The sequence below is a fragment of the Hibiscus syriacus genome, unplaced genomic scaffold, assembly GCF_006381635.1.
Source record: "Hibiscus syriacus cultivar Baekdansim isolate YM2019G1 unplaced genomic scaffold, ASM638163v2 tig00000910_pilon, whole genome shotgun sequence".
NCBI classification, from domain to species: domain Eukaryota; kingdom Viridiplantae; phylum Streptophyta; class Magnoliopsida; order Malvales; family Malvaceae; genus Hibiscus; species Hibiscus syriacus.
In genome coordinates, this window is record NW_024061831.1 from 723,599 (window position 1) to 867,777 (window position 144,179).

Sequence of the window (144,179 nt, forward strand, 5' to 3'; positions counted from 1 at the left end):
TGAATGTAGTGAAGATCAATTACGATGCTTTCTTCAACAAATATGAAAACAAGTGGTCATGTATAATAATAAGGAATACTGAGGGGTTCGAAATGGGTGCATGCAAAAGAAGACTGAAAAGGGTAACATCACCATTCGCAGCCAAAGCCTTAGCAGCAATACATGCACTAGAGCTGGCCATAGATCTAGGTTTCAATAGAGTTGTAGTAGAGGGAGATTCTCGAACAATAGCTGAAAACTAGCATCCCATAAACCAAATCCATCAAAAATCAATGCGTGAACCTAGATAGCACAACAAAAGGCAAAAGAACTTTACTACCTATGATTTCAGTTCATACAAAGAGATGGGAACAAAGTGGAACATCTTTTAGCCATAATTTTAGAAGGAGAAGAGGAGGACCGATACTGGTAGAGGAATTACCAGAGAAATCAACGAGACATACGGAGGAATATCGAAGGTAGTTGTATTCGCTGTAGATCCAAGCTGCGTAATGAAGAAGTGAAGGCTCAATCAAGGTTCTTTAGCTTTTCTTGCAGAGATCATCATCTGTTACATAAAAAATAAGCGAGAAAAGGAATTGTCGGATAAGAAGAGTTTTTTTTGTCTTCTTTAGTATTAGGTGTTTTACTTTCAGATTGGAACACAATTGTTTTACATTTATTTTATTGGTAATAAATTATCCGACGATTTAATTTAAAAAAAATATTTTTTTAAAATAATTTCTTAATTGATATTCAAATTATACATTAATATACACAATTAAAAGTATTATATTTATTTTTATTAATATATTATTTCATTTACTTACTTTATAAAAAATATATTTCCGTAAATAATATTTATAAGTTATAACATATATCTCTTTAAAACGTATTTTTCTTTAATTTGTATATTTTTTTAAAGAAATATCTTATATATTTCAAAATTTTCATATAATATTACATTAAGATTTTTTTGGAAATGATATTTTATGGTTTTTATTATTCGAGAGTAAAAATGTTAAAGTCGATTGAATATTGGTTTGGTTGTTACCATAACATTCATAAAGACGGGAACTTGTTATATTTTGGTGGCTTAGTGTAGGAGTAAATGTTCAAATTATACTCAAAATTAATTTTTAATGTCTAAAGATTTTTTTCCTTAAAAGTAGGTGTCTAATTTTTTTCTTTATTATATTTTTAAGTAGTTATCGTTGAAAAAATAGTTAAGTGACACATGTCACTTTTAGATTTTTAAAATATTTTTAAATACTATTGTAACACTCATCTCCCGTATACTTGTCTGCACATGAGATACAGATGTCACATCATCTTTTATAACAGTTCCTCTTTAGAAAACCCATTATAAATTTGTTTTCTTTTTTCGATTTCTTAATAACATAACATTTTAATATAAAACAAAACATTTAATATAACTATTATAAGTTCTACTTAATTAAAGTTAAAAACATTTTCAATACTAGGATTACGTGCCAACAAAGTTCTTTCAAAATAAACTAGATTGTCTTGGTGTTACTGATGAGTCCACCTTAAATTGATGGTCACCACAGCTACAAATGAACTCCTTACTCAGTTACTCTTTGCTTTTACCTACGCGTGAGAAACAACACACGTTAAGCATTTACTTAGTAAGATCTAATATTGTAAAGAACATTAAAGTATACATAAGAATCTCATGGTTATTTGAGTTCAAACTTAATTGTATCATCCATAGGAATTAGTTAATCATACTTATTAAACCAAACCTCGGCCATATTATCCTTATAACCCTCTTTAGTATGTCCAACATACTTTTCTTAAATCTTTATTCATAAGGTCAGTTATGGTCTCTTTTCATACATTAATACATCCATTCATACTTTTTAATTATGGCATCCTTTCATGCCTTAATGCATCCTTTCATGGATTTTCAATTATGGCATCCTTTCATGCCTTAATGCTCCTTTCATGCATTTTAATTATGAAATCCTTTCATGACTTAATGCATCCTTTCATGCATTTTAATTACGGTATCCTTTCATGCCTTAATGCATCATTTCATGCATTTTAATTATGGCATCCTTTCACGCCTTAATGCATCATTTCATGCATTTTAATTATGGATTCGATTTAGAGCATTCTTACTCTAAAACTCATTTATAATATTCTTTCCATACATATGAAAATAACATAATCAATATTATCAAACATATATAAATTTAAACATTCTAGTTTGAATGTTCTTCCTCTTAGATACTTACAACAAGATACTCACCTGGTAATCCCAGCTAATAAAGTGTAGAGACTTCTGACTAATTAGCAACTTTATCCCTTTTCTTGCTAGATTCAGGAGCTTGGTTCCGATCTACACAATTATCAATTATGTACACATAACATATCAAATATTAGTATACTCATTAACCTTGTACTTTAAGAATATTCAAAATATCATTATCTAAATTTCTATAACAATTTCAACCTAATTAGTCGTTCAAAGCTCAATAGTATCGATACTACTACCCTGGTACTCATACTTCTATACTATGGTACTGATAACCCCTTCCAGTATCGATACCAATTTTAGATTCGATGTTTCTGGTATCGATACCCTTACCATGGTATCGATGCTACCATACTATGGTACTGATACACTATTATGGTATCGATACCATTTTTATTTTGTCTTGGAATGGTATCGATATCTTCCCTTCGGTATCGATACTCCCTCGTCGGTATCGATACTGATTCAATCAGTATCGATACTACTCAGCTAGTTCATCCCATTTTAGCCGATAGTATTGGTAATGTTCTATCAGTATCGATACCCTTGCCTAGATTTTCCAGTTTTTAACCCATTTTTACACAATAGGACCAAATTTAATTATATTTTCCCCATACAATACTATCAAACTCTTCTTTAACTATCCATATTAACATTCCTTCATTTTGATACTTAAAACATCTAGTATCCTTCAACATCATTTGATTCTAAGAATCACGCCAAATTTTCTAACTTGTTTTTAAACTTCCCCAATGCTTCTAATATCTTATTTACCTCTTTAACAAGTCAATTCTACCAATAAACATCAATAAACACTCATATTTTAACATACCATTTGAAAACCCATTTTCAAAAATCTCCATTATTTCCCCTTATCTCATCGTTTTAATCCTATCTAATCATTCCTTAAACATATATATCACTTAATGCTACCAAAGAAACCATTAATTTAAAGGAAACACTAGCTATTGGAAATTTACCTTATGAAAGAGAGGAGAGCACACCAACGTGAAGAAGAAGAAGAAGAAGAAGAATAGGGAATGCTATACTTTCTTCTTTCTTCCTATTTAAAATCCCTAATATACTTTTAAATTCATTTCCCTCTTAAAAGACCAAAATGCCCTAATAACTTATCAAATGATAAAAATTAGTCTAAACACTATCCCAAATCATTTTTCTCATCTTTTACCAATTATTAAATTAAATCTTAAATTTTCAAATATTTGCGATATAGTCCCTGATCTGATATTTGGGATATTACAACTATTTTATTTAAGAAAAAATTCAAAAAAATATAAACATGACATGTGTCACTTAATGATATTTTTAACACTAGACACCTAAAATTGTAATTGAGAAAATGTTAAACACCTATTTTTACATTAAATTCTTTTGGCATCAAAAGTTAACTTTGAGTATAATTTAGAAACTTATTTTTACAGTAAGCCTATTTTGATTTAACAATTTTAAAAAATCAGATAATTTAAATATTTTATGAAAAAGAGAAAGAAAATATTAAAAATTAAAAAAATAAATAGTAAAAGTATTTAGTATTTAGTATATTTTTTATTCATACATAAAATTAACATGTACATTGCACTTAAATTCAAACTAATAAATCCTACTTCAAATAAAAAAGTATATTTTTGTTCCAAAAAAATATATTTAATTGTAAATAAAATTAATTTATACATATGTATATATGTATATATGTATGTATGTATCATATACATATTCATAAGTGTTTTTTTTAATTGAGTTTGAATTACATTATATAATAGATTCTTAAAGTGTAGATGGGTTGGTTTTAGAAGTTGATTCTGTCAAGATTGAGTGTTTTTAAACCGAAACTTAAATAATATATAAAAGTATAATTGTTTCATTTCCATCGATAAAAAAACAAGAGAATGAGAGGATTTTTTGTTACAAAGAACAAAATATGGAAATCACATCAAATTATGCATAAATTGATTAATATATATGTATATTATAAAAATTCCTATTAAATTATGTCACACGATTTATTGTCTTATTACCTTCACGGAGCATAAAAATAAATTAAACTTTCAAATTACGATATAATAAAACATAAATATGATAGAGAACAAAAATATAACATCCTTGCACGAACCAAACGATCTCAATGTTTAAAGGGATGATTGTTATTCCTAGAGATTTCAAGTTCAAGCACCAATGAAGTTAGGATATTTAAGTGTTCATTGTCAAATAGTTAAGAATTTGTAGAACATATACTATCACTTATATAATCATATATTAATAAAAAAATATAACAACCTTATTGAACATCATTCATTTTTTCCACACAGGAACATGATGTGAGGTATGCATATTTTGAACATATTTTGCACGCTATTCTTTGGTTATGCATTGCCTTCTATTCCTTTGTACTTTGTAATATCCCAAATTTTGGTTAGTGACCAAAATATAATTTTGAAAGTTTAGTGCCTAAATTATAAAGTTTAGAAAAATTCAAAACCAAAATGGCAATTTTCTAAAAGTTTAGGGACCAAAGGGTAATTTTAAAAAGTTAGGTGTTTTAATCCCATAAATGAATAGTTCAACCCAAAGAATAACGTTTTGGTGGGAATCAGATTTTTGATCCAGAATTTATGTTAAAAGCTATAAAGTGTTATTGTTTGGGATCGAATAAAAATTTTGAGAAAACTTTAAGGATATTAAATTAAGCTTAGAAATATTATTTTCACATTTTAAAATGATGGAAAATAATATAGAACATTGGATTTGAGAATTTATTTCTATGTTCAATTGGGATCGTTGGATAAAAATGACAAGATTTGAATTTTTGGAAAAGTGCATGGATAAAGTTGTAAAGGGTAAAATAATTTTCCATCTTTGACTTTGGAAGATGATAAGGAACATGTGTTAAGGTGTGGATGTAATTATCATGTTTCATTAGGGTGAAATTGTCATTTCTCAATTAAATGAATTTTAAATTCATTTAAGCTTAACAAATGACAAATTAACATTAAATTAACTAGATTCATGGAAAAAGGTCTTCTTCAACCTCCATTTCGTGCTCCTCATAAGTTAGGTAAGAGAAATTTTATTTTTTAATTTTGAGCAATTTCCTTTGGATTTTGGATCGAACCGTGAAATAGAAAATTGTTCTATTCGAAGAGCTCTATCATTTGGTACCATTATTTCATGTTAATCTTGCTTGAATGATGAGTTCCAAAATTTAAGGGTTTATGTTCATGTTAGGGTTTTATGAATTGATGATGAATTTTGAGGTTGTTAAGGCTATAGAATTATTTCCAAGCTTGTTTGATGGTTAAAGCCACCTAGAAATGCTATATTGGGTTTTTTTATCTAAACCCTAAATTAGGGGAGGTTTGTAATTTGATGAAATTGAGTTAGGGATTTGATTGTAGAGTTTTTAAAATGTTGAATAGAGGTTGATTTTACCTCGAATCAAATTGAAATCAAGTGAAATCATGAAACCCCCTTAACATTCAGCCTAGGCTTTTGGAAGTGAGAAAAATTATGCAAGGGTGAGAAATGATGTAAGAAGGATCCTACAAGCTTTAGTAAGTTATTTAGACTAATTTATAATTTGAGAAAGTTAAGGGACCTATTTGACAATTTTAAAATTTAATGAGGTTGATGTATAATAATTATTCAATACATGAAGTACTATGCTAGAAATTAATGTTAAAGTGATGGATTTGGTGTTAGAATGTGAAATTTGACTATTTTGGGAAGTTGTCAAAGTTTGAGTAATAAATGGAAAATATGGAGAAAGTTTGAGACTTGAATTCAAGTAAAATGGCAAAGGATTATTTAAAATAAAATGAAAAAAATGAGATGAATTCTAAAAGAATTCATAATTAGTAGTTAAAATGGAAAGTTGAAAAGGTTATGTGAAGTTTGAGTGAATTTGGATAAAAAGGGACTTGAATAATCAACTCAAAGTGTTAAATTCAATATTTATGTTGTGACATGGAATTAGTATCGAATGAGCATCAAAAGATTTTTAGAAATTTATTTTCTATTGTGTGCCTATGTTAGTGAGATTCTAACATGTGGTTTGAAATGTACATGTTTTTTAAATGATGTTCATTTAGATTGTGTGCTTGAAATCAAGATCAAGCAATGTTAAAGGTAAGGAGAGCTTACGGATGAAATGTGAATTTCTAAGGAAAGTTGCAAGTTAAGGACTCCAAGTGAGTGCGTATTTAATTTGTATTTATGATATCATGCAAACATTGACTTGCGATGAGCCAATGACAGAGTTACTATGGTAAGAAGTAACTCCTAAATGTTATGAAATTTTGTGATTTATTCGTATATGTTCATTTGGTATGCTAATAGAATTAGTAAATAAGCTGAAAATATAAGTTAGTGAAATCTGCTCTGATTTGTGTTTTTAACAGTAAATTTAGAAAATCACCATAAATTATATATAAATGAATAGGGGATATTTTTATTCCATTGGATTCGTATATCAGTCTAATTTTGTTGAGAACAAATGGCTAATGATTTCAAGAAGTATATAAAAAGATATGAATTTTTAATCGATGGTAGGTCAGAAAACATGGCAGCAGATTCTGCTTAAAACAACTTCTGTAAGTCAACTTTGAAAATTCAATATAAATTGTACAAGATGAACTAGAAGAAGTGTCTTATATGGTTAGGTTCTTATTCGAGTCTAGTTTCCATTGGTATAAACTAAATAATTTTAAGTTTTTAGATTAATACATAATAATATTTCTTTGAAGGTAGTGCAAACTGCCATAATATGAAATCAAATTTATAATGTGGTAAACTATGTATGTTATGATACTCTTATGATATATGTTATCCTGGAATGTTTGAAATGAGTCAACGATATTTCATTGGCATGATAAATTATGATATTTATTATACAAGGAAATTGTAAGACCCTAACCCGTATCCAACCTATATCCGACCCGGATATGAATTTGAGATGTCACATTGACTTTTCAAAACGTTTGATTGTACAATATAGATTTAAAATTTCAAACATTCATTATAATAAAACTAAATAAGTTACATAAGTAAAATTAAAATGGATTAAAAAACCGATCAAAGCATATTTGATTTAAACGTTCCTTTACATGCCAACAAAATAACATATAACAATATACATACGGTTTAAATCAATTCTGATCTAATCTTCAACTGATCTATGTTGTCCTGACGACTTGTACTAGCTTGGATATGTTGATTTCTTTGAACCTACGTGTGAAACACTCACATGCTAAGTCTCAGACTTAGTGAGGCATATAATGAATAAATGAAACAATGATATATGCAATAAACTACTTTCAGGATGTGCAACATGCATTATAGCTCAATTCCACAGAACATATATGATTATACATTTAACAAATAATAACGTATCACATTATGAAATTTGTTTTATTTCTTTTATTTGCCCATGGTACATTAATGAGAACTAAACATATGTGAGTGCATTGAAGTTGTGCACAAATGCTATCACCACAGCTCTTATAAATTGCACTGAGTGCCATATAGAATGTCCCGAAGGACCACATATATATCCCGAAGGACCGCTTAGAATTATCCCGAAATACCACATATATGTCCCGAAGGACCGTGGAGAACCCTCGACTCTTAGCATACCAATTATACCCTCAGTTCTCGTATCACATAACATGGGCTTTACCATTTATAACAGTTCACATCACTTATATTACAAAATCATATTCACATGTACATGTAATCACATAACTTTTATCATATAAATTATACTTTGTTCTCTTATGTTCACATATATCATGTAGCATATATAGTCACATATCAACGCATATAACTTATGCATGTACTCATGTACTCATAATAATCATATCAATCATATAAATGTATTTATGAAATCAGGCAATTACCATGGGAAATAGACTTATCACAAGTCTTATTTCCATAAAACACCATATATAATATAGTATGCACTCACCTTAGCCTCACTTAGTCCCAATAACTTCTATAACTCTTTATCTCACTCTCTTGATCGATCTTAACTCATCGACTGTTCCAGAACTTGCTTATGTTTGATATCTACACAATTATACATTTGATACGAATATTAGAATTCTAAACATTATAAATCGATCATCAATAACCTACTCTAAAAAAAGTATTAAATTTAAACTTTCACTTTGAGTAGTATCGGTACCCAAGGTACAGTAACGATACTTCCTTACTATTGTATCAATACTACACTTCAGTATTGATACCCTTATTGTATTATGAAATTTAGTCCTAAAATGGTATCGATACTTGCATGATGGTATCGATATCCTAGTTATCGATACTACACCCTCAGTATCGATAGTCCATGAATAATTTATCAACCCTTTGACTTATGGTATCGATATTGTTCATCCAGTATCGATACCCATCCCCAAATGTCATCTATTTTCCCTTTGAAGTATCGGTATTGTTCATCCAATATCGATACCCCTAACCCAGAATTAACTCATTTAACTCGAACATTTTCCCAAACTTTGCTAACTTTCTCATCTCACACTTATTTATAGCTTTTAAACTCATCTATACGTACTCAACCCATCTTATATGCATATAACACATCATCATCTTCTATATCTCACCAAAAATCTTGAAACCAAGAATGTTACTAACTTTTTAACATGTTCTAATTTCATTTCTAACACTTTATACTTCTTGTTCTAATTGATAACAAGTCAAATCCAACTTAAAAATCCATTTACTAACTCTTTCTCAACATTCACTTAAAAACCTCTTATATTCAATCTCTCATAAGTCATTCATCTTTGAGTTTTAAACAACTTTTTCATTAAGCTTTCCTAACACATCAAGAATCAAAACCATAACTAAAGTGCAAGAATTAACTAACTAGAAAATTTCTCACCTTAGCTAAGGAGCTCACGTAAAAGAAGAAAGGAAGGATGAAGAACAAGAGAATTTTCTAGATATTTTTCCCATAATATCTCCTTTCCACTTGTATATAAAATACCCACCTGAATTTTTAATTCATTTTCTTGCTAAAATACCTTTCTGCCCTTCCATCTTTATTTTCTTTGCTATTCAATCCTACACAAATAATTTTCAGTTAAATCCCTGAACTTTTTAATTATTCTAATTTAATCTGGAAATTTTAAAATATTACAAATTGGTCACTAACTCGGTGTTTGGGATGTTACAAATCTCCCCTTAAGAAAATTCGTCATCAAATTTTCATTACACAAAGAGATGGTGGTACTGATTACGCATATCCTCTTCATGTTCCCATGTTGCTTCCTCTACTTTATGATTCCTCCACAAAACTTTGACTAATGGAATAGTCTTATTTCTTAACTGTTTCACTTCTTGTGCCAAGATTTACATTGGTTTCTCCTCATAGGGTTAGGTCAGTTTGAACTTTTATCTCTTTCGGTGCAATGATATGGGAGGGATTATATCTATATCTCCGAAGCAAGGAAACATGAAAAACATTATGAATCTTTTCCATTTCTGGTGGCAAAGCTAACAAGTATGCCACTAGTCCTACTGTCTTAACAATATCATATGGCCCAATAAATCTAGGACTCGACTTTCCTTTCTGGCCAAAAAATAATAATTTCTTCCACGGAGATACTTTCAAAAATACTTTGTCTAACTTCAAACTCAATGTCTTTTCTATTTAAATCTGCATACGATTTCTGTCTATCGGATGCCACTTTACGATTATGCTGAAACACTTGAACTTTCTGCTCTACTTTTTTGATAAATTCGGGACCAAGAGCTTTTCGAACCTTGAGCTCGTACTAATTCAATGGCATATGACATTTCCTTCCATATAAAGCTTCATATGGAGCCATCTTAATGCTTAACTGATAACTATTGTTGTAAGCAAATTTAGCAAGTGGCAAATACTTCTCCCAAGACCCTTTAAACACGAATATTTAAGCTCTTAGCATGCCTTCCATAATTTGGATAGTCATTTCGGATTGTCCATATGTCTGAGGATGAAACAATGTGCTAAAGTTTAATCGAGTTCCTAATGCTCCATTTAAAGTTTTCCAAAATCTCGACGTAAATCGTGGATCTTGATCAGACACTATTGAAATAGGCACACCATACAGTCGAATAATTTCTTTGATGTACAGTTATACATACTTATCCATGGAGAAATCATTTCGTACTGGAATGAAATGTGCTGACTTAGTCAATTGGTCAACTATTACCCAAATGGAATCTCTTTTATTTGGAGATAGAGGTAATCATGTCATAAAATCCATCGTCACACTCTCCCATTTCCACTGAGGAATGGAGATTGGTTGCAACAATCCTGAAGGAACTTGATGCTCAACTTTAACTTGCTGACAAGTTAAACACTTGGACACAAATTCTGTAAAAATTCTTTTCATTCTTGGCCACCAATACCTCCTCTTGAGATCCATATACATCTTGTTTCCACCAGGGTGCATCGTCAACAGACGACAGTGAGCTTCTTTCAACATATCACTCTTTAATTCCTTATCATCTGAAATCAACAGTCTCCCTTGATAATATAGATTCCCATCAAGCTTAACCTCAAAATATTTAATTTCTTTCATCTTTAATTGCTCTATTATTCTCTAAACACTTTTTATCTTTGTAATTCTTTTATTCGGTTCAACAATGTTGGCCTAAGCCCCAATTCTGCATATAATGCACCCTCTCTATCCAAAGACAACCTTGCATCTAAAGCTCGTAAAGTTGTGAATGTCTTATGACTTAACACATATGCTACCACATTAGCTTTCCCAGGATGAAATTCAATAACTATATCATAATCTTTGAGAAGCTCGATCCACCTTCGTTGTCTCAGATTTAATTCCTTCTGTGTCATCAAATACTTTAAACTCTTATGATTTATATAAAGATAGCAACGTTCACCATATAAGTAGTGACGTCATATCTTGAGAGCGAACACTATTACAACTAGCTCCAAATCATGTGTTGAATAATTCTTCTCATACGGTTTCAATTGTCTAGATGCATATGCCACTACTTTCCCTTCTTGCATCAGTACACATCCCAAGCCATTATAGGATGTGTCACTGTAAACCATAAAGATCTTGCCCGACTCAGGTTGGACCAACACTGGATCTTCTGTCAAAATTCTCTTTAAAGCTTCAAAACTCTCTTGACATTTAGAGGTCCAAACAAAAGGTGCATTCTTCCTCATTAATATTTTCAAAGGCAAAGATATCATCGAAAAGTTTTTAATGAACCTTCGATAATAACCTGCAAGACCCAAGAAACTCCGAACTTCAGACATATTCTTTGGAATTTCCTATTCTAAAATAGCTTTGATCTTTTAAAGATCAACTTGAATCCCCTCTGCAGAAATCACATGCCCAAGAAATGCCACCTCATTTAACCAAAACTCGCATTTAGATATCTTGACATATAACTTCTTATCTCGTAGAATTTACAAAACTATCGATATGCATCATGTTCCTCATTAGACTTTGAATATACCAAAGTATTGTCAATGAAGACAACTAAGAACTTATCCAAATATGGTTGAAATACTTTATTCATTAAATCTATAAACGCACCAGGTGCATTGGTTAACCCAAACGACATAACAATGAACTCGTAATCACTATATCTTGTCCTGAAATCCATCTTTGGAATCTATCTTTCTTGAATCTTCAGTTGATGATAACCATAACGTAAATCGATCTTAGAAAAGACTGAAGCTCCCTTTAACTGGTCAAACAAATCATCAATTCTTGGTAAGGGATATTTATTCTTGATAGTCACCTTGTTGAGCTGTCTATAATCAGTGCAGAGACGCATTGAACCATCCTTATTCTTTACAAACAACACTGGAGCTCCTCAAGGCGACACACTTCGTCTTATAAATCCCTTATCTAACAATTCTTGCAACTGTATCTTTAACTCATTCAATTCTTTCGAAGCCATTCTATAAGGTGCCATTGCAATTGGTGCAGTTCCAGACATTATCTCAATTTGAAATTCAACCTCCCTGTCTGGAGGTAATCCTTACAACTCAGCAGAAAAACATCTGAAAACTCTATAATCATCGAAATATCCTTTATTCCACTTTCCTTAACCTGAGTATCAATCACATTAGCAATAAAACCTTGAAACCCTTACAACAATAATTTCTTGGATGACATTACTGATATTACATTTGCTAACGGATTAAATCTGTCAATAAACACTATAACTTCTAATCCTTCTGAACTTATCAACGTTACCCTCTTCAGTCTACAACCAACGTTGGCATGATAATGATATAACCAGTCTATTCCCATTGTTACCTCAAATTCATCAAAGAGTAATTCCATTATATTAGCAGAGAATTTAATTCCCTGAATCCTTATGGGACACCCTCAACACACACGATTTACCTGAGCAGTATGTCCTAATGGGTTTGTCACTATAACATCACTACTTGTTGCTTCTAGTTGAATTCTCAACTCTCTAACCAATTTACTACTAACGTATGAATAAGTGGAACCCGAATCAATAAATACTAAAATAAACTTATCAAGTAACTGGAAAATACCTGCAATGATCTCCAGATCATCGCGATCTTCACGGGTCTTTATGTTGTAAACCCGAGTAGTTGAATGTATTTCCTGTTGGGCGAATGACTTAGATTGATTTCTTCCTCTACCTCTACCTCTTCCTCTCTGAGATGTCGAAGTATATTGTTCAGACTATGTAGGCTCTTCAGCCCTCATTGGATTATCCTAAATAAAATATCCATTGTCCCCGCATATAAAACAAGTTCCGGAGATTACTTGACACACTCTGGTATAGCTTCTTCTACAAAGCTGGCATTATCTTGACTGACCCTGATTAGATCTCCCAGTTCCAGACCCCATAGATTGCATCTTTCTATCTCTCATCTGATTTGGTCCTCTAGCAGAGGATGCAGATGAGTCTGACCTTGCCTGAGATCAGAAACTAGAATCTATGCCCTTTTTGATGGTACTGAACTTGATGAAGCACCAGCTCTCTTAGACATATGAGCTTTATGCTCTCCAAACCTCTCATTATGAGCTCTCTCTAAAGCTTTAGCACAGCTAACCACTTCCTAGAATGATAACAGATTCAAAACTATCAATATTTCTTTTAATCTCGGACCTAAGCCCTCAACAAACCATTCACATACATCCTACTCGGTCGGAACAAGTTCAGTAGCAAAACGACTTAACTTATTAAACTCACACTTATATTCATCCATGTTGCGATTTAATTGCCTCAGGTTCATAAACTCTTACTTTATTTGCCTTACAAACTGGTCTCCTATATATTTGTGCTTGAACTCTTCCAATAACAAGGACCATGTCACTTGGTCACTTGTCATTCTCATGGTGAAATTTGTCCACCATATTCTACCTTGCCCTCTCAATAAAGAAACCACTCCATCTAACTTCTCCACTTCAGAGCAGTGGAGACCGTCTAACATTATCTTCACATCATTAAGCTAAAGATTGGCAGCAACAAGACCTTCCTCAGCTTCACCCTTGAATTTAGGAGATCCTAATCCTTTCAACTCTTTTGTAATATTCATTCTATGAGTTGAGGGTGCAGGAGGTTGGAAACACGTTAGGATAGCGTCCAACGTCCTGAAGAACACATCTTGGTCTTGTACAGGAACTTCCGAAGGTGTATGTTCTTCACTTTGCCTGGCTAGGACAGGTGAATTGCTACTTCCCTCATGTCTATCATCTCCCACTTCACTTCGGGAGCTCTCGTGATCAGACATCTAATAGGACATAATCAATGTATTCTATTAGTAAGACAACATAATCATTACTTATCATATCAGAATTCTCACTATTTTGTTGCCATGTATACTTTTTAAGACACTTTTAACTTTAGTTTATGCCTAGAATTGGCTAAACCTTAGCTCTGATACCATTAAATATAACACCTCAACCCGTATCCGACCATATCCGACCTGGATATGAATTTGAGATGTCACATTGACTTTTCAAAACATTTGATTGTACAATAATCATTACTTATCAGATCAGAATTCTCACTATTTTGTTGTCATGTATACTTTTTAAGACACTTTTAACTTTAGTTTATTCCTAGAATTGGCTAAACCTTAGCTCTGATACCATTAAATGTAACACCTCAACCCGTATCCGACCTGGATATGAATTTGAGATGTCACATTGACTTTTCAAAACATTTGATTGTACAATATAGATTTAAAATTTCAAACTGTCATTATAATAAAACTAAATAAGTTACATAAGTATAATTAAAAAGGATTACAAAACCGATCAGAGCATGTTTGATTTAAACATTCCTTTACATACCAACAAAATAACATATAATAAAATACATATTGTTTAAATCAATTCTCATCTGATCTTCAACTGATCTATGTTGTCCTGACGACTTGTCCTAGCTTGGATCTATTGATTTCTTTGAACCTACGTGTGAAACACTCACACGCTAAGTCACAGACTTAGTGAGTCATACAATGAATAAATGAAAAAAATGATGTATGCAATAAACTAATTTCAAGATGTTCAACATGCATTATATCTCAATTCCACCAGACATATATGATTACATTTAACAAATAATAATGTATCACATTATGAAATGTTAAATTTGTTTTATTTCTTTTATTTGTACATGGTACATTACTGAGAACTAAATATGTGTGAGTGCGTTGATGTTGTGCACAAATTTTGTCACCACAGCTTGTATAAATTGCATTGAGTGTCATATAAAAAGTCCTGAAGGACCACATATATGTCCCAAAGGACCACGTAGAATTGTCCCAAAGGACTACATATATGTCCCAAAGGATCGCTTAGAACCCTTGACTCTTGGCATGCCAATTATACCCTCAGCTCTCATATCATATAATATGGGCTTTACCATTTATAACAGTTCACATTACTTATATCACATAATTATAATCACATGTACATGTAATCACATAGATTGTATCATATAACACTTTGTTCTCTTATGTTCACATATATCATATAGCATATATAGTCACATATCAACGCATATAACTTATGCATGTACTCATGACCTCATAATAACCATATCAATCACATAAATGTATTTATGAATTCATGCAATGAACTTGGGAAATAGACTTATCACAAGTCTTATTTCCATAAAACACTATATATAATATAGTATACACTTAGCTTAGCCTCACTTAGTCCCAATAACTTATATAACTCTTTATCTCTCTCTCTTGATCGATCTTAACTAGTCGACTGTTCCGGAACTTGCTTATGTTCGATATCTACACAATTATACATTTGATACGAATATCAGAATTCTAAGCATTATAAATCGATCATCAATAACCTAAGCTAAAAGAAATATTTAATTCAAACTTTCACTTTGAGTAGTATCAGTACCAAGGTACAATACCGATACTTTCTTACTGTGGTATCGATACTACACTTCAGTATCGATACCCTTATTGCATTCTGGAATTCAAATCCTAAAAATGGTACTGATACTTGCATGATGGTATCGATACCCTAGGTATCGATACTACCCCCTCAGTATCAATACTCCATGAATAATTTATCAACCTTTTAACTTATGCTATCGATACTTTTCATCCAGTATCGATACCATCCCCAAATATCATCTATTTTCTCTTTGAAGTATCATTATTGTTAATGTAGTATCGATACCCCTAACACATAATTAACTCATTTAACTCAAAAATTTTCTCAAACTTTGCTAACTTTCTCGTCTAACACTTCTTTAAAGCTTTTAAACTCATCTATACATACTGAAACCATCTCATATCCATATAACACATCATCATCTTCAATATCTCATAAAAATGTTGAAACCAAGAATCTTACTAAAATTTTAACATGTTCTAATTTCATTTCTAACTCTTTATACTTCTTGTTCTAACTGATGACAAGTCAAATCCAACTTAAAAATCCATTTACTAACTCTTTCTCAATAATTCACTTAAAAACCTCTTATATTCAATCTCTCATAAGTCATCCATCTTTGAGTTTTAAACCACTTTAAACTTTCCTTAAGCTTTCCTAACACCTCAAGAATCAAAACCATAACTAATGTGTAAGAATTAACCAACTAGAAAATTTCTCACCTTAACTAAGGTGTATGTTTTCCCCTAATATCTCATTTCCTCGTGTATATAAAATACCCACCTGAGTTTTTAATTCATTTTCTTGCTAAAATACCTTTTCCCTTCCATCTTTACTTTCTTTGATATTCAATCCTACACAAACAATTTCCAGTTAAATCCCTGAACTTTTCAATTATTCTAATTTAATCATGAAATTTTAAAATCTTATAAATTGGTCACTAAACCGGTGTTTGGGATGTTACAAAAATACAATATTTATATGTTTAAAATATAAAGTAATAATAAGAAAGTGTAGTTATTTATTTAATTATTTTGATCACGGACAACTTGTGATAAGTCAACCTCATATTATTTTAAAATATGTTTTTATTTTCATTATGGATTATTTCCATGATATTTCTATAAAGTTTTATGAATGATTTAGGGTATGAACTACCCATCATATTATGATATGAAAAGTTGAATATGTTGAGATATTGATATCTTTGATAATTCTATAACATATAATAATTAATGGAAAAGCTTATTGTATGTTGCATTGAGAGTCATAGGTACAATTGGCATGCCATTAGGTGGACTGATTATGATTATGATGTGGTACATTTGTGTACATTATGTATAGCACCGTTGGTGCAAGTGATATGATTGCACTTGGAGTGCATAGTCTGATTTTGATGATAGTACTGAAGTTCTTATTGCGCACACTCGTCTGACACAAGTACCTTGTATTCTCATAAATTTGCATTGGGTTATGAACTTTAAAATAAACTATGAATGTTAAATAAGTTATGAATATGAAATAAGTTAGGAGTCTGAGAACAAGTTTTGAATCTGAAAATGAGTTCTGAAATGTGAAAATACGGATTATGAAAATGAAATAGGAAAGTGAAAGATGAAAGTTTTGCATTGTATATGAATGAAAAATAATATGATATGACTATTATATATGATATTGTTTATCATTGCTTTGATATGACTATTATGTATGATATTATTTATCATGGTTTTGATAAAATCATGAGATGATGATTTTCAGGTCTTTCATGACTAAAAAGGGCTTGAATAAATCGGTTTGGATATTTAGTGATTTTATTAGAATTTAAGTTAATGTTTTAAATTGTTATGATATTATTAAGTTTTATATAAGTGAATATGTTGCTATGTTGTAAAGAAGAGAAATTGAAGTAAGGAGCTGAGTGGGCACCAATCAATAAAGAAAAGTTACATGTATCAGTAATAACATCCTACTATTTTAAATTTTCTAGATGGCATGCATACAAATAAGAAAAGTCTAAGATATGTTATTATGGATATAAATACAAATTTAAGTTTTGTATTTTAGATTAAAAAATTATATTTTGACAAAGTAAAGAAATATTTTAAATTAGACAGTAATTAGACAATTTATCTTATGATATAGATCAATGTAGAACTGTCTAGTCGTTGCCTGAAACTGATATTGATTCGGAGGCTTAAATACTATAATACGATTTTACGTGATTACATTATTTATTGAAAGGATTAAATTGGATAAATTTTAAAATTTTCAAAATTTACAGAATTTTCAACCTTAGAATGTATATAAATTTATGTGTCATCTTTGACTCATATTCGAGTACATATACGGGTTAAGGGTGTTACAATTATTTTTTGGGTAAACTATGTTAATTGTTCCCTTTGTTTATGGTCTGATTGATTTTGGTTACAGGTTTTTTAATTAAGTGTGTTTGGTCCCTAACACTATCGATCCATCCAATTTAAGTCCCTCGACTATTATCTTTCATTAACCCTTAACGGAAGTGTTACCTGACAGCCAATTTTTTTTTAAATAATCCACGTCAACTCTTCTTCTTCTCCACATTGTTTCTTCTTCTTCTTCACCACTATAATCCAAAAAGAGTTTACTTTTCATTCACTATTCTTCTTCTTTTCACCATAATCACTCACGGATCTTCTTCTTCTTTTTTTCACCAAAAATAGTTTAGTTTCGCACACTATTCTTTCTAGCTTCTCACACCTCTTTCTTTGTATAACAAATCTATTGTCAAAAGCTTCATTTTTTCTTTGTTTCCTCCCATGGCGTCTTCAAGAGAAAGAAACCATATTCTCAGGGAAAAAACAACACGCACGAAATGACCCGTAGGTGATTTGTACACTAATGTGTAATACTTATAATACCGCTAAAACATGTAGGTGATTTGTACCAATTGTAATAAGATTTCAAATCAGTATGAAAATATGATGAATTTAACTATTAAAATTCATGGAGATGCTTTATCATTGGAGGAATGCCTTGACCAGTTCACTACTAAGGAGTTGCTTCATGGAGAACATATGTACAAATGTGATGGGTAAGTTTGCTTCTCTGTTTGATCTCAAGATGTTAATAGTTTATTTTGCATGGTTTTAAACTATACGGTCAGGAACTATATCCATATTTTGTGTGCGTCTATTTTGTTCTTTGATGTCTAACGATATTGTTATTCTCATTTTGAAATCTAATGTTAACTATTGTATTTTGATTCTCATTTCAACTGCAATGACTATATTCACTACAGCATAATTGGTCTATAACGGCTTTTTGTCCTATAGCAGCGTTTAAAAGTGTCGCTAAAAATGTTTTCGGCACAAAAAAAACACCGTAAAAAATACCGCTAATACAAACGTCGCAAATGTTAGTGGCGTTTTCTCCTATAAACGTTGCTAAAAGTTAGGTTATGTAGCGGCGTTTTTATACTAAAATGCCACTAAAGGTCAAGTTATATAAAGGCGTTTTAGTATACAAATGTCGCAAAAGGTTCATCATATAGCGGCCTTTTTTGGTACAAACGCCGCAAAAGATTTGATATTTATAGGCATTTTCCCGCAACATGATCGCTATTTAGCGGGGTTTTTAGTCACAAACCCCGCAATAGGTTGGTCCAAGTATGCACTCTGTTAGTGGGGGTTTTCCCCCAAAACGCCGCTAATTGAAACTGATTTTCAACATTTCTTCTTAGTATTTTGTATTACCCAAATTTATCTTGTATATCCAATAACCATCTTAAATATAATTACGATTCGAATTAAGTAATAATACATAAAAACATAAATCAATCAAAGTTTACAAACATCCAAGTTAAATATAATGTAGTTCAACATTTTTCAATAACATAAACAAAGCATTAACCTAAGAAAACACCTAGGATGATGAATTCTTCTTTTGATTGTGCTGCATCATCTTCTTCATAGCTTCAAATTGATTTTGAAGTTCTTCTTATTTTTCCTGAAATGTTGCTTCTCTCTCTGTTCTCTCTGCAATAAACAAACAACAATATTAGTAACTACCAACAACAATACTATTAATATATATATTCGAGGACATCAACATATATAAATGATAACATTATAAATTAATCAATTAAGATGTAAAATCTAATTACATTGTTATGTCTTACCAATTTTCATAAATATCTTCATACATATCATCTCGAACCCATTGGAATTGTGAACTAGTACCAGTAATAGGTTCATCTAAATTTTGTGCTAGAAAAGGTAAAGTTTTTTATCTTGTTCCAATGTCATCTCTACTTCCATCCCCGATGTCTATCAAGTCTCTAGGGGTGTTACGAAGTACAACATACCAACCCTCAACCATTGGATCGTGGCAGTAAAAAACTTGTTTGACTTGAGAAGAAAATACATATGTCACATTCATTAATTACTGATCAATTTGAATTAATCGAGAAAAAATCATCATTGTAAAACCTAATTGATCTCTTTTAATACCTCGAGTAGTATTTACATAAGCCTAATCACATCGAAATAACACAACTTTTCATTTTCTATAATAATCCAACTCAATGATATCAATAAGAATTCCATAATATTCTACATCTCCCTCCACAAGATGGTTGTCTCTAGCACTAGCATAACTTGTAGTTGAAGAAGTAACAACTACTCCACAATTTTGTGTCCTCCTTAATCTTTCACGATATTTTGTGTGGAACCTGAACCCATTAATTATGATGGCATTATATTTTTTAACAATTTTATTCGGACCTTGAGAAAGCCATTTAACCACTTCACTAACTTCTCTCCCACTCCAAACCTATTAACATGAAAGGTGAATCGGTTAGCATTTATATCAATAAGTTAAAACAAGAAGAGTTATACATAATTTACGTGTCGTGCAAGCATTTATTTGCTTACCGTATACCCTAACCATTCATGAAAAGTTTTTGTGAATAACTTTTTAATGTGTCGTTGATGTATTCTTCTGGAGCATGACTGAGATCTTAAGACTTCTTTAAACTCACTATAAAGAAGATTATGCGGTTAAAGAATGAGAAATATGAAAGTTCATGAGAAATTATATTAGGATTTTTAGTGTTTAACTTACGTGTGTAAAGGATCTAATGAATCGTGATAGAAAAGAACATATCAGTGTGCTTATACCCAAGACTTCACATCTAACTGTGCAATTTCAACTTTTCGAAGTAGTTCGCCATAACTTCCAAACAAATAAGTCTCAGCTAAGTATGGAATATTGGACTATTTATTTATATTTGGTCTATTCAATCTTGTCTCAACATCTTCTAAATATCGAGAGCAAAAGGTCATACACTCCTCTGCCAAATACCCTTCAACAATTTATCCTTTTGGACAACACTTATTATTACAGTAACACTTAAACTTTCATAAAAACCTAGACACAAAACGTGAATTATATTAATAGTTTTCATTAAAAAATATGTTCAATATAGATTTAATACAAAGAAGTAAATTAACACCTCTCTATAGGATACATCCGCCGATAGAAAACTGGTCCACCAACTTAAGCTTCATGAGGGAGATGAACTATCAAATGCACTATAATTGTGAATAATGAAGGTGGAAATATCTTCTCCAAATTGCATAAAGTCAAGGTGACTCGATCTTGCATTTTCTCAAGTTTTTCAACCATCAGAACTTTCCCACAAATAGCTCTCATTATATTGGAAAGTTCAATTATACAAGACGTCACCTTATTCAACATGCAACCACATAAAGCAAATGGCAGTAAATCTTGCATCAATATATGATAATCATGTGACTTAAGAGAATAAAGTCTTCAATCTTTAACACTAACACATCAAGATATATTTGATGCATACCCATCTGGGACTTTTATATCCTTCAACACCGTGCAAAAGACTTCTTTTTCTTTTTTCGACACTGTAAAAATAGAAGATTGTAACTAAGATTTTCCATTAGGAAGTAATTGAGGATAAAGATCAGGCTAAATTTCGATGTTAACTAAGTCAAGTTGATTCTTTATATTATCTTTAGATTTGCTATCGACATTGAGAATGGTCCCGATAATATTATCACAAACATTCTTCTCAATGTGCATAACATCAAGATAATGTCTTAAAATGAGATCCTTCCAATAAGGCAACTCAAAGAAAATACTTCTCTTTCTCCATAAATCCACCTCATTTGGATCATATTCTTCATTAGAACCATCATCACTATGTTGTTCAACATCACAATCATAAACCAATTTTTCTTTTTTTTCTTTGATCGTGTATTTGGTGGTTGATTCATCTTTCCATAAGTGAACTTTATATGTTTCAACATTGATAAGATATCAGACCCGATTGTTTGTTCAGGATCTTTTCTAAACTCTTTAGTACCATCAAACAAATTTTTTTGATATCTGAATTTGTGATTTTCACCTAACCACCGAAAATGTCCCATGTAAGAGAATTTTTCCATTATACAACCACTTTGAACATGTTTGCGCAGTACAACAAGGACAAGCATAAAGACTTTTAGTGCTCCAACCAGATAGATTTGCATAAGAAGAGAAATCATTAATAGTCCACAATAAAGTTGCACATAAATTAAAGTTACCCTTCTTCAATACATCATATGTTTCGACACCCACCCATAATTGTTTCAACTCTTCAATAAGAGGCAACAAATATATGTCAATATCATTTCTGCGACCTTTCTCACTAGGGATTATCATTGATAAGATAAAGGATGATTATTTCATGTAAATCCATGGAGGTAAATTGTAGGGAACAAGCAGAACATGCCAAGTAATAAATGAAGTACTCATGATTTTAAAAAGATTAAACCCATCAGATGTAAGATCGAGCCTGACATTTCGGGATCTCTTGCAAAACTTGAAAATTTTTGGTGAAATGACTTCCAAGGTAAACAATCTGCATGATGCCTTAATAATCCATCATCGATTCGCCCATCATGATGCCACCTCATAGACTCTGCAGTCTTTGAAGACATAAAAAGTCTTTGAAGCCTAGGTATTAGAGGAAAATATCGTAGAATCTTTACTGGCTTCTTTCTTGATTGTGCTTCAACTTCGTCCTCACTTACATTTTCTACGTCCCCATTCATCCACTGAGATTTTCTGCATACATGACAAGACTCCTAATTTTTTCGATCACCCTAAGAGAACATACAATCATTGTGACAACTATGAAATTTATCATAACCAAGACACAAATCCTTTATCATTCCCTTCATATTTTTTCATGATTGAGAGATTTTTGCAAAAAGGAACCATGTCTCTCAAAAACTCTAATAACAGTGTAAAAGAGTTACCAGTCCACCCTCCCAAGCATTTTAAGTTGAAAAAACGAATGCAAAATGAGAGTTTTGAATACTTTGATCCCTCATAAAATTGCTCATTCATTTCATTAAGCAACTTATAAAACTTTGTCGCTTCTCATCACATCCATTTCTTCCCATCTCAGTTAAATCATTACCACCAAAATCACAATCATATTCTCTAACAGGTTGGTAATGAATGTGCATATTAAATGCATCTCGCAACATACACTCCATGTCATCTTCTCTAGCAGATTGATGATGAGAATTAGATGGATAAGCAAAATTACTCACAGAATAAGCTCTACGATGTGTACACTCTCCATGGAATATCTATTTTTATAGGGCCCAAACAAAACCAGAAAGAATTAGATGCTCATAGACAATTTCACGAATGTGCCAATTAATGTTAGCACACTTCTTACAAGGGCAAAGAATCATATTCTTTTGGCTTGCATTTTCAAAAGCAAAATTTAGAAAAGTTTCTACTCCATTTCGATAACCGTCAGTTACCCTTGACAAATCCATCCAGCTCTTATCCATTTCGTATTTTTGAAATATCCATTTCAAATGTAAGCAACTAAAATATACATTTATAGACATTTAAAGGGAAGTGTTATAAATATTTATTTATAAATCGAGCTAAACTTATACCAAAACTCACAAAGGCTTGATATTTTGCACTTGTTGGCTTGATAAATCTATATATGCATTTCACATTGAAAAGATAATATTACTAATATTTTCTTTAATATTTGTTAATATATTTTTTCTCCATCAAATTACACTTAAAGTAACAAGTAATTTTGATAGTATAAAACAATGTAATTGATGTTAAGGAAACATAAATAGACTAATGATATCACTTAGACTCCAAGTCTTAACACTGCGGAAACCCAACAACATGGAGAGATGCAAATAAAATATCTTGTTTTCAAGGAATAATAATTTGTTTGATAGGAAAAGTGAGTGCAGCATACCTTGGTGCATGCTCACTGTTATTTAAAATTGTATGTGAATTGAAGGACCACTTTGCAAGCTGAAATATAAAGATTGCAAAATACAAAATAAAGGGGGATTATTAATCAAAAATTACTAGGAGAAATAATATCCTTCTATCAATATGTTCAAATTGACCTTCCATTTTATGAAACAATTTTGATGCAAGTCTACGAAACTCAGACATACATGTTGAAATTACAGTTCACATCAAGTTACGAGTTTAGATGGTTGATCAACAAATAAAACAATAGTAATATGCATACCTTTCCTCCGTTATTTGAGTGGAAGATTAGTTTAAAAGATGGCTCATAAACTTTTATTTTAACCCCAAACAATAGCAAACATGATAACTTATGCATACATGATTACTTATATTAATTGAGATTTCCAAGTAACAATAGCAAACATGATAACTTATGCAGTAATCATGTTTGTACTAAGGCTCCTACTATGCAAACGAAAGCAAAGTGCTAAAGAGAATGGAAATTTTGAGAGAGCGAAATGTATATGTAGTAAACATTTCACATATCTTTCTAGTTTATCTTAGAACCACTCAATTTTCCTAAAACAAAATAATAATGTTACCTTTAGTAGGAGAGGGTTCTCTTCTGAGTCAACTCAATCTTCCCGAAACAAAATAATAGCGTTACCTTTTGAAGAAGCGAGTTCTCCAGTGAGTCAACTCAATTTTCCCGTTCTAGTGAATGAAAGCTTATCTTCGTAAAACTTCGACTTCTCTGTAATATGGAGACAATTCCTCTAGCCAATCAAAGCTTGAAAATACAAACAAGGAAAGGAAAGGGGAGGGGAGGAAGAAATTAACTTGTTCATAAACAAAAGTAGACAACTCATTTGATATTCATCACCATTGTCATCAATCTAACAGAATTTAAATTAGAAGTCACTAGAATTAGAACACAATTGGAAATAGATATACTATTAATTACATGAAATAGAACAAATATAAGTGCATGTAGAATTTCTTTTTTACTTTTTAAAACAAAAATGTTTTCAAGCTTAAGATGCCAGAAATCAATATAGAATATTTTATATGAGATAGAATACTCAAAAAAGAAACAAAATTGATACACGTCCCAACAATAACCATAAATCGAATGCTCCAAAGCAAATACGATTATAAGGTTAATCAACTTCAATAACAAATATGGAAATAACAATACCCAAATGAAGCTCAAAACAAACAAAAAAAGAAAATTAGATTAAAATAATCATATATTTTTTAAAAGAATAGCGATCTCTTTAAAAATCCTTTAATCCTAATAGGGGAAAATAATATCCGAGTTTATTTATCAATGATAACTTATAATTATCCTTATATAAATGGCCATTCTTGACAAACCAAAAAATTTTCAAACTACCAGCTAGATGTTGTGGTCATCATACAAATCCCATAACTAACAGCCCATCACTTACAACATTAATTAGCAATCCACAATAATTTTGGTACTATACTAACATCCCTTTTTTCTAACATGTGTGAAACACAATTATATTCCCTGAACACAAAGTTTATTTTACAATGAAGTTTTGATGAGAGATATTTGCATTTGACACGTCTTTAAATAAATCGGGGGCCAAACTTTCTTAAGTAAATCACTTAACCACTAGCAAACTATCTAATTTGATGAGAATTGAAGAAAAATATTTTCCATTTAGATGCACTAATCACCAGACAAGCTTCAAGAATTGTCATTAGTATTGCACATGTAGGATCCAAAAGTCTAACTGATTTTTAGAACTTTATCAAGTAAGACCTCGTATGATCTCGTAAAATACCCCCAATACAAGCTTCACCATAGCTGCCTTTTACTGAAGCATCAACGTTTAACTTTAAAGAGCCCACTGGAGGTGTAATACCCCAAATATCAGGTCAGTGACTATATTGAAAGGATTTAAAAATTTGGAGGATTAAATTAAATAAATGGTAAGTATAATAAATGATTTAGAAATTTGTGTTTAAGACCAATTAGTAAGAATGGATAAATGAAAGGGTATTTTGATCCTTTAGAGGGAAATGAATTTAAAATTCATTTTAATTAGGGTATTTAAGAAGAGGAAAAAGGGGAAAGTTGAAAGAGAAGCTAAGTTATCTTCTCTTCTCCTTCTTCCCGTGTGCCCGTTCTCTCCACAGCCAAAGGTGAGTTTCCTCCAAGTTGGTTTTTCCTTTAGTTTATTGGCTGGTATTGAAACCTTGAGTGTTATAGAGGCTTAAGGAAGGGTTAAAAAGGATTAAAACTAATAAATGGATGACTTATTTGATTTCGAAGAAAATGGGTTTTTGAGTTATTTGTTGAATCATGAATTTTTATTTATGTTTACAAATATATTTGACTTGTCAAAGAAGTAATTAAGAGATTAGAAGCCTTGGAAGTGATTAAAAACATGTATGAAAAAGTAGTGTCATTTTTAGTTTGGGATGTTTTTTTTGGAGATTTTAGATGTTATAAGAAGCTAAATGAAGGAAAGTCAGTTGGGATAAGTAAAGAAGAGTTTAATAGTATTGTGGGACGTAAAAGTAGGGGAATTTAACGAAATATGGGTAAAAATCGAGCTGAAAAATGGAAAATATGGGTAAAGGTATCGGTACTGGAAGAATAGTATTGATACTATATGTTTAAATTTAAAGAATTACGATGAACAATATCGATACTGATGCAATTAGTATCAATAATGTTGTGGGTATCAATACTAAGAGGAATGTATCGATACCATGGATTCCAGAATGTAGAAATGGTATCGATACTTGGTACCAAAGTATAGAAGTATTGATACCATAGTAAGGGTACCGATACTATTGAGCCTGGAAAATTTAAGATAGGAGAAATTTTGATATAAATTGAAATAATAGTAATTTTGAGTATTATTAAAAGTACAAATGTTAGAGAGTATACTAATATTGGTTTGGTATGTGTACTTAATGGATGTTTGTGTAGATCATAACCAAGCTCCTGAGTCAAGCAAGAAAAGGGAAAAGATAAAGTTGTCGAATAGTTGGACATCATTACAGTATACTAGCGAGGCTTATCAGGTGAGTGCATTTATTGTACTTATATAAAAGGAGGAAGACTCGTGAAGAGTCAACCTCGAATGTTTTGTTAAATATATGTTTTATCGCATTTTGATATATTTTCATAACATGTATGTGAATGACATTACGAATAAGTTTTAGAGTATGAAATGCTCTAAAATGAATGAATGAATGAACGAACGAACGAACGAATGAACGAATGAACGAATGAACGAATAAATGAATGAATGAATGAACGAATGAACGAATGAACGAATGAACGAATAAACGAATGAACGAATGAATGAATGAATGAATGAATATTGATGTTGTGCAATGGTTATCTATGTTGCCAAAATAAATGTCTAAATCTGTGAATAAAAGCTCATTGTATGTGCATTGAGAGTCATAGGTGCACTTTGGCATAAAAGGTACCACTAATTAAAATTATCGATCAATTTTGATTAATGAATAATGGTGCATTATCGGCATAAAAGGTGCCACTAATGAAAATTATCGATTGATTTTGATTAATGCATAACGATGCATTATCAGCATAAAAGGTGCCACTAATGAAAATTATCGATCGATTTTGATTAATGTATAACAGTGTATTATCGGCATAAAAGGTGCCACTAATGAAAATTATCAATCGATTTTGTTTAATACATAACGGTGCATTATCAGCATAAAAGGTGTCACTCATGGTATTCATAAAATGTGAATGACTATTTCGGCACTTCGGTGCAATGCATGTACCTTACATTCTCATTTGACATACATTGGGAAAAATAAAGGATAATTGGGAAAATATACAGAAAAATAGGTATGATGGGTATATTAAGAATAGTTTCGATGATTATATGAAAGAACTTGGTTTAACTAATATGGTTAACTGATTCTTATGAAGTATACGATTTAGTTCGCATTTCAATAGTAATGATATGCTTATGTATGAATTGTAGTTCATTTACATTATTATGCCTCACTAAGTAAATACTTAGCGTGTGTTGATTTCACGCGTAGGTAAGAGCAAAGACTAGCAGAGTAAGGAGTGCAGTAGAGATCATCAATCCAAGGTTGACTCATCAGTAACTATAGGACAATTATGTCTACCATTGATAATTTAGATGGCATATATTTGAACTTATGAAAATGATCTGGAATGTATTAAAGTTATAATTTTTGTAATATATTACCAAGAATGTTTTACTATTATATTAAAATGTTTTGTTTTATTTTCAAACCAAAATTTTATGAGATTTACAAATAAGTAAATTTTTTAAAAGTCATGTGACACCTGTGACTTATGTACAAAAAAGTATACAGGAAATGGGTGTTACATTTATTGGTATCAGAGCTACAGGTTTAGTCGATTCTCAACCAAAAGCAAAACTGAGTTTATTTGAATTTAAAAAAAATGGTTATATGCCATTAAGATTGTCAAGGTTACTGATATGGCATCATTAGAGTATGATTGATGTCCCTCCTTACTATCTTGAGTATTATTATTATGTATTTCCTAGTAGATGTCGAAATCTTCGAATTTGCGAAGAGCGACTGAACTAGAAATTAGAGAATGATCGGGTAGAGAAAGTTACGAGGCTAGTAGTGAGCAGTCGATTCCATCTGAAAATGCTAGTGCACCTGTACATCAGGGTATGTTAGCGCCTGAGTTTGGAGTTTTTATGCAAGCTCTAGATGGCACCTTAACACGATTCCAACCTCCTCCACCTTCCCCTGCTCCTCTAGTATCGAGGATGTTGATTCGAAAAGAATTAAAGAGTTTAGGAGCTCCTGAATTCTGGGGAGAAGAGGATGAAGGTCCTATGGAGGTTGAATTATGGCTAAATGATGTTATGGTAATGCTTGAAAGTCTTCACTGCTCGGATTTAGAAAAGTTGGGTGGAGTTGTATATTTACTTTGGGGATCATCTCGAGTATGGTGGTCAAATACTACGATGAATGCACCACCGGAACAAGTGACCTGGCAGTTCTTCCAAGAGGAATTCAAGAACAAGTATGTGGGTGAGCAGTTAAGACGGGCGATGCTGCTAAAATTCCTTAATTTAAAACAAGGTGATCGAGCAGTACATGAGTACAAGGCTAAGTACAATAAGCTGAGCCATTTTTCTACTGAGGAAGTTCCCAATGACAAGGCTCGACGTGATTGGTTTATTAAAGGTTTGAGGCTAAAGTTGAAAGAAATGATGTTGGCTTTGAATTTACCTAGCTTGCAAGAAGTTATAAACCGAGTTAAGGCTATTGAAAGAGCTCAAGAGGATACACTAGCAGTTGAACAGAGTATGCAGACAGGGAAAAGAGTTAGAACGCCTTCAACTCCCCATCATGTTAAGAGAGGCAAGGGGTCGAGTTCATGATATTCTGACCTAGATGGTTCTGCTACAGCTTCGTAGAAAACTAAACAATCACAGTCTCTTGCTACTAGCTCGGGTAGAGCATTGGTAGAGAGAATTCCATGTCAGACATGTGGTAAATTACATCGTGGAGTATGCAGATTTCTCAGTGGAGTTTGTTTCTAGTGTGGTGAGACTGGTCACTTTGCCCGAAATTGTCCTAAGAAATCCAAGGACAATTTGGCGTAATCCGAAAGATATATGGCAGCTTCTAATAGAAGCTGAGAAAGAGGTAGATCTAAGGGACAATCTGAATTAATGCAGCGACAAGCTACTTAGGGAGTCTCCAGAATTTACAATATTAAGACCAATGAGGATCGGGATAAATCAGAGATCATAACATGTACATTCCATCTTTTTGATGATCCTGTATTTGTTTTAGTTGACCTGGTTCTACACATTCATTTATTAGTACAAAGTTGGTTAGAGCTAGAGGAATTCCTTTAGAACCAATTGTTAGTGAGATGATAGTGGTAAACCTATGGGCAACAGTGCGAGAGTAACTCGAGTATGTAGAAAATGCTCGATAAAGATTCAAGGGATTGTGTTCCCGACAAACTTGATGAAGTTACCCTTTGATGAGTTTAAAATCATTTTGGGCATGGATTTCTTGTCTCCACATCATGGATAGGTTGATTGTCACAAAAAGTGATTATTTCTGAAGGATGCGGAAGGCTAAGAAATTGAAGTGATTGGCGAAAAAGCGAAATCATCATCCAATGTGATATCAGCCATGACTGCAAGGAAAATGATGTCAAAAGGGTGTATAGCTTTCCTAGCTAACGTGTTAGACACTTGAGTACCAAAAGAAAGGTTTAATGATATTTCAATAGTTAAGGGGTTTCCAGAGGTTTTTCTGGAAGAATTATCGGGTTTACCTACAGACCGTGAAGTAGAATTCAAGATTGAGGTTTACTCGGGTACCGAACCTGTTGCTGTGGCTCTATATCGAATGACTCCAATAGAGTTAAGAGAGCTAAAATACAAATTGCAAGAGATACTCGATAAGGGATTTGTGAGACCCAGTGTTTCTCCTTGGGGAGCACTTGTGTTGTTTGTGAAAAGAATGATAGGTCTATACGATTATGCATCGACTACCATCAGTTAAATAAAGTAACGATAAAGAATAAGTATCCTCTTCTGAGGATTGATGATTTTTTCGATCAACTAAAAGGCACAGTAGCATTCTCTAAGATAGACTTGAGGTCGGAGTACCATCAATTAAAGATAAAAGAGGATGATATATCAAATACAACTTTTCGGACTTGGTATGGACACTACAAATTTGTGGTGATGCCATTTGAATTGACTAATGCTCCTGCAAAATTTATGGAATTGATGAACCGAGTATTTCAACCTTACTTGGATCAATTTTTTGTGGTATTTATAGATGATATTTTGGTGTATTCCAAGTAAAGAGAGGGTCATGATGCTCATCTTCGGGTAGTTTTTTAGACGATTTGAGAAAAGAAGTTGTATGCCAAACTGTCCAAGTGTAAATTTTGGTTAGCTGAGATTGTTTCCTTGGTCTTATAGTCTCCGCAGAAGGCATAAGAGTGTATCCTAAAATGATTCAAGCTGTAGTGTATTGGCAACCCGAAAAGAATGTCCCTGAAGTTCGAAATTTCTTGGGGCTTGCTAGTTATTATAGATGGTTCGTGAAGAACTTCTCAATGTTAGCTTCGCCGCTAACTAAGTTGTTACAGAAGGATGTGTCTTTTGTTTAAAATGCTAAGAAAGTTTTGAAATGCTAAAAAGAATTGTAACTGAAGCCCAGTGCTTGTACAACTTGAGTTGGGTAAAGACTATGTAGTCTTTAGTAATGCATCTCATAATGGGTTGGGATGTGTGCTTATGCAAGATGGAAAATCATGGCTTATGCCTCAAGACAGTTGAAAACTCACGAGAGAAATTACCTAAAACATGATTTGGAATTGGCAGCGGTAGTGTTTGCTTTGAAAATTTGGTGTCATAATCTGTACGATGAGCGGTGTCATATTTATACGGATCACAAGAGTCTAAAGTACTTGCTGACTCAAAAAGAACTGAATTTGAGACAAAGAAGATGGATCGAGATTTTAAAAGATTATGATTTGATCATCTATTATCATCCTGTGAAGGCTAATGTGGTAGCAGATGCACTTAGCTGAAAGACTTTTGCTGCTCTACGAGCTTTGGATGCACATATGTCAATAAAGGAAGATGACACCTTAATTACTGAGCTTAGGCTAAAGTCGATGCTTTTGGATCAGATAAAAGAGTTGCAACGTCAAGATGCAAAATGTTTAGCAAGAATTACGCAAGTACAAAAAAAAGAGGCCAAAGACTTCAAAATGAGGGATGATGGATGTTTATATTATCGTGAAAGATGTTGCATTCCCAATAATGATGAACTAAAGAAAAATATTCTTTTTGATGCATATTATAGTCCTTTGACTATGCATCCAAGCGGGAATAAAATGTATCGGGATTTGAAGAGTTGTTATTGGTGGCTTGGCATGAAAAAGTTGTATCAGAGTTTGTTTCGAGATGCTTGACATGTCAACAAGTGAAAGCTGAACATCAAGTGCCATATGGATTGCTACAATTGATATTCATTCCTGAGTGGAAGTGAAAACAAGTTATAATGGATTTTGTTTCGGGGCTACCTTTGTCACCAGGTAAAAAGAACTCGATCTGGGTAATTGTAGATAGATTGACCAGGACAACTAACTTTATTCCAATTCGGGTAGATTACTCGATGAATAAATATGTGGAATTGTATGTAAAGGAGATGGTTAGGATTCATGGAGTGCTTATGTCAATAGTGTCTAATCGAGACCAAAGGTTTATTTCAATATTCTAGAAGTCTTTACATGAGGCATTGGGTACTCGATTGAATTTCAGCATGGCTTTTCATCCGTATACAGATGGGCAGTTAGAACAAACTATTCAGGTATTGGAAGATATGCTGAGGGCATGTGTGATTGAGTTTAAAGGATCATGGGAAAGGTATTTTCCTTTAGTGGAATTTGCTTATAACAACAATTACCAATCGAGTATTAAGATGGCCCCGTATGAAGCTTTTTATGGGAAGAAGTGTCGAACACCACTAAACTGGTTGAGTTAAATGATTGAGACCTAGTTAGCCCAGATTTGATAAAAGAAATGGAGGAGAAAGTGAAAGTGATCCAGGATAATCTAAAGATACCCTCTGATCGACAAAAGTCTTATGTTGATTTGAAAAGAAAATAAATTGAATTTCAAGTGAGAGACAAGGTATTTCTGAAAGTGTCACCTTGGAAGAAAGTATTGTAATTTGGGCACAAAGGAAAGTTGAGTCAAAGATTCATTAGTCCTTATGAGATTTTGAAAAGGGTCAGACCAGTAGCATATCAATTAGTTTTTCCTCCTGATATGGACAAGATCCACAATGTTTTTCACGTATCAATGATCAGAAGGTACCGATCAGATCCATCCCATATTATCACACCAAAGGAAATAGAGATCCGACCAGATCTGACTTACGAGGAAGAACCAGTACGGATCTTGGCTCGATAAAGCAAAGAATTGTGTAACAAGAAAATTCCTCCAGTTAAAGTACTTTGGTAAAACCATAAGGTAGAAGAATCTACTTGGGAAAGAGATGAGGACATGAAAAAGCAGTTTCCACACCTCTTCGTATCAGGTACTTCTTTAAATTCGAGGATAAATTTTCTAAAGGGGGAGAATTGTTATACCCCAAATATCATGTCAATGACTATATTAAAAGGATTTAAAAATTTAGAGGATTAAATTGAATAAATGGCAAAGTATAAGAAATGATTTAGAAATTTATGTTTAAGACCAATTAGTAAGAATGGAAGAATAAAAGGGTATTTTGGTCCTTTAGAGGGAAATGGATTTAAAATTCATTTTAATTAGGGTATTTAAGAAGAGGAAAAAGGGGAAAGTTGAAAGAGAAGCTAAGTTATCTTCTCTTCTCCTTCTTGTCGTATGCCCGTTCTCTCCATAGCCAAATGTGAGTTTCCTCCAAGTTGGTTTTTCCTTTAGTTTAATGGCTGGTATTGAAACCTTGAGTGTTATAGAGACTTAAGGAAGGGTTAAAGAGGATTAAAACAAAGAAATGGATTATTTATTTGAGATTGAAGAAAATGGGTTTTTGAATGATTTGTTGAAATATGAATTTTTATTTATGTTTACAAGTACATTTGACTTGTCAAAGAAGTAAATAAGAGATGAGAAGCCTTGGAAGTGATTAAAAACATGTATGAAAAAAGTAGTGTATTTTTAGTTTGGGATGTTCTTTGGAGATTTTAGATGTTATAAGAAGCTAAATGATGGAAAGTTAGTTGGGATAAGTAAAGAAGAGTTTAATAGTATTGTGGGAGGTAAAAGTAAGGGAATTTGAAAATATTTGGGTAAAAATTGAGCTGAAAAATGGAAAATCATGGTAAGGGTATCGGTACTGGAAGAACAGTGCTAATACTATAGGGTTAAATTTGAAGAATTACGATGAACAATATCGATACTAATACAATTAGTATCGATACTACTGTGGGTATCGATATTAAGAGGAAGGTATGGATACCATGGATTCCAGAATGCAAAAATGATATTGATACTGAAAGGGAGTATCGATACAATGGTAGGGGTACCGATACTATTGAGCCTGGAAAATTTAAGATAGGAGGAATTTTGATAGAAATTGAATATAATAGTACTTTTGAGTATTATTAAAAGTATAAATGTTAGAGAGTATATTAACATTGGTTTGGTATGTGTACTTAATGGATGCTTGTGTAGATCATAACCAAGCTCCTGAGTCAAGTAAGAAAAATGGCAAAGATAAAAGTGTCGAATAGTCGAACATCATTACAGCATACTAGTGAGGCTTATCAAGTGAGTGCATTTATTGTACTTATATGAAAGGAGGAAGACTCTCGATGAGTCAACCTCGAATGTTTTGTTAAATGTATGTTTTATAACATTTTGATATATTTTCAGAACGTGTTTGGGAATGACATTATGAATAAGTATTAGAGTATGAATTGCTCTAAAATGAATGAATGAATGAATGAATGAATGAATATTGATGTTGTGCAATGGTTATCTATGTTGCCGAAATAAATGTCCAAATATGTGAATTTGACTTAAAAGCCCATTGTATGTGCATTGAGAGTCATAGGTGCACTTTGGCATAAAAGGTGCCACTAATGAAAATTATCGATCGAATTTGATTAATTCATAAGGGTGCATTATAGCATAAATGGTGCCATTAATGAAAATTATCGATCGATTTTGATTAATGCATAACAGTGCATTATCAGCATAAAAGGTGCCACTAATGAAAATTATCGATCAATTTTGATTAATGCATAACGGTGCATTATCGGCATAAAAGGTGCCACTAATGAAAATTATCAATCGATTTTGTTTAATGCATAACGGTGCATTATTGGCATAAAAGGTGCCAGTCATGATATTCATAAAAGGTGAATTACCATTTCGGTACTTCGGTGCAATGCATGTACCTTACATTCTCATTTGACATACATTGGCAAAATAAAGGATAATTGGGAAAAAATATATAGAAAAATAGGTATGTTGGGCATATTAAGAATAGTTTTGATGACTATATGAAAGAACTTGGTTTAACTTATTCTTATGAAGTATATGATTTAGTTTCGCATTTCAATAGTCATGATATGCTTATGTATGAATTACAGTTCATTTACATTATTATACCTCACTAAGTAAATACTTAGCGTGTGTTGATTTCACGCGTAGGTAAGAGCAAAGACTAGCAGAGTAAGGAGTACAGCAGAGATCATCAATCCAAGGTTGACTCATCAGAAACTATAGGACGATTATGTCTAGTTTTGATAATTCAGATGGCATGTATTTGAACTTATGAAAATGCTCTAGAATGTATTAAAGTTATAATTTTTGTAATATGTTACCAAGAATGTTTTACTATTATATTAAAATGTTTTGTTTTGTTTTCAAAACAAAATTTTATGACATTTACAAATTAGTAAATGTTTTAAAAGTCATGTGACACCTGTGACTTGTGTACGAAAACGTATATAGGAAATGGGTGTTACAGGAGGCGCACCCCCATGACCCTTGTGGAGGTCTCTGTTACTGTATAATGCAAACCTCACCAAGGTTCGGTTGGCTGATACAATCTAAAATTACGAAAACAATTACTTTGTAAACTTAATTCACTAAAATGAAGCATAAAACTTTCATTTTTTAGAGAACCCAAAGTATGAAACCTATTTGAAATTGCGTGAAATGTAAAACTAATATGATAATGTCATTCGAAAATTCAGAAGGAATCAATTAAAAAGAAAGAAAATGAGAAGAGAGGAACTTGAGAGGATTACAGCAAGTAAGGGAATTGGATGACCAAATAGGGGCTGAAGGGTGAAGTGAAGGAATATCACCACCAAGCATTGTAATGTCGTCTAAAAAACCATAATCATCCAACATCCCTATGTTGGGGTTTTTCGAGGAAGAATTAGGGAAGAAAAGGAAAGATAGGGAAAAATAGGTTCAAAAGAATTAGGGATCGGCCAGGAGAAAGGGAGAAATATAATTATCCTTTTGCGGCATTTACATGATAAAATACCACTAATGCACATGATTTTGTGACATTTTTATAACAAATGCCACTATTGTACAAGTCTATAGAGGCATTTTTCTAAAAATGCCAGTAATGCATGCGTTTATAGCATCGTTTTTAATAAAACGCCAGTACAGTACGAGATTTTAGCGGCGTATTCACAAAAATGCCACTATATATCTAGCTATCACGGTGTTTTTTACATAAACACCACTAAAGTACACATTTTTAGTGGTGTTTTCCTAAAAACATCACTATATATTTGGATATCGCAGCATTTGTCCAAAAACGCCGTTATATGTAAAAAAAAATTTTATATAAACGCCGCTACAACCGCCGCTAAAAACCAATTTTGCTATAGTGGTTAAGGCATGGAAGTGCCTTACCGTACGATGGGCTCCTAATATTCTTACAATTGCATTTAAAAGATTTCAAGTCTTACCCTACATCCTCGATGCTTGTTTAATTTGTTTGACTTGACAGTGGATGCTTGGTCTCTTTTTCTTTTACCAGTAAATTAGTTAATTGAAGCTTTGTTGCTTTATTGATGTCTGGATTTTCTATTCCAGAGTGGCCGGTTTGAAGAACTCAACAAAGAGTTAAGCTTTCCTGAGACATTAGATCTTACCCCATACATGAGTGAAGATGGAGATGATACCAATCTTTACAAACTTTATGTAATAGTTTTCCATGTGTACATGTTGAATTCATCATTTTTTGGTCATTATATCTGCTATACCAAAGATTTCGCTAGAAACTGGTATAGAATTGATGACTGTAAGGTAATCTCTCTCTCTCTCTCTCTCTCTCTCTCCCTCTCTCTTTCTCTCTCTCTCTCCCTCTCTCTCCCTCCCTCTCTCTCCCTCTCTCTCTCTCCCTCTCTCTCTCTCTCCCTCTCCCTCTCCTTGTTCCTCTTCCCACCGGAATGGGACCAAGGCCAAGGCGCGTTACGGTGGGATTAAAGTCCCTGGTTTTCCCGGTACACTGTGTGCATGTAGAGATGAAAACAATGGCAACCCCAGTTTGCATAAAACCATTATTCTCTTATGTGAAAAGATAGTCTCGTCGATGAGATTTCTTTGATAATCCCAGTTTACATAAAGCCATAAACTCGCCCATGGAAGCTAAACAGTGATGATGGTTATGATGAGCTGAAGCTAAAGGCCAACGACCGTGAGAGGCAAGGCTGAGATCTAGAGAGAGAGAGTAGGCGGCTACAGTACAGATGATGGGGTGGTGGGAAAGTTGGTTTTAACTTTGGAACCGCAGAGTGATCGGGCGGCGGCGTAAGCTAATGCAACTTCTTCCAGTGTGTCAAATGTACACAACTAAACTTGCGTTTTCTTCCGTGGGTCGTGTATTTCAGCGGCATACTTTCCCCATGGCCTCTTCCCCACTCCCTTGTAGTTTCCTTTTCTTGAAGATGCCATGGGAGGGAAACAAAGAAAGAATAAAGCTTTTGGCGATGGAGTTGTTAAACAAAGGAGATGTGAGAAGCTAGAAACATAGTACTAAACTGTGGTCGCAACGCAGCGTAACGTCTGCGTTGTAATGTTTTTTAAGGTTATTGCGATGTAATATCAGTGCAACGTGACAAGGGAACCGCATCACGATTGTTACGGTAAAAAATCGTTATGTGACACTGCAACAAGTTATAAATTGTGTCGCAACGCCGCAACAAACTTTAAATTATCTAAAATATAAAATTACATAGTTGAATTGTTCTAATTTAATTCTTAAAACTGGATTATAAATATATATCATTAATAATATCGTAATAGTTATGTTTAAAATTAGTTACTTAAATTTGAATTAATTAAATTATTTGTTAACGTTATTTTAAAATTAAATTAATATAAATTTAAATTAAATTTTTCTCATATCTATAATTGAAGTGATTAATTTTAAATTAAATTTAATGTTTAAACTATTAATTCATTTATTTTTAGTTGTTGCTATATCGAGACAAAATGGATTCTTTTGGAACACCATTAGCTCAAGCTACAATTTTGAAGACTAACCCTAGTAAACAAAAAGAAATTATCCTCTATAGTTTTGTATATAATAAAGATATTTGTATAAATACTTTATGAATTATATCTTAATATTTATGTTTTTTATAGCTGAATGGTGGATTAATTATGAAATTGTGCACCGCAACTTCAACGCATCGTTGTCAAAGTTTTGAGTCAAACAACTTCATCTTCAAATTGTGAACGTAATTAGAGTACTTTAAGTTTGATCCATACAAAGAAGAGAAATAGACTCAAGAATAAAAAGCTTCAAAATTTGGTTTATGTCCATTATAGCATGAGGTTGAAGCTGAGACACATGCAAAGAGAAAGTGTACAAAAATTAGAAATGGGTTTTAATCTGATTAATCTTGAAAATAGTTTTGAAGAAGATGACCTACTAAATGAATGGATTGAAGAAAGAGAGAATGCTACACTTGATAGTGAACAAAATTTCTCATAGTTTCCTGATGAGTTACTTAATGAAACTGATGAAGAAACTCAAGGTTAAGATATGAACAATTCACCTACTTCATCTAATGAGGAAAACGTTCAACTATCGACGTCAAGTTATGACGATGATGATGGTAGTTGTGATGATCATAGTGGTGATAATGAAGGTATGTACCAACCAAAATATAGACACATGTATTCTACTGCTTTTCATGGAGATCAAGGTACGCCCATATATCCTTACGATGATAATTTAGGTTTGTATAGAACAAATGTATCACAAAATAGAAGAGATGATGATGATGATAAAACTCATAGGAGGATGGGAGAACACTTTTATGATTCATTTGCAAGTTCATCATCATATAATTCAGCTACAAATGATAATGAAATTAGTGAATCATCTCATGATTCTCACTCTTACCAACCAAACTCAAGTTATCCACCTTACCTTGAACAAAATCCAATTTATGGATTTTTTTTATCATCATTTATCATACAACATGTTTTCTACCAATGATGCATCTTATGATGCACATAATGTGATGTCTTCTTCACATGGAATAGAAAGGTATCAAAACCAATACAATAACGAAGATGGAAATGCTTTAGATCCTCCGCGCCATTCATTTTGGTGGTGAACTGTAAGATATAGAATTTTTATATTTGTAGTTATGTATTTTTTTTCTTTCTAAGTTATGTAAAATGAACATTTTTATGTTACAATAAAAAAATTGATATGATTTTAGTAATATTGTTTATATGTTATTCATTAACATTATAATTGTTAATACTCATTATCCAGTATGATTGCACTTCTATGGTTTATATTTGTTTTTAATAAATTTTTATCTATGAAATTAAATTTTTATTTTCAAAATAAAATATTAAAAGAGTATGTTAATATTAGTATATTAAAAGATAACTGTAAAATGTATAAATATAATATTTTAGACGTATTGTGATTTTTTAGGAAGAGATCATGCTCGCGACAACCGCAACACGTTACGTAACGTCCGCAACATCCGCAACCGCGACACTACAACCGTATCCGCAACAAAATCCGCAACCGCAATTTGATATTATGACTAGAAAGACTTGTGTGCGAAACTAAACTTTTATTGGATAGAAGACGCACGAGTGATTGTGGTGGTGGTGGTTAAGAAGAAGAAGAAGACCCGTGAGTAATTATGTTAGAAAGAAGAAGGGTGAATAAAATGTAAACTCTTTTTAGATTATGGTGGTGAAAAAGAATAAAGAAAGAAGAAGACTATGAGTTACATGTGTATTTTTTTTTTTAATTATCAACTCAAATATCTCTAATAAGTTTAAGAAAATTAATGATCGAGAAATTAAATCAAACAGATGTAAGAATTAAATATAAATAACTAAAAATCAATGACCAAAATTGATTTGATAAAAAATAAAAAGTAACTTTAAAGCTCTCACAGATGCAATTAGGACCACAAAACAAACCACAAAAGCTGAACAGCACCCACGTTCAAGCGGCGGAAAAGTATTCTGAACAGCACCCACGTTCAAGAGGCGGAAAAGTATTCTCTGCATTCTGCAATAAAGGACCAACAAAGGTCTAATGATGGGGCCCACGTGTTACCTTATAATAATAATGGTAAATTACGTATTTAATACCTAAATGATTAGTTTTGATCTATTTTAGTATATAAACTTTCATTTTTTAAAATCATGCCTAAAGTTTAGTTTTTATTTTATTTTAGTACTCCACCATTAAAAATTTTAATTTTTATTTCATTTAAGTATCCCGTTTAAAATTTAACTTTAAGTTTTTAAAAATTTAAGTACTAAATTATAAAGGGCTAAAACTGATACTTTATATATTAAACAAGTTAAATTTTTAATAACGAGATACTAAAATGAAATAAAACTAAACGTTAAGCTTAACTTTTAAAAAAAATAAAAATTTAATACTAAAACGGATCAAAACTTATATTTTATGTACTAAATATGTAATTTACCAGAATTAATCAAAGCCTTTCAAATATTCCGAATTTCTCGGATCAATCTCGATTCTCTTGAATCCCTTTTTATTGATCTGTAAGGGCTCACTTTACACACGATATTATGTCACTAATTAAATTAATCGAACCATCAATTCTAATTGAGCCATACAGTCTAAACAGATCTAACAATATGTTCTTTTTTCTTAGATAAATTGAAAAGTTTGAAAAATTAATCTGTAATCCAATTATTCTTTTTCCCTGAAACTGAGTTAATTGACAGTAATCCGAGTCGTTAAATTTTTTATTTTAGAATCTACTATTCTCTGGATTTAATTTTAAATTTGATATAATTCAGTTTCTAATAATATTAATATTATAGCTATTACAAATATTCCGGCACACAATCTTAGAGATGTTAACAGTCGGTAAAGATATGATACAAATTGCTGGCCAAATTACAAATATCCATATTCATGGAGGGATCGAATCATGTTTGACGCTGCAGAGTTTTCTGCTTCTTTTACTCTGGATTTTTCCTCCCCTTCGATGCATAAAATTCCACCTTTGGTCGGAATTTTAACTGCATATACAAATTTCTTCTCATGCGAGGGACCTTCATCTTTCGCAAGCCTGAGAGTTGAAGCAATGAAAGGGGTAAAGGATTAGAAGCTTTATGAAACGGAAAACACATTCAACAACAGAGAATATTTTAATCAATGCGGAAAAAAAGAACACGAGTATCAAGCAGTAGGTGAATTTGGAACCCTGAATTGTCTGTCAAAATTGTAGAGTGATAATCACAGTACAAGATAGGCAAAACATCAAATGAACATATGCATCAAACTCATCTGAACTTGGAACCAGAGTTGTCCTCCAAAATTGCATCATAATGATAACAATTCAAGATAACATAGACAAAACATGAAATGAACAGATGTATCAAGAACCATATTTGAACTTGGAATCCAAATTTGTCCAACAAAATTGCATCCTGACAATAATAATACAACATTTTTTATTCTAAGGCAAAACATTGAATGAACATATGCATCGAGAACAGTATCTGATCTTGGAACCTGGGCATGTCCTTCAAAATTGCATCCTGATGATCACATTACAAGACATTTAACATAAGCAAAACATGGAACAAACATATATATATATATATACAACCTGGCATCGTCCTTCAAATTTGCATCAAGACACTAGCAATACAGTTATACAGGGTAACAGGATTGTCCTCTAATTAACAAAGTGATAAATATTTTCATGCGGGGATTTGGGTATGATACAGATATTCATAAGGGGCCAAATCACAGATGGCATGATTATACTGAAGAAATGGGAATGCAACCAATTTCTCCATTGTGATTAGTATTGCTTATGGCATGAAGTCCTATATGGTCATCAACGGTCAAAGACGACTCCAACATGGAACATTGATTTCCTTCTAAAGATCAAGTTGCAATATCAGAAATGGTTAGTCAAACATAAATCTTTATCACATGGACTTATCTTCCTAAATGTAGATCATTATAGGTGATGAACAAGTGCAAACTGCAGACTATAGCAGATAGTGGATACTTAAGTGGCAATATGCAAGAGATAGTGCATCTTTATACTTAAAACCACATCTCATAGGTTTACAAGAAAGTATAAAAGCCTTACTCATAGATAGGCTTGGACCATTTTTTCTTTGTGCAGAGCTCGTGCAACTTCTGTTTTGCTCCTCCAATCTCAAAAGACCCATCAATTCCAAATAAATCAACATCAACAGCCATGGACTTTGATAACTTGAGCAAAGCTCCCTTTACCGCATTAAGCTTCGCAATATCCTTTTGATATGAGGAATCCGATGAAATGAACTTTCCATCGACATATACTGTAGCTACGGTTTTTTCCCCATCTCTCGAATGTCTTATGTCAACTTGCTTTCGTTTCTTTTGACATATCTCAAACAATAATGTCACGGGTTGAGGCTGTTGCTGCAAATCTTCCAAGGTAACTATAGGCTCCAATAGACCTCTAAAGATCTGCAATATATACCACAACTATTCCTTTAACACCAACCTCTCAGACACTAACAAAATATGGCTTTTAATAAATACAAGCATTGAAGAATTATAATTTAAAAAAAATGGTAAACAACTTTAGAACATACCTTCCAAAGTGTTACCAGATTGAATTCGACATCAACATAAATGGCAGCTGCCACGGATTCTACAATATCAGCTAAAACCTTGGGAGCTTTCATTGATCCACCGTGAGCCACTGGACCATCTTCTTCACTAACAAGCATGGTAAATTCGTTAACCTATAATAACATTATAAAACAAATAATCAAAACACAAGATAATCAGCAACAAAATTTAAATAATTTCTAACAACATGCTTGGTCCAACTTCAAAACCGTCAAAAAGACAATGAACGAAGAAATCACCTTTTGCTCAAGGCCAACAGCATTGTGTCGAACGAACTGAAAAAGACGGTGTTTAACAGCGACACGGGCTAGTTTTTCCGTGCTTATATTAGCTGATCTGATCAACGAAAGAAGGCCAGGATCAAGTTTGGGGTAAGCCAGAAAAACGTAATTAGTAAAAGCCAGGCCCAGAGCTGCATCACCGACAAACTCAAGACGCTCGTATGAAAAGGAATCCAAGTACGAAGAATGTGTCAAAGCATCCTCTAAAAGACTCTTATCCTGAAAACGGTAATTGAGGATCCTCTCGACGGCGTCTATAGAAGCTTTCATGTTGGAAGTGGGCGAATCGGAAGAGGAAGCGTTTCCGGAAGAGAGTGTCGGAGAGGAGAAGTATTTGGAAGCGGCTGCGGTGCAGGTGATGTTGTTGAAGAGGATTGGCGGGCAGTGGAAGTCAACGAAGGTTTCGGATTTATGAGTTATTATGCGGTAGAAGGAGACTGGAAGGGTACGGTCACATTTGAAGTCTCGGATAAGCAACGGAGGCCGGAGACGAACACCACGGCTACAGGAAACCGTAGTGATGCGAGAGAAATGAACAGAGACAAGAGAGAGGGTGATGAATACCAAATGTGGCTAGGGTTTGTGAAAAAGAGATTCTTTTAAACAAATAAAAAAGTAAAAGAAATTTTAGTCTCATTATTTGATTAAGGATGAAAATGAAAAAAAACACATCTTAGTAATTTTATGAAAAGGATAAAAAAAAATTCTTTACATTTAGAAAAATACTTTTACTTCTTTAGAGATTTTTTTCTTTTTTATTTATTAAGAAAAAATAAAAAAAAATAAAATATTAAATGTTATTTATATTCATTTATTTAACTTAATAACAATGATTATACGGACGATTTGTAAATAATTTATCAAACATATTTTTATGGATGCAACGTGCATCAATGCGCAAAAAATCCCTGAAACCTAGGCTTACGGCGCACGCAGACACACACCTTTCACATGTGAGTCATACATTTTATGCTAAAAGATTTATAAATCAATTCTAGATAATATCTATACCCATTACCCACCAGTTCACTCATGAATCACTTGAATTTTTTCCCATACTCTATCTCTTTACCATTGCTTGTCCCATCCTCAAGAGTTGAGAGTTATTTCGACAATTCACAAGACATTGCTGGTATACATCTAGATTTATGCATTAAGCAACCTTAATATATCAATCCTCAAGCCCTGAATTTATGCAGTATATCAATCCTATATTTATGCAAAATTACTCTTTTTGTGTAATCTATACAACTTAGATTAATACCTTAACTCTAATCATTTTATGCAGTTTTACACCAATCGATCTACTCGTTTTGTTTGCTAATATACACCTAGATTCATGCATTATACAACTTAAATTAATGCCTTAATCCCATCCATTAATGCGGCTCGTGTATTCACACTTCACTGGATTCATGCACTATACAGTCTAGATTAAAGCCTTAACTCCAGTCATTAACGTGGCTCATTCGTTCACACTTCACTGTTGAATTCATGCATTATACAACAAAGAATGTGTGTAACCAAAGCCTTAAATCATGCTATTAATGTGGCCAGTGTATTCACACACCATTGCTACTTAATAGATCTATCTGTTTATACTGCTTCAATTCTTCTTTCTTCTCCTTCCACTATATTGTCTTCCTTTACTTTGTTTCTTTGACTTTCTTTGATGTATAAACCAGTTTCAAATTGCGGACCGAAAATGCGATAGCGGCCGTGATATTGCAGTAGAGTCGCCGTCCGAAATCGGTTTTCATGATTTTTGCGGTGGGTAACGGATTCACACCAATAGCAGTATGTCGCGCCCGCAATTTAACAGGTAACGGTGAATTGCGTCGATCACAGGACGCTATAAGCATTATTTCAATCATAATTTTTTCTTTGTTTCAAAAAATGAAAGGTCGCCGGAGGAGGAAGGGGGAGTTGAGAGTGAAAGCATAATTTTCTTTCGGATAATGAAATCGGGGGGGGGGGGAGGAGGAAGGGAGGGGAGAGTTGAGATTAAAAGTAGAACAATCGGGGGGAAGGAGGAGAGATTGATTTATTTCTTTTATTTTTTAAAATAATTTTAAAAATATATTAATTTTACATCTCTCACACTTTTAGAATTTATAATTTAATCTCTAGTTTAAAATGTAAACTTTAATTTTTATTTAATTTATTCTTAATTTCATTAATATAAATTTCTGAAATTTAAATTTTAAAATTTTATTTTAATTATATTTAATTTAGTTATTTTAGGGTAAATTGTGCGACATTTAAAAAAAATTTACGACCGTGATACCCTCAATGACAACCGTTATGTCGTCTAAAGCCCATAGGCGCACGCCTCACAGTGCTTCAAGTAAAACACCTTATTCTGGTCAAGGCTGAAGTTTTCTTCATCGCATCTTTGCGTCTCGCGCTTTGGTTCCTTTAGGACACACTTTTGAAAAACCAGTCAAATATTATGCTCATTTATCCCCTATTTGGACATATAACAATTTTTGGGTTGGAATATTTGAAGTTTAAGATGAAGTTCGATACTAGTTAAATTAGATATTTTTGAGTTGACTCGGATAAAAAACTTCTCCCTTTATTTTTTTAAAATATCAATTTTAAAACTTATCAAGTGCACTACAATGAGCATCTACAGCATCTATTAAACATTTAATTTTTAGACTAGTCTCATTTTTAAAAGTATTTTTTCTCTGCCTTTTGTTCAAGTGTTGGTTCTCTTTAATTTTAATATGATACATTATTTACAGAAAGTGTATAGATATTTATTAATAAAAAATATTTAAATTTAGTTATAAAATATATAAATATCAATTAAAAGGCTATAGGATACACTTAAAGATCAATATTAGAAAATTACATAGATTTGGTAAATTTTGTCAATAAGCGATACATAAGATCATAGATTGGAATTGGATAATGCTCATCAAATAATCATTTTATCTTTTATATTTTAAAACATTTTGACTCTCAATATTTTATTTAAATATTTTATTTAAAGTAAAAACTTCTTTTTTTAAAGCGTTAATTGCTTGTTAACAAATAATTTCTATTCAAATAAGATATCTTTTTGTCTCAAAATAAAATATTAAAGATTAAAATATCTTAAAAATAAGAATTCAAATTATTATTTAATAAAATATTAAGAGATTTTTTGAAATATTGGTTAAACAATTATTGTAAAAATTGTGTGCTGCTTTTTTAATACTACAACGAATACCATGACTGAACGATGTAATTGTAATCAGCAATTTTTTAACGTATATTTATTTTTTATTTTTAATTACAAAAAATAAATAAAAATAAAATAAAATACAAAAAAAGTAACATGATCCCTTAATATAAGTGATCCCTTAATAAAATAAAATAAAATATAATGCCCCGGTTGCTGCCAGCCTGCCACACCCTGTCCCAAGGCATGCCCGCTCTCAGTGCTCCACTACCTCTCCACGCCAGCAACCAAAGACACGAGCAAGGTCTAGGATATAAAATCAGATAATCATTCAAGTTTTAACATATCTTCTTAGATCGGGTAAAATAAGATACATATTAAGTCAGGTAAATTTATATTTCAACTTAGATTAGGTCGGGTTCATATCAAATCAGGTCAGGTTATTTTCAGGTTGATTTGACACCAAGTACAATTAATGTTTAGGTCGGGTTATTTTCAGTTCGAATCGATGTCAGTTCATGTCAAAATAGTTCAGGTCCAGAGCAGATAAATACCAGGTTAATTCAAGTTCATATAGACTTTAGGCTGATCTTGTTCAGATCGGATGACATTATTGGCAGATAAAATTCAGGTCAGATCTTTATTAGATACGGATTGAGTTCAAATCAGGTCAATTTTTATTTTTGGATAAATTATTTTCGTCTTTCGCGAACGTTGAATTGCAATTTGTAATTGTAAATGATTTATAGTAAATTACTACGAATATAAATAATCATGGATCAATTTTATGAAAAATATAAAATTAAGGACTAAATTGAACAAATATGAAATTAAAAGTAAAAATTTAAATAAATTAAAAAATACGCATTAATGAGGGACCAAATCAAAATAATTTTAAAATGTGAGGTTTAAATTAATATAAAAAGTACTAAATTATACCTATTTAAAAAGTTATGGGCCAATTAAAAAATATAAATAAGTAATAAGTATGGGTCAATTTCAGATGCAAAAATAATTTTAAGGACTAAATTGAATAAATATAAAATTACAAATAAAATTTAAATAAATTAAACAACACAAAGGGATCAAATCAAAATAACTGTAAAATGTGAATATAATCTATAAAATGAACTAAATTACATTCATTTCAAAAGTTAAAAAAATTGTATAATATATATACACTATATATGAACTACATATATTATGTATAACTATATAATATATATATATAAAGTGTATAATTTATATTTATATTATTATATACTATATATATATTATGTATAAACTATATAGTTTATTAATATGAACTATATAGTGTATATATAAGAATACCTGTCCAGCTCAGTTGGTAGAGCGCAAGGCTCTTAATCTTGTGGTCGTGGGATCGTGTCCCACGGTAGACAATTCATAATTCTGACTGCCGAAGGTCTCTCACGGAAGCTGCTCTTAACCTGGCGTTTGGGACAACCTACTATCCTACCTCCCTTTTACCCCATTACATATGGGAATAGGGTCAGCTAATTTATTTATATAGTGTATATATAAAGTATATATATTATATATATAAACTATATAGTTTATATTTATATTATTATATACTATATATAAACTATATATATTATGTATAAACTATATAATTTATTAATATATACTATATATAAACTATATATATATATTATGTATAAACTATTCATACCATGTATAAACTATAGAGTTTATATATGAACTATTGAATTATATATAAACTCTATAGTTTATTAATATAAATTATATAGTTTATATATAAATTATATATGAATTATATTTAAATATATACAACTTATATTTATTTATTATGTATAATTATAAATTATATATACTATGTATAAATTATATATTTTATTAATATAAACTATATATAAGCTATAAATTATATATACTATGTATAAAATATATAGTTTAAATATAAAGTATATAAGTATATATATAAACTATAAATTATATATATACATATACATATATAATAATATAAAGTATAAGTATATTATATATATATATAAAGTATAATTATAAAGACTAACGTATATAAGTATATAATATAAAGTATATACATATAAGTATAAGTATGTATATATATATATATATATACTTTATATTTAATACTTATATATTTTATATTATATACTTATATACTTTATATTATATGCTTATATATTTTAGTCTTTATAATTATACTTTACATATATATAATATACTTATACTTTATATTATTACATATGTATATATACTTTAAACTAAAACTTTATATATTATATATATATATATATATATATATATATATATATATATATATATATATATATATATATATATATATATATATATATTAAATATAAAGTATATAAGTATATAGTACATAAGTTCAAAAGTATATAATATAAGTATTAAATATAAAGTATATTAATAATCATAATTAATATATTAAGTATATTTATTAATTTAATTATCATAATTAATATTTTATTATAACATTTAAAAATTAATCATATTAATTACTATGATAAACTCAAAATCTCACAATTTTATTAAAATCTTATATTTCATCAATGGTAATATATAAGTGAGGTAAATATCAAATCAGGTCTGTCATAACGTTTCCGTGGGGATCCGTTCGACTTTAAAATTTATTTTTGGGGGGAAAACGATGAAATTCGATTTGAAAACAATTTGATCTTGGAGTCGCCACCAACCTTTAAGTTAGGTAGATTGGAAACCTTAAACATCATTTTAATAAGTTTAGAAAAATCATTAAAAGACAACAAAATGATCTGCGTTTTACCAAAGATTCATTTTTAAGAGTTCGAAATCGGTTACGTATGAGGAAGGGTGAGCACCTCCACAACGCCCAAATTTTGGTAACTAAATAATTATTCAATGTTTAAATATTGGGAATTACAAACTTCAAAATGTATTTAAATTATGATCCTTTTATTTATTCGAATTTATTTAAAAATGTGAACAATCTTTGAAAATGCACTTCCTTTATAGTTAGGAGACTTTTTCATATATTCCCCTTACAAAAACGTTATTTCGCAATTTTTGTAAAAGTAAAATAAAAATAAAACAAAATGAAATTAAAATAATCAAAATAAATAAACGTTAAACAAAAAGAATTATCGAATACAAATAGACATTAATGCGAAAAATCTTCGGAAAGATACATTCCCTTTAGTTGGGAGATGTCTTCATAAATTTCTCTCACAATAAACATTTTCCACTTACATATTTAAAAGACAATGATGATTTATAAAAAGAGGGTGTTAATAATTATTTAAATATGCACATAAATAAGGGATCAACATGCAAACTTTCTAAACTATCCATCGAGATTAAAAACATCATACCAACCAGAGTGTAAATAAATAAGACCGAAACAAAAATATAAATATATACAAGCAAGATCAATGACTAAAATAAAAAGAAATAATAAGTTAAGATGCCTATACGAATATTGAAAACTAAGTGCTGGAAATAAAAGATGATTGAAATAAAATGCTCGAAAGTTAAAGGACAGAAAAATAAAGTACTGAAATTAAAGTGCTGAAAAATAAATAAATAAATAAACAAAAATAAATTACATAAATTTGAAAGTTAGGGATTAGTTTATGCAATAAAATAAAATGTTAGTGATAACAATAAAAATGAAAAGTTAGTACAATAATAAGACAACTAAATAACAATTAGTAAATTAGTTCAAAGAAAATAAATGTTAGAGTATTAAAGAGTCTGGGACAAAAATAAAAGAAAAGGAAAATTAAATGCCCAAATCAAAAATAAATAAAAAACAGAAAATAGCATGTTAGTGACTAAATTATAAATAATGAAACTTAAGTGCCAGAAATAAAATAAACAAAACAGATGGATTAGGGGACTCTCCTCAACGCCGGTCGAACTCCTCCAAGGTTAAAATCTGGTCGACCACGATCCCTTGGTGGTCGAATTTAACTCGGCCACCACGGTAAGCTTTAATCTCTTTTCTAATTTTTTTGTTATTCAAAAATGAAAACATGTATGCAAAATAAAAAATACCATTGATGAAAAATATGGAAAATGCTTGAATCTGAAAATTTTCCTTGTGTATTGATTTTCGGATGGTTACAAGCTGCCTTTTTTTCTGTTCGAATCGAGAGCCTCTCTTACATTTTTTTCGAATCTGAGCTCCCCTCTCCCTTTTTTTTACATAGAATTCGGTTGGGTTTTATACCCAATACAAAATCCTATAATACTAATTTCCTGTATTTGTTTAATGGTGGAATAATGGGTGAAGCATGGGCAGCAGAGTATGGGAGCTAGTTGGCATGGCATGTGCAGGCACTTGAGTGGGGAACAACAAGGTAATGTGCTGGTGAGTGGAGCATGGGCTGGTGCTGATGAGTAGAGCATGGGCTGATGACAGGGTAGCTTGTATGCTCCTCTACTGGAAGTGTTCTCCGACTCCCACCTCTCATGGTCACACTCGGATTGTGCAATGTCTTATCTAGGAATTTGTGAGATCGCCTCAGTTGCACCATTTTTAAATTCGAGCCGTCTTTTTCAGGTTTTCAACTCGAATCCTCCTTTGGTTTCAAAACGTCATTCAAAATTTACGTCTTGAACCCCCCTTTGTCATTTTTTTCTATCATGCATTAAAGATTTTAGAAAACCTTTTTGCAAATAAAGATTAATATTGGTGTACAGGATGAAATCTGAAGATAGTCTTTTCTATTTAGAAATCCATGTATGATTAGAAGGAACCTTTTAAGGTACATAATGTTGGTCATGGTTCATGGTTATGAAAGAAAAGAATAATAGGCCCAAACAAGTGTTTCAGGGTACTGAACCAAGGATTAATTCATTTTGATGCCTTCAATCCTGTCTTGCTCAATTTGAATATACTCGTATATATTTCTCTTGATGTTCTCTAGATGCTTCATGATCTTCGAGTGAAGTGATTCTGGAATGATTGTGCTTGATCAATCTCATGGTGGACCAGTAATATCCAAACCTCATGATATGTCTAACCATTGTGAATCCATTTGAATGTGTTCCACAAACCCCTTCATGAACTTCTTCAAGTATTTTCTTGGCCTCACACATCTCAAAAGAACCTGATCTTTACTTCTTCTTTTTGTACAAAATGTCTCCATCGAGAACGTGCTCCATTTTCAATCTTCTTAAAGTTCATTTTTCATTCTTAGTTGCTTTAGTTGGATAAGCTTGATATTTCACATCCTGAAGAATATCGTAATATCGAGGGAGATCATCTTCCTCCTCTTCCTCAATGTTGCAATAATGATCTGACATTTCCCTTATACTCATTCGAATAAGCATCATTCGAGATTGATTATCAGCCTTAAACATGGCTGCTAACGTAGCCAGAGCATCCACCATTTGATTTTCTTCACGAGGAAGATAAGTGAAAGAAATTTCTTCAAACTATTTGATCAAGTTCATCACCAAGTCCTTGTATTCTATCAATGTGGAGTCTCGAGTCATCCATTCCCCTCGAAGTTGATAAATAACTAGAGTAGAATCATCAAATGCTTTCAAGCTTTTAATTTTGCGCTCAATTGCAGCTTGAATACCCAAGATATATGCTTCATATTCTACCATGTCGTTTGTGCATTCAAATGCGAGCCTACTAGTAAAAGGATAATGATCTCCTTCTGGTGAAACTAGTATTGCCCTAATTCCATGTCCCACAGCATTTGAGGCACCATCAAAGTTTATTTTCCAGGCTTTATTATTCGGGGCATTTTCTTCCGCCGCAAATATACTCATTAAGTCCTCATTTTGAAAATCAAATTTTACTGGCTCATAGTCTTCTAATGCTCTGCTTATAAAGAAATCAACAATAACACCTCCTTTTACTGCTTTCTGATTTATATAGACTATGTCAAATTCAGACAACAACATTTGTCATCTTTCCATTTTTCCGGTTAAAGCAGTTGATTCCATCATATATTTTAATGGATCCATTCTTAATAATAACCAGGTTGAGTGATACAACAAATACTATCTCAGTCTCTTAGTAGTCCATACCAAACCACAACACAACTTTTCAATTGAGGAATATCGACTCTCACAGTCAGTAAATTTCTTATTGAGATAGTAAATAACTCGCTCACTTCTTCCAGTTTCATCATGCTCTCGTTGCTCTTTTTTATTTTCTCTTTGCTTTTTTTTTCTTTGTTTTGATTGGATCTTCACACTTGGCATTTGGTTCACATTTCGGTATCTCATTTGTATCTATGTCTTCACTCATGCGAGCAGATTTCTTTAACCTTGCCCCCCAGTGTGGAGAGTGATCTTTGGTTAGGGTTGAATCAGAAGAAAAAATACTATATGCTCAAAAGGGGACTACAAGGGATATATATATATACATATATGGATAAATGAAACAAAGCCATTCATCATCTCATACACAAAAGTCCTCGCAGAAAAGGTATCCCCAGGGGGATAGATTTTCAGGATTAAGTTTTATTCACATGAAAACAATGTAATTAATGCATGATAGAATTATTTCGAAGTAATTCTTCTTTCTGCTTCTTGCTCCTAGCATGTCTCAATTATTTAGGCTCATCTTCAGGAAGTTGATACGAGATGCCCCATATTATTTCTTCTGGTAGGAAGGTTCATGTTCAAGTGAACATCTTGTACTCAATGCCTTCAGGTTTTATTGGTAGAAAAAATATTGGTTTTGCATCTAAGAAGATGATGGTGTGTGTAGACACCAATTTTTTTCCTGGTTATAAATATTATATTATAATTATTACTATTATATTATTATTATATTATTGTTATTATAACAATTATATTATAATAATTATTAGTATTATTAATAATATCATTTATGTTCTTGCAGGTTATAAAACAAGCCTATGCTTCCCACGTGCTGCTGTCACTCACCGAACAAGACCCATGCTTTAGCCAATAATGCTATCTTCAGCATTTCACGGGAAACCTACAGCAAAGTCATCCCACATTGAACCAAATCAAGAAAAAAAGTCAATCAATCATCCACCAAAATTGAGCAAAAAGCAACCTAATCCATAAAAAAAATTAGAGATTTCTACCTAAACATGTCATTATACTATCAAATGCAGAGAAAATTAACATGCAAGATGACAAGGAGAATTCGGTGGAAAAATATATAAAAGGGCAGGAACGGGAAAAAATTGGGGGGAGGAACTGGAGGAGCCATCAATTCGAGAGCAAACAAATGATATCCATCAACCATTAGAAGCAAAGAAAAAAAAAGGAGAGGAGCAGCGATTGTAATCGAATTGAGGAAAAAAAGGAACCCGAAAACAAATTGTAATTGGTGTTTTACCCTTTTTCATTGAGAGTAATACAAAAACATTAAGGTATTTCCTTATTTTAATTTTTTTTTTGCTTTAACAGTGTTTGTGTGTGTGCTTCAGGATGAAATACGAGTAGAGAGAAAGTTTTTTTTACATGGGTTCATTGCTTCGGGTTTCGATCTGAGTAGATTTTAAGCGTGGTTCGTCTAGACTTTATTCCACGGCATAGTAGCTCAGTCAAAATTAGAAATTTAGGGGTAAGCTTGAGTTAAAGCAAGAGAAAGAAGAGGGTCATTTTACCTTAAGTGCATGGCCTCATCGTCTGGGCAGTGCTCTGCCTTTGGTCTTCGAGATTGAGCATTGGAGAGAGAAATCAGAGAGGCAGATTAGGTGTAGAGCTTCAAAGTTCTCGAATGAAGAAAAGAAAGGAGACAGCTGAGAGAGAAGGGCAAAGAGAGCGGCGTGGGAGTGGAAATAGGTTTAGATTTAGCATGAATGGTGTTTTGTTTTTAGGTTAAAAGTTAATTTAAGATTTTAATTAATATGGATGAAACGATGTAGTTAACTAGGTCCATGATACTCCATTTTAACATGAATGGGTTTATTACCTAGGTAGTCACACTTATGTTTAATTTAATGCATTATAGTCCCCAAATTGCACGTTTCTAGAACCTTTTAATTTTATCCTCATATTATACCCGCATTTTAACTTGGTCACTAAAATGAAATATCTTGAAGTTGTAATTCTGCCCTTATATTTTACATGTTTCCTATTTTAGTCAATATTTATGTTATTTTTAATTCCATTATGTTTAATATTTGGAATGTAATTTCAATTAATTTTTATTTCAGTACTGTATATATTGTATTTATTCTGGTTTTAATATTTTGTAATAATTTTTAGTACTCAATATGGTAAAATTCACATTTATATTTTAATAGTTATTCTTGTTAGCATCTTAAATAGTAAATTTTGTTTAATATTATTTAGTCCATATTTTAATAAATATAACTATTTTCTAAAGCTTATAGTTCGATGTGCTGTGTTTTTATTTTTATGATTTAGTCTCGGTTGTGCATTATATATATATAGGTTATAATGTATAATTTTTTGTATTAAAAGGTCAATCGCATGTTATTTTTATATTATTTATTAATTAGATAATCATATCATTTCCTTAATTAAATGGTGCATGTTAACCTTGTGTATAACTTGACATTATTACATAATTGGATTAAGGGTAATATCCTTTTAATTTAAAATTGTTTTAAGTGAGTTGTCTTAACTGATTAGATATCCGCTTTTGATGATTTTAAATTAAAAGTGTATCCCATCAGTGTCACCAAAAGAATTGATTATTCGCCTTAAAATTCAGGAACGAAAGAAAAGGAAATATTCGATTATTTAAATTTTTTGAGAAAAGATCATTAGAACTCTCCTAAAGATATGGTCTCAATATTTTAAATAATTGAATATTTTTTATCTTTCTAATGGTTTGGTAATTTTAATTTAACCTATTTTGTTGCTTTTGAATATTACAAAATTCACATTTTTGTTTTAAGGGATCAAAAATTAAATTAAAGTTGAACATATAAAATTCATTGCAAAGACATTAATTAATCGACTAGGTACCGAATTAGGGCACTGTGGGGGTGCTAATCCTTCCCCACGCGTAACCGACTCCCAAACTCGGATTTTGTTAACACAGACCACAATTTGTCATTTTAATTAAAATTATGTTTTATTTAAAATGGCAAAACATTTTTGGGTGTCTAATCACACCCTAATCAAAGATTGGTGGCGACTCTTCGAACCATACGTTTTTATTTTTAAAAAGGAATCCCAAAATTTTTGAAACTAGAGGTTTTTTTAAATCACATTCACTTTTAATTTAAAATCAATCAAAGAGATCAATAATTAAAAGTGGTGCGGTTTTCAAAATCTCGCTCTCTTGAAAAAGACCGTTTCGACAGCTTGGCGACTCTGCTGAGGACTTTTTTTAGAGAGTCAAACCGATAGTCGATTAATTAATTATCTTTGCAAACGAAAGTTATAAGTTCATTTTAATTTGGTTTTTGATCCCTTGTTTGATTTAAATTTCTTGTTTGCATTCTAGTTTGTGATTTGGATAACGAATAAATAATTGTACTAACGTGTGATTTCCATGTTTCAGTTTTCTGACCTTCATTTTAGTTTGTTGATTATCTTGGATCGAGGCAAAGGATTATGAGTTTCCCCTTACTATCGCTATAACCTTTCGATATTTAGAGCCTTCTAACTGTGCTCTGTCCCGTTAGGTAGGGGTGAATGCTACGCTTACGTGAGAAAAATTACTTTTCTCCGCATAGGCTTTAGCAAGTAACCTCTGGGGTACATGTCTTATGTTTACAAGCAAAACATTGAGTTTCCTTGCATGGACATAGGGAAGTGTATCCTCTCGAATTGAACTTGACCCATTTAAGCCTATAATGGGTGAGGGTTGAGGGTCTGGCAAGCCCAAGGGGGCACCAACAAAAGACAGTTCGAGGACCCTTTTAGTGATACAAAAACTCTGCTCGTCTTATGCTGAATCTCTGTCTGCAGACATAAGAGGAAACTCATTCTAACATTTTCCTTGAATTTATTTATTTTTGTAAACTAGAAAAGCGTGAGGTTAAGTTTTATATTTCCGTACGAATCCTGTGAACTAGATATCATGCGGTTAGGATTTTTTGTGAATGACAAAGCATGTGGGTAGATATCATGTTGGGTAGGATTTACTAAAGCATGATTGGGTAGCCAACATGTGAGGGTATGTTTTATTTGATCCACTATCTTGTTGTTTGTCTTATGTGCACTAACCCGTTTTTGTCCTATTTCTATGTTATTGTGATTTTATTGCATTTGCATCCTCATGCCATCGAGGGCTGTTAATTCGTAAGTGATTGACTAATAAGAAGGTTGGCCATATTGAAGCAAGAAATTCTCATCCATGTAGTCAAAATCGGGAGATCAGAAGATGTTCAGGCGATCCATGAAGAAGGACATCCGATGAATAAATAAACCTGAAGCTGATTGGAGAATTCCTTTAAAGGTGCAAATGCTAAGATGCTGAATCAAAAGATAGATATAAACATACCAAGGACAAGAAGACCCTTCATAAAGACATGATGACCACTCTGCATCGGATGTAAGAATGAAGATTTAAAGATTCAATTTAAGAACATCCGACGTCATCAAAGGTGATAAAATACGCCAACAACTTTGGGGTGCAATATTAGATTCCATGAAGATTACAACTCAAGGAAATGAAGAGATGAAGCATCACATTTATATTTTGACTACATGGTGTACTTACTGAATTCTTGTCGTCTAAATGAAGGTTGTTCTATAAGTGGTCACTTTCGGAATTAACATCTCATGCATTGGCATTTTCATTTTCATTCTTATTTTTATATTAGCTTATTAATTTATTTATTATGCTATTGTTTCTTTTTGTCATTTTGTTATCTTATTTATATTAACTTGTTTTTATGTGGGTTTTCTCTTTGTCTGCATTGCATGATCATGACATATTCAAAAGTTGTTGATTGGTGAGTGGTCATCATAGTAGAAGGTTTTCATGACGAACAAAGGGGTTTTGAGATCAAGCAGACTATAACATATATGAGAAATGACATCCTAAGAAGGCTTCGAGAATAACAAAGAGTTGTGTGCATAAAGATCATATAGCTGACGAAGAGCAAAATGAGATAAGAAAATTGAAAGAGCAGATGTCGAAGATGATGGATAGAATAGATGCTTTGGCCAGAGGAAGAGATACCTCTACAAAAGAAAAGAGAGAGATCAAGGAGAACAATCTCGAGGTGTTAAATACCCAAGGGACTACTGTAGAACCTGCTGATTCTAGACAGTATGAGAAATCATGCACAATCATTGTTTGTATCAACAAGTTGTTTGGAAATACCAAGAAAATAGTGGAAATTTTAGAAGTTCTGAAAGATAAAAAGAAGCCATGCAGTCAGAACTCATTGGTTTTTGATAGTCTACACCCAACATCAAGAAAACTTGAAACTCCAGTTCAACCCAAGTTGAGAGATGGATATCGTTGGGATTTCATCCCAATATCATATAAGGATTTGTATAATGAACTGTTGGAAGACCGAGAAGTGGCCCCACATTATGTGAAACCTTTACAACCTCCATATCCAAGTTGGTATGACGTTAACGTTCGTTGTGAATATCATGCTGGAATTCAAGGATATTCTATTGAGAATTGTTCTACCTTTAAACATCGAGTCCAAATTCTTCTATATCATGGAGTATTAGAGTTTGAATTGAAAGGACAACCTAGTTTGGTCATGGATTATCCTGTTGAGTTTGAACCAAATGTGACCAAAGGTAAGGGTATCAATGAAGAAACCCAGGAGGAAAATCGTTTACTAAAATACGAAGCTCAGATTCATCATTTAAGGAGTGAAAATGATAAATTGAGCAGAGATATGGAAGCCATGCGAAATGTTTTTCAAAGGATCAGTCAAGACTTTAAATTTGCTGGTATAGGAAATGTCCCAGATGAATGGATAACAGGGGTTGATAAACCGAAGAATGACGATGAACAGTGAATAAAGAGTTGCAAGGTGCACGAAGGTCGAGCTGAGAAGTTTTCTCATGATTTATGGACTGCAGAAAGAAGGCACAGTATAGTTGTTGATAATTTGGGAAGATATCAAGTTGAAAATCTGATGTTGAATACGTCCATAGCCAACCTGGAAATTTCATATCAATGCCACAAGCGGGAGAATTGAAGCAGATTGACAACTCAACACCCGATCATGAGTGGAAGTTAAATTGGTTGTTGAAAGAGATAGAAAAGTTAGGAGTGAAAGCTGTCCATTATATGTAAAGTTTGTTTGATGTATCGAAACCTTTTTGTTCAATGAAAGTTGTTTTTAAGATGGTCACTCTAGAATGACACCTTTTGCATTTGCATTTGGTATTCACATTTGCATTTACATTACTTTAATTTAAGTATTTTTACATGCATCAATCATGAAAACGTGAGAGTAACTCGTAAAGGATATTGTGACAGAAGATTTAAAAGCAAATTAAATTTACCCGGGTGTGTTTCTGGAAAGATAGAAATCAATGAATGAGACATTAACGCGTGTTGGTAGGATCGAGAGAATTCAGGAGTAAAAGTTGGCAAAGGGCTAGGACGTCAATTGAAAAGATCGGTGAATCCAATATGCCCTATTACTAAAAGAGAGAGGTTTGGTTTAGGGTATCAACCAACTTTGAAGAAGGGCATCAAGAACAGTTGGGAAATAAGAAAGGCCAGATTGACTGGTGAAGACCCTAGCTAGAAACCCATGATCTTCCCGCCATTGAGCAACACTTTCATATTAGAAGGGCGTATGTTTCAAGAGAATTTGAGGAATAATGAGGTGATGGCTAAGAATTCCTTGCAAGATTTAGGCATTAATGTTATAACTGATGATGAGTTTGGAGAAATGAGAGATACGAGAATTTACCCTGCACCGCCGGGCTTTGTGTTGAACAATTGGATCACGAAAGAACTGCTTGTAGTTTACAAGTCTTTTGCAGAGTAATACACTAGAACTTTCCCCTGTTATTCATACCCTGGGGCAATGGGTGATTTTTTGTAACATGTTAAGCTGTCTGTTTTACTTGCTTTCAATAAATGATGCATTCCATTAGTTCAAAAGGGAAAACATTCTCCCATGTATTTTTTTCATTCTTTGTTGTATATATGTATGTATTATTTCTTTCTATTTATTTATATGGGAAAAGATCCTCTCATATGTATATAGGTATATATATCTTCTCTTTAGTTATTCTCTCAGGAATTCATATATCAATAATATGAATGCTAATGACCCTGACCCGGAGATTGATTTCGAGAAGCCCATGTGTCAAGGGGAAATCGAAGGTTGTAATGATGATGAGAGATGTGAACTATCTTTTGAATTGTTAAAGATGGTGGAACAAGAAGATAAGAAGATTTTGCCTCATGAAGAGCTTACTGAAATCTTGAATTTGGTACAAATGAGGATAGAAAAGAAGTAAAGATTGGTACCACTCTGTCTGCTGAAGGAGGACGGAACTTGATGGAATTACTTCAAGAATTCAAAGATGTATTTGCTTGGTCGTACGAAGATATACCAGGTCTATATACATAATTGGTTGTCCATAAACTATCGATAAAGCCCGAGTGTAAGCCTGTACAACAGAAGCTGAGAAGAATGAGACTTGAAATGCTTCTCAAGATTAAAGAAGAAGTGAAGAAACAATTTGATGTTGGGTTTCTTACAGTGGCCAAATATCCTAAGTGGGTGTCAAATATTGTCCCAGTACCAAAGAAAAGATGGGAAAGTTCAAATGTGTGTCAACTAGAGAGATCTTAATAGAGCTAGTCCAACGGATAATTTTCCTTTGCCATATATAGATTCATTGGTGGACAATATTGCCAGAAATTCCTTATTCTCATTTATGGATGGATTCTCTGGCTACAATCAAATTAAAATGCACCCTGAAGATATGGAGAAAACAACGTTTGTCACTTTGTGGGGGACGTTCTATTATAAAGTCATGCCGTTTGGGTTGAAGAATGCAGGGGTAACATATCAGAGGGCCATGGTGATGTTATTTCATGACATGATGCATAAAGAAATTGAAGTCTATGTCGATGATATGATTGTTAAAGCCAAGACAGAAGAAGAACATATTGAGAATTTGGGGAAGCTCTTTCAAAGATTAATGAAGTGCCAACTAAAACTTAACCCAAATAAGTGTACTTTTGGGGTGACATCTAGAATTCTGTTGGGATTCGTAGTGAGCCGAAGGGGAATTGAAATAGATCCAGACAAAGTAAAAGCCATTCAAGATTTGCCACCCTCAATAACACAGAAAGAGGTTCGAGGATTTTTGGGGAGATTGAACTATATAGCTCGATTTATCTCACAACTGAATGAGAAGTGTGATCCCATATTTCACCTTCTTCGGAAGAATAATTCAGGAGAATGGAGTAAGGATTGTCAAGAGGCTTTTGAGGCGATAAATAGATATTTGTCAAATACTCCGATCTTAGCACCACCCATCTCAGGCAAGCCTTTAATTCTTTACTTTTCAGTTTATGACAATTCAATGGGATATGTATTGGGACAATATGATCAAACTGTGAAGAAGGAGAGAGCTATCTATTATCTCAGTAAGAAGTTCACAGAATGTGAAACCAAACACTCATCAATTGAAAAGCTGCGTTGCGCTTTAGTATGGGCTACCAGAAGGCTTAGGCAGTATATGTTGTATCATACTACTTGGCTCATATTCAAACTGGACCCTTTGAAATATCTAATGGGTGTACCTGCATTGTCTGGAAGATTATCCCGTTGGAAAATCCTGTTGTCTGAATTTGATATCCAGTATGTAAGCCGAAAGGCGGTTAAAGGGAGTGCCATAGCAGAATTCATTGCAAGTAGAGCGTCTGAAGAATATGAACCGTTGAACTTTGATTTTCCGGATGAGGATATAATGGCTATCTTAGAGGAAGAAACAATCGCATCCACTAGGAAATATTGGAATATGAACTTTGATGGTGCTTCAAACGCCTTGGGGCATGGGATTGGGGTAATCTTGGTCTCACCAGATTAAGAGCATTATCCTTTTACCAGTCGGCTTAATTTTGATTGTACAAACAATATGAATGAGTATAAGGCTTGTGTTATGGGTCTTAGAGCAGTTATTGAACTCAAAGTAAAAACGCTGAAGGTATATGGGGACTCAACTTTGGTAATTTACCAACTCAGAGGAGAATGGGAAACAAAAGATTTTAAACTGGTGGAATACCGTAAATTAGTCCTAAAACTTATTAAAGAATTTGAAGAAGTGACTTTCAAGTACCTCCCCAGAGAAGAAAATCAAATGACAGATGCTTTGGCTACTCTGGAGCAGCCTTTAAGATGAACGAGCATGCAAATATGATGCCTATTGAGACGAAGGCTTATGAGTATCCAACCCACTGCTTTAACGTTGAAGAAGAAGAAGATGGAAGACCTTGGTACTATGATATCTTGCAATATTTAAGGTATCAAAGTTATCCTGAACAAGCGACTAAAAATGAAAAAATGACCATTAGAAGAATGACTGCAGGGTATGTGCTCGATGGTGAGACCCTATATAAGAAAAGCATGGATCAGGTCTTATTAACGTGTGTGGACACTAAAGAAGACAAAATGATTATTGAAGAAGTACATGAAGGAATATGTGGTACCCATGCTAGTGGGCATGTAATGGCCAGACAGATTATGAGATTTGGGTATTATTGGTCAACTATGGAAATTGACTGCATCAATTATACCCGAAAATGTCATAAGTGTCAGATTTATGGAGATAGAATGCACACCCCTCTTCATCCATTGCATATGATGACAGCTCCGTGGCCGTTTTCTATGTGGGGTATGGATGTTATTGGACAAATTTTACCGAAAGCATCAAATGGTCATCGCTTCATTCTAGTAGCAATAGATTACTTCACCAAATGGGTAAAAGTATCTTCCTATGCCAATGTTACCCAGTCTACGGTATGTAAGTTCTTAAAGAAGGAAATCATATATAGATATGGCTTACCGAAGAGGATTATTTCTGACAATGCATTAAACTTAAACAACAAGATGATTGAATCTGTCTGTGAGAAATTCAAGATAAAGCATCATAATTCCATTGTTTATCGCCCAAAGATGAATGGGGCAGTGGAGGCAGCTAATAAGAACATTAAGAGGCTTATAGAGAAAATGACAGAGACTTATAAAGATTGGCATGAGAAGTTACCATTTGCTCTGTTTGCCTATCGAACTTCAGTACGGACGTCAACTGGGGCAACTCCGTTTTCTTTAGTTTATGGCATGGAAGCTGTCCTCCCTATTGAAGTGGAAATTCCCTCACTTCGGGTTTTGTCAGAGGTGAAGCTAAATGAGGCAGATGGGTATAGGCCAGATACGACCAATTGAATTTGATTGAAGAAAAGAGATTGAAAGCTATTTGTCATGGTCAGATGTACCAAAAGCGGATGATACGAGCACACTATAAGAAAGTTCGCCCTCGAGAAATCCACGAAGGAGATCTGGTGCTCAGGAGGATATTGCCCATCCAAAAAGATTTCCGAGGGAATGGATGCCCAAGTGGGAATGACTATATGTTGTCAAGAAAGCCTTTTCTGGGGAAGCTCTAGTCTTAACTAAGATGGATGGATCAAAATTACCCTACCCAGTAAATTCTGACGCAGTTAAGAAATATTTTGCTTGAGGAAAATTAAAAAAAAGGAAAAAATGAGAAAAAAATGAAAAAAAATGAAAAGTGAAAAAGATAAAATAATGAAAAAAATAAATAAAAGGGGGGTTCAAGATGAAAACTCGAAAAGGGTGTCTTGAAACCAAAGGAGGTCTCAAGTTGAAAACCGACAAAGGGCGGCTTGAGTTTTAAAATTCAGAATTCATGCATGGTGGAGGTTCTGAATTGTTTTTTGAAGTGGAAAAGAGCTCCTGACATGGGTATCGGTAATAACAGTAGGTGATCAGGATTGAGACCAAAGATTAACGAGTCTCGATGGAAACAACCAGGGGAGAAATTGAATGCATATAAGATTCAATATTGGTTTAGGGTATCCAATAATGTGAGATTTGGGAATTCAGAAAAAGCTTCACACTCTTAGGCTTCATCACAATTTTGATAATCCTTTTGACAAAAGCTACACTCGATTCATTCTAACGGCGTGCCAGTTCAAAATCATTTGCATTATTGATATTTGAGGACGCCTATCCTTTTGTTTTACAAATCAAAAGTTTGCCATGTAGTTGCTTAAAAATTCTCTGCATTTATATAAATATAGAGACATTTTTCCTTTTCAATTTCCCTTTTACAAACATCTAATTTTGAAAAAGTTAAAACGCATAGCTTAACTTATGGTACATAAGATCATTTTGTATTATTATGGTTGTGGGAAGCTAAAACCTTAGAATTCATAGAAAATCACAGTCATTAATAGATGAACCAAAGAGATTGTCATTGATCAAGAAGTGGTCATAGATACTGGCAGATTTCAAGAAAGAAAGAAGTCAAAGCCCTGTCAAGCTGAAGGTTATGGTATTGAGATTGTAACTGGGGTGAACTGGTCAAATGTTTTATGCCCGAGACGAAACCGAGTTCTATTGAAATCAAAGGAGATGGTGTTACTTCGAAGAAGAAAATGTATTGAATTGCATACTTGCATACATTTTACGCATAAATAGGATCATGACATTGCATGATGACTTAAATATTTACAGGTTTCCCAATGATAATTGAAGATTGAAGAGATTAAAGCATCAAGATTGTTCGAGTCTTATACTCTTTGAAGGAATAAGGAGCAGACACGATTGTTGAAGATTGTTCGAGTCTTATACTCTCTTAAGGAATAAGGACCAGACACGATTGTTAAAGATTGTTCGAGTCTTATACACTCTAAAAGAATAGGGAGCAGACACGATTGTTGAAGATTATTCGAGTCTTATACTCTCTGAATGAATAGGGAGCAGACATGATTGTTGAAGATTGTTCGAGTCTTATACTCTCTGAAGGAATAGGGAGCAAACACGATTGTTGAAGATTATTCGCGTCTTATACTCTCTGAAGGAATAGGGAGCAGACACGATTGTTGAAGATTGTTCGAGTCTTATACTCTCTAAAGGAATAGGGAGCAGACACGATTTTTGAAGATTGTTCAAGTCTTATACTCTTTGAAGGAATAGGGAGCAGACACGATTGTTGAAGATGTTCGAGTTCTATACTCCCTAAAGAAAGAGGGGGCGAACCCGTAGGAAGAAGATTATTCGAGTTTTGTACTCCCTGAAAGAATGAGGGAGCGAACCCGTTAGCAGAAGATTATTCGAGTTCTATACTCCCTGAAAGAAAGAGGGAGCGAACCCGTTAGCAGAAGATTATTCGAGTTCTATACTCCCTGAGAGAAAGAGGGAGCAAACCCGTAGAGAGAAGATTATTCGAGTTCTATACTCCCAGAAAGAAAGAGGGATCAAAACCGTTAGCAGAAGATTATTCAGTTTTATACTCCCTGAAAGAAAGAGGGAGCGAACCCGTAGGCAGAAGATTGTTCGAGTTCCTACTCCCTAAAGAAAGAGGGAGCGAACCTGTTGGCAGAAGATTGTTCGAGTTCCATACTCCCTGAAAGAAAGAGGGAGCGAACCCGCTGATCGAAGATTGTTCAAAGAAGAGGGAGCAGATACCTCATCAAGTTTCAAAGCACGAAGAAAGATTTGGACAAAAACGCGTTGTTTTTTTATCTTTGTCCCATTCTTGTTAACACAAGAATGGACAAAGAGGGGCAGCTGTAGACTCTAGTTTTTGTCCTGGTTATAAATATTATATTATAATTATAATTCTTATATTATTATTATATTATTGTTATTATAACAATTATATTATAATAATTATTAGTATTATTATTAATATCATTTATGTTCTTGCAGGTTGTAAAACAAGCCCATGCTTCCCACGTGCTGCTGTCACTCACCGAACAAGACCCATGCTTTAGCCAATAATGCCATCTTAAGCATTTCACGGGAAACCTACAGCAAATTCATCCCACATTGAACCAAATCAAGAAAAAAGTCAATCAATCATCCACCAAAATTGAGCAAAAAGCAACCTAATCCATAAAAAAATTAGAGATTTCTACCTAAACATATCATTATACTACCAAATGCATAGAAAATTAACATGCAAGATGACAAGGAGAATTCGGTGGAAAAATATATAAAAGGGAAGGAACATGCGAAAATTGGGGGGAGGAACTGGAGGAGCCATCAATTCGAGAGCAAACAAATGATATCCATCAACCATTAGAAGCAAAGAAAAAAAAACAGGAGAGAAGCAGCGATTGTAATCGAATTGAGGAAAAAAAGAACCCAGAAACAAATTGTAATTGGGGTTTTACCCTTTTTCATTAAGAGTAATACAAAAACATTAAGGTATTTCCTTATTTTAATTTGTTTTTTTTACTTTAACAGTGTTTGTGTGTGTGCTTCAGGATGAAATACGAGTAGAGAGAAAGTTTTTTTTACATGGGTTCGTTGCTTTGGGTTTCGATCGGAGTAGATTTTAAGTGTGGTTCGTCTAGACTTTATTCCACGGCATAGCAGCTCAGTCAAAATTAGAAATTTAGGGGTAAGCTTGAGTTAAAGCAAGAGAAAGAAGAGGGTCGTTTTACCTTAAGTGCATGGCCTCATCGTTTGGGCAGTGCTCTGCCTTTGGTCTTCGAGATTGAGCGTTGGAGAGGGAAATCAGAGAGGCAGATTAGGTGTAGAGCTTCAAAGTTCTCGAATGGAGAAAAGAAAGGAGACAACCGAGAGAGAAGGGCGAAGAGAGCGGCGTGGGAGTGGAAATAAGTTTAGATTTAGCATGAATGGTGTTTTGTTTTTAGGTTAAAAGTTAATTTAAGATTTTAATTAATATGGATGAAACAGTGTAGTTAACCAGGTCCAGGATATTCCATTTTAACATGAATGGGTTTATTACCTAGGTAGTCACACTTATGTTTAATTTAATGCACTATAGTCCCCAAATTGAACGTTTCTAGAACCTTTTAATTTTATCCTCATATTATACGTGCATTTTAACTTGGTCACTAAAATGAAATATCTTGAAGTTGTAATTCTACCCTTATATTTTACATGTTTCCTATTTTAGTCAATATTTATGTTATTTTTAATTCCATTATGTTTAATATTTGGAATAAAATTTCAATTAATTTTTATTTCAGTACTGTATATATTGTGTTTATTCTGGTTTTAATATTTTGTAATAATTTTTAGTACTCAATATGGTAAAATTCACATTTACATTTTAATAGTTATTCTTGTTAGCATCTTAAATAGTATATTTTGTTTAATATTATTTAGTCCATATTTTAATAAATATAACTATTTTCTAAAGCTTATAGTTCGATGTGCTGTGTTTTTATTTTTGTGATTTAGTCCCGGTTGTGCATTATATATATATATAGGTTATAATGTATAATTTTTTGTATTAAAAGGTCAATCGCATGTTATTTTTATATTATTTATTAATTAGATAATCATACCATTTGTTTAATTAAATGGTGCATGTTAACCTTGTGTATAACTTGACATTATTACATAATTGGATTAAGGGTAATACCCTTTTAATTTAAAATTGTTTTAAGTGGGTTGTCTTAACTGATTAGAGATCCGCTTTTGATAATTTTAAATTAAAAGTGTATCCCATCAGTGTCACCAAAAGAATTGATTATTCACCTTAAAATTTGGGAACGAAAGAGAAGGAAATATTCGATTATTTAAATTTTTCGAGAAAAGATCGTTAGAACTCACCTAAAGATCTGGTCTCAATATTATAAATAATTGAATATTCTTTATCTTTCTAATGGTTTGGTAATTTTAATTTAACCTATTTCGTTGCTTTTGAATATTACAAAATTCACTTTTTTGTTTTAAGGGATCAAAAATTAAATTAAAGTCGAACTTATAAAATTCATTGCAAAGACATTAATTAATCGACTAGGTACCGAATTAGGGCACTGTGGGGGGTGCTAATCCTTCCCCACGCGTAACCAACTCCCGAACTCGGATTTTGGTAACGCATACCACAATTTATCGTTTTAATTAAAATTATGTTTTATTTAAAATGGCAAAACATTTTTGGGTGTCTAATCACACCCTAATCAAAGATTATTGGCGACTCTTCGAACCATACGTTTTTTATTTTTAAAAAGAAATCCCAAAATTTTCGAAACGAGAGGTTTTTTTAAAATCACATTCACTTTTAATTTAAAATCAATCAAAGAGATCAATAATTAAAAGTGGTGTGGTTTTCAAAATCTCGCTCTCTTGAAAAAGACCGTTTCGACAGTGTGACTCAAAGAAAGATATGACTCTTTGTGTATCATGAATTATTCTGGGAAAACAAAATCGAGGGATTTTTTAGACAAGATAAGAATGGCATGATCTTGCCATATGTCAAAAATCTATAATTCTTGAAGAATTAAAAGAATCATTAATTCATTCGATATTCAAAGAACTAAAGATTAAAATTTCAATTATTTCACCTTAGAATGTAGCATAAATTCAGTCAAAAGATTAATCAAGTATAAAAATCAAAAACGATTTCAAACAAAACAATGCTCTCAGTGCAATGGTAGATGCAATGCCCCCATCATTTTTTGATTATTCATGCCCCTGAATCAATTAAGTTCTGGATCTTGCACCTCAATGCCTTACAATTCTCGAGGGAATGTCATGTGATTAAGACTACTTCATCGAATCTTCCATGAATTACATGTTTTTATAAATGATGTATGCAAAAATACTTGAATGAATGCAATGCAGAATGCAAATGAAAAAGGTATCGATCTTCAAAAGTAACCATTCTTAGAAAGAGTTTCATTCCTTCAAAATAACTTTCATCTTTACAAGAAAGATCAATCTATGAATGTGGTTCGACCCTTTTTTTTAGCTCTATGATCTTAGTTATGAACCCAACAACTTTCTTTTTTTCTTTTCTTTTTTCAAAATCCAAATAGTGAGTAATTGATAGCAACATCTAAATCGTTGTCCCTCCAATCTATGGCAATCATTTAAGGATCGGAAAGTCTCTTCAAAGATAGCCAATACATGATTTATACCCTCTTTAATCTGTCAAAGAAATCTTCTCAAGAAAATACCCCATAAAAACACACTCTTTTTGTTGAATGTGCTATTCTATCCAATCTTTAACTTTCTTGTATTCTTCACTAGTTTACTTTTTAAGGATTGGATTTTCGGTAGTCTAGAATGAATCCTATCTACCTGGAGGTTCTTGAAGTTGAATAAAATTGCATACTCTTCTATTATTGATGTCAAATCTTGTCTGTTTGAAAATGAAGCAGTTGTATGCGGAATTTCAACATCGGACCAAAGCTTTAAGCAAAAGATCATCTATCTTTATGCGAAGGAGATAGACCATGTCTCCATATTTCTTGTGAAATTCCTCCTTGGTAACTATTCTCCAAATATCTATCAGCTCTTGTAGATCATTCTTTTTGAAACTGACGTTGACATCTGTGATACATAATCCCCAGATAGACTGTCTACTTTTTCCCTTTGTGTTTCTTCAGACTAAGCTCGAACCGTTGGATTGTGTTCTTCCTTGTTATGAAAATTCTTTTCCATTTCAATGACCGCTCTTCTAATCTGATGATTACTTTGTTATCAACACCTTTCTTTTATTTATGATGATCATGTAGAATGCGAAGATGCAAATGCAGATGCAAAAGTGATGATCCCCTGCAATGCATTATACAGAATGTGAATATGAAAATGTAGATGTAAAATTGATGATCTGAAATGCAATGCAACAAAGGATGAAAAATGACACAAGCAAAAGAAACAAGATAAGTTAGTGTAGGTAAAATAATCAATAAAATTAAAAGATATTATTTAAAGATAAATATAACACCTACCCAATCAAGATATCTACCCAGGCATGCTTTAAATAGATAACAATCCTACCCAAACATGCTTTCTACCAAAAAATGATTAATTTCAATGAAAATGATCCTAACCGCATGGTATCTAGTTCGTATGCTTTTGTTCAACAAAATTTAAAGCAAAAATGAAAGGTTCAGAAACGCTTCTCCTTTGTGTACACTTAATTTGGGTACCTACTGATAGACAGAGGTTCGGCATGAATTTTATAAGGGTAGATTACTAGGGTTCACTATATGCAGTGTTTCGGCACTATGAGAAAAAGGTACTCGAATTGTCCTTATTGGTGCCTCCTTAGGCTTCCAAACCCTCAATCCTGGCCCATTACAGGCTCGTGCGGATCGAGTTCAATTTGAGGGGATACATTCCCTTATGTTCATGCGGAGAAACAATTTATATCACGTAAACATAAGGTATATGAACCCCAAAGATTACTTGCTAAAACCCATACAGTGAAACAAATTATCTCACGTAGGCTAAGCTTTCACCTCAACTTAAAAGGGACAAAGCTCGTAAGTGAGCTTATGGTATGTAAATGCACGTGTTGTGTGTGCGGAGAAACTCACAAACCTTTAAAAACACGACAAAAGCCGAAACTTTCACAAGCTCCGCAAATTTGTTCAAATCTCTGAAGATCACTTAAATAAAAAATCTATTAGTTAAAGATAAAAATAATGCATGTAATGTTGAAACTCAAATTAAATAAAATGATCAGAAATTAAATACAATTTAAGTTTGTAATTCCTAAATACAAAACAAGGTATAATCGTTCATGGCCTGACTCTCGAAGTCCCCAGCGGAGTCGCCAAGCTGTCATAACGTTTCCGTGGGGATCCGTTCGACTTTAAAATTTATTTTTGGGGGGAAAACGATGAAATTCGATTTGAAAACAATTTGATCTTAGAGTCGCCACCAACCTTTGAGTTAGGTAGATTGGAAACCTTAAACACCATTTTAATAAGTTTAGAAAAATCATTAAAAGATAACAAAATGGTCTGCGTTTTACCAAAGATTCATTTTTAAGAGTTCGGGAATCGGTTACGTATGAGGAAGGGTGAGCACCTCCACAACGCCCAAATTTTGGTACCTAAACGATTATACAATGTTTAAATATTGGGAATTACAAACTTCGAAATGTATTTAAATTATGATCCTTTTATTTATTCGAATTTATTTAAAAATGTGAACAATCTTTGAAAACACACTTCCTTTATAATTAGGAGACTTTTTCATAGAATCCCCTCACAAAAACGTTATTTCGCAATTTTTGCAAAAGTAAAATAAAAATAAAACAAAATGAAATTAAAATAATAAAAATAAATAAACGTTGAACAAAAAGAATTATCGAATACAAATAGACATTAATGCGAAAAATCCTCGGAAAGATACCTTCCCTTTAGTTGGGAGATGTCTTCATAGATTTCTCTCACAATAAACATTTTCCACTTACATATTTAAAAGACAATGATGATTTATAAAAAAAGGGTGTTAATAATTATTTAAATATGCACATAAATAAGGGATCAACATGCAAACTTTCTAAACTATCCATCGAGATTAAAAACATCATACCAACCAGAGTGTAAATAAATAAGATCGAAACAAAAATATAAATATACACAAGCAAGATCAATGAGTAAAATAAAAAGAAATAATAAGTTAAGATTCCTATACGAATATTGTAAACTAAGTGCTGGAAATAAAAGATGACTTAAATAAAATGCTCGAAAGTTAAAGGACAGAAAAATAAAGTACTGAAATTAAAGTGCTGAAAAATAAATAAATAAACAAAAATAAATTACATAAATTTGAAAGTTAGGGATTAGTTTATGCAATAAAATAAAATGTTAGTGATAAAAATAAAAATGAAAAGTTAGTACAATAATAAGACAACTAAATAACAATTAGTAAATTAGTTCAAATAAAATAAATGTTAGAGTATTAATAAGTCTGGGACAAAAATAAAAGAAAAGGAAAATAAAATAAAATGCCCAAATCAAAAATAAATAAAAAATAGAAAATAGCATGTTAGTGACTAAATTATAAATAATGAAACTTAAGTGCCATAAATAAAATAAACAAAACAGATGGATTAGGGGACTCTCCTCAACGCCGGTCGAACTCCTACAAGGTCAAAATCCGGCCAACCACCGTCCCTTGGTGGTCGAATTTAACTCGGCCACCACGGTAAGCTTTAATCTCTTTTCTAATTTTTTTGTTATTCGAAAATGAAAACATGTATGCAAAATAAAAAATACCTTTGATGAAAAATATGGAAAATGCTTGAATCTGAAAATTTTCCTTGTGTATTGATTTTCGGATGGTTACAAGCTGCCTTTTTATTTGTTCGAATCGAGAGCCTATCTTACATTTTTTCGAATCTGAGCTCCCCTCCCCTTTTTTTTACATAGAATTCGGTTGGGTTTTATACCCAATACAAAATCCTATAATACTAATTTCCTGCATTTGTTTAATGGTGGAATAATGGGTGAAGCATGAGCAGCAGAGTATGGGATCTAGTTGGCATGGCATGTGTAGGCACTTGAGTGGGGAACAACAAGGTAATGTGCTGGTGAGTGGAGAATGTGCTGGTGAGTGGAGAATGGGCTGGTGCTGATGAGTGGAGCATGGGCTGATGACAGGGTAAACAAAAAATGGTGTTCACAAGGTCAATAACAAATCGGATCGTTTACAGGTCAGGTTCATAACATGTCAGGTTGAAAACATGTCGGATAATACATGTTATTTACCAGGTCAATATTGGGTTTGGGTTCCTATCATTCGAATGCAGGTCGGGTTCGGGTATCATATTTTTAGTTCAATTCTGGTTCAAGTCGTTCTCAGGTCGGATTCAGATCCATAATTTCCAGGTCTAACTCGGGTTCAGGTCAACACTAATTCTGACTCGAGTCAATTTTGGATTGCCACAGCGCATGTCAAAAATAATTTTGACTTGAGTCGGTTTCAGTCAGTTTTACAGATGAAGTCAGTTTTTTACACCAATTGCAAGGTCCCCACAGGGCCAGTCAGTACCAAATGAGCCATGCAATCAAACAAAAAGCAAGGAAAATCAGAAATATGGCACAATTTTCGGTTTTACTAATGTACCCTTGTAAGAATGGGTTTTAAAAACCCCGAAAGTTTATTGTAAAACGGGGAAAACAGATTCACGTAAGATTTTCCCATATCAAAAAACACGAAGCAATACAAAAAAGAACCCTTCAAAGGTATTTTGTTTTCTATTTTTTAGTAGCATTTTTCAAACCTTAACAAAAAGAAAGTACTAAGAGGGACTCGGATATTGAAAGAAGTAAACAAAATACCAAAAGATTAGAAGACTTCTTCTTTTTTTCTTTTTTCTTTTTTTTCTTTTCTTTTTCTTTTCTTTTTCGTGAGCGTTTTGGTATTTTCAAAACAAGAACAGAAGAGAGAAAGTAAGTAGCTTTTTACCTTAGTCATCTAGCCTTCTTATCAAGGTTAGGATCGGAGCCGGAGAGCTAGGAATCGTAGTGTTGAACTGCGATCACGAGTTCGGTTTACCATTTTGAGGGGCTTCGATTCGGGTTCTAAGGGAAGGAAGAAAGGGCCTTTAGGTTCAATTTTGGGTCTCGGCCATAGTACTAAATTACGGCTGCAATGCAACGAAACTTTTTTAAGGTTTTCACGTCACAATATCGACGAAACGCTATAAGGGAACCGTATCACGATTGTTACAGTAAAAAACCGTTACGTAACACCGTAACACGCTATAAATTGCGCCACAACACACAAAATTTAAATTATCTGAAATATAAAAATTACATAGATGAGTTGTTATAATTTAATTATTAAAACTGGATTATAAATATATATCATTAATAATATTGTAATAGTTATGTTTAAAATTAGTTAATTAAATTTAAATTAATTAAATTATTTATTTTGGTGGTGAACCGTAAGATATAAAAATTTTATATTTGTAGTTATATATATATTTTATTTCTAAATTATGTAAAATGAATATTTTTATGTTATAATATAAAAAAATTGATATAATTTTAGTGATATTGTTTATATGTTATTCATTAACATTATAATTGTTATTACCCATTATCGAGTATGATGACACTTCTATGATTTATATTTGTTTTTAATAAATTTTTATCTATGAAATTAAATTTTTATTTTTAAAATAAAATTTTAAAAGAGTATATTAATATTAGTATATTAAAAGATAAATGTAAAATGTATAAATATATTATTTTTAGACGTATTGTGATTTTTTAGGAAGAAATCACGCCCTCGACAACCACAACACGTTATGTAACACCGCATCATCCGTAACCGCGACACCGCAACCACAATTTCATACTATGGTCTTGGCCGAGGGAAATGAGGAGTAAGGAAGATGAAAGGGTTTGTTTTTTTATCGTTTTAGGTTCACATTTGGGCTAAAATTTAGGTTGACATTTGGGCTAAAATTTAATTTACTTGTAATTTTGTTCGATTTGACCTTGCGTGACCCGCTCTGGGGTACGATTTACGTTATCACAGTTTAGCTTAAAATTTTAACGTTAATAACACAAACTACTGACTTTTTTTATTTATTTATTTCATTTTATTTTATTTTTAATGTTACTAACTGATAACATTTATTTATTTTTGTTCAAACCATTGTACGACCTTGTGGTGACTCATCTCGGGTACGACCCACATTATTACTATCTGGGTTAAAATATGAATTCCCTAACTTTATTTTCTTGCTATTTGCATTTTAGTATTTTTAATTTCAGCCTTTAATTTCCAGAATTTACATTTCAGTCATTTAAATTACAACATTTACTTCTCTGTTTGTTTTTAATTTGAAATTTATAGTCTTTTTTATTTCATTTTGACCCTGCATGATATTTTTAGTCTTTATTTATATTCATTGCATAGTTTACTTTATTCACATTTTGGTCCTAATTCTTTATAATGTTTATATTCATGACCATTTAGTTCATATACTTTATATCCTTATACCTTTTTTATATGTGTAACTGTTCCATTTTTTATGTGGAATTTTGTTTTTAGATATATGTACATATGTAATTTAATAAAAATTGAGTTAATGCCTTTTCGTATGAGGAATCTATGGAAAAGTCTCCCAACTACAAGGGAAGCGCGTTTCCCAGGATTATTTGTACAAAATGGCATCATTCCTTTAATTTTTATAGAAATGGATCATAACTAAAATACCATTCAAACTTGCAATTTTCAAACATAAAGATGACATATAATTGTTTAGGTACTGATTTCGGGCATTGTGGGGGTGCTCATCCATCCCCACGCGTAATAGACTCCCAAACCCTTTTCAAAATGAATTTCTGGTTAAACGCAAGCTGATTTTATCGTTTAATTTAATTTTTTCCTTGAATAATTTTTTCCTTGAAAATTATTTTAAGAAAAAAATTAAATTAAAAGATATTTTTAGGTATTCTACCTGCCTAACCAAAAGGTCGATGTCGACTCCAAAATCATTTGTTTTTGAAACCCCGTCAATGTTCAAAAGTCGTACCTGATTTTTATCTTGTGTTAAAAAAATGGTGTTGACAGCTCGACGACTCTACTAGGGACCATTAGAGAGTCAGACCACAATCGATTATACATCATCTTTATATTAGAAAATTATAAATTTGAGTGATATTTAAATTGTGATCTTTCTTTTTATTTTCATTGTTGTTTTGTATATCATAATGTCATATATCATTTTTATTTGCTTATTACTAATAAATAATTGCACTAATGTGTGAATTGTTTCAGATTTCTAACCACTTCTCCGCGCCAGCAAGTCATCTGCAAATAGTAGGTGAGTTAGTGTGGGAGCATATCTGTTTAATCGCACCCCTTTCATCTCCCAGTAACTTCCGCTTCTCGTAAAATTGTAGACAAACCTTCACTACAAATTAAGAAAATATAAGGGCTTAAAGGGTCACCCTATCTTAATCCTAAAATTCTCACCCATTTTTCCATTCGTGACCATTGCATAGGATACTGTTGAAACACATCTGAGTATCCATTCATTTGAGAACCTCATTTTTCCCATCATCTTCCACACAAAGTCCCATTCCACTCTGTTGTAAGCCTTGTTCATGTCTAGCTTCAAAGCAAAGTAGCATTTCCTTCATCCTCTTTTCTTGATAAATGATTGCAATAACTCGTATGTCGTTGTCGACACCGTTTTTCGCCCGGATGGGGAAAGACTGATATCGATTTAGGGTTTTCTCTTTGAAAATATTTCGAAATGTGAGGAGTCGCCACCAATCATTTAAGGTGCGATTAGGACACCATGAAAACCGGGTGATTTTAATAAAACATTTTATTTTTATCAAAATACTGAGTTTGAAGGTCTGCGAAAATCCAGAAATCGGGTTTGGGATTCAGTTACGCGTGGGGAAGGATTGACACCTCCCACGAGCGCCCAAAAATTGGTACTTAGTTGATTACCCTATATTTAAAATCAGAATTTTTGAGTTTGAACTTTATTTAATTTGAAAATAATTACGGATGTGAAGTTGAAAAGGGCATTCGTTTATTGAGATCAATAGCATTCTCTCCCAAGCGTAAATGCGAGAGATCAACTATTGTGCCTAATAACCGAATATTGCTTTGTTTTTTAGAAAATGATGATGCTGTCTATGAAAAGGATGTCGACCCATTTCAGAAATCACCAGTAGTCACCCCCTGAGCATACGTGCTGGAGATGTACCATTAATTCCCTAATAAGTGAACATTGCCTTAAGTTTTAAAAAAGCAATGCAATGCAATCAAACAAATTTTTTATTTAATCCTAATTAAACTAAGGTAAATTAAAGGCTTTTTCTAGCTTAAAGTGTCAAATTATGAAAGTTAAAGGACCTAAAGGCTCAAACCTAGAAGTGTAGGTTATAATATTAACCCTATTTAATTTTTAAACAGATTATTGAGTCGAACAACCGAGGTGGTCCCTTAAGCATTTACGCGAGGGCCGACTTAGATTATTCCCTAAATTAGGGGGACTATATTAAAATCTATCTAAAAGTGGAGGCTCTATTTAACCTATTTAATTATGTCAAAATTAAAACATTTAACAAAGTTTGAGGATTAAAAGGGTCTAATTCTAAAAATATCGAGTTCTAAAATATTTAAAAATTTAAGAACCTCAATTAATAATTTCAAATGCTGAGGACTAAATCTAAACTAAAAAACCTAATTCTCTAAATTACTAAAACTAAAGTATTTTTAGACGATATTAATTATTAATAAATTTTAAAATTCGAGTAATCTATTCGAGTAATCAGACATTTATTGAGAAAACTCGACTCAAATTGCTCCCTAATTAAAACTAAAGCGTCCTCCTAATTTCTATGTTTGATTCGAGTGTTAATCTAATTTAAAAACTAAATCTAGAATTTAAACTATGAAATAAACAAAACAATTAATGATAAACTTAATTTAAAAAATACAACAATAAATAAATAAAACAAACAAACAAAAACAATCATAAAATAAAAAAAATAAAAAAACCTAATATATGAGAATCTAATTGCATAAATATAAAATTACTAAACTAAAAGAGAATAAATTAAACATGCAATAGGGGCTAAATTAAAATAAATCAAAATTCGAAGGCTAAATCGAAATAAAATAAAATAAACAAATTAGGGGCTAAAATATAAAAATACGCTTAAACTACAAAGACCTAAAGGAAATTATGCCAATTATTTAAGCATAAAAATAAACTGTTAAATTAAAAGGGGAAAAATTATAGAATCGAACCACATACATTTAAAAAAAATTAAATAGTCACTACACATGACTAAAATGTAAAAACGTGACAAACTTTAAGGAAAAAAAAGAAATTTAACCAAAATAAATAAACAAATGGCAAATACAAGGGAAAATTACAGCTTTGGACCCTATTGGACTAAAATGTAAAAATACTAAAACTTGGGGGGGACTAAAACGTGAATAAACCAAAAAAATAAAACATGCATGACAGAAAAGTAAAATAGCAGTTTTGATCCCTTCAGGACCAAACTGCAAAAACACGACAAAGTTACAAGGGGCCTTAACGCAATTATACCCTTAATGTCCTTCTATAAATACCAACATTTTGGCTTATTTTATTCATTTGCAACCGAAACAAAAAAAAAGAAAAAAAACCTTTAGCTGCTCTCTCCCTCCCCCCGCCGGCAGTAGGCCAGCCGCCTTGAGCCTCCTCCGGCCGACGCATACGGCGGTCGGAAAAAACAAAACGATCCCAAAAATTTACCGATTGCATATCAAGCCACATAAATCCTATCCTAAAGCTTAAAACACTAAAAAAACGACCCCAAAGCGCTCAAGATCGGCCAAAAACCTTTCGATTACCCGACTTTGACGACCTTTTTTTTACTCAAGTACGAATCCGATTTATTTATTTTATATTTTTTTTATTTTGACTTTAAAACTGATGGGATCGTTGATATTTGATTATTCTAGATTCGATTAAATATATATATATATATATATATATATATATTGAGTTTTTTCGAGCATGCATAGATATCTCTTTTGAAAATCTTTGTAAATTTTTTCTTACAAAAAAACAGAATCAACAGGGGTTTTATTCAAACTAAAAAGAGAACCCTTTTTTGTATATTGGGATTCGAACCGAACAATGCAAGAATGCTAAAAAAATAGCTTAAACGAATATAAAAAATAAAAAAACCAATGAGGACGAACAACCTTTTTTTCTTACTGTTATTGCTTGAAAAAAAACACTGATATATAGTTGTAAAACCCAAAAACAAAACCTCCTTTTACACTGCTTGTTTGGGTTTTTTATACCCGTTTACATGGTAATTTTCCCAATAAATCACCGGTGATCGGTATATTTACCGATCTAACACCGGTCATATTATATTTCCCGATCTAACACCCGTAGCAGTAAAGCGCGCGCCCTGAACCGCGCTATACGCTTATTTGGCGCCACGTGGGTATAGCGCGCCCCCTGCCCCGCGATATACGGTGATCTGGCGCCACGTGGGTATAGCGCCCCCTGATCCGCGCTATAACTGGGTATATGACACGTGGGGTATAGCGCGGTGCAGGGGGCGCGCTATACCCCTAAATACACATCCCCATCCTCCTATAAATACCCCCATCCTCAATCACTTTTATCACACCAAATTCTCTCAATTTCTCTAAATTTCTCTCAAATACTCTATCTTTTTAAGGTATATTTTATAATATTTTTACTATTATGTATTTACTTTATTTAATATTTTACTAATATAATTCTTTTTTAGATATATAATGGAAGGCAGTCTACTTCGCTCGGATGGAAATCATATATCTCTACACTTTGCTGATACGGTAACATTTTAACGTTTTAATTTAATTTAAATTATTAGTAATATTTAGTTGATTTATTTAATGCATGATTATTAGATTAAGAATTAAATATCTCGACACTTTGCTGATACGGTAACATTTTAACGTTTTAATTTAATTTAAATTATTAGTAATAATTAGTTGATTTATTTAATGCATGATTATTAGATTAAGAATTAAATATCTCGACACTTTGCTGATACGGTAACATTTTAACGTTTTAATTTAATTTAAATTATTAGTAATAATTAGTTGATTTATTTAATGCATGATTATTAGAGTAAGAATTAATTTTTGTAATTATTTATTTTTAGGAGAAGGACCGTGTATTAGATCCTTTTATTAGGAATCTTAAGTTAGTGATACCCATCCGTGTCTTGCCGTATTTAGTAGAGGCTGGATTCGGTTATATAGGTAGATATCAGGGTCACTGTAAGATAAAGCCAGACCTGATTTATGCCATAGTAGAGCGGTGGAGGCCGGAGACCCACACATTCCATCTTCCGTGCGGAGAGTGCACGATCATGCTTGAGGATGTTTCTATGCTCCTGGGGCTTATGGTGGATGGAGATGTGATATCGGGGGTAGCTTCCGGTTATTGGACTACTTTGTGTCGAGATAGTCTAGGACGTGTCCCGGAAAATTTTATCGGAGGTAGGATACCGTTAAATTGGTTAAATGCCAATTTTCAGGAGTTAAGCGTAGACGCCTTTGAGGATGAGGTTAAGATGTATGCACGGGCATGCATACTGTAGTTGATAGGAGGGTTGCTGATGTCGGACAAATCGCGCAACCTAGTTCACTGCATGTGGTTGCGACATCTTAGCGACTTTCGTCTCGCCGGATCATTCAGTTGGGGCTCGGCAGTTTTAGCTTTGCTGTACAGGGAGATGTGTAGAGCCACTGACTACAGACGTAATGCTATCGGCGGATGTCTCCTGCTACTGCAGTCTTGGGCATGGTATCGATTGCCCTTTTTATGTCCTGTTGTGAAGAACCCATTCGTATTTCCACTACTTCTGAGGTAATTATAAAATTGATTTTGTATATTAATAATTTTATATAGCGTATAACAATTTTTTTTCCTTGAATAGTGGTCTACTGATAGGAAAAATCATCAGGAGCTACTTGATGATTTAGAAAAAATTAGGGTGCTAATCGATCAGAAGGCTGTCACACAGGTATGAATTTTAATGTATAAAAATCGATTTTAGATTATAGTTATATAATTAGATTATTATTTTGATAAAAATTATATATTATTTGTTTTAGTTTGAATGGGTGCCATATTCTACTGATGATGTGAGGGTGGTGATCCCACCTGAGTTGAGGGGTCCATCAGATGTTTGGATGGCGATGGTCTCTCTGATCTGTTATGCGACCGTCGAGTGGCACTCCACTGATCGCGTGCTCCGGCAGTTTGGTTGTTTTCAACCAATTCCGGAAGCACCTCGCAATATGGACGAGTTGCATAGCTTATATATACGCGGCAAGACAGATACAAATTGGCTGGTGAGGCATCATGAGTGGGACCTGTTGTGGGAGGATCGACATCGGCGCCTTCCACGTAGAGAGCCCATTTTTACTGACTTCTTGATGTATGCTGAGGATTATTATAAGTGGTTCAACAGTAACGGGAAACCGTTTCTACTTCCCGAGGATGCACGAGGGCAGACCTTTCCACGACGTCGACAGAGACGTTCACCGACACAGCACCATCGTCCCCCGACTCGTGGACGAAGAGCAGATACTTCCGGTTCATCCTCAGCTGCACCAACAGGACCTTCCCAGCAGCCACCACAGCCATATATGATGCCGCCATCGCCTTTCCATTACCAGATGCAGCTGTCGCCTTCACCTGGTTTTATGACCCCGCCACCGCCACCGTCATAGATGACCCCTCCTGGAGGCTATTATGGGTCTATGTTTGTAGATCCGACTTGAGGTTCATATGCTGGATATTTGGCGGGTTCAGCCTCATCACCCATGGCCACAGCACATACACCTCCTGTACAGTTTTCACACTCATCGATGTCTGGGTTTTCCCAATTTTCCCAGTTTTCGAAGGCCGGTGGGATAGTCGGTCATACACCTCCAAGGTCCTTATTCTATGGAGGTGCTTCATCGTCATCAGCTCCTCATCAACCTAATGTACCTGCTCAGGACGACGACGACGACGATGGTGACGACAAAGACGATGATGACAGCGAGGAGTTAGAACCAGTGATACGAAGAAATCCTCCTCGAGACCGAAAACCACCGCCCTGCGGAACACATTCGCGATGCAGGCATCGATAGATTTTTTTTATTATATTTGTATTTACTTTATTTTGTTTAATTGTATTTTTTTATTATTTCTCATTTACCATTTAATTCTTATTGTAAGTTTGTTGTATTTAAATACCAAATTGTTATTAGTTTGATAAAATTTAATGATTGTGTTCGTTTTTTAATCTTCATCAGCGATTATCGAATGACATTAACTTGAAGTAAATGCAAATTAAAATACAAGAATTGTTATTTGATAAACAAATACATCATTTCCTCATCAATTGTTACTTGATGACAATAGAAGTGGACATGTTTTTCTAGTGTGTCATGGGTTTCTACAATGGCCACATCTTCTGTCTTGTCTAGATCTTTCTCGAATATCCATATCGCAATGAATTCGATTGGATTTTGGACGACCACGCTCCTTCAATAAACTCGGATTTGGTATAATCGGAAGCTAATCTTGAACCTCATCAGGGTCTTTATCATTACCTATGGGGGGAAACTCAAATTCGTATACCTTAAAAACTTCAGATGGTATGTATACGGGATCCACAAAATGGTTATAGTCTTGACGTGTATGCGAGCAAGCTGCTATCACATGAGAGCATGGATACTTCAGAGCTTGAAAAAACCCACAGTCGCACGTTATGTCCCTTAGATTTACTCTTAACGACACAGCTTCAATCCCTTGAAGAGGTAGCATCAACTCTGTGACACGAAACATTTCATGCCTTCTTGAGAAGCTTGTTACAGACATTCCATTTGATGCAGTAATTTTTTTCTGTAGAATTGGCATCGATCGCGAAGAACTCGATCATTATGGTATGCATAGGAGGTTTTGAAGTCCACAATTGTCCTAGGATTCAACGTCTGCACCAGCCTAAACCAACCTGGAATTTCGTTGTAAGATGCATCCCATTCGCCATGAAGTTTGACAATGGCATTTTGTTTTGCCAATCAAGCTTTTTTATAGGAGACGGTGTACCCATACTGCGATTGTATAGCTGAAATCAACACTGCAACAGCTATATGAGAGCTTGCTTTTACCATGGGCATGATGGCTTGGCATATCACTTCAGAGTCCAAGTTTGGATGATCTTGGTTGACCCCTCCAGCACAACATGTGTGAGGACCGTTGTATATTGTTAGTTCCCATATGTTGTTTTTCCTCTTCATTTTCGATACGCGAACCATCCAATTGCATCCGTTTTCGCGGGCACAGTAGTATACATATTTTTCGGTCGTCGATTGGTTGACTCTGGACTGAATAGAATTACGGATATTGTAATTTTTTATATCCATCATCGCTTCTTCTTTGCTTGAAAACTCCATGCCTAAAGATAACTCACCATTATTTATTGATGAGTAATATCCATAGTCACCGAGATGAGGCATATCCGCAAATTCTGGCCCGTACATTACACCATAATCAGCTTCATACATGTGTCCAGTCTCAGCACCATCCGCACCAGGCTCACGAAGCGGTTCTTCTGGTGGAGATGATGGTTCCTCCTTGCTCTCCACATTTAGGTCGAAGAACCTACTACTTGCATGCCTTCCCCTTGAACTGGAAGGCATATCGACATTGAGATCGAAAAAGCTCGCAGTCGAATGCCTCCCCCTGGAGCTTGAAGCCATCGTGTCAAATGGAAACTGCACAGATGGTTGCGTCAATGGCATCTCCATATGGTCAAAGAAATTTGCAGATGAATGCCTTCCCCTTGAACTGGACGCGGTGTTGCCATATGGATTGTTCGTGGACCCACCTCGGTATATATCGTAAGGAGTTGCGGATGAATGTCTCCCCATTATGGCATTAAAATCATTACACATTACTGTAGTCGGGCTGTCAACTTGATCAACTTGTTCAGCCAGCCCATAGTGTGAGCTTAAAGATTGACCCCGAATAGCACGCACTTGAACAAAATGTGCATACATCTCAGTAGCGGCGTCTGAATAATTACTTTGAGCTTCAACCATCTATTGAACATCATCATTGTTTGAAAGTTCGAACGCTGTATAAGTTAATGACAACAATGATGTTGGAAATCTGTACTGCAACGACGACATTCTTCTGTTACTTCCAACATGAATCTTCCTCGAAATCTTCGTTATCAGCTCCTCAAGAGTTATGTTTCTCTTGAATGATATTTTAACACGCTCATTTGATACGAAAATAACGCCGGTTTCATCTTTTCGAATTTCACCATCATAATAAACAATAGCTGAAAGTCGCGCCATTCTTTGAGTTTAAAAGTGCGGCAATAATATATCTGCAAAAAAAAAAAAACTTAAACAAACTTGATTAAATAAATTATATATGAACGAAAATATAACACAAAATTTTTTTTACACATCAACGTAAATAATTTAAATAATATAATTTTATATTATTACCTGTACCGCAAAACTATTTCGACGTATGCTCCCGCTTTTCAATTTTACAAACATAAAAATTAATTAAAAATAATTAGTATAATATTTTTTCAAATAATGATAATAAACAATAAGTATAATTAAAAAATTATAACAAAATTACTTTATAACGAAAAATCGCACGAACTTCTAAATCAAATATAAGAAGATTGCCAGAATTATTACTCGTTGACGGAATTGTTGTATTAATTTATATGGGAGGAGGGATGCGAGGAGATGTGAGGAGAGATGCGTATTTATAAACATATAAGGCGCGGTACCTGCACCGTGTTATATGTAATTATTATATAGCGCGGATCAGGGACCGCGTTAAATATAATTTTGGTACGGCGTATAGCGCGGCCCCTGATCTGCACTATACCCCTACGTGGAGTATAGCGCGGATCAGGGGGCGCGCTATACCCACGTGGTGCCAGATCACCGTATATCGCAGGGCAGGGGGCATGCTATATCCACGTGGCGCCAAATCAGCATATAACACGGTTCAGGGCACGCGCTGTACTGCTACGGGTGTTAGATCAGGAAATATAATCTGACCGGTGTTAGATCGGTAAATATACCGATCACCGGTGATTTTTGGGGAAAAGCTCCCGTTTACATATCATTTAAATGATTAATATTTGTTTTCTTCTTTGTTGCTTTTACAGGGGTAGCGTGGAGTGTTGGATTGCAGGGCATGGAGTGTGGCAGGGTGTTCAAGCGGCTACAGTAGGGTCATGTTAGACCCGGGTCGGGTCTTGGTTGGGTTTGGGTTTGAGTTTGGGGCCATTTTGGGTCTGTTTTTTATTTTGGTTTTGGGGTTTGGGCAAATTGAATTAAAAATGGTGCTTACAGTCGTGATGATGTTATCAGTAATAAGCCTTCTCGGAACGAACGCACTTTGAGCTTCGTCAATGCATAAGTGAAGATATTCCTGGATTCGAAAAACCAACACTTTTGACTCGATTTTATAGAGTACGTTGCATAGGCTGATATGTCTGAATTGTGTTAACTGGGTGGGGTTTCGCACTTTTGGGATCAAAACTATATAGGTACTATTAACTGCTTCCACGTCTTGGGACCCAAGAAGCCCTATATCTTTGCCCACAATGTGCCAAAACCGCTGATAAAATATTGCTCCTAAACCATCCTCGCCTGAAGCTTTCAAGGGACTTATCGATTGAACTGCTTTAAAAACTTCCTCTGATGTAAACGGTCTAGACAGATTCTGATTTATGTTTTCTGTGATGCACGACTTGACTTTTTCCAGGATTTCTTCTTCACCAGCTCCTCATTATGATTTGAAAAGTGTCTCAAAATATCTTTTCGCTAGATTATGAAATCTGAATTTCCGAATCATCTTCACACATGCTTCCAGCCTCTGATTTTGTTGTGTCTTTTCCTTTGAGTCGCATATCGGTGAAAAGAAGTTTGTATTTTTGTATCCGTTGCGAAGCCAATTGGCTTTAGCTCTTTGTTCCCAGTATATTTCTGGTTTGTTCGCCTCAATGTTTAACCGTAACCGAACATCCGTAATTTCTCCCAAATTGTCCTCTGTCGGTTCTAACTCCATTAGTTCCTGTAATCTTCTTTTGAAACTGTCTCTGTTAAGTTTTTCTTCCTTTTGATGTCTTTGAACCAACTGTCGAGTCCTTCTCGCATCTTAATTAATTTTTCTGGTACCGATCCTGTATTTGAATTCCATAAACGCTCAATCTCTGCCTCACTAGAATCTTCTAGTAGCAATGATGCTTCGAATTTGAAATGCCATCTTTGTTCCTCTTCTCTCTCCCAACGTATCCAAGAGTAACGGACAATGATCCGAAGTAGAGTGTTGCAAATGTGACAGTTTATAATCTGGAAAACAATCCCACCAAGCACTGTTCGTTACCCCTTTATCGAGTCTTTCTCTAATTTTATTTTCTGCTCTACTTCCTCTTTCCCAAGTGAACCAAACCCCTTCATATCCCACATCTTTAAGTTCGCATTCCTCAAAAGCCAAACGAAATTCGTTCATCTGTCGCTCATTTCGGTATTGTCCCCGTTGTTTTTCACCTGAGAAAAGAATTTCATTGAAATCCCCAAATACAAACCAAGGGATCTCTGGGTCAGTATTCAAATGTCTCAACAAGTCCCACGATTCTCTCCTTCTATGTTCCTCCGGATATCCGTAGAATCCCGTAAACCTCCATTTCACGTCTTTCTCAGAATTGGTAATGATAATATCGATGTGATGATTTGAAAACGAGCGCAATTGACCATCGCATGTATCTTTCCAAGCCATACAAAGTCCACCACTACTACCTACTGCCGCTACCTCAATGCCATTCAGAAAGCCAAAGGTTCTTCGAACAGCATCCATTCGTGATCTCTGTTATTTTGTTTCGGAAAAGAAAACTACAGTGGGGTTAATGTCTAACAATATGTGTCGGAGACGTCTAACCGTTCGGGGGATTCCCCAGTCCCCGAACATTCTAATCAACGATTTTCATTGCGCCCCACTGGCCTGATTCTACAGGCCTGCCGATATTTCTTCTTTGTTATTCTTGGAGTCTTATTTTGGTAAATTCGAGACTGGTGAATGTGATTGGCGTTGATGTTTAAGTCCTTCCCCTTTCCCACCGGAACTTTCTTCAGCTCCTACCAGCACAACGCCATAACCTTGGTTTGGGGGTAAATTTTTTTTTCTGTTACAACCAATTGTCGAATCCAAGGATTTACCCATCTTGACTGTCCTTTTACTCTCCCATCCCGTTAACCCCATATCAAAGTTAAATATCAAAGTTCAATCACACAATTACGAATACATAATCATAACTATATTTTTATTGATCTTATATAAATTTAGTTTGCTTTATAATAAGTTTAATCCTTAATATTTATATATAAGAATTAAATATATATATTTTTATAATTGATGTAATATATAAATGTTGAGAATTAAAATTAATGTTAACAACAACATTAGAACCCTTTTCCCATATGTAATGGGGTAAGGGGGAGGTAGGGTAGTAGGCTGCTCCCAACTCCAGGTTGAGAGCAGCTTCCATGGAAGACCTCCGACAGTCAAAAAATTAAAAAAATAAAGATAAAATACAATGCATGTATAAAAAAAATAAATAAATATATAGTTGAACAGTCTTCATATGCAGTCTACATATGCGCGTCTGTAATGGGAAGTAATCCCTACAAATAAATCCATGCTTAAAAATCTCTACATATAGACAGAAACGTAAGTCCGGGCTAAATTTAAAAAGAGGAAATATGAAGATAATGATACACAGTAGTCAGCAATAACAAGTTACGAAAAGGAATAAAGTCAAATGGGTTAAAACCTAAACTAAGGCAACACTACTCCGCTACCCTAGTTCTAAACCTTCATAGATTCCAATGACTGAAACGTATAAAAAGTAGAAGCCATGGAAATTACTACAAAGGCTTTAAAAAGAAGATAGAGATGCTACACCCTATTGTTGTGACGCACAATACTCGGCTACCCTGGTCTTAAGTATCCATACTTTCCTGTTAGAGTTCATGTCCTCAGTAAGGGCTAAATCTTTCAAATCAGATCTCAAGCAGTCTACCCACTTCCTCCTTGGTCGACCTCTCCTTCTGGTACCGTCGACTGTAATCGACTCTACCCTCATGACCACATCCGATGATTATCGCCTAAGGACATGCCCAAACCACCGTAGTCTCCCTCCCTCAACTTTTCAGATACATGCACCACCCCCAAGGACCTCCTAATTACAGAGTTAGGTGTCATGTCCCACAGAGTGCTACCACATGCCCATCGAAGCATTCTCATTTCTGCGGCCTCCATCCTCCTTACGTGATCCTTCTTGATTGCCCAACATTCTGATCCATACATCAGCGCTAGTATAATTAGGCACCTTCTTGTCACAAAAAATCCAGTAGCAACCCTCCACTTTAGCCATCCTGCCTTTATACGGTGTGTAACGTCATCATCTACACCCCCATCTTTATGTATCATAGACCCTAGGTACTTGAAACAATCCTTTGAGGGGAGAACGTGTCCTTCGATGCATACTTCGACATCTTCATCGTTTTGGTTCCCACTGAAGTTTGAACATAAATACTCTGTCTTTTCAATATTGATCCTTAGACCTTTTTCTTCCAAATCAGTATTCCAGGTAGCCAGTTTACTATTCAGCTCATTTTTTTCCCAGAAACTAGGACAATGTCGTCAGCGAAAAGTATACACCATGGAATACCTTCTGGTGTCGTACAATAGATGTAATCCATAATCAAGGCGAAGATGTAAGGGCTAAGAGTCGACCCCTGGTGGAGTCCGATTTCTACCGGGAATGCCTCGGTGTCGCCAACTATAGTCCTGACGTAAGTAGTAGATCTACAGTACATATCACGAATTGCCCGTATATAAGCAGTTGGGATGCGTCTCTTTTCCAAGGTCTTCTAGATCGTATCGCGGGGTACGCTATCATACGCCTTCTCAAGGTCAATGAAAGCCATGTGAAGATCTCTATTTTTTTCCCTATATTTCTCCATAAGCCGTCGAAGTAAATGAATCGCCTCCGTAGTAGACCTGCCTGGCATAAAGCCAAATTGGTTTTCCGAAACTCTAGTAACCTGTCTCAACCTAGCCTCTATCACCCTTTCCCATAGCTTCATGGTATGACTGAGTAGTTTAATACCTCTGTAGTATTCACGTATACATTATAAAATTATTTTAATTTTATATGGCGCGTAAATGAGTAAAAACAAAAGGATGAATTAATTCACATCAATCGCGTATTTGAATCAGTAATTGTTGAGTTAATCGATCGATGAAATTGGCCAAGAGGGGGGTGAATTGGCAATTAAAATTTTGGTGGAAGCTTTTGCAAAAAATTGAAAAGATTTGCACAACAATTTAGAGTGGTTCGACTTTCTCAACCAAAGTCTACGTCCACTACCTTAGCTATCCACACTAAGGATTTTCCAACAAATTCACTAATTTGTTCTTTCTTTTGAGGCCAAAGAGATAACCTTAAAACACCCTCAAGAATATACCCCAATTCTTGAGAACACTCTTTCTCAATGAGAAGATTACAAATTTGCAAACTTACAAAGAAATCCTCAGAAGGTAGATTGTTTGTACAATTATAGAATAGAGAAAAGAACACTAAAAATGAATACAATTGAGTACAAGTAGTGTTCTTGAAAGAAAAATGAATATTGAATGAAAAATAGGCTTGAAAAGCTCAAACTTGAGGTTTGATGCTTTCTCTTTGATTCTCTCTTGACTCTTGTTTCTTGTGTTTTCTTTTTATTAATCAATGGCTTCTAAGCTTGTTTAAATACACCTTCAAATGATTCTGAACGTTGGGGATGATTAGTGGAGTCAATCGTTTAAGTGTGAAAACAATTAATAAAATCAGTTGGGAGCGTCAGTGCATCGATGCATACCCAAGGTGCATCGGTGCATCAAGTGTAAAATTCAAATATTTTGACCGTTGGACCCTTAGTGCATCGGTGCACTAAAAGTGCATCGATGCATGAAATGCATTCGATCTTTCAAAACAGCCAGAGTGCATCGATGCATGGCTGGTGTATCGATGCATCAAATGCATTCGATGTTTTCATAAAACTCTGAGTGCATCGATGCATAGTATGTGCATCGATGCATGAAATGCATTCAATGTTCAATTTATTCCATGGTACATCAATGCATGGATTGGTGCATCGGTGCATCACTTTGAAAAATTGATTTTAGGCTTGATTTTGGTTCAAAATACTTTGTAAAAATTGTTTCAAAAATATATTAAGTATAAAACACAATTTACACATTTAGTAAGGTTTGAAATTGATCTTGAAGACTTGGAGTAATAATTTGATATTTGAGTAATTAAATCGAATATACTTTAGAAAATCATTTTTAAAATCTTAAAATTCATTTATACTTAGTTTGTTATATCGAAACATCAAAATATTTTCAACAATCTCCCCCTTTTTGATATAACAAAACATGTGTGTAATTTTAATATTTTCTTTAAAAATTGTTTTTTTTTTAAAATTAAGTTTGAAATTACTCCCCCTTACTTTAACACTTCTCCCCTTTAAAATTACTCCCCCTTACTTTAACACTTCTCCGCTTTAAAACATTTTAACACTTTAACATTTCTCCCCCTTTTTGTTAAATAAAAAAGACTTAGAAATCGATTTAAACAAGGTTTTGAAAAACATAGCCAATTGATATATATATATATAGCTTAAGCTGCTAAGATCAAAGATCAGAAGAGATATTAACCGTTAGTTTCATAATCAATATTCATAATCAAATGTGAAATGGCATAATTGGTCATAATGAACTAATATGATGCAAAAATTAAGAAACATTAAGCTCAAAATAATAAAGTTAAAATCAAACCAAATATATGTAAATATTAAGTTCAAAAATCCATAAAACAACAAATAAGTTAAAAAACATCCAACAACCATCAAATTTAAGCATCCAAAAACATCAAAATCAATCCAAGTTTGAAAAACCAAGAAAACATAACAAGGAAACAAATTCACTCCATCGGAGGATCGAGAGGAGGAGGATAATGAGCTCGAACTTCAAGAGTGAGAGCGTCCATACTTTCACTCATCTCCCGCTGAAACTCAGTAATCTGAGACTCCATGGAGGCAAACCTCAGATCAAACGACTCCAAGAAAGATAAAAAATAGGGTGGCCTTTGATCTTCTTGTCGTGCTGGTTCCGGTGCAGGCTCATTGTCTAGTACATGATCGTCGATATCTTGCATAAGTTGTTAAAACTCGAGATCATCGTCAGCAGCCAGTGCCGGAGGAGGAGGATCACGAGAAGAGCTAGGAGCATCTCGTGAAGAACTAGCTCCCAGGGTCGAAAAACCCAAAGAATGGTTTCCTCGTCTTGTTTCCAATCCACTTTCTTCAATGAGGTGAGATTGATTTGATTTTGGAGAGGGATATAATTGTCGAGAGAGTCGTTTAGACCGAGTTTGATAAAAAGGTTTACTAAGAAGACATCCATAAATCAATGTTTCGACATGTTTTGAAGGAACAATGTTTATGATGTCCACTAGTTGACTAAATATAATGTGGGGGAGATTTATTTTGATCTTATTCTTAATACAGTGCATCCACCATAAATCTTTAGTACAAAGAGTGGAGTACCTACCTCCGGATGGTCTAAACCACCAAGAGATCATCAAATGAAGAAAACAATCGTGATGAGATCGTAGAGTACTAACACTAGAGTTTGGAACATAGGGATATTCCATATTTTCATTCTCATTATATAACACATCATCATCTAACCCAAAATAGAAAGCTATAGTCTCGGGGTCAATATTAATATATTAGCCTAAAAGATAGGATCTAATGGTTATAGTCCCACATTGAGTTTGGTTTTGAATGCATATCGCATTGGCGTAGAAGATGCGGACTAACTGTTGATAGACGATAGGTTTGAGGTGAAATAATTTATCAAACTTCCAAGTTTTAAGAATCGGAAGGTATTCGAAGTCAATATCAATCATGGCTTGAAGAGAACGAATACACTCTTCCCAGATTCTATAGGATTGGAAAGAATTTCTGTACCTAGAGTATAATTCGTCTCTACGACGTTCAAACATATCAAAACAGGATCCTATTAGACTATTAGGTGGAAGAGGAACGGGATTTGGAGGTTGGTTTGAACGAGAACGACTCAATGACGTTCTAGGGCGTTTGGGATTAAACATGGTTTAGGAATCGAAAAAAGGAATATAACCTGCAAATTGAAACACATGTATGCAATTTAATCAATCCCAAAACTCAATTGAGTCCTCAATAATTCAAGGTTCTCTAAATCAAATCCTAATTGGCAAGGTTTTGAAAACTATTTGAAAATAATTTTTGAAAAATCATAATATGTATATGAAAACAACATAATTAAATAAAAAACATCAAATTTAAAAATTAAATTCAGATTTTTGAATAAATTTTTTTATTTCAAAAATTCAAAAATTTATTGAAAATTTGTGAGTTTTTGATTAAATTAGTTGTAAAATCTAGTTTGTAATCATCAAACAATTAATGTCTGATATAATGTTCATCCTAGAACTAATTAAAAGTAGTCCTAAGATCAAGATTCAATAAAATAGGGGTTTTTAGAAAAATACCTTGAAAATTTTGGATTTTTTTAGAATGAGAAGTTGTGTTGCACGATTTGATGATAAGAGCAGGATAAGGAGTTGAAAAGCTCAAAGATTCCGATAAAAAAAACCAAGGTTTTGGAGCAATTTTGATAGTAAGGAGAAAGAGAGGAGCGGTGGCCAAGAGAGATTTTTAAGAGTGTTTTGAGAAAATGAGGAATAAATAGGGTTTTTATCCAAAAACCCGATGGATGTATCGATGCATGGCCTTGTGCATCGATGCACATTCAAGGCGTGCATCGGTGCACCTTCATGGTGTATAGATGCACATTCAAAGGGATGCATCGATGCACTGTTAAACTGTATCGACGCATGAAGCACAAAAATGAAAAAAAAATCCATTTTAAACACTCAAAAATGCTAAATTAATTAGCTCTAGTGGTATTGGCAACTCATATATTGAAAATTAATCATGTTCAATCAATCAAATTAATACTTAAACAACATTTGAACATAAAATTAATTTTCACCAAAGAACATAAACTCCTCATAACTAATAGCAATAAATGCAATCAAAAATTACTATTATAAGCATTTTTCATTTATTCTTAAAAATGTTAAAATTATTTTAAACACTAAGTGATGATAGGTCAGTTAAACCTAATTCTCTCATAAGTGTCCAAAATCTTTCTTTGTCTAAAGGTTTTGTAAAGATATCCGCTAATTGGTGCAAAGTATCAACAAATTCTAGAACTACATCTTCCTTAGTGACATGGTCTCTAATGAAGTGATGTCTAATTTCAATATGCTTGGTTCTAGAGTGTTGGATGGGATTTTTAGTGAGACAAATAGCACTAGTATTGTCACACTTGATAGGAATGGTACATACTTCAATTCCATAATCAAAATGTTGTTGTTTCATCCATAAAACTTGTGCACAACAACTACCGGCTGAAATGTATTCCGCTTCAGTGGTAGATAATGCAACACAATTTTGTTTCTTCGAAAACCAAGAAATCAACATATTTCCAAGGAATTGGCAAGTACCGGAGGTGCTTTTCCTATCTAATTTGCATCCTCCATAATTCGCATCAGAGAAGGCATGCAAGCTAAAGCTAGAGTCTCTAGGATACCAAAGTCCTAAACTAGGAATGTCTTTTAGGTATCTAAAGATCCTCTTAACAACTAGTAAATGTAGGGCATGATTGAAATCTAGCACATAAGCAAACACTAAACATAATGTCCGGTCTACTTGCAGTTAGATAAAGCAAAGAACCAATCATTAACCTATATAATTTAACATCCACACATATACCTCCTTCATCTATGTCAAGCTTTGTTGATGAGCTCATTGGAGTGTCATGCGGTTTCCCATTTTCCAGTCCAAACTTCTTGAGCACGTCTTTGACGTACTTAGCTTGATTGATGAAGATGCCATCTTTTCTTTGCTTGATTTGGAGTCCCAAGAAAAATGAGAGCTCCCCCATCATGCTCACCTCGAATTCACTTTGCATTAGTATTGAAAATTCTTGGCAAAGAATATCATTTGTAGAACCAAATATTATATCATCAACATAAATTTGAACTACTAATAAATCTTTACCTTTATGCTTTAAAAACAATGTAGTGTCAACCTTCCCTTTTGAAAAACCTTTTTCAATTAAAAAGTTTGACAATCTTTCATACCAAGCTCTAGGAGCTTGTTTTAAACCATAAAGCACTTTTGTCAATTTAAGAACATGATTTGGAAATTTTAAATCTTCAAAACTTGGAGGTTGTTCCACATACACTTCTTCCTTTATAAAACCATTTAAAAATGCATTTTTAACATCGATTTGGTATAATTTAAATTCATGAAAACATGCAAATGCTAATAACATTTTAATTGCTTCCATCCTAGCTACAGGAGCATATGTTTCATCATAGTCTATGCCCTCTTCTTGAGTATACCCTTGAGCAACAAGTCTAGCCTTGTTTCTCACTATATTACCATTTTCATCAAGCTTATTCCTAAATACCCATCTAGTACCTACAGTAGATTTATTACTAGGCCTTTCAACTAATGTTCATACTTTGCTTCTCTCAAATTGATTTAACTCTTCTTGCATAGCCATAATCCAATGTTCATCATTTAATGATTCTTTAATATTCTAAGGCTCTATGCATGAGATAAATGCAACATAATTACAAATATTTCTAAGAGAAGATCGATTTGTTACCCATTTGGATAGATCACCTATAATCTCACCATCCTTGATATAGTTGTATTCCCTTGGGAAAGATACTTCCCTTTCTTCAATGATTGGATTCTCGAGAGGATCTTGAGTTTCCTCATCTTTCGTTTCTTCCTTTGATAATGGTTCTCCAACTTCATATCCAACGTCATTTGTATTTATAACACCTACATCATCATTCAAACAATAATCCTTCCTCGGAAGGAGATTATCATCGAAAACAACATGTATAGACTCTTCTACAACCAAAGTTCTTTTATTAAATACTCGATAAGCTTTAGAATTTAAGGAATATCCTAGAAAAATTCTTTCATCACTTTTAGCATCAAATTTGCCAAGATTGTCTTTACCGTTTTTTAAAACAAAACATTTACATCCAAAAGGATGAAAATAGCTAATTGTTGAAAACATTTTGATATTTCGATATAACAAATTAAGATAAATGTATTTTAAGATTTTCCAAAAAGATTTTCTAAGTATATTCGATATAATTATTTTAATATAAAAATATTACTCTAAATCTTTCAAATGTCATTTTTAATCCTTACTCAAGTGTAAAATTAAGTTTTAAACTTAAAATAATTTCAAAACAGTTTTACAAAATATTTCGAACCATTTCAAAGCCAAAAATTCCAGATTGCTCAGAGAGAACCGATTTCCCCCCAAGGGGGTACCGATTCCCCCCTGAATGGTTTGGCTCCGAGAAAAACAGAATGCTCAGAGGGAAACAATTCCCCTAAGGGGTATCGATTCCCCCTGTTCAACGGTCAAAATATTTGAATTTTACACTTAGGGAATCGATTCCCTATGAGGGGGTACCGATTCCCCCCACACTCCAAGCAGAAATATTAATTGTTTTCACACTTAAACGGCTCCAATAACTTCATTAATGATCCCCAACATTCAGAAGTGATTCAAGGTGTATTTAAACAAGCTTAGAAGCCATTGATCAAAAACAAGAAACAACAATAAACTAGAATCAAAGAGAAAGCATCAAACCTCAAGTTTGAGCATTTTAAGCCTATTTTTCATTCAATATTCATTTTGCTTTCAAGAACACTACTTGTACTCAATTGTATTCATTTTTTAGTGTTCTTTTTTTTGTTCTAGAATTGTACAAACAATCTATCTTGTGAGGATTTCCTTGTACGTTTGCAAATTTGTAATATTCTCTTTGAGAAAGAGTGTTCTCAAGAATTGGGGTATATTCTTGAGGGTGTTGTAAGGTTATCTCTTTGGCTTCAAAAGAAAGAACAAATTAATGAATTTGTTGGAAAATCCTTAGTGTGGATAGCTAAGGTAGTGGACGTGGACTTTGATTGAGAAAGTCGAACCACTCTAAATCACTGTGCAATTACTTTCAATTTTCTACAAAAGCTTCCACAAAATTTTAATTGCCAATTCACCCCCTCTTGGCTAATTCCGTCGATCGATTAACTCAACAATTGGCATCAGATCTGGACTCATTTGAAGGTTTAACCGCCTCTTGAGTAGATTCGGGAAGAGTTACATCGATAATCAAAGTCATCAATGGCCTCCACCTCAAACGTCGACTCCGGTCTCGATTCAATTCCCGTCAACAAGCCTCTTTTCTTCAATGGAGCTAACTCTGCCTCTTGGCCAATTCTGTCGATCGATTAACTTAACAATTGGCATCAGATCTTGACTCATTTGAAGGTTTAACCGCCTCTTGAGTAGATCCGGGAAGAGTTACATCGATAATCAAAGTCATCAATGGCCTCCACCTCAAACGTCTACTCTGGTCTCGATTCGATTCCCGTCAACAAGCCTCCTTTCTTCAATGGAGCTAACTCTGCCTATTGGAAGAATAGGATGATGTATTTCATTCAAGCCAGTGACATGGGAGTATGGAATGTTGTAGAAGACAGATATATCAAACCTCTCACTCATCCAAGATTGTGGAGTGAAGGAGAGACAAGAATGTTCCAGCTCAACTCCAAAGCTATCCATATCATATTTTGTGCTCTTGGATCAGATGAATATAGAAGAGTTTCATCTTGTACAACCGCCAAATAAATATGGGATAAACTACAAGTCACTCATAAAGGCACCGACGAGGTAAAATAATCTAAAATTAGTCTTTTAACATATAGCTATGAAAATTTCAAGATGAAATCAAATGAAGATATCAAAGCTATGATGGATAGATTCTCAACTATTGTCAATGGTCTCAAATCATATGGAGAGATCATTCCTAACGAGAAGCTTGCGAGGAAGTTAGTTTACTAACTTCCAAAATCATGGCAATCCAAGAAGACAAAAATCATCGAGGCTAAGAACCTAAAGTCCTTAACTCTTGAAGAGCTAATCGATTCTCTCCTCACTCATGAAATGATGATTGAAGATGAGGTGGACCTCGATAAGATTGAAGAGACACCAAAGGAGAAGGAGAAGAAGAAAAACATTGGAGTTGCTCTCAAATCCACAAAAGATGAGAGTAATTCGGATAAAGATGACGATGACAAGGAAATGACATTGTTTGCCAAACGGTTCAGAAACATGATGAGACCTTACCAAGGAAGAAAATTCAAACGAAATGAAGGCCTCAAAAATGAACCAAAAGATAAGGACCCGATCATTTGCTATGAATGCAAAAAGCTGGGGCATGTCAAATATGATTGCCCATAATTGAAGAGAAAGGGTCAATCAAAGAATAAGCACAAGGCTCATGTGGCTACATGGAGCGATAAAGAAGGTTCTGATGAAGAGGAACAAGAAGTAGCAAACTTGTGCTTAATGGCATTCTGGGAAGATTCTAAGGTAATCTCTAACTCATCTGAATTTGAAGATTTATCTTATGATGAGCTATTAGAGGAATATAATGGGTTGGCTTCGGATTATGAGAAATTGTTTTTAAAATATAAAAATGATGTTTCAAAATTGAAAAATGAAAATAAACTCATATCCAAAACCAACAACGATCTTGAAAGTAAAATCAAAGATTTGCAAATCAAACTAGAAGAGTTTGAAAAGAAAATTCGGATTTGCAAAATTTACTTTCAAAGGTCAATGATGATCATCAAAAGAAAATTGATGATCTTAAAGCTTCTTTTGATAAAGTTAGAACAAAACGTTTTGAAAAGGAGAAAATTAAAAATCCAACTTTGTTAGAAAAAGTTTTAAAAACTACAATCATAAAGATCCCCAAAGAACCTCTAATGGAAAAATCATTAGAAGTATATGGGTTCCTAAAGGACTCATTACTACTAAAGATAAAGATATCCTACAGAAATGGATACTTAAGGGGACTAGGATTTTGGAAACTAATGAATATGGAACCAAAAGAATTTGGGTACCAAAAATTAGAAATTAATCTATGTTTGTAGGAAAAGGAGCATTGCTACAAGGCATGGGAAACAAATTCAAATTCATGGTACCTTGATAGTGGATACTCGAGACACATGACCGGGGACAAAAACCGGTTCATTGAGTTTAACGCCAAAAATGGAGGAGAAGTGACTTTTGGTGATAACTCAAAAGGTCACACTGAAGGTATAGGAACTATAGGTAATACCTCTTCCATACAAATTAAGAATGTTTTATATGTTAATGGATTAAAGCATAATCTTTTGAGTATTAGTCAATTATATGATAAAGGATTCAATGTCATGTTTGAAACCAATGGTTGTAAAGTTATTGACATAGCATCTAATCGAATTATGCTTGTTGGTCATAGAATAGGAAACATATATATGGTGCATTTAGACTCTATTGATATGACTAATTTATGCCTAGTTGCTAAGGATGAGCATGATAGTTGGTTATGGCATAGCAGACTAGGACATGCTAGTATGAGTGTTTTGCAATGGTTAATTCAAGGAGACTTGGTAAGAGGGTTGCCTAAACTTAAATTTGATAATGATAAAATATGTGATACTTGTGCTAAAGGAAAACAAAAGCGAGTTTCTTTTAAATCCATTAATGACGTATCAACTAGTAGAGTATTACAATTGATCCATATATATCTTTTTGGGCCAACTAGGACTACTAGCTTAGGTGGAAAACAATATGCATTTTGTCTTGGTAGATGATTATTCTAGATATACTTGGGTTCTATTCTTAAGTACTAAAGATAAAGCATTAGAAAAATTCATCACGTTTTCAAAAGTAATCCAAAACGAAAAAGATTACTCTATAACTAGTGTTAGGAGTGATCACAGAATTGAATTTGAAAATCTTGGATTTACTGAGTTTGGTAATTATAATGGTATTAGCCATAATTTTTCATCACCTAGAACCCCTCAACAAAATGGAGTTGTTGAGAGGAAAAATCGAACTTTAGAAGAAATAGCTAGAACCATGCTTTGTGAAAACAATTTGCCAAAATACTTTTAGACGGAAGCTACAAATACCGCTTGTTATGTTATAAATCGAGTAATGATTAGGCCTATTTTAAAGAAAACTCCATATGAACTTTTCAAAAATAAAAAGCCTAATATTAGTTATTTTCATCATTTTGGATGTAAGTGTTTTGTTTTAAACAACGGTAAAGACAATCTTGGCAAATTTGATGCTAAAAGTGATGAAGGAATTTTTCTGGGTTATTCCTTAAATTCTAAAGCTTATCGAGCATTTAATAAAATAACTTTAGTTGTAGAAGAGTCTATACATGTTGTTTTCGATGATAACCTCCTTCCGAGGAAGGATTCTTGTGTGAATAATGATGTAGGTGTTATAAATACAATTGACGTTAAACATGACATTGGAGAACCATCATCAAAGGAATAAAAAAAATGAGGAAACTCATGATCCTCTCGAGAATCCAACCATTGAAGAAAGTGAAGTCTCTTACCCAAGGGAATACAACTATGTCAAGGATGGTGAGATTATAGGTGATCCATCCAAAGGGGTAACAACTCGATCTTCTCTTAGAAATATTTGTAATTATGTTGCATTTATCTCATGCATAGAGCCTAAGAATATTAAAGAAGCATTAAATGATGAACATTGGATTATGGCTATGCAAGAAGAGTTAAATCAATTTGAGAGTAGTAAAGTTTGGACACTAGTTGAAAGTCCTAGTAATAAATCTACTGTAGGTACTAGATGGGTATTTAGGAATAAGCTTGATGAGAGTGGTAATATAGTAAGAAACAAGACTAGACTTGTTGCTCAAGAGTATACTTAAGAAGAGGGCATAGACTATGATGAAACATACGCTCCCGTAGCTAGGATGGAAGCAATTAGAATGTTATTAGCATTTTCATGTTTTCATGAATTTAAATTATATCAAATGGATGTTAAAAGTGCATTTTTAAATGGTTTTATTAAAGAAGAAGTGTATGTGGAACAACCTCTAGGTTTTGAAGATTCAAAATTTCTGGATCATGTTTTTAAATTAACAAAAGCTCTTTATGGTTTAAAACAAGCTCCTAGAGCTTGGTATAAAAGATTGTCAAACTTTTTAAATGAAAAAGGTTTTTCAAAAGGGAATGTTGACACTACATTGTTTTTAAAGCATAAAGGTAAAGATTTATTAGTAGTTCAAATTTATGTTGATGATATAATATTTGGTTATACTAATGATGTTCTTTGCCAAGAATTTTCTAAGCTAATGCAAAGTGAATTCGAGATGAGCATGATGGGGGAGCTCTCATTTTTCTTGGGACTCCAAATCAAGCAAAGAAAAGATGGAATCTTCATCAATCAAGCTATATACGTCAAAGATATGCTCAAAAAGCATGGACTGGAAAATGGGAAACCTCATGACACTCCAATGAGCTCTTCTACAAAGCTTGACTTGGATGAAGGAGATAAATGTGCGGATGTTAAATTATATAGGTCAATGATTGGTTCTTTGCTCTATCTAACTGCAAGCAGGCCGGACATTATGTTTAGTGTTTCCTTATGTGCTAGATTTCAATCATGCCCTAAGGAATCACATTTACTAGCTGTTAAGAGAATCTTTAGATACCTTAAGGACACTCCTAGTTTAGGCCTTTGGTATCCTAGAGACTCTAGCTTTAGCTTGCATGCCTTTTCTGATGCGGATTATGGAGGATGCAAATTAGATAGGAAAAGCACCTCTGATACTTGCCAATTCCTTGGAAATATGTTGATTTCTTGGTTTTCAAAGAAACAAAATTGTGTTGCATTATCTACCAATGAAGCATAATATATTTCAGCCGGTAGTTGTTGTGCACAAGTTTTATGGATGAAACAACAACTTTTTGATTGGAATTGAAGTAGGTACCATTCCTATCAAGTGTGACAATACTAGTGCTATTTGTCTCACTTAAAATCCCATCTAACACTCTAGAACTAAGCACATTGAAATAAGACATCACTTAATTAGAGACCATGTCACTAAGGAAGATGTAGTTCTAGAATTTGTTGATACTTTGCATCAATTAGCAGATATTTTTACAAAGCCTTTAGACAAGGAACATTTTTGGACACTTAGGAGAGAATTAGGTTTAACTAACCTATCTTCACTTAGTGCTTAAAATTTTTTAGCACTTTTAAGAATAAATGAAAAATGCATATAATAGTAAATTTTTTTATTGCATTCATTGCTTTTAGTTAGGGGGAGTTTATGATTTTTGGTGAAAATTAACTTTATGTTCAAATAATTTTTAATGATAAATTTGATTGATTGAACATGATTAATTTTCAATATATACCACTAGAGAAAATTAATTTAGCATTTTTGAGTGTTTAAAAATCAGATTTTAGCATTTTAGTGCAGAGGGAATCGATACCCCCTTGAAGGGGAACCGATTCCCCTTTTGAAGGGGAATCGATTCCCCCCTGTAGGGGAATCGATACCCCCTTGGGGTTCTGTTTTTAACACGGGTATAAAATGCCAAACTCTCAAACCCTCTCTTCTCTCTTGCCACCGTTCCTCTCTATAATCTCTCCCTATCTCCATATTTCATCAAAACAACGTTTTTAATCGGAATTCTCTTATAATATCATCTCCTAAAGCTGTTGGAATCATCAAAATCGTACAAACTTCATATAATCTCACTCAAATACGAAAAGCTTCAAGGTATTTTTCTAAAACTTCTTTTTAATCAATTTTTGATTTTAGAACTAGTTTTAATTAGTTCTAGGTTGAACTTTAGATCAAGCATTGATTTTTTAGTGATTAGAAACTAGATTTTACAACTAATTTCATCAAAAACACAAGAATTTTCCAAAGTTCTTTGAAATTTTCGGGAAAAAAAACTGCTTTTCAAATTATTGTGTTTTGATTGAATTATGTTGTTGTTATGAAAACTATACATATATTGACTTTCAAAATCTTATTTTTAAATAGTTTTTTAAAACTTTGCCCATTAGGATTTGTTTAGAGAACCTTAAAATATTGAGGACTCAATTAAGTTTTGGGATTGATTACATTGCATACATGTGTTTTATAATTGTAGGTTATTATTCTATTCTGATTTTCTTAAACCATGTCAAATCCTAAACGTACTAGGTCTTCATCTAGTCGTTCAAACCAACAACCAAATCTACCTCCAAATCCTCCTCCTATTCTTGAAATTCCTATTCATAATCCTGTTGATCCTAATATGACTATCCAAAACTCGTGCTTCAATCAATGTGGTCCTAGAAATCATCATTTTTGGTATTATCAGTATTTTGACTCTTACAAAATTAGAGAAGAACGTATCCCATCTCTTCAAGTCATGATAGATATCAATTTTTGATATCTTCCTCTTTTACAAGAGTGGAAATTTGATAAACTTTGTGACCTTGAACCTATAGTTTACCATCAACTTGGTCGCATCTTCTATTCTAATGCCGTTTGTATTAAAAACCGAGCTCAAACCAAAACCATAGGAGTTCGTTCCTATCTCCTAGGACAATTCTTCCATCTTGACTCGACTTACATAGCCAATAAATTAGGATTAGATAATGATGGTATATCAAATGAAAAATAGATTTTAGGTTCTCGTTATAAAAGAAAGGATAATACGAGTGTCTTAGATCTTCATGATCATTTTCTTCATCTAATGATTTCTTGGTGGTTTTGACCATCCGGAGGTCGTTACTCAACTCTTAGAGCCTTGGATCTTTGGTAGTTACATTGTTTCCAAAACAATATTAAAATAAACCTACCTCAGATTATTTTTGCTGAAATTGTTGAAACTGTAAATCTTGTTCCTAATAAGAAACTCTGTTCATCTCTGGTTTACGGTTGCATTCTGAGTAATCTATTTTCTAAAACCGGGCTTAGAGTTGGTCTAGATGCCGTCTTTCATCTCAAAAATCAAATTAATCTTCTTTCCTTAACGAGAGCGGGATGGAAAAGAATAAAGAAAACGGTGAATGGGTTCGATCCTCTGAGGATACTCCGGGAGCTAGTTCTTCACAATCTCCACCAGAAGCTGACAACGATCTCGAGCTTCAATAATTAATGCAAGCTATTGACGAAGCCGACGATGAGCCGGAGCAGCACGAGGAACAAGCTCATCAAGAAGATCAAGTGCCTCCATATTTTCAATCATTTATGGAGACATTTGATTTCCGTTATGCATCCTTGGATTCTCGCTTCACTTCCATAGAATCTCATTTCTCAACTATGGAAGCTCAACAATTGGAAATTCTCCGGGATATGTGTGCAAACAATGAAGCAACCAACGCTCATATTAATGCACTCACTCATGAAATGGAAGCTATGCGAGCTCATTTCCCTCCTCCTGATCCTCCTACGGATTCTTGAACTTTGATCTTTGCTTTGCTTGTTTGGATTGAACTTGGATATTTGCATTATTGTTAAAACTTTTTGAATGTTTTTGGATTATTTTTACTTTGGTTGTTTATGAATGTTTGAACCTATACTTGATTTGAATTTTATGTTTCAGTTTAATGTTTATCAATTTTTAAATCATTATATATATATGACCAATTTCCATTGCATATTTATTTATGAATATTGATTATGGAACTAATGGCTAATGTTTCTCTTGATTGTGATCTTAGCAGCTTAAGCTATATATATATTTATCATCAATTGGATAAATGATTTCAAAACCTTGTTTAAAAAAACTTTTAAAAGTCTTTTTGATTTAACAAAAATGGAGAGAAATGTTAAAGTGTTTTAAAGGGGAGAAGTGTTAGAGTAAGGGGGAGTAATTTCAAAACTTGATTTCAAAATCTTAAAATGACTAAAATGTTTTGTTATATCAAAAAGGGGGAGATTGTTGAAAACATTTTAATATTTCGATATAACAAATTAAGATAAATGAATTTTAAGATTTTCCAAAAAGATTTTCTAAGTATATTCGATATAATTATTCGAATATCAAAATATTACTCCAAATCTTTCAAATGTCATTTTTAATCCTTACTCAAGTGTAAAATTAAGTTTTAAACTTAAAATAATTTCAAAAATATTTACAAAATATTTCGAACCATTTCAAAGCAAAAAATTACATATTGCTCAAAGGGAACCAATTCCCCCCCTAGGGGGTACCGATTCCCCCCTGAATGGTTTGGCTCCGAGAAAAACAGAATGCTCGGAGGGAGCCGATTCCCCTAAGGGGTATCGATTCCCCCCTGTTCAACGGTCAAAATATTTGAATTTTACACTTAGGGAATCGATTCCCTATGAGGGGGTACCGATTCCCCCCACGCTCCAAGCAGAAATATTAATTGTTTTCACACTTAAACGACTCCAATAACTTCATTAATGATCCCCAACGTTCAGAAGTGATTCAAGGTGTATTTAATCAAGCTTAGAAGCCATTGATAAAAAACAAGAAACAACAATCAACTAGAATCAAGAGAGAATCAAAGAGAAAGCATCAAACCTCAAGTTTGAGCATTTCAAGCCTATTTTTCATTCAATATTCATTTTGCTTTCAATAACACTACTTGTACTCAATTGTATTCTCTTTTTAGTGTTCTTTTCTTTGTTCTAGAATTGTGCAAACAATCTATCTTGTGAGGATTTCCTTGTAAGTTTGCAAATTTGTAATCTTCTCTTTGAGAAAGAGTGTTCTCAAGAATTGGGGTATATTCTTGAGGGAGTTGTAAGGTTATCTCTTTGGCCTCAAAAGAAAGAACAAATTAGTGAATTTGTTGGAAAATCCTTAGTGTGGATAGCTAAGGTAGTGGACATAGACTTTGATTGAGAAAGTCGAACCACTCTAAATCGCTGTGCAATTACTTCAATTTTCTGCAAAAGCTTCAATAAAATTTTAATTACCAATTCACCCCCCTCTTGGCCGATTCCGCGATCGATTAACTCAACACTAATGTTAGGCTTTTTATTTTTAAAAAGTTCATATGGAGTTTTCTTTAAAATAGGCCTAATCATTACTCGATTAATAACATAACAAGCGGTATTTGTGGCCTTCGCCCAAAAATATTTTGGCAAATTATTTTCACAAAGCATGGTTCTAGCCATTTCTTCTAAAGTTCGATTTTTCCTCTCAACAACTCCATTTGTTGAGGGGTTCTAGGTGCTGAAAAATTATGGCTAATGCCATTTGAATTAAAAATTTCAGTAAATCCAAGATTTTCAAATTCAGTTCCATGATCACTCATAACACTAGTTATAGAGTAACCTTTTTCGTTTTGGATTACTTTTGAAAACGTGATGAATTTTTCTAATGTTTCATCTTTAGTACTTAAGAATAGAACCCAAGTATATCTAGAATAGTTATCTACCAAGACAAATGCATATTGTTTTCCACCCAAGCTAGTAGTTCTAGATGACCCAAAAAGATCTAAGTGGATCAATTGTAATACTCTAATAGTTGATACATCGTTAATGGATTTAAAAGAAAGTCGCTTCTATTTTCCTTTAGCACAAGCATCACAAATTTTATCATTATCAAATTTTAGTTTAGGCAACCCTCGAACTAAATCACCTTGAATTAGCCGTTGCAAAACGCTTATACTAGCATGTCCTAGTCTCCTATGCCATAACCAACTATCATGCTCATCCTTAGCAACTAGGCATAAATTAGTCATATAAATAGAGTCTAAATGCACCATGTAAATGTTTCCTATTCTATGACCAACAAGCATAATCCGATTAGATGCAATGTCAATGACTTTACAACCATTAGTTTCAAACATGACATTGAATCCCTTATCACATAATTGACTATTACTCAAAAGATTATGCTTTAACCCATTCACATATAAAACATTTTTAATTTTTATGGAAGAGGTATTACCTATTGTACCTATACCTTCAATGTGACCTTTTGAATTATCACCAAAAGTCACTTCTCCTCCATTTTTGGCGTTAAGCTCTATTAACCGGCTTTTGTCCCCTGTAATGTGTCTTGAGAATCCACTATCAAGGTACCATGAGTTTGAATTTGTTTCCCGTGCCTTGTAGCAATGCTCCTTTTCCTACAAACATAGATTAATTTATAATTTTTGGTACCCAAATTCTTTTGGGTCCATATTCATTGGTTTTCAAAATCCTAGTCCCCTTAGGTATCCATTTGTGTAAGATATCCTTATCTTTAGTAGTAATGAGTCCTTTAGGAACCCATATACTTCTGACGATTTTTCCATTAGAGGTTCTTTGGGGACCTCTATGATTGTAGTTTTTAAAACTTTTTCTAACAAAGTTGGATTTTGAATTTTCTCTATTTTCAAAACGTTTTGTTCCAACTTTATCAAAAGAACCTTTAAGATCATCATTTTTCTTTTGATGATGATCATCATTGACCTTTGAAAGTAAATTCTGCAAATCTGAAATTTCGTTTTCAAACTCTTCTAGTTTGATTTGTAAATCTTTGATTTTACTTTTAAAATCATTGTTGGTCTTGGATATGAGCTTATTTTCATTTTTCAATTTTGAGACATAATTTTTATATTTTAAAAATAATTTCTCATAATACGAAGCCAACCCATTATATTCCTCTAATAACTCATCATAAGATAAATCGTCTAATTTAGATGAGTTAGAGGTTACCTTAGAATCTTCCCCGAATGCCATCAAGCACAAGTTTGCTACTTCTTGTTCCTCTTCATCGGAACCTTCTTTATCGCTCCATGTAGCCACATGAGCCTTGTGCTTATTCTTTGATTGACCTTTTCTCTTCAATTATGGGAAATCATATTTAACATGCCCTGGCTTTTTGCATTCATAGCAAATGATAGGGTCCTCCTCTTTTGGTTCATCTTTGAGGCCTTCATTTCATTTGAATTTTCTTCCTCGTTAAGGTCTCATCATTTTTCTGAACTATTTGGCAAACAATGCAATTTCCTCGTCATCTTCATCCGAATCACTCTCATCTTTTATGGATTTGAGAGCAACTCCAATGTTTTTCTTTTTCTCCTTCTCCTTTAGTGTCTCATCAATCTTATCGTGTCTCATCAATCTTATCGAGGTCTACCTCATCTTCAAGCATCATTTCATGAGTGAGGAGGGAACCAATTAGCTCTTCAAGAGTTAAGGATTTTAGGTTCTTAGCCTCGATGATTGTCGACTTCTTGGATTGCCACGATTTTGGAAGTGAGTAAACTAACTTCCTCACAAGCTTTTCGTTTGGAATAATTTCTCCATATGATTTAAGACCATTGACAATCGTTGAGAATCTATCTGTAATAGCTTTGGTATCTTCATTTGGTGTAATCCTGAAATTTTTATAGCTATGTGTTAGAAGACTAATTTTAGATTCTTTTACCTCGTCGGTGCCTTCATGAGTGACTTGTAGTTTATCCCATATTTCTTTGGCGGTTGTACAAGATGAAACTCTTCCATATTCATCTGGTCAAAGAGCACAAAATATGATATGGATGGCTTTGGAGTTAAGCTGGAACATTCTTGTCTCTCCTTCACTCCACAATCTTGGATGGGTGAGAGGCTTAATATATCTGTCTTCTACAACATTTCATGCTCCCATGTCACTTGCTTGAATGAAATACATCATTCTATTCTTCCAATAGGCATAATTAGCTCCATTGAAGAAAGGAGGCTTGTTGACGGGCATCGAATCGAGACTGGAGTCGATATTTGAAGTAGAGGCCATTGATAACTTGATAATCGATGTAAATCTTCCCGAATCGACTCAAGAGTCCATTAAACCTTTAAATGTGTGAGGCTCTGATACCAATTGTTGAATTAATCGATCGATGGAATTGGCCAAGAGGAGGGTGAATTGGCAATTAAAATTTTGGTGGAAGCTTTTACAGAAAATTGAAAAGATTTGCACAACGATTTAGAGTGGTTTGACTTTCTCAACCAAAGTCTACGTCCACTACATTAGCTATCTACACTAAGGATTTTCCAAAAAATTCACTAATTTTTTCTTTCTTTTTAGGCCAAAGAGATAACCTTACAACACCCTCAAGAATATACTCGAATTCTTGAGAACACTCTTTCTCAATGAGAAGATTACAAATTTGTAAACTTACAAAGAAATCCTCACAAGGTAGATTGTTTGCACAATTCTAGAACAGAGAAAAGAACACTAAAAATGAATACAATTGAGTACAAGTAGTGTTCTTGAAAGCAAAATGAATATTGAATGAAAAATAGGATTGAAATGCTCAAACTTGAGGTTTGATGCTTTCTCTTTGATTCTCTCTTGATTCTTGTTTCTTGTGTTTTCTTGTTATTGATCAATGGCTTCTAAGCTTGTTTAAATACACCTTCAAATGATTCTGAACATTGGGGATGATTAGTGGAGTCAATAGAGCCGTTTAAGTGTGAAAATAATTAATAAAATCAGTTGGGAGCGTCAGTGCATCGATGCATACCCAAGGTGCATCGGTGCATCAAGTGTAAAATTCAATATTTGATCGTTGGACCCTTAGTGCATCGGTGTGCATAAGAGTGCATCGATGCATGACATGCATTCGATGTTTCAAAATAGCCAGAGTGCATCGATGCATGGCTGGTGCATCGATGCATCAAATGCATTCGATGTTTTCATAAAACTCTGAGTGCATCGATGCATAGTATGTGCATCGATGCATGAAATGCATTCGATGTTCAATTTATTCCATGGTGCATCGATGCATGGATTGGTGCATCAGTGCATCACTTTGAAAAATTGATTTTAGGCTTGATTTTGGTTCAAAATACTTTGTGAAATTTGTTTCAAAAATATATTAAGTATAAAACACAATTTACAGATTTAGTAAGGTTTGAAATTGATCTTGAAGACTTGGAGTAATAATTTGATATTCGAGTAATTAAATCGAATATACTTTAGAAAATCATTGTAAAATCTTAAAATTCATTTATACTTAGTTTGTTATATCGAAACATCAAAATGTTTTCAACAGTAATGAATTGGAACCGGAGAAGCAAGGCTTTGTATGTCAATCATTGCAGCAAAGTGATTGGGTGCACCGTCAAACACGTCCCCGATTGTTAATTTCGGGAGATGATGACATGTTCTGGTCGATGGATTCTACATAGCAATGCCTTCTTCGTTGTCGTATATGGCTAGTAAACCATTACAAGAACCAAATATTCTTGAAGAAACTCCGATGTTTGTGATCGAATGCGGGCGAGAGAATTCCTCCAAGTTACCTAGCGAGTCCAAGTTGATTTAATAGGTCTTATATACATGATCTTTTGTGTGGCTGTCATGACATTAGCGTTGGTCTTGAAGGAGTTACGGAGATGGAGTTTAGCGAAACAAGGGTCATGCACGAGGGAACTCAATGACTTCGACTGACATTTGAAGCGTAAAAGCGTTTTTGTCGGACTAAATATATAGGTGATAATGTCGGTCTGGAAAGTAGCCATTGCTGGATTTCACTAGGAGGGGGATTTGGAATGAAATATGTGAATCTAGACGAAGAAGATTCACATTTATAAATACTAAAATAGTATAGTTTCTAAAGATAACCAATTCAGGTGCCCTTTGTGTGGAGTTGAATTCGAGGATGCTTATCATGTTCGTTCTTAGTCGTTTTTGGTGTACGTTTTGCTCCTGGTAGGAAGTTCAATGATGCAGGGCCAAAAACCTTGATTTCTTTTTTGTTATATGGCTTTGATCTTAATGTATTAATAATACATGTTAATGGTGTTGATATTTCGTTGACAACAAAGGAAGCTCATGTTTTAACTTATTAACAAGACTGATCCTCGTTTGTGTTAAAAGGGATTACCCTAAATAAAATAATATTTGATACCGCCATTAATATATGCATCTCATATATTGCTGGTGAACTATAACAAAATACCTAAATAATATCTTAAAAAATATTTGGTTCGATCGTCAGTGACTATGTTAAACGACCCTTAATTGTTTCGATTCATTTTTATCTCAACTATTTCATTGAGCTTTTTCAAAGTTTATTTTATCCGTTTAACTGTTTTTAGGAGCTCAATTGTGTTAGAATGCTTTAAATTACATTTAAGGTTCACAAATCAATTCTTATGATACTTTGAGTTAATGTTAAATTATAATGGTGCTATTATATAAATTTATCTGATTGAATATTGATATATGCTTTGCGAGGTAATTAAATTATCCTAATATGTTGCCATGATACTAGGTCTATGTATTTGAGTCATAAATATTTGATACAATGTTGATAAGACATTAAATATAAATGGTCTAACTAGCATGTTTTAAGTTCAAAAATGAATAGTGGTTAACAAAATGGATGGAATTTGAAGATCTAGAAGCCTAAACTAAAGGATTATTAACTACATTGGCTAAACTATTAAAATGATCTAAGATGTTGAGTTTGAATGATTTTTAGCTTATATATTAATCAACTTAATGTATATCTCACTTTTTTATTTATTGAGAATTTATGTATGTTTGTTAAGTATTTAATGTTTATGAATATATTTTTGAGATGATTAAAACATGATTTAAGAGCTTCTTGGAGAGTTTAAGAAGAGTAAAAACCGAAACTACGCAAAAAGTTTTGATAACATTAGAATAGATATTTTTTGTCCCTCATAGTGTTCTTATTGAGGTGTCTATATATATTGGCTCCGCTAGGGTCGAAGTGTCATCATTGTTATATGTTTTTTATATTATTATTATTATTGATGTTTATCTTTCACCATCAATAATGATGTTTATGTATATTCATAAAAGTTTTGAGTTGTTTGATTGAGTTTTTAACTCTCTCCTTAAATGTTGCACGAATCAAGCGATCTCATTGTGAGCGTTCAATGTTAAATGATTGAGAGTTATATTTAAATAGATATTACCTTGTACTTATCTCAGATTAATTAAAAAAAACTCTCCTTAAATGTTAGTTTGTGCACTGCAATGAATAATGAAAGAATGTTCAGTTGATATAATCGTCTATTTTAATTTATATAAATCTTCTTATAATTTTAGTATCCATCTTTATTTAATAAAATTAATTATTATTTAAAATACTGTATGTAATTGAAAGAAGAAGAAGAAAAAAAACTTATTTTAAGGATTTTTCCCTTTAAGCCTAACTATTTCTGATTTATTGAGAGAATGCTATGAAAACCTGTACTCATTAGGCACCCAGCTTTAGCCATATACTATCAGCCATAGCATTTGTCTCCATGCAAATTTTGGACCACATGATCTCTTTGAATATTTCCAGAATTCAACAATTAATTTCACGGTCAACTTTCCTTCAGATATGAAAATATACATCTAATAAATGAAGTGCACCGACACCGACTATTTAATTAGTTGAAGCTTTCGAACAACCAATTAAATAAAAATAATCCCACTAATGATAATGATAAGGACGATAATGGAAGGGCACATGAAGGTTTGACTTCAAGGGTCTGGTAATGGATTCACCAACAGGTTTACAGCTAAGCTGAATCCATTGTTTCATATTTGTTCATTGGTTTTGAATCACTTGCCGTTTCTCTACAAAATCCTCAGCCAAACCTTGTGTTTCTCTTACAGAATCCAATCATGTCTCCTTTTCTATCTGATTTGATCCCCGACATACTTTGTCGGTTTCCGGTGAAGACGCTCCTCCGCTTCAAATGTGTAGCCAAGACATGGCGTTCCCTCATCGACGACCCGCATTTCACTAAACTCCATCTCCAGCATTCCTTGAGAAATGGCACCAACGTCAAGCTCTTCCTTGATAATTGTATCGAATGCGATGACAAGGCTTATGCAGTGGACTTCGACTCTCTCGACAACTTGGTCCGATTCCCTCGCCCTTTCGTGGCAGAAATCACCAAATACCGTTCAAGAATAATTGGTTCTTGTAACGGTTTACTCGCCGTTTACCACCGTGAATCCGGCATTGCTCTGTGGAATCCATCAACCGGAAAATGCCGGTATCTGCCGCCGTTGGACGACGACATAGCCAACGATCATGATGCCTTACCTGGACATCACTATGATAAGAACACCGTGCTTGGATTCGGGTACGACGAAATAAGCAACGACTACAAGGTGGTGAAAATGCTGAGATCCAAGACACAAAATTCCTTCAAAGTCATGGTCTACAGTCTTAAAGCTGATTCCTGGAAGAGAATCGACGACTGCCCTTACGATTTCCCGACGAATTACAACGACGGCGCGTACGTAAACAATGCACTTCATTGGGTAGGCGATGAAATAGACGAATTCCACAGAGGACAAGTGATCTTCGCTCTCGATCTCGCCACTGAGAAATACTATGATGTTCCTGAAGGCGACAGAAGAATAAAAAATAAAGAATGTAGCGGCGTTTTTTGTTGTGAGCATTTTGGATACATGAATGCTGGGGTGCTTGGGGGATGTTTATGTGTTTCTCGAGATTACTCGAATTGTCCGGTAAGGGATTATATATATGTATGGGTAATGAAAGAGTATGGAGTGAAAGAGTCGTGGACCAAACAGCTTTACCTGTCTCGAGATGAATGGCTGACCAACATTTTTCATAGTAGAGCCGTGGGGTACTCGAAGAATGGCGATAAAGTGTTAATCGATGATGGCTGTCGGCAACCTGCATGGTTCAATCTGGAGGATGAAACAGGAGAGACGCTGAGTATTGCAGGTGCACCCCGATTTGTTTCCACTGTGATTTATGTCGAAAGCCTCGTCTCTGTTTGATAATTAGCTACTTTGGTTCGATTGGAAATAAAGATTAAGGTAATATGTTTGTTATATAATTATAAATAAAATTTTATCATATGAATCAACTGACGTCAGTAGTTAAGAGATTGTTGTTATTGTTAGAGCCAAAATCATAATAAATATGAAAATCAACCAGGATCAAATCATGTAAAAACATCAAGAAAAAAAATAGATTTGCAGAAGTCTACCTAAATTAATTGCTAGGTTAAAATCTTTGAGTATTTATTTGGTTGTGATCTTTCAAGAAGATAGGTTTGTTTCTCTGTAAAAACTCTCTGACGGGATAAAAGTAATACAAGTTAACATATTTCTTGGGGACCACTACCTCTTTATATAGATTGATTATTAGGTCAATCTTTTAAGTATTTATAATTCTGCCCCTCATCAAATTATAAATACAACTTATGGTATCTACACTTTGATTCCATGACACTTTAATACATATAACACATGTAACATAATTGGTCACTTAATTTTGTGTCATACTTTATGATAACATTGTACATTATATATATGTGCCTAAAAATATAGATTTTAATACAACAATCTCTCACTAAGGCATCATATGTTTCCTGAAAAATGCACAACCTAAAGAGCTCAAAATTTGCTATCATATAATAAGTATTCTATAACAATCTTGTCCATCAACTATATCCATATAGGATCAAAGCGGTCTTTGCCATATCAATCATGGCTAGACCCATCAATGGTCATGTATACAAACACAATCAAATGACATAGATCAATCATGGAGTGCAACATGGAAATTATATGCAATATGAACGCACACGTCTATTTCCAACTGAACCTCTTTAAACATTAGTGAGATAAAATTTTACCAAAATCAGAGTGTGGATAAACCAAAATAAACTTTATTTCTGCAGAAAATAATCTTAAAATAAATATCCTTAAACTAAAGTAATTAGAATTGTGTTTATAAGAAACGAGCATTAAATATAAACTCCAACTAAAACCAAATATCCTTAAATGATATTACACCTACATGAGTAGTATGCTCATGAAAGACCGTGGGTGACAATTCTTTAGTAAGCGCAATTATGAGTTTGTATCAATATGCTCTATAAACACATAACTACTTTGAATTTTCTTTAACATAATGTCTAAGTGCTTAGACTTTAAGGTGTTTCTGTTATATATATGAAATGAAGGACTACAACTTAGTTGTCACAAAATAACTCAAGTGATCTTTCTTATCAATCCATAATTAGTAGTTCATGTGACAAAATTTTGCATCCATATTCCAATAAATCGGAGTCCATAAACCTGATGATCTCTTCCTTATTAGACCTCCGATATGCGAGCATGTAAATTTTTTGTTCATTAATGTATTGTATGAATCAATTTTGATGCTATCCAACGATTCATACCCAAATTTCTTAAGTACCTGCTTAATATCCTAAAATAATATGTTATGTTTGAATACGTACAAACCTGAGTATACATTAATTTTTTTATTTATTTTAAAGCATAAGGAACTTTTCCGTATTTCTTTAGTTTCAAAATCATCCTTAGGGCATTAATCAAGTTTAAACTGTTTCCTTTAGCAATAAGGTATATTATTTGGCTTACTCCCACTGAACTTATAGTATATACAATTATCAATCAAATTTATCTCAAAACCAAATGAGATAGTCACTTGAAGAAATTTGTTATACAATTAATGAGAGTCATACATAAACTTATAAATGGATTTCCTTAATTTGCATATCATTAATTTTATATCATCAGACACAATTTTCTAATTGCACCTTATAAAATATCTAATCAATGTTATCATTTTAAAATCCAACTTATGTAACTCAAGATTAAATATGAGCAATAAGTTTCATCATTATCCTGAAAGAGTCTTTTAATGAAACCAAAGAGAAAGTCTTTACAAAATTAATGCCTTCTTTATTAATATATTATTTAGATACAAGAAATGACTTATACCTATCAACATCACGATTTGAATCCATCTTGGTTTTAAATATCCATTTGCCACCAATAAACTTTGCACCTTCGGGTAATGTGATAAGTTCTCAAACTTTATTATCTTGTATAGAACTTATACTCTTCTTACATGTCATTAATCCACTTTTGAGAGCTAGAAGTTTTATAACATGACGAAAGTTGATTATATCATATTCCATCATTCCAATATCATCCTTATTTCTTGTAGAAACATAATAATCTAAAATAATATTCCTCTTATCTTGTGGATCTTCTGAATGACACTTATTCTTTGAGGTTGTTGAGTTTGTTTTTCCCTAGGGTTGAGATTCTAGATTCACTTCTTGATTAACGACACGTATGAACACATGGATATCATCAAAAAGTGATAATATGAATTGAGTTATAATCTAAAATAATGTTATAGATCTCACCTTAAAAATATTTTTGATTATGAGATCATAAAACTTATAACCCCTAGATTGCTCAAAATAGCCAAAGTAGTTGTGTTGAAAACATTTTGATATTTCGATATAACAAATTAAGTTAAATGAATTTTAAGATTTTCCAAAATGATTTTCTAAGTATATTCGATATAATTATTCGAATATCAAAACATTACTCAAAATATTTCAAAAATCATTTTTAATCCTTACTTAAGTGTAAAATTAAGTTTTAATCTTAAAACAATTTCAAAATAATCTTTCAAAGTATTTCGAACCATTTCAAAGCCAAAAATTCCAGATTGCTCAAAGGGAACCGATTCCCCCTGAATGGTTTGGCTCCGAGATTTCCAGAATGCTCGGAGGGAACCGATTCCCCATAGGGGGTACCGATTCCCTTTCAACGGTCAAAATATTTGAATTTACACTTAGGGAACCGATTCCCCATAAGGGGTACCGATTCCCCCCACGCTCCAAACTGTTTTATTAATTGTTTTTACACTAAAACGGCTATATGATCTTCACTAATCATCCCCAACGTTCAGAAGTGATTCAAGGTGTATTTAAACAAGTTCTAAAGCCCTTGATCAACAAGAAATCATAGAGAAACAAGAGAGAAAGCATCAAACACCAAGTTTGTGCAAATCAAGCAATTTTCCTTTCAATATCATTTGCTTTCAAGAACACCATTTGTGCTCATTTGTAATTATCTTTGAGTGTTCTTTCTTGTTCTAGAATTGTGCAAACATCTTACCTTGTGAGGTTTTCCTTGTAAGTTTGCAAATTTGTAATCTTCTCTTGGGAAGAGTGTTCTCAAAATTGGGGTATATTTTGAGGGTGTTGTAAGGTTATCTCTTTGGCCTCAAAAGAAAGAAAAATTAGGAATTTGTTGGAAAATCCTTAGTGTGGATAGCTAAGGTAGTGGACGTAGACTTTGATTGAGAAAGTCGAACCACTGTAAATCGTGTGCAATTACTTTCAATTTTTCTGCAAAAGCTTCCACGAAATTTTTAATTGCCAATTCACCCCCCTCTTGGCCGTTTCGTCGATCGATTAACTCAATAATTGGTATCAGAGCCTAACTCATTTGAAGGTTTAATCACCTCTTGAGTCGATCCGGGAAGAGTTAAATCGATAAAGATGGCGTCCACTTCCGGTTCATTCTCAATGGAAGAATCCAGACCAATTGACGTGCCTCCACACTTCATGGAACAAATTATCGTCATTGGAAGAGGTGTATGATGATATTCATCAAAGCATTTGATATGGAAGCTTGGATGATAATCAAGAAAGAATATTCCTCTCCTACTAAGAAGGCAAGAAGTGGAGTATTCAAGAACGGAATGAAGCTCAACAAAACTCAAAGGCTATGCACATGTTGTGTGTGCAATTGATCCTAATGTATATAAAGGAGTTTCTTCTTGTTCAAGTGCCAAGAAAATGTGGGATAAGCTTGAGGAGATCTATAGAGACAAGGAAGAAGAAGAACCAATAAAAGTGATGTCTCTATTAGCTCTCACAGAGCCAAAGTATCTTCTAACTCAAATATATCAATTCAAAATCTTTTAATGAGTTACAAGATACTTATGATAAATTATTTTCGGAGTTTGAGACCATGAACTCCAAATACAATAAATTGATTTCTAAATTTATTGCTAAAAATGATCTTCTTTTGAAAGCTAAAACAGACTTGGAAAATCAAAATGAAATGTTGAGAAAGGAGTTAGAGCTTTCAAAAATAAAATCTGAAAACTTTGAAAAAGAAATTTTCAAATTAAACAAACTTCTTCTAGAAATGAAAATGGATTTTGAAAATCAAAATGAAATCTTGAAGAAGGATTTAGAACTCTCAAAATGAAATTTGAAAGTATTGAAAAAAAATTTCAATTTAAAAGATAGCTTGAATGTTTAACAAAGAAAAAGAGATAATTCTAAATAATTCATCTAGTTCAATAATGACAATATGTTCACATTGTCATTATCATGGTCATAAGGAACATACTTGTCCTTTAAAGAAAGGAAAACGATTTAAAATTAGACAAGTATGGATTCCAAAAGGAACAAGAGGCATTGAAACTAATGTTCAAGATCCAAAGCAATTTGGATACCAAAATCTACTTAAATGTCTCTTGTAGGTGTGTGGAGCAATGGTGATGAAGTTGATGATATTCGAGATGCTCTAGCCACACATGAAAAGTAATGGGTAACCTCTAAACTTAATTTTTTTTTATTTTATTTGGTTGCTCATTTATCTATGCATGCATGAGGTTTTAAATGTTAAATAATTCTAAATGATTATGTTTTTGTCTCATGTATGTTGAAAAATATTGTATGATGAACATGGTAATTTTTTTTTATAAACTCTAGTTCATCATATTAATTTTTGCTCAAAATTATTTTTTTTAAAATGTAGTTGATATCTCTTTAATAATTGATATTGATTTTCAAGAACTTTGGTTTTGCAAAATTTTGATCTGAAATTTTTAATGTTTATGCATAGATTTTGTTTAAATATTATAAGTTTTAATGCATAACATTTTCAAAAACTTTATGCATGTGCTCTTACTCTCTATAATCAACATTGCATAATGTTTTATATGTGAATGGGTTAAAAGCATAATCTTTTGAAAAATAAATTTGATAAAAGATACAATGTTTTATTTTAAATGATTACAAAATTGATTGACATTGCATCTACTTTCGATTATGCTTATTGGTCATAAAAAAAAGGGATATATACATGGTGCATTTAGATTCTTTTGATATGACTAATTTATGCCTAGTTGCTAAGGATGAACATGATAGTTGGTTATGGCATAGGAGACTAGGACATGCTAGTATGAGTGTTTTGCAACGGTTAACAAGGAGACCTAGTAAGAGGTTGCCTAAGCTTAAATTTGATAATGATAAAATCTGTGATGCTTGTGCTAAAGGAAACAAAAGGAGTTTCTTTTAAATCCATTAATGATGTATCAACTAGTAGACTTTTACAATTGATCCATTTAGATCTTTTTGGGCCAACTAAACTACTAGCTTGGGTGGAAAACAATATGCATTTGTCTTGGTAGATGACTATTCTAGATATACTTAGGTTCTATTTTTAAATACTAAAGATGAAGCATTAGAACAATTCATCACATTTTCAAAAGTAATCCAAAATGAAAAAGGTTACTCTATAACTAGTGTTAGGAGTGATCATGGAACTGAATTTGAAAATCTTGGATTTACTGAATTTTGTAACTCTAACGTATTAGCCTAATTTTTCAGCACTTAGAACCCCTCAACAAAATGGAGTTGTTGAGAGGAAAAATCGAACTTTAAAAGAAATGGTTAGAACCATGCTTTGTAAAAAATAATTTGCCAAAATATTTTTGGGCGGAAGCCACAATACCGCTTGTTATGTTGTAAATCGAGTAATGATTAGGCCAATTTTAAAGAAAACTCCATATGAAATTTTCAAAAAATAAAAAGCCTAACATTAGTTATTTTCATCCTTTTAGATGTAAATGTTTTGTTTTAAACAACGGTAAAGAAAACCTTGGCAAATTTGATGCTAAAAGTGATGAAGGAATTTTTCTGGGTTATTCCTTAAATTCTAAGCCTATCGTGTATTTAATAAAAGAACTTTAGTTGTAGAAGAGTCTATACATGTTGTTTTCGATGATAATCCCCTTCCGAGGAAGGATTCTTGTGTGAATGATGATGTAGGTGTTATAAATACAAATGACGTTAGACATGACGTTGGAGAACCATCATCAAAGGAAGAAACGAAAAATGAGGAAACTCATGATCCTCTTGAGAATCCAACCATTGAAGAAAGGGAAGTATCTTATCCAAGACAGTACAACTATGTCAAGGATGGTGAAATTATAGGTGATCCATCAAAAGGGTAACAACTCGATCTTCTCTTAGAAATATTTGTAATTATGTTGCATTTATCTCATGCATAGAGCCTAAGAATATTAAAGAAGCATTAAATGATGAACATTGGATTATGGCTATGCAAGAAGAGTTAAATCAATTTGAGAGAAGTAAAGTATGGACATTAGTTGAAAGGCCTAGAAATAAATCTACTGTAGGTACTAGATGAGTATTTAGAAATAAGCTTGATGAGAGTGGTAATATAGTGAGAAACAAAGCTAGACTTGTTACTCAAGGGTATACTCAAGAAGAGGGCATAGACCATGATGAAACATACGCTCCCGTAGCTAGGATGGAAGCAATTAGAATGTTATTAGCATTTGCATGTTTCAATGAATTTAAATTATATCAAATGGATGTTAAAAGTGCATTTTTAAATGGTTTTATAAAAGAAGAAGTGTACGTGGAACAACCTCCAGGTTTTGAAGATTCAAATTTTCCGGATCATGTTTTAAAATTAACAAAAGCTCTTTATGGTTTAAAACAAGCTCCTAGAGCTTGGTATGAAAGATTGTCAAATTTTTAATTGAAAAAGGTTTTTTAAAAGGAAAGGTTGACACTACATTGTTTTTAAAGAGAAAAGGTAAAGATTTATTAGTAGTTCAAATTTATGTTGATGATATAATATTTGGTTCTACTAATGATGTTCTTTGCCAAGATTTTTCTAAGCTAATGCAAAGTGAGTTTGAGATGAGCATGATGGGGGAGCTCTCATTTTTATTGGGACTCTAAATCAAGCAAAGAAAAGATGGCATCTTCATTAATCAAGCTAAGTACGTCAAAGATATGCTCAAGAAGTTTGGACTGGAAATAGGAAACCTCATAACACTCCAATGAGCTCTTCACAAAGCTTGACTTAGATGAAGGAGGTAAATGTGTAGATGTTAAATTATATAGGTCAATGATTGGCTCTTTGCTTTATCTAACTGCAAGTAGACCGGATATTATGTTTAGTGTTTGCTTGTGTGCTAGGTTTCAATCATGTCCTAAAGAATCACATTTACTAGCTGTTAAGAGAATCTTAGATACCTTAAGGACACTCCTAGTTAGGACTTTGGTATCCTAGAGACTCTAGCTTTAGCTTGCATGCCTTTTCTGATGCGGATTATGGAGGATGCAAATTAGATAGGAAAAGCACCTCCGGTACTTGCCAATTCCTTGGAAATATGCTGATTTCTTGGTTTTCAAAGAAACAAATTATGTTGCATTATCTACCACTGAAGCGGAATACATTTCAGCCATAGTTGTTGTGCACAAGTTTTATGGATGAACAACAACTTTTTGATTATGGAATTGAAGTAGGTAGCATTCCTATCAAGTGTGACAATACTAGTGCTATTTGTCTCACTAAAAATCATATCCAACACTCTAGAACTAAGCACATTGAAATAAGACATCACTTCATTAGAGACCATGTCACTAAGGAAGATGTAGTTCTAGAATATGTTGATACTTTTGCATCAATTAGCGATATCTTTACAAAACCCTTAGACAAGGAAAGGTTTTGGACACTTAGAAGAGAATTAGGTTTAACTAACCTATCTTCACTTAGTGTTTAAAATAATTTAGCACTTTTAATAATACTGAAAAATGCTTATAATAATAATTTTTGATTGCATTCTTGCTATTAGTTAGGGGGAGTTTATGATTCTTAGTGAAAATTAATTTTATGTTCAAAATAATGTTTAAAGATTAATTTAATTGTTTGAACATAATTATTTTTCAATATATGAGTTGCCTATACCACTAGAGAAGATTAATTTAGCATTTTATGTGCTTAAAAGTCAGATTTTAGCATTTTGGTGCAGAGGGAATCGATCCCCCCATGAGGGAATCGAATCCCCCTTTGAAGGGGAACCGATTCCCCCCCCCACAGGGGAATCGATACCCCCCTGGGGTTCTGTTAAAATCGGGCAAGAACACCCAAAACCCCAAAACCCCAAAACCATTCCGCCGTTCTCTCTCTCAATTTCTCAAATCTCCATTTTTGCCTCAAATCAACGTTTTTAATCGAAATTCACTTCAAATATCATCCTCTAAACCTGTTGGAATCATAAAAAACGTGCAAACTTCATCTAATCTCACTCAAATCTGAAATCATTCAAGGTATTTTTCCAAACTTCTATTTATCAATTTATGAACATAGAACTAGTTTTGATTAGTTCTAAGATGAACATTACATCGGGCATTGGTTATATGATGATTTTACAACCAATTTCATAAAAACTATACGTATTATGATTTTCAAACATTATTTTCCAAATAGTTTTTCAAAACATTGCCCTTTAGGATTCAGTTTAGAGAACCTTGAAATATTGATGACTCATTTGAGTTTTGAGTTTGATTATATTGCATACGTGTGTTTAAATTTGCAGGTTATATGTTTTATTCTGATTCTTAAACGATGTCAAATCCTAAACGACCTAGGACTTTGTCTAGTAGCTCAAGTCAAAATCGACCTCTTATTCCTCCACCCAATCCAAATAACCCAAATATGACCATTATGAACTCTTGTTTCAACATACCTGGTTACGGACAAAATCTATACCATATGTACCATACTTGTTTTGAGTCATACAAAATCTGGGAAGAGCGTATCCTTTCGATCCAAGCTATAGAAGATATGAACTTCCAATATCTTCCTACTCTTAAATACTAGAAGTTTGATAACTCTTTAAACTCAAACCTTGGTTTATCATCAATTAGTCCACATTTTTTTCCAATGTGGTATGTCCAAAATGAGCACCGATCTGAACTATAGGAATTTGATCCTATCTTTTAGGACAATTCATTTTTATTGACTCCGGCACAATCGCTACCCATTTTGGACTAGATAACTCAGGTTTAATGAAAAAGAGACTGTGGATTCATCCTATAAGTCTAAGGATAGTGAGAGTACCCTAAGAACTCATCGTGATAGATTCATTCATTATTTGATCTCTTGGTGGTTCAGACCATCCGGAGGTAGGTACTCCTCCCTTAGGAACATAGATATATGGTGGATATATTGTATCCAACATAAAAAGAAGATTAATCTGCCATAGATCATCTTTAGTGAGTTTTCATAAACATTGTTCCTTCCAAGTATATAGAAACCTTGGTTTATGGTTGTCTCCTTAGTAATTTGTTTATCAAACTCGGCCTTAGGGTCAATGGATTTATCGTCCCGAACTCAGAACTTTTAATTGTGAAACATTTTGATGTTCATGGATTGTTTTATTTTGGGTGTTTGAATTTGTTGAATAATTGGATATTTGAACTTACATGCTTATATATTTGATTTGATTTTCACTTTCATTTTGAGCTTAATGTTTATTTTTGCATCATTTACATAATTTTAGCAATATGACCAATTTTGCCATATCACATTATTTATGAATATTGATTACGGAACTAATGGCTAACGTTTCTCTTAATTGTGATCTTAGCAGCTTATGCATACATATACCTAATCAATTGGCTTAATATTTTTCACGTTTATTTGAATCTTTTTAATTTAACAAAAAGGGGGAGAAGTGTGTTTTTAAAATGATAAATGGGAGAAGTGTTAAAGTAAGGGGGAGTAAAAGTGTATTTTAAGTATGTTTTTAAAATGATAAAGGGAGAAGTGTTAAGTAAGGGGGTAATTTCAAAACTTGATTTCAAAATCTTAAAATTACTAAAATGTTTTGTTATATCAAAAAGGGGGAGATTGTTGAAAACATTTTGATATTTCGATATAACAAATTAAGTTAAATGAATTTTAAGATTTTCCAAAATGATTTTCTAAGTATATTCGATATAATTATTCGAATATCAATACATTACTCAAAATATTTCAAAAATCATTTTTAATCCTTACTTAAGTGTAAAATTAAGTTTTAATCTTAAAACAATTTCAAAATAATCTTTCAAAGTATTTCGAACCATTTCAAAGCCAAAAATTCTAGATTGCTCAGAGGGAACCTATTCCCCCCCAAGGGGGTACCGATTCCCCCCTGAATGGTTTGGCTCCGAGATTTCCAGAATGCTCGGAGGGAACCGATTCCCCCATAGGGGTACCGATTCCCCCTGTTCAACGGTCGAAATATTTGAATTTTACACTTAGGGAACCGATTCCCCATAGGGGGTACCGATTCCCCCCACGCTCCAAACTGTTTTATTAATTGTTTTCACACTAAAACGGCTATATGATCTTCACTAATCATCCCCAACGTTCAGAAGAGATTCAAGGTGTATTTAAACAAGTTCTGAAGCTCTTGATCAACAAGAAATCATAGAGAAACAAGAGAGAAAGCATCAAACACCAAGTTTGTGCAAATCAAGCCAATTTTCCTTCAATATTTCATTTTGCTTTCAAGAACACCATTTGTGCTCATTTGTAATTATGTTTGAGTATTCTTTTCTTGTTCTAGAATTGTGCAAACATCTTACCTTGTGAGGTTTTCTTGTAAGTTTGCAAATTTGTAATCTTCTCTTTGGGAAAAAGAGTGTTCTCAAGAGTTGGGGTATACTCTTGAGGGATTTTATAAGGTTATCTCTTTGGCCTCAAAAGAAAGAACAAATTAGTGAATTTGTAGGAAAATCCTTAGTGTGGATAGCTAAGGTAGTGGACGTAGACTTTGTTTGAGAAAGTCGAACCACTGTAAATCGCTGTGCAATTACTTTCAATTTTTCTGCAAAAGCTTCCACGAAATTTTTAATTGGCAATTCACCCCCCTCTTGGCCGATTTCGTCGATCGATTAACTCAACACTAACCTTGAATATGGTTTCAAGTAAGTATACCATATCAACGAATCTCATATAGTGAATCTATACAGAAGAACATACAATAATGACGTGCACACAAGAGTCCACTCGCAGGTTCTTTGTTGAAGATTAACAGCATATGCATTGTACTGTATGTCTTCCAATTGCCTCGAATATTCCAAGACATGAAATTTATATTGTTCACGAGAGACGCATGTCACATTCATTGCATTTGAATGTTGCATAAATGTTTGGAATTTTGTGAGGAAATTTGGGTGGACTATGTGGCCACCCACCATCCAGTGAATTATTTTCTTTTCCAAGGTTGCAAAAAGAGTTGCCAACTAATAATATGTCGCTTTGACAATAGAAGTGATAGGAAAATGTTACACTTCCTTCTATTATGAATTGCTCACATTAGCCAAGTTCGTTATCATATGATCATATCGTTTACCCCATCAAATGAGCGAATTCATTTCTCCCAAGAAGCAACACCCTTGTAAATATCCGGTGCTTTTTTCACAATCAACGTAACTGAGCGACGTATATTGTAGTTTTTAATAGCATTCTCGACGAGTTCTTTTGTCTTGAAGGTAATTCCAATATAGAGTTCACTATCACCACATTTATTGTATTACTCAATCTATGGGAATTACAAAAATTTCAGAGTGTTCAAGGCTACGTAATCCAGTTATTCACCAGAATGATCCCCCTCAAATCGAAATAGTTTTACGTTGTAAAATGCTACGAAAATAGGAGTAGTAGTCGTGTATCAATCTTGAGACCGCTCACGAATCGTATCACCAAAATCAAAGTCGACCACACGAGCCCAAGAATGTCTCCTCATAGATGCTAACACGTAATCCGTACTAGGGATATACGTTGAATATCATCTAGATGAGAAATCATCTAACATGTTAAACGTTTCATGGTATGGAGGCTTCGTGTCATTTTGAGAAGATGACATTGCCACACCTAGACTGTATGTATTGTACGTTGAATGTTGCTTTGGTGGCAAGTTCACGTCAAAGTGGAAGCTAGCTACACAAGAATGCTTTAGCATTGAATACGATGATACACCCAAGTTGTTGTGTGTATTGTGTGTACTTAATAAGTTGAAGTCATTTCATAAATTGGCTGTCAGACTCCAGACATTAGGATCGAGGTCAAAATTTGTAGTCTCTAATTTATGATACTAGTAATATCATTATCATTAGAAAAAATTACATACAACTCTAGGGGCCCTCCTAATGAATATTGCAAATGGGATTCTACTATCAATTCTACATCATCGTTATTCGCAATGTGGTATATTGAGTAGGTTAATGGTTCTAACAATGTCGGTAATCAATACTTCAACGGTTCTATTTTTCCCTTAAGCATGTGAAACATTTCTCTTTACTTCCTTAATCAACTTCTTATATGTTAATTTTCTTGGTAGTGTTATCATAACGGTGTTTGACGACTAAAATATGATACTGAGAGATACATCATCGAACATCTGGTCATCGTAGTATATCAAAGCAGTAATAGTTCATCTTCTCGACATATTTTTTAGAATATCTATGATCATACAGATAAAAGAAAAAACATTAGAGAAATTGTAATGACTTCAAACTATATAAGATTCGAGAAGTCTTTCTCGAATAAATTTACAATTGAAACACTTATTTGAAAGTAACATCTAGAAAATTAAGTTGACGATATTCACTTTCGTTGTGCTTGCCTTCTATGGTTGGTTTGTTTGCCTTCACCTTCACTTCCTTTGTGTTTGTCTTCTATGGTTGGTTTGTTTTCATTCATATTTGTTTTCCTTGTGCTTGCCTTCATTTATCTGAAAGTATGGACCTCGCGTTCTGCAGAGAGCAAGTTCCATCAAGATTCCTAGCGTGGAAGGAATGTAATACCCCAAATTTTGGTTAGTGACTAAAATGTAAGTTTTAAAAGTTTGATGGCTAAAGTATAAACCTTGAAAAGTTTATGGACCAAAAATATAATTTTGAATATATAATAGTGTGGCCTAAGACAAGAATTTTCTTGCTATTCATATTTTTAGTACGGGATTTATGTTAAAAGCTATAAAGAGTTAAAGTTCAATATAGAAATCGAATAGTCAGATCGAACCAGAATTTTACGAAAATTTGAAGGATGTTAGATAATGATTGGAAATACTATTTCCATATTTTAGATTCTATAAATTAAGCACGGATCAGTGTAATTTTTCAAATGTGGTTTAACAGTGGAATATTAGTGTCTAAAATGCAATTTTTAAAAATTACATGGTCAAAATAGATAGTCAAAGCCAAGTTGATTCATCTTTGACTATGAAATATTTTAATGGAAGACAATGCAATTGCATTTGGAAATTATCAAGTTTCATTAATGGTATTTTTGGGATTTCTCATTAATTGAATTTTAAATTAAATTATATTATAAAGTAGTGTTTTGTTGAGGATTCTAATACTAGAATAATCAAGAAATTAAACACGTTTTCAGCCATTTTCTTCACCTAGGTTGAACCATCATTGCTCTCCAATGTAAGATTTTATTTTTTTATTTTTGAAGCTACATACTTGATTGTTGGATTAAGCTATTAAATAGAGAATTAATCTACATGAAATTGTCTATCATTTGGTATAAATATTACATAGTGATCATGCTTATTTCATAAGATTTGGATATTAGGGTTTATTTAGGGTTTATGGACTTTGAAGACTTGATGAAGGATTTTTATGTTATTGATGTTGGAGATTATTTCTAAAGCATGTATAATGATTAAAATTATTTGTACATGTGTGTATAAGGTTTGACCATGATTAGGGTTTTATGAAATTGGTTAATTTTGATTTAATTTGATGTTATGATGATTGGAATAACATGAATTTGGTGCTAGGAGGTTAGATTAATGCTTGAAATTGAATGAAAACCTCGTCCTAAATTACTATGTAGGTTCGAAAATAGGGAGGAATTTGGGGGGAAATTATTGAAAATTTTCATATGGTCTATAAATGATATTAGAAGTGTTCTATGTGATTTGGAGATTAATTTGGATCAATTTGGAACCTTGAGTTAGTAAAAGGGCTAATATACAAGTTTTGAGAATTGTGGGATATTATTGCAAGGATGTGATGTTTGGGGTGTTCAATGTTAATTTTAACATTTAAGTGCTGGAAATTTAAGATAGAAAGTTGATTGGAACCAAATTACAAATTTTGGAAATTTAAAAGGGTTGAATTCCAATGGTCCTATAAGTATTAGGACTTAATTGCAAGTTCATTAAATGTAGAAGTATCATTTGGGTAAATTATTGCAATGCTGAAAATTTTATTAGTATGCTGATTTTTGAATTTAAAAATTGAGTTGGGGTTGAATTGCAAGTTTACCAAATTGGATGGTTGATTTTGAAAAGTCTAAGTATATGATGAAATTACAAGTTTTTGAATGTTAAAAGTATTGATTTTAGTATTTTACTATGGTGCTGAAAATTTTAGTAATTAATATGAAATGATCATAATAGTGAAGGATCATTATGAATTTAATGGAAAAGTTAAGGTGAATTCTAGAAAGAATTCGTTACTAGTGGCTTGATTATGAATTTGGCAAAAGTCGAGGGATTAAAGTTGGAATTAAATATTTATGGAGGTTAAAGAGTATTTTGAGAATTTTGAAATTTATGATGAAAGCGTGATTTTTTTTGTATCGATTAATTATAGATTTTATTTTATAGACTTTTATATTTTTAAGTTTGGATTATGTTAGTTCGATACTAACATATAGTTTGAATATGCTATGTTATTATGTTATGTTGTTAGACTACGATAAATCTAGTGATCCAAACGATCCGAAAGGAAATGATAAAGCACATGATTAGGAGTATCTCATAAAAGGTTCGGTAGTAAGGCAAAGGTGAGTGTGGTTATTTATTTAATTATTATGATCGATGACGACTTGCGATAAGTCAACCTCATATTATTCTTAAAATATGATTTATGATTTTAATTATGGATTATTTCCATAATATATTTATCAAATATATGAATTAATTAGGGATGAATTGTCCAAGTACGATTTCTATGCTGATAAATTTTAAATGTTTATGATATTAAGACATTGATTAACAAATAATTATATTATGATTTATAAGCCCACTGTATGTTGCATTGAGAGTCGTAGGTACATTTGACATGCCATTAAGTTGATTATTTTCAAGTTAAGTTATGGTACATTCATGTACATTATGTATTGCACTGTTGGTTCTTATGATATGATTTGCACTTGGAGTGCATCTTATGATCAGTTATGATTAGCACTGTGATGTGCGTAGTGTGCACCTTATGCTCTACTCATATACCTTATATTTTCTTAAATATACTTTGGGCTATGAAAATGAAATATGAAAGTCATGAACATGTTAAGTTGGCACAGAATATGTTATGTTTATGTTATCTGGTATTATATATCATGATTTCTATAAGAATATGGAACAAGTTGATTTTCAGGTTACGATGAAGTACTAGACTTGAATAAGTCGGTTTGAAAGTTTAACGTTTTGATTAAATTATTTTTAATGCTTTATTATATTTATGATATTTTCATTTTTATTTCATCTTAGTTTATTATTGCCTCACTAAGTTATACTTAGCGCATGATGATTTTCATGAGATAAGGACGTGCAGTGAGAAGCCTCCCGAGTATCTTTTTGCAGAACGTCTTCATTATCAGTATCAGTAAGACATTTTTTATGTTACTTTTGACTAGTAGTGACATGTATATGTATGTTATCAATATGCTTTATCAGTTTTATTTTAAATGGTCTATAATAATAAAATATGACCACTTTATTTTGATTAAACTAACTATATCCGTATTGATGAATGAATAAATTACCATATTTAAAATGGTTTTAAAACCTAGTAATGTTTAGATAATAATATATAATTTATGAAACAACATTAAACTTGTCTAATCACTGCCTAAAAATAGATTGGTTTTTTGATGTCAAAATATTAATTTATGATTTTAAGTGGTTAAGGAAATATTTTTAAAGTTGAAATAAAAATATTTTAAAACGAAACAAAATTTTAAGTTATTATGTTTATTGAATGTCTGTCAAGTTGATGTAATATATTTAATTCGTATTTTTAGACGTATATAGATTATAAGAGTACCGTAGAAAACAAGTTCAATTTCTGACGTGACAACACCGACGTATGTTATTAATGTGACATGTCAATAGGCCTCATACTACGAGGCTTGAGGTTCGTATAATTGATTGGGTTTATAAACCTTGCTAAAGGGGTTTCGAAACTATAAGTGATTTTTTGAAACTGTCTCATTGGGTTTCTAAACCCTGCTAAAGGGGTTTCGAAACTATAAGTGATTTTTTGAAACTGTCTCATTGGGTTTCTAAACCCTGCTAAAGGGGTTTCGAAACTATAAGTGATTTTTTGAAACTGTCTCATTGGGTTTCTAAACCCCCAAAAAACTCTTTAAAACCACGACTATTTTACACAAACCTATTTTGAACTCATTCGTATAACCTCATAGCAAACACAAACCCGACAAATCTCTGCCCCGAAGTCACGACTCCTCCTCCTCTGATCATAAATCACCGTTCGTCCTCTCCTTCATTCATTTCATCTTCACTCGTGGTATTTTTTCTTAACCTTAAATATTTTTTTCAATTTAAAACATTTTGTTGCTTTTAAATTTAAATTTATGACTTTATAATGATTTTAAATACGTCATTTTGAATCAATCGAGTTGTTTATTAGTGTTAAATATGCTTGTTTTAGCAACCCTTGTTTTTTAGGCTTGCCTACGAAGTGTTTGTAAAAAATCCCCAATGAAAATTTCCTGCACATACACTTATTTTTCTCACCTCCAATGGCTCTTAAACTTCCTACCAAATGCCCTAGGATCGATCAAGCTTTCAATTCTCAAGCTCTTGATCCACAATCTTTTGAAAGCCTATGCTTTCCTAATCTTGAAGCTCTTTCTTGTTACCACGCACGCTATATCACTCATCTTATTCGATCTGAATGTAATTTTGATGTGAATTTTCTTAGTTCGGGTGAGTATTAATTGAACTTTTACCGTACCATTCTTAATTGACATTGCATACGTTTCATCTCAATTGAACCTTCCATTCACCCTCAGCTTGTTCGAGTATTATTTTGCAATGCTACTTTTCTTAAGGAAAACCCTTCTGAAAAGTTTTTTAGAGTTCGTTATTTTCTTATGGGTGTTGAACTTGAGCTTACTCCCAAATCCATTGCTACAGATTTAGGCATTCCTTATAATGGTCTTTATAATGAGGAAACTTTTATTCATTTTAAACCTATTATAGGTGATAATCCCACCACTTTTGAATTTGACGAACGTTTTTTACACCTCTTCATCATTTGGTTCCTCCTTCATTCGAATGGTGGCACCACTCATATGCGCCACTTGGACTATTGGTGGCATTATCATTTTCGCACAAAAAATTGTCCAAAACAATACCAAAATCATCTTTCTTGACTTAGTGAACACAATCATCAAAAGAACCAATGTTACTGTCTCTTTACTTTCTGCGTGTGTTCTTAGTCACATTTTTTGTACCCATTTAATACTTCTTTTGATCCTCGCGTTCCCTTATCTAGTAAACTTGATTACGCATTGGTTAATAAAATGGGCTTTAGGCTTGAAAATCGAAATTGGATGAAAAAAACATGATGACATTGCTCCCGGTGATGATCTCGTCACTCATGGAGTCGATGCACCTATTGATGTTGTTCCTCCTTACCCTCCCGTCACTTTAGAGTCTCTTTTATGACTACATGTCTACTCATTTTGATTAGGTTCTTCATCATGTATACCCACTTGATGTTATAGGAACTCGTATTGACACTTTGGAGGTTTGTTTTCCATCTGAGGATTGATTAATTTCATACTTTGGATATTTTTATTTTAGATTTTTATGATATTGTTTAGTATTTTATTTTAGATATTCTGTTGGATATTTTCTATGACATTTGATTATGATATTTATGTTTTTTTATTATTATTGGTTATTCTTGGATTTATTGTCATTATGCTCTAATCTTGACCTCTCTTTCATAGCTAAATGATTTAGGATATTTTAATATAATTTTTTAATTACCATCTTTTTTAATAATCATTTTTTCTATTTTTTAAATTTTAATAAAATCTAATAATTAAAATTTTTTAAATTATAATTGTAGGATATTTTTAATAATTTTCATATTTTTTAAATATGATATTTTTAATTGTTATTTATTTTTAAAATTTATGATATCGCTGTCTACAAAACGCGATGCTCTTATAATAAATTTCACGATAAATTCAATTTCTTGGAGATCTTACGTTCTAGTCTTTTATCCAAATATTAAATTGAATTATATGAAAAGTTGTTCCACGTCGTATGGATCTTACGTTATGCAAAATGCGAGGTTTTTAAACGCTTTTTATAAAACACGATATATTCTTACATGGGCCATTTGACTGTCATTTTACCAAATGATTCTGGATAAGGTTATTTTGTAATAAATTAATAAAAAAATGAATAAATTTGCCATTTAAACTATTAGGGTATGATTGATTGATGGTGATCATCCTTAGGGGGATGGGTGAATAGGGTCCTTTGAGCCTTCCACCTAAGTTTAGTAGGGCGTTTGTTTAGGGAGACGGGGGTTGATCATATCCCAAGAATGCATTTATAAGGCATTGCTCATTGTTGGATTTGGTTTCGTCATCGTTGCTTTCTTGAGTAAATAATCAAATGATCGAGCCAGACATAGATTCACTCGTCTCGGTCCGTTTTCACTCTTCGGCTCCCTTAATGCATGCAGGGAAAGAAGATTAAGACGATTGATTGGGGTTTACGAGATCTGAAACCTATGACCCATCGGTTATTCAACGTACGTTGATCAGTAATTTAGGACGATTCAAATACTACAAAATCAGGAGTTCATTGCCGAATGTCTAGTACTCGATAAAATCTGCCTTTTTATAATATGGATAAAATCTAATACTGCAATTATATGAACAACTTTGCTCTCCTTTTTACAACTGCTGATCAGTTTGGGCCACCTAGTGGTAATTCACAAGGAGATTCAAATACTACAAAATCAGGAGTTCATTGCCGAATGTCTAGTACTCGATAAACTGATACCAAGTCCAAATATTTCAGGGTTGCTACATTTCCTCCAATGACAAGTTATTTTCAATCGAATCAGAGGCATGCTCTGGTTTAGTGGGCTTAGCTTCAACTCTGGAATTGTTAATGGGGCCCTACTCAACAGGTTCTTCCGACCTGTCATTTAATTTGAATGGTCTTTGGAAATCTTTAGCATTTCTACCGTCCATAAACAGATTGTTAAACTTCTCCTCCAGCATACAAACAATTCAATTTTTCAAAAAGGTTAAAATGTGCAGACAGGACGTACAATGAATAAGGCTTAATTAACCGTTTGGGTACACAGAAACTTCAATCAGTAAGCCTGCAGATGTGAATCCCCAACACATTATGCACCTGCCCCCCACCCCACAAAAAAAAGCCTCATTTAGGATAAGCACAAATGTTTTACCAACTTATTAGCTTCACGTGTGCAGAAGTCCATCAAACATGTTGCAGTTGCTAAATGTTAGTGCAAACTAATCTAGTCCATTAATCTGTTATCATCCAAAACTACTGATGGAACTACATCGTTGACTATGCAGACAACGTAACCTAATTACTTTGGCTACAGAAATTGTCAATAATATATAAGCCATCTATCATGTGAGAAACTTGATAGTAATATTTAATTGCCACTGCAAAACTTATAAAATTAGTTACTTTTTGTACTACTTTAAGCTTTCTCTGCAGTGCATCATGTTCAGAGCAACAACCACAATTGTAATTGTAATACACAATCCCAGTGCAAAGTAGTTTTTGGGAAAAAATTTCATCTGAGACGAATGAAATGGGCAGGGTTCTTCATGCTAGACTCAGAGTTCCTAGTAATTCATACAAATACCATCTCTACTGGTTTTACCGGCATGAAAATGAAAGCAATATGACAAACAATAGCAGTAATGGATTCCTGAAATAAGGCAAGTGTGGGTGTTTGGTATCATACTGGAGTAATCCTTCGCACCAACAGAGGAGCCGATGTTGGAACACTATATAGTAAAATACTCGCGTAGGCTCAAAATCTAAACTATCAATAACGTTTAGGGGGTGTTTGGTTCAAGGATTGTGGAATTCCCATGGGATTCCCATGGGAATCCCACATTCCCATTTTTGGTTGGCCGAGAATCTCATTCCTGGTAATGTTTTATTACCAATAGTAAATTTTTTTGGGTATATTACCGGAAATGTCATTACCTCAATTCCCTTAGGTATTATAACATTACCGGCGTTTTGGACTAAAATGCCCATAAAATTTTATTTTTTTTCAAAAATATCCTTCTTCTGTCATTGAATAATAAAAATTTTACGAATGTTAAATTACAAATTTATCCTTCAATTATTTTAGATTTACAAAAAAAATCTATAATTAAAATTTTATATGAAGTTCAGAGGTTAAAATTTTTTTTACCCTTTCATTAAACATTTTTTTATATTTTTAATTTTGTAAAAAAAATATAAATATTATGAATTTAATTTTTTAAAGAAAATATATAAATATTTTACAATTTGTAATATTATACAAATATATAATAAGGACAATTTGGTCAAATATACATTACAATAATTTTTTATTCCTTTAACCAAACACGGTAATTTTACATTCATGCTAAACCAACCAAACACAAAATACAACATTCCTAGTAATCCTATTTCCTGGTAATTTTTTATTCCCTGATAATTTTACATTCCGTGAACCAAACGTACCCTTAGTCTGTTTGGAATTGGAATACAGAACCGTATGTGAATATTACCAGGAAAACAACGGGAGGAAAAGCTGTAATAGATTCCTGAAATAAGGCAAGTGTGGGTGTTTGGTATCTACCACCAGAGTACTTTCGCTGTATCAACAACCTCGTTCTGGGCACGATTGTCCTCCTCGGAGCTCATTGAATCGTTAATAGCTCTCATCGAAAACGTTCTATTAGGTGTTAAGAGGAATCCAGTTGATCCGTTGGCTTAGACAATGCCTATGATGTAGTAGCAACAATGTTCCATTTGAAGAACCCGGTGCTTCCACCCCCAAATTGAAGGAAAATACAAAGCAAATATCAGAGAATTCACCGAGAGAAAGAAACCCAATTCAATGGAAGCATATATAAAGGCAATAAAATAAAATATTTGGGAAAATTTGGGAATTACCTGGAAGGGAAGGGAGAATTGAAGAAGCCAAATTGATGCCATTGTGTTTAGGAGATTGAGATATCCTCACACTTAAACAAAAAAAAAGGATTAATTTCAGTCGCCTCCACATGATGATGATGATTAATTGAACAATAAAAGAAAAACGATATAGGATACAGCAAGCAAAGGGCAACAGTGCAGGAGCAGCTGAGTAAAACCCCATCCCCAATTTCGAAGCCTGTCTTTGGGTTTAGCTTTGCGCTTTTGCCATTCCCCCCGGATCAGTATTCAGAAGTGTAGGGATGCAACGGGCGGGCAGGTTGGGTTTTTGGCCGATCCAAATCCGACCCGATATCATGCCAACAAAATTCGGTTTCGCTTTAATCCGACTTTCAAAATATGTTTACCTGTTTTATATTTTTCCTAATTAATTTAACATGATTTTTTTTAATTTTTTACATATTTTATCAGATAAAAAACTAATCAAATAAAATATTAGTTTTTAGTTTAATAATATAAAATTAAAATAAATTTTAATTTAATATTATGCTAGTACTTTATATATTTTTTACATATATTTTTATCAAAATAAATGATAATATAAAAATTATTTTAAAAATATTCTTTCTAGTTATCTCGTTCTCTCCAATTTACACTCAACTTGAAACAACCTAATTTTTTTTTCTTAAAAGAAAATTAATTCAATTTTAAATTTAACTCTACCAACATAGCAAAGCCGATTCCCCCCATAACTTTAGCAATGAAATAAATAAACAAGCATGATAAAGGATTTATTTGTCCAAATTCGATTCATTTACCATCTTAGGAGGCGAACTCTTCTCCCTTTAGATGGAGCATCCCACCTACCATGGAAACGTAGGTTGCATTTCCACACTGCTAGCATTTACCATTCTCAAGGCAAAACATTTGACTGGCAATTGCAGAAGAAAATGAATCCACAATTTAAAAAGAAAATAATTAAAGACCCATCCATGATATTAGTGGGTTTCTTTCTACTAATAAGCCTCAACAGGGCAATGTCTGCTTCCACCCAAATCGAAATGATCGTTACACATGTCTATTGCACATTCAAACTCGCATTACACATCTCACCACTACATGTGGTAGATCTCGTGCATTCTCACAAATCAAATCTTACATTCCATCTACCATTCATGTCAGCATTGAGGGTCCAATTATTTTCCCTAATCTGCAGATATGGAACCTGAAAGAGGAACATTCACCAAGCAAAAAACAAAGAAGCAGGTAAAACAAAGGAATTTACAAGTTCTCATGAACGGAAACAAAGCATGGATTTCTTCCTTGGAGGGTCGAGCAAAAATCGACTCAAGAGTTCTGGTTAATGGTATTGAAAATGATTACTTTCGACAAAGGAAATAATTTCAGGTTAAAGAGAAATACAATGCACTTAGGATGTAACGATCAGAAGGCTTGCATTGGGGAGGGATAATATGACAGTATAGCAATATTCATAGTAGGCGCTACATCTTACAAAAAACATTATAAAATGGTATTACCTTCTCAAGTACTTCATAACCAACTTTGAGTCTAACATCTTGGTCTCTCCGGAAATTCAATATTTTATAAGTAAATTCAGCAGCTCCTTCCGACTTCCTCTGTAGTAATTGCATAAACTATCAGCAAAAGAAAGCTAAAACTACACATAAATTACTTGAGTACTCTCACAAAAGAATCACCAGATTAAAGGAAGCTTAGGTGGTATTTTCCCAATCAAAGATGAAATCGAAGAAACAGGTGTTTAAAATGTACTCATGGGTGAAAAAAAAACAAATCACACAAACCAAATATTGGCAAAATTAAAGGCTGAACCTACCCCCTTGAATTCTTGATCAACATCATATCTTCCCTTGACAACGAAATTCACCGAATCATCGTTGGTTACCAGAAAAGATTTTTTCCCTCGCAGCGTGTACCGCACCTTTTCACGCCTATCATAGCGCAATCCTACACCAAGGCTTGTAGACAACTACAGAACATTATCAAACACATTATTAAACTGGGAAAAGAAAAGATCCAAATTTGCAAGAGAATGCTCTTAAAACAAGAGCATAACCATTAGGGATAACATACATCAGCATAGAAGTGCCTCATCATTGCACAAAAGTTATTGGGGACTCCAGTTTTTGTGTCCAGCTCGCCTTGAACCTGACATATAAAATGATAGATACAAAGATTTATCAAATAAAATGGACTCAATATGCGTATGTATGTCGAATTATCCCGTATAAAAGGGTGAGAAGACCTAAAATAGGGTCATTTTTGGGTATTTGGAATATCCGACTAACATTCACGGCCAAATCTCAAATCCTACTGGTGAGAGAGAAGAAAAGAACAAAGAGAGAAAAATCTCAAATTCTATATCTCTCAGAACAGAATTCAAATAAGCAATCCACAAAAAGCTGGAAAGAAACAGAGAGTGAAGTTACAATCTAGAATAATCTAATCGAGTTTAGTACAGGAATACAGTATCTTTAAGAAAAGAAAATGGAAGAGCAAAATCAACAAAGTAGAAAGCTTTTAGAAGCATACGTACCTGCAAATAGGTTTTGGAGTCGATGGGGAACTTCTCCTTGGCGTGGACTCTTAGAGCTTTGGAATCTCCACTGTATCTCAACGAAGTCTCCATTTTTTCCTTCTTTGTTTCTGATTTTCCTATCTTTTTAATAGCGTCCAGACTCCAGTGGTTGTCTTCCAGCCTTTTTTATGCTCTACGCTATGCACGGCCAAGATGATAAGATAGGGCTGGCTGGGCTAACCTTTTATAAGTCTCGATAATTTTTTAAAAATATTTTTTATTGATATAATAACTTTATTTTAAAAGGTAATCTAAATTATTATTTTTTATTTTGTTTTAGTATTCAAACTTTATTTTTTAAAATAATGTCTAATGTTTAGTAGGTTTTAATTTAGCACATGTCGTTTAAAAATTAACAAAATTATTAGCATGATATTTTTTCAATAATTATATGGTATTATCTTATGGTGATATATCAATATTACTATTAAATTTTTAACGGTGGGTACCAAAATAAAATTTTAATTAAACATTATGTATGATTTTGAAAGAAAATAAAGTTTAAGTGATAAAATGAAACAAAATAAAGTTTAAGTGATAAAATGAAACAAAAATAACAATTTAGGTATTAAACATGTTGTTTATCCTATTTTAAATTGTTGGTTGAGTATATCTAATTTTATTTTTTATCGTTGCATATTTTAAAAAATATTTAAACATTATTCATTGATGATAATAAAATATTACCAAAACAATATTATTTGAAAATATAAGAAGGAACTATTAATATTTATCTTTTAAGTAATGTAACATTCTATGAGATGTTATATTTTGAATAATTTTATTCTTAAATTTATTATATTAAGTTAATCCTTTTAAAGTAGACATATTGATATATTAGATTAAAATATTTCAAATTTAGCTATACTTATTTCAATTCAATGATAAAATATATATAAATATTAAGATAGAAATATATTTTTCTAATATTTAAACAAAATTGAATAATTTAGATAGGATAATTTCAAGTGAGATAACTCTAAGCCGTCCATTATACTATAATATATTAGGACAAAAACATACCGAGCCCATTTCAAAAGCAACGGGCAGTGAAGTTACAGCCTAAACATTCATACAAATGAATGCTATTTCATTTTCACCACCTACTGCTTTTTGCTGCTGAACATTGTTCTTACAGATTCTTCTTATGTCGTTATCAAAAAGTAAATAGTGGTTAGATTATGTCGTGACTCATATAATTGAATCGCAGAAAACCCCGGGGGATAACTTCAAAATGCATTGCTAACTAACTGTTTGATTTTTGTAAAGCTGATTCATTTCAGTCTCCTCTGAAAGAAAACCTGTCCTGAATTGACTGACAACTAATTACCTTAAAAAGCTTGGAACCTACACCCTGCAGCAGAAATTAACATGCCGCAGAAGAAGGGTATGAACTCAATGCCCTGGTCTAGCATTTTTAGTCTGAAACCCATTATCAGTACTAATGGGACTGCTTCTTCCACTGATGTTACTGCCAGACAGTTGATCAGCACTGTATGGATGATGCCTAGAGCCTACAGGAGGAAGGACGGATGAGGTTGCTTTAGCTTTGGCAGCTACTTTAATCGCCTCGTTAGAATCCAATTTTGCAAGTTTCCATGCACTTATCCGGACAGGATGTTGGGGCAGTCTTTTACCCTTGTCTGGTGACCGTACAGCATCCGGATCTACTGTGGATGGTAAGCGACCCGGGTCCAAATGTGGGATTATTTCATCCTTTGTGAGAAAACAAATTAATCAGTTATAACTTTTATCGTATAACCGAAAATCCATGACAGATGATCACCCTAAGAGAGACTGCAGGCATCTTAAATTCATATTTGTAATGTAGCCACAATTTGCATGCGACATTCATTATCCATTTTTGATAGCATACACCACCATCAATATAAAATGACAGTTTTCATGTTTAGTAGGTAAGGAAGTGGTACCTGGAGGTCCATGAAGATTCTAGGTGGGGTATACCAAGCACCTTTGTATTGCAAGCTCCTTCCAAGAGAGCTTCTTCCGCTTATGGCAGTCACAGCTGAACTGGTAGGTGACGATGGCATACTCTGCTGATATTCATCATCTGCAGACTGTCCAGGTGGTTCACTTTGCGCTCTCATTGCAACAACATATTCATATGTAGTGATACCCCGCAGTTAGAAATGAAAATGGTTCAATATTTACATATTAAGACAGTATAAGAGAGAGGGAGTTCTAAAGAAACACCTTTCTGATCAAAATTATATGGAAAAAGAACAGTTCTCCCAGAAGCACAATTGCAAGAAAACAAACAGCAGTGCAGAAGGCCTGTGATCATTTGTATAATGTTAGGCAAAACCCATGACAACCGAGGTTTTCATTCATTCTTAGAGAAGTGAACACTAGCGGTAATGTATTTCAACCAGTCTCAGGTAAACAAGCATATATAATTATAGAACATTTAGAAGCACCAACCACACAATTCACATTTTAGAACTAGGAATTTTGTTTTTCAATACCCACGAGAATCAGAGCTTTAAGTCAAAATCCACTTTCTAGAGCTTGCAAAATAGATCCAAAACGAGAAAATAAATCAAATACAAATACTCTACAATCAAGCATCTTTGGTACTTGAAAATGACTAAATCAACAATGCTAAATTTTCTCAATCAATCAAGGTGCTCTCTCACAAGCATAGTAATACTACAGAAACAATCTGAGTTCTTAGGAAGAGAATGCAGAGAACATACCACCACAATAGCAGAGGGGGTACGGGAGAATCCAACTCCGAGCTTCTCGGTTATATCACTTTCTGTACCTTTTCTATCAGTAAAACATCGCACAAAGACAGCAATGCCAACTCCAAATTCAACCACATACATGCATATGTGAAGGCACATAAAAATAAGTTCAGTTCTTGTCAGGAGATGCCAACGAGTGACATGAGCCGTTGTCCAAAAGTTATCCTAAGAACTTACCCAAACAAGGCTATCTGCCATCAAGCACACAAAACTGATGTAATTTTTCCTGCCCAAGCAATTATTCAACCACTGGATAAAATGGTAAAACAGTTTAGTCATGGCCAAGACCACATGAAGTTCTAAATCAGTACAAAAAGGCAGGATTGTTTTCAGAACACTACTAAGAAATCACAAGTTATAGAGCAAAATGCAGACTTCAGCAAATGGCCAAGGCACTATAATTAGTCAACCAGAAACCCTAGGTGCTTTCCAGTCCAGTAACATAACTTAAACGTTCAAACTATTCGATTCTCGATAGTAGTTCTCAAAAAACAAGAAATTTACCCAAGAAAATTATGAAATGGAAAAAGATGAATATTTGATAACTCACTCGACAATGAAGATCAAATCGATCAACACATTTTTCACAACTTCTACAATGCTTGATGAATTTGCGCACCTGCAAAAGGTGAGTTGGAAGGGCATGAAGAGTTATTATAGCTCAAAAACATGCGATCAGAAAACAAGCTTCTTCCAGATAAAGCAAAATATGAGCAAGCCAGTTGTTTCATTAGTATGTCAATTCTTAAGAATTAATATGAATACAACCCTCGGGATATTCTTGCTTGAAAAGCACGGAGGTGTCTATTCAGATACAAGTAAATGAGCAGAACGTAAAGGGGAATTTCGTAAAGGGGAATTTCTTTTTCACATATAAGAAGTGAAAGCTATATCAAGAATTTTTTTTTTTGTGTCTAAGCATGGACTATTTCCTGTTGCTAATTTTATAAAATTAGCTTTCATTTTCTTTCTCTTTTCTTGTTTTCATTGAAAAGGGAGAAAACAGTGAGAGGAAACAAAAGTTTTTTTTTTGGGAAGGGGGGAGTGGCTCAGGAGTAGGGAGAGGCTATCCTAGTAGAGTGACCCTTACTTCTGCATTACACAATGTGCAGAATGAAGCATCTTCTTCTCCAGATTGTTGCTGCAAAAGGTCTTCATCTTTGCAGCAATCTTCTTGTACGATGCAAGCACAAAAGAAACCTCCAAGTTTGGAACACCATCGTGAACTATGCCTATTATATTCACTTCCATACTTTAATCCTATCCTGCAAGGTTCTTTGATAGAAGATGCATTCTCTGGTTAAATAGCAAGAAATCTATGGTTAATTGAGACGAACAATAGACTACAGTCTACACAGAAGCTCATATCTTAATACAGGAAACTATTAAAAAAATTCAAATGACAATTCTAACCATCATCCAATTAAGTTCACAATTATCATGCAATCTATTAACAAAACCATACATAAAAATAATCAAAGGTTACCTACCTGGCAGATCCATTTAATTGTGTGATTTACAAACTGATGCCTTGTCAGCTTCAAGGAGAATTCCAGAATCACAAGGGTCAATGGCAGTTCATCCAACATACAGGATGAGACAGAGGGTGCCTGAAAATTAAATCAAGCATTAAGTTAATAATTAGGAAAGCAATTAAAGAAGTTTTATACGTTATAGTGGTTACCATGATAGAGTAGACACCAATAGCCACATATTCATAGATATTTTTTCCAAGAAAGGGAGCAAAGAAGGCAAAATATGAAACCGATAGCAAAAAGAAAACGGTAATGGCCACAACCTGTACACCATTTAGAAAGGAAAAAAGGATAATGAGTGGTTGTTGAAAGAGACATGCAAGAATTTATCACAAAGAAATAAGCCAGCAATATGTAATGATACTAAGGACACAAAAAACCACCATGTTTAACACCATGTCTGCCATGGCTTCATGGAATATACGACTTCATCTAAAGTCGTGACCAGGTTTCAAATTGCTTTATCATATTGGTAGTCTTAGTAATTACCTAACTGCTCATCAAAAGTAGGTGTCGCATTGCAATGAAATAACTTGGTAGCCAGAAAATGAACGATAATTAAACTAAAATTAAAACTTATTAGCATAAAATTTCAACTTTCTTTTGTACTTCCAAATGCAAAGAGATACATTAATTTGACCAACTGTGCATATTCCAGGAAGATGAAAATTTCCCCAAGTAGCATTATTTACATGAAACGGTTAATAGGATCAAATAAAAGAAATTCACACAAACATCCATAAACATGGGCTTAGTCATCAAAAATTCATAAAGTCACGACCCACAAAATCATTATACACACAATCAATAAAAACTCCGGCAACCCGTATTCATAAATTCATTCTACAGTAGCATATATAAACAATTCCTTATAATATAGGAAGAAATAACAAACGCAAAAGAGAATAAAAAAAAATACCATCGCTAAAGACAATAATGTGCATAAACGAGACTAAAAGAATCAGGCGGTAACTGGAAATTTTGTTCGAAGTATCAATGTACAAAAAGAGCTGATATACTAGAATTTTTTATAAAAAAAACACCTGAAATGCATGAGCCGGCAGTGCCATACGTGACGCCTGCCCATTGTCAAACAACTGCTCCAAAACTTCTCATTCACCTCCACATTTGAGAAAACCCAGTTTGCAAACACTTAAAGCAAAATCCCAAATACGTTTGCTTCCAATTGGTGTGGTTCCTTTAATGCTTATTGGCATCAAAATCATTGCATCCCATAAACTCAAAACAAAACTAAAAAATATAAAAGGAAGAAGAAGGGGCTCAAACTAGACCCAGCAGCAATAAAATAATTTAAAGAAGAGGCATGAAGTTAGTTTTCGGTTTTAGGGTTTGTAGAATTGACTGAATGCACATCGACCGGAGAGAGAGGGAAGCCTTGAAGTTGAAGAAGAGAGGAAAAAGGTGGACTAACTACGAGAGTACAAGTGTGATTAATTTAAATCGGAAAACAGGAAGTGGGATTCAGAACACGACATCGTTCGGCGTCATAACTAAACGATATGTAGCTTGAACTTTGATTCCACGTGCAAAGGACAGAACATTCACGTGCATGACTATTATTTTCCGTTTTTTTTGCCGGTGCTTCACTTGTTGTCTGCATTGAGGTTTGGCTACCATGGCGAAATCAAAACAAAAGATTGGCCCACATGGACTGCTTGGGTTTTTCTTTCGAATCATCAATCAAACAAAGGATGGTCTCAACAAAGATAGGAAAAGGACATAATATATGTAAGTTTGCAATATATTCAGTGCTCAAACTAGTATATGGTTCTTGGAAATTGAAGGGCTTAGCCTCTTCGTTTTCTATATACGGTTCAATCCAACAACAGAAAATCAAAATAAAATAGTAGTAAAGGACATCATTTTAAGATGAGATTCTTTCTCCCATGTTATGAGTAGCATAACATGCAGTATAAGAGTTAGAAAGTAGTTATAAATTGTTTGTTTGTTAGAAGTTAGTTTCAGCTTAGTTATGAATTGTTAGCCTAGTTTACTTCTATAAATATATTCAAGTTTGATATATGAAATTCGTGGTATCAAAGTAAATTTAATTTAAAAAACAAGAAGGTTTCGATCGTTAAGGTGATATTCCTTCTTGTAGAATTTTGTGATGTTCTCCATCTGCTTGCGTGAGTGATCTTGGGTTCTCTGTCTTCCTTCTTTTAATATTGGGTTGAGAGGCTTCTGGACTGGACGAGGGTTGAAGCCTATTCTTATCAAGATTGACAGCAGATATCGGGAGTAGTTTTTCATTTCACAATTTAGGGTTTTCCCTCTTTTTGCTTTTTCTTTCGGTTTCCCTTTTATCTCTCAAAATGCCTCTGGCGACTGAGATACACTGATAAACTTCAATCGTCCATTGTTTTTAAATCCTTCCGATGCGCCTAGAGGTTTCTTGGCCTCGCATCAACTCTTGGTATCGAGAAATACAGTAGATGGAGTCGTCCATGAGGATCGCTTTGTTGGTTAAAAAAAAAAAGCTCGAATTGTTAGATGGGAGTTGCATAAGGGATTATGAAGAAGAAGGGTTGCAATGCCATAGTATTATCGTGTATCTTAACACAGCCAGCAAAGAGTTTCGGTTGAGATTGTTTTTGCGGTTGAGATTGTTTTTGCATCTAGTGTTGCGTCGGTGTGGAAGAATTTAAAGAGAGGTTTGATAAGGTGGATAGCTTAAGGGTGTATTTTCTTCATCGGGAGATTGCGTTATTAACGCGAGGAGAGTATACCATCTCGACCTATTTCACTTGATTAAGACTTTGTGGGATGAGTACAATGCGTTGGTGCCTTTTTCAACCTGCAACTGTGAGATGTATCAGTAGAGCTCCAGGTATCTAGCTCAACAGAGGTTGTTTTAGTTCCTTATGGACTCATTGACTCATATTCAGCAGTACGTAGTTAGATCTTACTCATGCAGAACATGCCAGAAGTAAATCAAGCTTATTCCATGATCGTGCAGAAGAAGTTGCAACGGTCTTTATCTTCGGGGGTATCTCCTGTCTCTGAGGTTTCAATGATGTATTCTAATGCTTCAAGCAATCATGATCGTTGGCGTTTCAATGGGGTTTGTGACCATTGCAAAATACGGGGACACAAACAGGAGAATTGTTATCGTTTAGTAGACTTTCCCCCATTTTTAAGTTCACTAAGAAGAATGATAAGTCAGGCAGCCCTTGCATCCAATCAATCAGTTCAGACTTCTGTTTTGGAGCCCCATCAAGGTAGCAATATGAGTGACCATCTCGTGGCATCAGTTTCCACCAAGGAGCAATATGATCAGATAGTGGCCTATTGAACAAAGGACACTCCATGGAGTCAGCAGCTAATCTTGCAGATTCTTTATCTAATAATTCTCATGTTAGTAAGTCATTGGATTGAATTCTAGATATGGGTGCTACTGTCCACATGGTTTCTGATTTACAAAACTTAGTTTCTCATGTATCCTTTGATCCATCATCACACCTTATCCACCTCCAAAATGGTAAAACAACTCCTATTACCTATACTGGAACCTTTCATTTTGATCATTCGCACACTATAACTAATGTTTTGTATGTACCACAGTTTTCACAAAACCTGCTCTCTGTATCGAAGTTAACCAAAGATCTTAATTTCAGTGTCACTTTTTCTCCAGATTTATGTGTTTTGTAAGAACTCTCAAGTGGAAAAATGAGGGGATTAGTAGGCTGTCTCGAGGTTTATACTTTTTTTTATTCTTTCAGTCTAGGGGTGCCTGTTTGTTCCTCTGTTCAACCTGATTCTTTGACATCTTTAGGTTCTGTTTTTTTTTTCAGTTTCTGCTACTATTGATTGTATGATGTTCTCTGTTTCTAAAAAAACGAGCTTATGGCATGCTCGATTGGGGGATGCCACAGAACAACTAAAATTTCAATGATGCTTATATGCATGTGATGTTATTCCAATCCTCATGAATCATGATAACTTTCCGCAATGATAGGAAAAAAATACTCAGAAAAACTAAGTTGCTTTTGGTAAATTCTTGAACGATGATCCTGAATTTGCACTGGCCCGAAAGGAAAAGCTCGACGTATGGACATTCATCAACTACAGCAGCAACACCTTCATTTCCAGGACTACAATGGAGGGCTAAAGCATAATCTTCAGGTGATACAAGAGGAACAAGCCTATATATAGATATGCTGAGTTCCTCCCTTAAATAACGCTCATAAAAAAAAGGTACTTGATAATGTGAGGATTGATGTTAGACTTGCAGTGTAACTGGAGTTGATTAATAAAACCACAGAAAACCATATAAGTAACACTAGACGACCAAGATGTTCATAGTATTCTCTCCTTCAAAGGAATATACAATAGTCGGCTCAATCAAATTGCAAGAATGTATGGAGTTGCCTGATATCCTGATTCAGGAGCAACTCATCAAATCACAAATGGATGTTCTGCATTCCACGCGGACACTGCTTATAC

The 144,179-nt window shown here is 33.2% G+C and overlaps 3 protein-coding genes, 1 long non-coding RNA gene and 1 pseudogene across 4 annotated transcripts; 1 reads left to right on the forward strand and 4 right to left on the reverse strand.

The window, feature by feature from the left end:
• Positions 1-40,857: 40,857 nt before the first annotated feature.
• On the reverse strand, positions 40,858-84,672 carry LOC120115905 (ribonuclease 3-like protein 2). The gene is made up of 6 exons (XM_039136518.1): positions 84,468-84,672; positions 83,953-84,386; positions 42,948-43,562; positions 42,669-42,821; positions 42,176-42,540; positions 40,858-41,137 (listed from the first exon to the last, which is right to left on the reverse strand). The coding sequence occupies exons 1-6, from the start codon at positions 84,670-84,672 to the stop codon at positions 40,963-40,965; spliced, it is 1,947 nt and encodes a 648-aa protein (XP_038992449.1). The 3' UTR covers positions 40,858-40,962.
• A 25,596-nt stretch (positions 84,673-110,268) lies between these two features.
• LOC120115814 (F-box protein CPR1-like) lies at positions 110,269-111,476 on the forward strand. Its single transcript, XM_039136416.1, has one exon. It carries the CDS (start codon positions 110,286-110,288, stop codon positions 111,420-111,422), a length of 1,137 nt encoding a protein of 378 aa, XP_038992347.1. The 5' UTR covers positions 110,269-110,285; the 3' UTR covers positions 111,423-111,476.
• A 19,920-nt stretch (positions 111,477-131,396) lies between these two features.
• LOC120116069 lies at positions 131,397-132,909 on the reverse strand. The gene is made up of 3 exons (XR_005515525.1): positions 132,811-132,909; positions 132,494-132,681; positions 131,397-131,447 (listed from the first exon to the last, which is right to left on the reverse strand). It is a non-coding gene; the product is annotated as an uncharacterized LOC120116069 (long non-coding RNA).
• An 845-nt stretch (positions 132,910-133,754) lies between these two features.
• Positions 133,755-135,528, reverse strand: LOC120116056 (outer envelope pore protein 21B, chloroplastic-like). The gene is made up of 5 exons (XM_039136624.1): positions 135,368-135,528; positions 134,905-134,979; positions 134,648-134,800; positions 134,331-134,429; positions 133,755-134,017 (listed from the first exon to the last, which is right to left on the reverse strand). The coding sequence occupies exons 1-5, from the start codon at positions 135,458-135,460 to the stop codon at positions 133,934-133,936; spliced, it is 504 nt and encodes a 167-aa protein (XP_038992555.1). The 5' UTR covers positions 135,461-135,528; the 3' UTR covers positions 133,755-133,933.
• A 1,247-nt stretch (positions 135,529-136,775) lies between these two features.
• On the reverse strand, positions 136,776-140,119 carry LOC120115914 (annotated as a pseudogene).
• Positions 140,120-144,179: the final 4,060 nt, after the last annotated feature.

Excerpts from the sequence above, each read along its gene's own strand:
- LOC120115905 (XM_039136518.1), bottom strand. The coding sequence starts at position 84,672 with ATGGAGTTAGAACCGACAGAGGACAATTTGGGAGAAATTACGGATGTT. Across the intron at positions 42,822-42,947 it reads CTGTTGGCCTTGAGCAAAAG|GTTAACGAATTTACCATGCT; the intron begins GTGATTTCTTCG and ends ATGTTATTATAG. Across the intron at positions 41,138-42,175 it reads TGGTCCAAGCCTATCTATGA|GCTTGCGAAAGATGAAGGTC; the intron begins GTAAGGCTTTTA and ends TTCAACTCTCAG.
- LOC120115814 (XM_039136416.1), top strand. The coding sequence starts at position 110,286 with ATGTCTCCTTTTCTATCTGATTTGATCCCCGACATACTTTGTCGGTTT.
- LOC120116056 (XM_039136624.1), bottom strand. The coding sequence starts at position 135,460 with ATGGAGACTTCGTTGAGATACAGTGGAGATTCCAAAGCTCTAAGAGTC. Across the intron at positions 134,430-134,647 it reads TTGATCAAGAATTCAAGGGG|AGGAAGTCGGAAGGAGCTGC; the intron begins GTAGGTTCAGCC and ends CAATTACTACAG. Across the intron at positions 134,018-134,330 it reads GTTATGAAGTACTTGAGAAG|GTTCCATATCTGCAGATTAG; the intron begins GTAATACCATTT and ends TTCCTCTTTCAG.